The sequence below is a fragment of the Centropristis striata genome, chromosome 1 (assembly GCF_030273125.1).
Source record: "Centropristis striata isolate RG_2023a ecotype Rhode Island chromosome 1, C.striata_1.0, whole genome shotgun sequence".
In the NCBI taxonomy this organism is placed as follows: domain Eukaryota; kingdom Metazoa; phylum Chordata; class Actinopteri; order Perciformes; family Serranidae; genus Centropristis; species Centropristis striata.
The window spans coordinates 7,961,637-8,105,815 of NC_081517.1; the positions used below are offsets into that span (position 1 = coordinate 7,961,637).

Consider the following 144,179-nt stretch of genomic DNA (forward strand, 5'->3'; position numbering starts at 1 on the left):
CAGTTTGCTGCCTATAAAGACTCCAATAAATTTGTATTCCTCAACCATTTGAATTGGTTTGTCCTGGGAGGAGGGACGAGACCTTCTGAAGTCAATGTGCATTTCATTGGTTTTAGATGTGGAAGTAGTGGAGCATTTTAGGTACCTGGGCACGATTTGAAATCAAACTCATTTTTTTCATGAAAAACTCTGTGAGTATTTGTAAGAGAGCCAACCAGCAACCTTTTTTAATCAGGAAGCTGAGAAGCTTTGGTTTAAGCCAACAAATTCTTGAGATGGCTTACAACGTCCAGCTCCTCCTGGGGGACCCCGAGGCGTTCCCAGGCCAGGAGAGAGAAATAATCCCTTCACCGTGTTCTGGGTCTTCCCCGGGGCCTCCTACCAGTTGGACGTGCCTGGAACACCTCTAATGGGAGGAGCCCGGGAGGATCCTGACCAGATGCCCAAACCACCTCAGCTGGCTCCTTTCAACTACATGTCTACATTCATGTCTTCATGAATGCATTCTACAGTTTGATATAACTGCTTGGTTTGGCAATTTGAGTAAAAAGGAGAAGAACAAGCTTTCCACAATTGTTAAGACTACAGGGAAGACGGTTGGCAAGTCCTCTTCTGTTTATCCCACCAGTGAGGGCATTCTCCACTTTCTCCTTGTATTTCAACCTCTGCCTGTTTACCTCTTTCTGAAAAATGAGTAAGCAGCAGATGATATACCGTGATTTATGGTCCAGTATGGTTATTTGTCAGAAACATACGATGGAGCTGCAGACAACGAGTTAAGACTTATTTTGTGGTTTTCTCCTGATCTGAAACTGTTTTCCATCAGTTTGAATACTTTACTGGAGATCTGAAAAGTTTTTTTTATTAGGAATGCTGAAGGTTTCAGCTCTGAATCCAGGTCACATTGTTTTTATTTTACTTATAAATAAACACATTTTATTGTACATATATTTCTCCTAAGATCTGAAAAAAATTAAAATAAATACTAAAAACTGGCAAATTTATTAAGTTAATAGCTGTGGCAGCCAAGAAAAAATTAAATAAATTAAAAAACAATACTAATTCTAACTTGACTTGACATTCTGAGTCAAAATAATAAGGTCTTAAATAGAGAGTTGTGATTTTTCCAAAAACTGCATTACTCCTTAGTATTTTTGATTGAATATGACTTATGTGAGGTTTCCAGCTGATTTTGTGATAAAGTATTACATCCAGAAATGTATTTTCATTTAACATTTCTATATTCTTGTTATTAAACATAATTTGCATTTGTGTATACTTTTTTTATTTCCAAATATCATCATTTTAGTCTCCCTCAAAAGCAGCTGCAAGTCTTCTACAGAACATAATATGGTAGTGTCGTCGGCAAATAGAACAAAGTTAAGGTTTTTCCTTAAACTTAACGTAGATCATTGATATGGATTACAAATAATTGAGGTCCCAATACTGAACCCTGGGGTACACCACAATTAATGTTTGGAAATGATGATTTATAATCACCCATCGGAACAAACTGCTGCCTTGGTTTTTTTTTTTAGATAACTTTGTACCCACTGTATTCCTATTCCCCAGGTACCAAATGTTCCAATTTATCTATTAATATGTTGCGATGTATAGTGTCAAAAGCTTTTTTTAAATCAATGAAAATACGTATTGAATATTTACTCTCAACAGTGTTATTTGTTATTTCCTCTGTGAGTTCCATTAATGCTAGATCCGTTGGTTCTGAATCCATATTGACTGTCATTCCGGTCTGTAATTTGTAAAATGATGATTGATCCCTGTTTTGTATAGTGGTATAAAGTATAATATAGTATATTTATATAAAGTATATAAAGTATAAGTGGAATTTGGCTGTTTGGCAGTTAATGCCCTTGCAATTTCTGGAATTACTTATTTAAAAATTGCTGTTTCAATTTCTTTCTAGTCAGCTGATTTTTTGTTCTTACATGTATTTACTGTATCTACTAATCCATTTTTGGAAAAGGGAACTTGGATTTTTGTCCCTATGGTCTTCTTCCTCTTCTTGAACTGATTCTGGCGTTTTTTTCTGTCAACGCATGCCTAATATTCACAAATTATTTATTAAAACACTTTACCACATCTTACATATTACTTATGGTTTCATCATTATCATAACTGGTGGAGATCTGTCCTCTCTGCATGCCATTCTAGTCATCATTAAATTCATTTTTTGTCTTCTGAGAATGAAGAAGATTGCTCAAACCAAGAGAACAATGAATGTTAAGTTTGTTAAGTGCACCCTCAGTACATCTGTGAATATAATCCTGCTCCACCTGCCTTCCTGTCAGCTCTTGCTCTGCTGAGTGAGCCCTTCCCTCCTCTCTTTGTCTTATATTTAGTTTCTGTTTTGGGAATTCATACAGTGGATCATTTGACAGATATAGATAATCCTTTTTTACAGTAAGTTCTTGAAAGACTTTACCGAAACTCTAACTGTCCTGCCGCACCTTTTCTTAACCCTATAAAGCCTGAACCATTAAATAATTGCCAGAATTTATTTTTTTTTAAACTTGAGTGTTTATTGAACCTGCTGACAGATAATTAAAAAACAATAGGGATATATGATTCTAATTTGTATCATATTTGATACATCAGTTCTTTTTGTGCAATTTGTTGCTCACAGTTTGTTTTTCTTGAACTAACAAAAACATATAAAACCCAACATTTTTTACCTTTTAAGGCTTTACTTTCTTTTAACATTTTCCTCAAACATGCAAAATATTTTTTTCCATATAACACAACATCATACATCTGCTGATATGAAGTTTTCCGGCAGCAATGACTGATCCACCAGTGGAACCTGCATATCATTTTTGCTATATCTTGTATTTTTGTGCAATTTGTTGCTCAGTTGTTGTTTTTTTCAATACACGTCAGGTTTTTTAGGAAAAAAACATCACACTGATGATGCATAGGTCTCAAAAACTTGTGTATCAAATATGATACATTTGGCTTTATAGGGTTAAAAAAATAAAGATTAATGCAAGTTCATCCTAAATCCAGGTAACCTTCTCAAGTATCATCCAGGTCATCATACACAGTTGGGCATGTAGGAAGGGTTTTGTTTGTTAAAAAATAAAATAAAAAGGGTACATTCTGCACAACATGGGGCCCCACCAGTATGAAAAAAGCTATGAAGCATGATGTATGATGAAATAGTCCTCCATCCTTGATTATGATTAGCATTTAGTTAAAGGAGATCCAGATCAAAGTAATTAATGATAAGGTACTGAACCAAACCAAATCATCTAGGGGGGTCTGGGGGCATGGCCCCCCGGGAGAAAAATGTGTAAATTTATAAGTAAAATGCATCAATCGCGTGTACTTTGAGAGCTAAATGAGAGCAAAAACCTCACATAACATTTTCACAGTTGGGAGATACTCTATTATAGAATCTTTGATATCCTACTGTGTCATTTTTAGTTGCTGTCAACATGCTTTCCTCTAGGACATGGAGTAGACATCCAGTGTGAAAAAATAGCTGGCTAGGGGGGTCCCGGGGCATGCCCCTATTGAGATTTTTTTCCCCATAAAATCCCAAATTTTGTGGCTTCCCACACATTCTAATACCTCCATCAGATACACTGCATATTCTCATTGCATATTTTAATGAATTTTCTAAAGGAGAATAAGGGTTCTTTTATGATTCTCTGGGTCCCCCAGGAGGAGCTGGACGTTGCTTACCCTGCTGCCCCCGCGACCCGGCCCCGGATAGGTGAAAAGGAAATATGCAATAAGCGATAAGAAAAATGGATGGGTGGATGGATTATGATTTTTTTCAGGCATTTTATTTTGATAGTATTCTTGTAAATTCTGTGGTGGATTCTGTTAACACACTGTGCTTTTATTTTGAAAGCTGGCTCGCGGCTACCGAATGGCATAGTGTGTTTGGCCCTCTGACCTCTGCTGAGCAACAGCAACACAAGGCAAATTATGTATATATGAATAGTGTAAACATACTTTAAGTAGCTTGTAGCAGACTCTAGTTAATTAATGGGAAACCCTGATGTATCATTGGTGTAAATTAATCTTTACAACTTTAAAGAAAGCTTGCTGTATTACTTACCTCACACACTGATGTCAGAGTAACAACTCTGACTGTATCTAAGTAGCTCGAAGCTGTTCTTCATAGCAGCGCTACATGAAAGCAATGCCTCTTTCGCTTTGCCCGTTCGTCGGCTACCAAAGAGAGCTAGAGAGCTTTAGCTAACAACAACATGTTTTTTCGGTTTGCCATATTCTTGCTAAAGAGGGCACATCATCATAATTTATTGTATGAAAGGGCACCCTAGAAATCAAATCAAATCAAATCAAAATCAAAATCAAAATTACTTCATTTATCCCGAGGGTAAATTCAGTTAGTCTGGTAGAATCTCTGTTAGAATGAGACAAATTCTAACAGAGAAAAAAGTTGCAAATTTACTAGATTAAAGTGGTAAATCTACAAGAAAAAAAGTTGCATATTTAAGAGATTTAAAGTGGCAAATTTGCGATGTAAATGCAAATTTGATGTCAAGAGGGCACTCAATCATTTTTTTTCATGTGAAAAGGGCAGCCAATAAGACACTTTCCCTCCTTTTTTCACCATCTAGAGGGCACTTTAGCAACACCGTTTCAACCATGGAGGTACCAGAAGGCCACTAAAAGGGCACTCATTAAGGCACGTTATTGTATTTTTTTGCTCCGGAGGGCACATCATCATAATTTATTGTATGAAGGGGCACCCTAGAGGGCACCCAGTCATTTTTCAACCCGGTCGCCAGGATGAAACATCCACTATGGACTTTTCTGCAAATCACAGACACGTCCATAGTCGACGTTCAGTACGTTCGATATCAACGTTTTGTTCACCATGCATTTAACGTGAGCCAAAATACGTTCCATATCAACATTTCTCTGTTTCTTCAGCTTTCTGCTTGCAGGAACGCCGAATGGCAGTGGGAAAACAACGTTTTAAGATAGATTATGCATTGAAATGTGTTTTGACATTAACATTTATAGCGAGAAATATGTATATTACTTTCATAATCTATGTTGAATGAATGCACATTATGTTTTATTTGTCACTGATGCTGCGACCCCCTCCATTTATTGTCGCTTATGGTTGATATATATATATATATATATATATATATCCCATATGCGGTGGGCATTATCGATGAACCACGTAGTTAAATGTTGTTTGAATCATTCCATCGCATCGGTAACGTTACTTGTGTTGTTTTACGTAACTGCTTAGTGCAGATTTTTCACTAAAAACTTAAATTTCCTCATACAATGAGTGACAGAATGCCTAGCGCAGTGGTTGCCATAACAACGGTAACGCAGCGTTCTGGCAGAGACTAGTTTCCAGTGTACAAACCTTGTCCCCTCTGAGGCCAGTCTACATTTAATGAGGTCTGTATTTAACTGCTAAACTACTCTACAAAACAACGTTAACTGTAGGTGGTATTGATCCAAATGTGACCTTAATTTAAGTGACAATAAATCACGTCAATCCACGTGTAAAGGGCAGCCAATAAGGCATTTCCTCTTGTTTTCACCATTTTTGAAGGCAGTTTAGCACGTTTTTTCAACCATGGAGGCACACTGCTTGTACGTGCACCGCTCGAGCCCATATGGTGAGTGTAATATACGATTGGAAGCACTATAAAGTGCAAAGGATTGAGGACAAGCCCAGAGAGGAAATAAACACGGGATTATTGGAGATGTCACTTACATGGACAGAAAATAGAGTCAGGCTCAAAAAAGACAAGATGTCCATGCAACAGGCATGAATATGCCGAATATTTAGTGATATCTATTTAAAAGTTTAAGGATAAGGAAGTTACCCAAGAGCGGGAAAAACACATGAATTAACAATAGAAGCTGACGGATGAAAAAGTGAGTGATGGATGCAGATAGAAGAGGAGGGATGAGAGAAGGAGGAGCATCAACAGTGGGAGATATGCCTCAGATTATCAACCAGTGTCAGATGCTCTAGAGACAGATAAAGAGGAGGAGTGGACTAGAGCGTGACAGGGGGAGAGACAGAGAGAAAGAGGACGTCTCTGTGTATGCAAGCTGGGCTGCGAAGATGACTGACGCAAAAAGCGTATCATCCGTGGAGGTTCCAGAGGGGAAGTTGATGAAGAAGGTCAGTGGATGAACGAGCCAAAAAATGATTCTGCTGTGTCCTAAATTCTGCCACAAACTGAATGTGATATAATGTTCATCTCAGAGGGCTGGTTGGCATGGATACACTATTCACTTTATGTCTTTTGTACAAGCTGAATTATTGTTTCACCTTTTATTTTTAATTTAAACATAAAATAATTGAACGCAATGCTATGTGTGCAAGACAAACTTGCAATTCCCATCAACTTAATGTTTTTTCTTTGAGCTGGTGCATTAATAAGGTTGTGTTAAATATGTATATGTACCTCCTGTGCCTCAACCTTATTCTGATAATGTTCTTTCAGGGAAGTCAACCAATGATATATAATAAGTGTGCAATGATATATTTGTGTGTGTGTGTGTAGTCTCAGTCTTGTGTCTCCTTTGAATGTGTCTTGTTTTGGTTTTTGGTCAAGTTGTTCCTTGCTGCTGATTCAGGATCAGTTGTAAGGAACATTTCTTGATTGGCTGATTCTACCAACATGATGCGTTACCAGGCGGCAACCTCCGGGTGTGAGCAGGGAGGCAAACCAGGAAGTGCCGTAACCTGTGTTCTTCCAAAAAATTCCAGCAGGGGGTGCTAAATGTGGCTGCAAAAACATTTCGGTCCATTCATTTCAATGCAAAATGAGAAAACTTCTCACTTGATTTATTACCTCGGAGAAATTTTTTAGGACAACACTATGGTCTCAATCGCTAGTAAAAAATCTTCTTCTAGACAATTTGATGTTAATAGTGTAAATAATGGCCCCATTTAGAAGAAAATAGAAGATAAAGATTCGTATGATTTGAGGCGGGGCTACCTTTGATTGACAGGTCACTAACAAGGCGAGCCATCATCAAAAGAGAAGCAGAACAATGTGTACCCACGGCAACGTGTCAAAAAAAGTTATATATAACGTTATATAGATATAAAAAAGGAAGTTTAGCGGTTTGGTCTCATAACTTTGACCCTTTCACTGTATTTTCACTAAATGACAGTTTATTTGAACGTTTTGTTCAGTAAAAATGTCTTGTTCAGCATTTGGTTGGACTAACAGACACTCCAAGGAGTCGCTGCTCAGTTTTCTGAGGTAAATAACATACATTTTGATTTAGTTTTTTGCCAAAATGAACACCCCCATTAATGCTCCAGTTAATGCTAACATGAATTAGCAGCGACTTCTCTCAATCAGGTTGAGGTGTAGAGAGGCGTGTGGGCCTCAAATGGGCCACAAACCAACCAGACGTCATGGTCACTACGTCCATTATTTATATACAGTCTATGTGCATTACATTAATGTAAGACGATATAGATGGATCATTTCTGTCCTTTCTAAGTTCTTGGTCCTTCCATGGTCTTGACTGGAACTCAATTTGCTCTTGACAAAGTCTTGACTTGATCTGGACTGGTGCAGGTCCTGGACTTCCCTTTTTCTTAATGAAGTTATGCTTTACTGCTCAGTTCATTTGCTTATGAGACAGCTATCCTATTTCATGTTCTCTTGGTTCCATTCTCCAGGGTTCCATCAAGAAGAAGATCGAATCATTAAGGCGCTGGAGTTCAGCCAGCATAAAGAGGCCTCCAAAGCAAAAGACCAAGACCCTGAGTCTATCTTCCCCCGTGGGAGACCCTGACGACGTCTGGCTGCAAGAGGGAGACAGAAGAAAGCTGCGACCCATCGTCGACTCAGTCTTTGGACAGGTAGGACCCTGAACTGGGCATATAGCATTTACTCCAAGTGTCTTTGCGCTGGGTGTTCTTCTTTGTCTATGCGGCATTGTTAATGTGTTTTGCTGAAGTGTGTATCTCACAAGCTGCTTGTTAATCAATGAATGAATGAACGTCCTGAATCTCTGAAGTGAAGAGAGGGTGGCTCTCTGCTAAAATAAGTTTAAATGGCTTTGTGAACATTAGGGGAAGTGAGAGCCACTGTGGCGTCAAAGCGTAGCAGGATATGAAACTATTATTTGATTAAAAGGTACCCTGTGGAGCTGTTGACCACTAGAAGCGATATGTAGCGTAACTGTATCCCAAATCGGACACCGTTCGGCTAAGATTCTATCAAAATTTCACAGCATGCCATCTTTTTTTGGAAAGAGAATGTGAGAATATGACACCTCCAAGTACATTAATGTAGCTGTTTTTAAAAATATATATTTAAGATGCATTTGGTAATCCAGAATGATAAGAATAACAGCACACAAAACTACAATTTGTGGATCTAAGATTTTACAAGCATGCAGTAATGAGGAATGCAGGGGTACGAACGATACGTTCCTGACAATATTCTGGTAGAGTGGATAGGATTATTTTTTCATTTCAAGTCAAGATCATGTTAAGAGCGATGGGATGAATACCTAATTAGATTTCTCAATGGCTGACGGAACAAACCCATTTCTGAGGCTCAGTCCGGCTGAATAAAAGAGAAAGACTGTGTACGAGTAAGAAAAAGCAAAAGCAGAAAAGGGAATTTAATTCTAAATGAGAGTTAGAATGAGTGTTCAGAGTGAGAGACAATAATCTCTTATCATCAGTAGATCATCTGAGCTACAGCCTCTCAGACTGATTTCTCATCCTGACCTTTGACCCCCTATAGGACCATGTAAGCACATGGTGCAAGGAGTCTGCGGGAACATTTAAGTGAACAGGGCAGAAATGACTGTCCTTTATAAATGAGAGTCCACTATATACCACAATAAAATTAAATAAGACGCAAGCTTGAATGTAAATAAAAAACATGGTAAGTTTAAGTGGAAGATCACCAGAAACCTCATACGTCTCAGCATATATACTCTGTTGGGTGCCTTGAAGATGTCATGTGTGCTTGAAAGAGCACACTATATATTATTCACCGGGCTTAATCCTTGATTTTATTCTTGATAATAATAATAATAATAATACATTTTATTTGGCGGTGCCTTTCTTGGCACTCAAGGACACCATACAAAAAAGATAGAAAAGAAACAGCAATAAAATACACAGAATTAATAACAATACAATACAATAGATAGATTGTTAATAGATAGATAGACTTCCGTTTCTTCCATGTTTTTTTTTTCCGGTCGACTACTCCTCTCTGAGTTTTGGTCGCACGTACACTAAAAAATCGACCGGCTCGGCCATGACAAGTGTGCTATGACTTTTCTAAGGGTTTCGGCAAACGGTTTTCAAATTTTTCTGCAAAAACACGTCAAAATATCCACCCAATGTTACAATGTGAGTGGCTAGATTGGATGACATCATCGCTAGAGTGCAGAGGGAGAGAAGAATTTGTCAAAAAATTTATTTGGAAACTGCGCTCGAGGCTGCAGATACCACGCTGCAGAAATAATTTATACATAGAAACGTAGGAAAATGTGTCTTCTCCCTCACATTGGTGTGGTAAAGCTGTCAGAGTTATAGTTTGGGCACAGTAGGATGCACAGATGATCCACAAACACCACCCACAGCCTCATATTTAGAATATATGTTGTGGAGAGATATTCTCTATACTCAGAGAACCAGGGTTACCGTGTAACCCCAACGTAATGGTGTGTAGAAATGTCTGAATGTGTGTTTTCATATGGACTCCACCTGAAGAGATCTGCTGTAACAGTTGAGTCTTTTGATGTTTGCTTTTTTAAATGTTGGTTTATTTTACTTTCATGTGTGCTGATTCTACACTTCCTGTTCTTGCTATTATCGCTGTTAGTCATATCGTTCAAAATCCACAAACATAATTTCCTGACTCAAACCACAATGTTATCTACATTATCAACTGTGGCTGTGCTGCGAGGAGCATGGTTCCTTTTTCACTTTCAGGTTTACAACATTTGAACCCTACAGAGTAGCTTATTCACCATTTGATTGGCAGCAGTTAACAGCTTATGTTTAAAATCTCATATCAGCTTTCTTGCGCAGAAAAAGCACATTTAATAAAATTTAAAAAATTTTATTATGGCCTTACCTTTGCTTATAAATGAAGTCTATGAGTCTAGGATGGCTGCACTTGACTTGCCAACTGTAGACTTTAGCTTGTTGTCACTTATTCTGCAGCCAAGGAGTCACAAGAAGAATCACTGGGATCATGAGCGCCCCCTACCGTGAGGCAGGAGAACTGCTGCCTCACTTAGTGCCTTTTCACAACTGTTTTATTATTGCTCAGCACAAGAAACACTGTACATTATATACATAAGCTAGACTACAGAAATTTAGTTCATATAGCAAAAGTGTTTGAATATTTTAATAATGACATACAGCAGGTCGGTAACCTTTACTGACTAAAGAGCCACTGTTGGCCAAAGAAAGAGAGAAAATTGCGGAATGGAGCCGCAAACCTTACATTGAGCCTAAAATGAAAATTAAACAGCCTAATAAGTCTAAATAAGCCTACCAACATTATTAATAGTCATACTGAGCATTTATTAATATGATTTTGAAAGCTAGTTTATCTAGGGCAGGAGTCTGCAACCTGCGACTCCGGAGCCACATGAGGCTCTTCAAGCCATCTGAAGTGGCTCCCTGTGGTTGTGACAACGTTTATTCCTTTACATTTTTAATTAAATTTATCACTGGTGTAGGCCCAAAGTAATTTATATTCTTCAATTGTAAAAATGTGTAGATGATATAAGGCAGTAAAAATGTTGTAACTTTTTTTTGTCAACTACAATGTGCTTCATAGCTTATAAAAGTCTACAGGCTACAGTCTGGTTTTGAGTTTCCCTTGCTAGGCTAGCTTTCAATTCCATATCTCCTGAGATATTTCTTCAGTTTCCAGCCTCTAATTTGCACTTGAATGCTCATTATGACTTATTATTAATGTTGGAAAATAAGGTGTGCGGCTCCATTCGGACTGTTTTTCTCTTATTTTGGCCAACAATGGCTATTCTGTTAGTAAAGGTTGCTGACCCCTGATCTAGGGGAACTCAAAACTAAACTCAAATCTGGCAAAACTTAAAGATTAAGGTGCCGGGCACATTTTAGTTGACTTAAATTTCAAACCTTTTTAATATGCTGTAAAAAGGCTATACAATTTTACAGTTGAAGAATACAAATAGTTTTTGGTCTACACCATTGATAAATGAACATTTTAATGAAAAAAAATATATATAATTTTTTTGGGCTCAGCCACGGGGAGCCCCTGCAGGCGGCCTAAAGAGCCACATGAGGCTCTGGAGCCACAGGTTGACCACCCCTGACATACAGAGAGACAGCAGTACGGTGTCACTGCAGCATGGCAGCACAGTTAGAGAGTCATTGATCCATGATGAGGCTCATCTGGCTGCTGCCTCACCACACTGAATCTCTTCTCACTATTTGGACAGTAAATGTGAAAATTCAGCGATTTTTAATAAAAAAGTATCTAAACTGGTGGAGTTAGATAAAAAAAAACCTTTATAATGCAAATCACTGTTCACTGTGGTTCAGTTTAGGACAGAGCATGTATGAGCTTCAACTTTTTATTATTTTACTTCAGACGCTGAGACTCTTACTTTGAAAGGGAGCGGTCCCTGTTTCTGACTCTGGACTTCCTTTTTCAGTTTTCATAATAAGACTTAGATAATCAAACAAAGTTACGTTTTGAGTGACAAACATCCGCACTTTTATTTTGTAATTGACAACTTCCGGTCGCAGAATATGATAAAAAAATTTTTTTATTATAACTAGAAAATGAAAATCAAATACATCTTTTTCTATCTGTTGATCCCTTACTGACCGTGATGAAGTAAAAAGCCTTGTATTTTTACCACTCGTATTTTGTTTTTTTAAATATCCTTTTGTGAACGACAATTCCAATGACCAAAAGATACACAGACCGAATTGTCCCAGTGTTCCACCACTGCAGCTGCTACCAACCTGTGCATGTCCAAAGAAAAGAAAAAACACTTCAAAGACAATGGACTGTAGCTTATCAGTGCCCTGCAGCTGGACTTTTCCAGACACCACGACTATTGTTGGAGATATAATCAGCAGTGGAGACTGCTACAGCAACAGCTGTCACAGACTGGAACATCTAGAGTTGTTGGTGAGAATACTGAGGAGCTTGGTTATGTCTACTTATAGTTGTATGTCTGAAATCAAAAGTCCAATTTGTCAAAAATTAATGCACAGGGGCTCCGCGGGGCTATTAGCCGTTAGCGGCTATTAGCTATTAGCCGCTAACGGCGCTAATAGCCCCGCTACCATAACGCCGGTGATCTCAGCGGAGCCGCCGAGAGACCTTTCGCCTTTCAACTTTCGCTCTAAACTATTTAAAACACCATCTACAGCTAAAGAGAGTTTCGCGTCTGCTGCAGACATGTTGGATCCGGAAAACTACAAGCTTCCAAGTGCCGAGTAGTACGCGTCATCGTCTTGCCATCCCTCCTCGCTCTGTGATTGGATCCCTAAAACAGGGCTAAGAAACGGCCCTAGTTTCCAGACTCCGCCGCAGTTCGAAATTAAATTTGAGCGCGCAAGGCAGTCTGGGTATACCCAGGCTAGTATTTTGGGGTAATTTGTGTCTTCTTTTGGTCATTTTGTGTCTTTTTTAAGTAATTTTTTCTTAGTAATTTTGTGTCTTTTTTTCTCAACGGTGCCGTTGAGAGAGGCAAACTAACTAGTTTATGACAGTAAAAGTTAAAGTTTTGTGCTATTCTTCGATTTATGGTAATTAAAAGTGTCTACTACGGTGATATACAATTTTTAATTTTACGCCTTATTTCTGATGGAATTTAAGTGTGATTTACAATGCAGATTTACGTAAGTAAAATTAAAAACCTTAAGCTGGGTATAAACCATTTGTTTTTTGCAAAAATCTAGCCTGAGACCAGAGACTTTTGTCCAATCACACACTGTAAAAAATAATCTGCTTAATTTACGGTAAAATACCGGCAGCTGTGGTCGCCAGAACCTCACCGTAAAAAATACAGTGAGTGGGTTTTATATTGTAAATTTAAATGTAAAAATCAACAAAAACTGCAATTTAGACTTAATATTCCCATTATTTTTAGGGTAATTGTGTCATTGTGACATCATTGTAACTTTACATGAAAATGTTATATTTTTACAGCAAAACTGTGTGTTTCCTACAGTTTATGACAGTAAAAGTAAAAGTTTTCTGCTACTGGTGATATACAATTTTAATTTTACGCCCTATTTCTGATGTAATTTAAGTGTGATTTACTGTAATTTATACAAACATTTTTACAGTGCAGGTAATTTTAGAGAGAGGTAATGAATTCTAACATTTTTTTTTTTTTTCTAGAAAAAAATATATCAGCCAGTTACACGGCATGAATTACAATATGCTGTAACATTGTCGAGGGTATTATATGCGGGTGCAGGGGTTAGTAGCACTGTTGGCTCACAGCAGGAGGGTCCGGGCTTTTTTAGACATGCAGGTTAGGTTAAATTGGTGGCTCTAAAATTGCCCGTAGGAGTGAATAGTTGTTTCCATCAACGAACTTCGATGTGCATTTGCAAGAGAAAGGCTTAACGACTGCTTAAAAACTGGCACAAAGTGATATTTGACTTATTACCAATGGAATATTTAATACACAGGTTATGGTTATGTCTACTTATAGTTGTATGTCTGGAATCAAGATTCCATTTAGTCAGAAATGAATGAGAAAGTCTTGCATGGTTTTTCTTTTTCCTCTGTTTTTCTGTTGATACCTTCGAGTTCTCACTACTCAGATGAGTCATCCATACACTAAACGACAGATGGAGCAAACGATGGGAAACTGAAGGAAGGGAGGGAGGGCTGGGATGAGAGATGGATGGATGTCATACAGAAGGAGAGAGGAGACTGATTGCAACATAAAGGGAGATTAGAGTTTAAAGGAGTGAGAGGACAAGACGGTCAGTTAGACGCACATTACTTAGACAGATGACAGCCTACGCAGAGTACATTTCAGGCACCGGATGGCTTTTTCTTCTGACAAACAGTCAAGTGTAAATGAATGTTTCACTCAGAATCTACGGTGGCCCGGAGAGCTCACATCGCTGTAAAAAGAAAACACATGCAAATACACAAAACACAAGCAAATTAAGAAGACATCTTCATCAATTTTGCAACACAAGTGTTCACATCATAACGTGAAATTACCATTATCTTGAAATAACGTGATGATATCAATCTTATTATTATTAATAGTCTGTTTGTTAATCACTGTTAAAATCAATAAAAATTGTTGAAAAAAAATGAAAAATGTCATAATGTTATAATGCGAAATTATCATTATCTTGAAATAACGTGATAATGTCAATCTTCTTCTTCTTCTTCTTATCATTATTATTATTATCATAACAAAAAATTCACGTCATAACGCAAAATTATCATTATCTTGAAATAATGTGATAATATCATGCGTTTCCAGACGTGTGCATCACTTTTAAGTGTCCTATGGAGACACTTCTGTTGTGTTATGGTCTGTGTAGCTCGTTTTCTAAATGCTGCGCTTGTGTTGTCAAATTGATGAAGATGTTTTCTCAATCTGCTTGTGTTTTGTGTATTTGCAGGTGTTTTTTTAAGTTGCAGCATTTTGAGCTCTCAGGGCCTCCATACTATTCAGTAAAAATATAATCAGTTTAAGCTAAGACTCATGGTGACCAACGTGCTAATTTACCAGTTAAATGAATGCTTATCAAATGCAAAACAGGCCTCATGAATCAGCTCATTCACAGAAACAAGTAAGTTACAATTGAGTGTGCATATTAAGCATCCGTGTGTTTTTACAGTCGACTCAGGTTACATCAGTCTAGCCCGTAGAAAAAATAAGTTGCTCATGTGTTGTTCAATCTCTTCTCTGAGATCAGTTTGAGCTTCTCATATTCCTATCATTCTGTGATCATTTGTTTATGAATGACTTCTCCTAAGGGACCCTTTAGGAGCAAGAGATCAGCTAAAAAGAGCATTTTTCCTACGGGAGTGAAGGGAAGTTTCATGTAAGAAAACAACATGCTGTTATTGTTAAGTCATTTATTTAACAAAGCATCTGGCAGGTCTTAGAGAATTAAGGTTGGGCAATAGTGTATCACATTGCTGTGTTGTTTTTGGTGTTTTCATATCAACTTTTGCACCAATAAAAAATGTGCAAATGCAGGATTTTCCCAAAAAGAGTCAAACATAAAGCCTGCTGTTGTCTCTCTCTCCAGCAGCAGGATAAGTTGTTAATGACAGGCTGTTAAAAGGCCTAAGTTGTTAATAGCTGGGATAGCCAGATGTGTATTTGATACATCACTGTCACTTGTAATGGGACAGAGCATTTTCATTGTATTCTCTTTATTACATACTAAGTAGTTGGATTTTTTTTTTTTTTTTGTGGCCACAGTGTGTTGTTTTTTGTTGTTTTTGTCTATGTTGAAAAATGCCTTAAAAATTAGTTTTTTTTATAAATTGATAAAAACTTTCAAAAATGCACATAATGCACAGCTTTGTTTATTTGATCTAAACCAGTTAATAAACGTCCGTAATTCGCATTTTCTTTAATGCAAAAGTCTGGCGTCCTGTCCAGGGTGTACCTCGCCTCTCGATCAATGCCATTTTGGATAATGAATAACTGAAAAAAGATCATGAAATTTTAAAAATAATGACACCTAAATAAACTGCCTGCTCTGATATTCTAAGAATTTTAATATCTTTACAGTGTGGTATTGCTAATTTGACTTAAAGATCTGAACACTCCTTTCAAGTGTTTTTTCCTGTATCCGGTATCTAAAGTCCATTTATCATTCTTTGTATTCCAGGAACTAGATTCTGAATCTGACTCATAGTTTGGCTGCCAGCTTTGTGAGTTTAGACTGACTGGTTTAGACTGGCTTTTAGAGTAATAGATAACAACTACCAGCAAGTAAAGAGCATATCACAATATCTTCAACTTGATGTGGCTGAAAAATCTACTTTTGAACCAGGTCTGATTTAATCCACACAATTTTGGTCGTTATTTAATTTCAGATTTTGCAACAACAACAAACTAAAACCTGCTCCGTTAGACCCTTTACTCCCACAGATTGTAAATCACAATCAGAAAGATCAGGATATATGGATAGGTTTACACTGCAAAAAAAGAAAAGTTGAGTGAACTCAAAATTTCAAGGCAACAAACTTCGATAAAATTTTAAGTTGGACAATTAAACTAAATATTTTAAGTTTTGTTTTTGAGTCTGCTCAACTCTCAACTTGGCACGATTGTAACGCCGCTGTGAAATGTCAGCTAATGTTGCGACCACAATTTTGAGTTAGCATTGATACGCTAATGGCTTCTCTTGTAGCTGTAACAAGCAGCGCCGCTAGCATCAGTTAGCCGCTAGCATTAGTTAGCCGCTAGCTTTCGCTAATGAATTTCACATTTTTCCCGCATTTCACAGCAAAGAAATAAGAGTTATCAGAACTATTGTCCCTTGTTGTGAACCCCAACTTAAAGATATAAGTAACAACAACTCACTAACTTGTTTTTGAGCAATTTATATTTCCAAGTTTTACCAACTTAAATCACTGTTTTAGGCCAAAAAATACAACTCTTTTTTGCAGAGTATGTTATGGATATGTTTCCACAAAGCATGCAAGTGTCAATAAAAAGGCAGTGAATAAAACATGTTCAAAATGATTTTCTTCTTGTACAAGTACTACTGAAATTTAATAGAAAAATGAACTCATGAACAAGCCAAAAAGGTATTTCTTGAAACTGTAGTAGATGATACTACTGCCTCTTGGATGAGGAGAACGAATCAAAGAGCACGTTGGTATGTTCCTTTTAGTTTTCTTTATTAACAGACATCATATACAATGCCTAGTACAATGGGAGAATCAATTTGTCAGATTAAGAACTGCTAAAGGTCCCGTCACCAATAATTTTGGTTGTGATACTGCATATGACATGATTTTTGAAAGACTTTTTTTTTTTCTTGATATATTTTGTAATTCCAATTTCAATTTTTCTAATGGGTCTATAATAATAATACACTGTGTACAAATTTACTACCCTTTCAGACCCTTCGGGCTGAAAATGTCCAAAAAAAATGCTATAAAAACTTTACAGATTGATATTTTTTTCTATTTTTTTTTTACATAAACCTCTTAAACAACTTCTGCCTTGCTCAAAACTACCAAACATTCAAAGAGTTTGGGGATTTTAACCCTTTAAATGCCAGTTTGATTACATGATGTCACTGTTTTTCAAAGAAAAAACACACAAAAATGTAGTTATTGCCCATAAATATTTTTTGTCTAGGGCATTTTTTTAAAATAACAGCCTTGGATATGTCAAAGATTAGCAACAAAATAGACGTTGATGCATTTTTAGTTTTTGTTTTGTGTCGGATTTAAGATGTAAAAACCCCTTCATGACAAGACATGTCCACTTCCGAAAAACGCTATAAAAATATTAATGATATGTATATCTTTTGTTTTTTCAACTTTTTGGGGATAAATCTCAAAATTATCAGCCAAAAAGTATTTTTTATATGGAAAACAACTACATTTTTGTGGGGGTTTTTTCTCCATAAAAAACATCAGTGACACCATGCAATCAGACTGGCATTTAAAGGGTTAAAATGCCCAAAAAATGTAAACATTTGGTATTTTTTGAGCAGGGCGGAAGTTGTTTAAGGGGTTTATGCAGAAAAAAGTGGAAAAAATATAAATCTTTAAAGTTTGAAATGCGACACACTGAATTGATATTGAGATAGATAGAGGTTTCTTACAGTCTTTGTACAAATATAAAGTTACAGAATCTTCATCAGTTTTTGCAAACAATGCAACAAAAGCAATGACAACAACAAACAGGAGCAGCTGTAGTCAACAGATTTAAATTGGGTTAGTTGATGGACCATTACCACGGAGACGCTCTCAGCAGCAACAGTTGTGTCCGATCGTCACGGATGGAGATAAAGAACACGCAGTCCCAACCATTCTGGGACTTTCTATCCCTTTATCCTGTTTTTGCAGAGAATCTCTAATCCATAGGACCTCCAGGACCTCAGAGAAAACTAACTTTTAGGTCACATGAAAATGCATAAATAAATAAATTCTGGACAGATGCAAAAGGCTTTATCCTCCTTTTGGGAATGTGGGACAATCCAGACGGCCATATGTGGTTTCAGTCTGTAAAATGATGCCGGATTCTGATTGCACCAGCACCTTTTCCCTACATGAACTGTTCTGTATGGGGTAGGGTCACGATATTAAAATGTTCAACTCGATATTCGATACTCGATACCATTTTCGATACCACAAGGACGAAAACAAAGACCCCAAAATTTACCAGAGATATTTTTATTAACAAGAAAAATTCAAGATGTAAAAATTAACAGAACAGAATAGTGTGATGTATTATGTTGTAATTATGTTTGTGTCTGGTTTTAGTTTTAATGTTATTTAATGTGTTAAAGTTCTTATTTATTTATTTTGGTTTTGTGATTTTGTTATTGTTCTTTTTCTTTCTTTTTTTTTCTTTTTTGCTGTGTTTGTCCATTGGTGACTTATGTTGTGTGTTGTTTGAATTAATAAAAAAAAAAAAAAATTAAAAAATTAACAGAACTACAGGTTAAATATTTTTAATAAAAAACAGGTGTGCAAAAAGAAACTGCAACTATGATAATAACAAGCTTCAGATACTCGATACTTCTGGAAATGAGTATCGTATCCAGATACAACGTTTTAGTATCGATACTTTTTTGAGTGTCGATACTTTTGACAACCCTAGTCTGGGGTTTTGATCTAAGTTCAGGTCCGATATATGTTTCATGACGTAATATATAATATTTTGTACATGGCTTTCATCCTTCTTTGTTTCTTTAATTCTGTCTCCGCTACTGGTGTCATTCTCAAAATGTTTTTATGTTCACCTCTGAGATACAACTTGGATCCAATAAGGCAGGGGTCTCAAACTCAAATTACCTGGGGGCCGCTGGAGGCAGTATCAAAATTACCAAAAAAAGACACAAAATGACTAAAAAAAGACACAAAATTGCAAAAAAAAAGACACAAAAAATGACCAAAAAAGACACAAAATTACAAAAAAAGACACAAAGTGACCAAAAAATGCAAAATTACCAAAAAAGACACAAAAAAGACACAAAATTACAAAAAAAAAACTAAATTACTGAAAAAAGAAACAAAATGACCAAAAAAAGACAGAATTACCAAAGAAAGACACACAATTATTAAAAAAAGACACAAAATTACCAAAAAAAGTAATTAAAGGGACCTTCCACACACAACACGGTAAAGTGCCATTCATATAAAACTCACATTAAACTTTCATATCAAAGTGGGGGCCACAAAATATCATCACAAGGGCCACAATTGGTCCGCGGGCCACGAGTTTGAGACCCATGCACTATGGTAATGGTTGGATTGGTTTAAATGCATTATGCCATGTTTTTAGATTATCATTTTACATGTTAAATGCACTGAGAAGCAACCTGCAGGTTTTCTAATGTAATAACCTTGGGATAATCATACCTCTGAGTAGAAGTTGTTTTTTTTTAAATATTTTTTGGGCATTTTGTAGCTTTATTGACAGGAGAGATATTGAGAGTTAAAGGGGGAGACAGAGGGGAAGACATGCAGGAAAGGGCTCCGAACCGGATTCGAACCCGGGCCGCCGGCTTACGAGGACTGGACCTCTGTGGTATAATAGATTTATTAGGTATTCATGGGAAAAGCATTATATTATGTCAGGATTACAGTGTATCAAAAATATGTGTTTATAATGGGAGTCAATGGGACCAAAACGGGCCCTAAGGGTCAAAGTGTGAGTGTTATGCGTATCTCCTTTTCTATACACCTTGCAAAAGAGGAATTTGGGAATTTTTAAAATTATGATAAAAAACAAACCCTGGCCAAGTTTCATACAGTTAGTCTTTAAACTGACTGATATATTGAGAATAAAAAACATAAAATAAACAGAATTTACACGTTTGGTCCCAAAGGTGCCTCAAGGGTTAACCTTAAAACCACCTCTTCTCTTTGGCTTTTAACACCACGTAGCATGTTGATTTTATGATTTTTTTTTATGATTTTATGTGTATACATGCATATTTCATTATGTGCGGGCAGTGCATTTTATTTATTTTTGTTTGTATTCTTTTTTATCTTATTGTATTTCATCTATTTTATTGTCTACTTATCTTTTTTATTGTGCTTTTATTGTGTTATCTATTTACTGTGTTTATCTTCTTGTGCAGCACTTTGTTTGCTATAAACATGCTAAATTAAAAAAGTGGATTGGGTTGAACCTTATCTCTCTCTGTCTGAATTAGGTATACGGTGTAAAAAACAAAAAGCCTGTGTGTCCCTGGAGCAAAGCTGCTAAATGTGTTGGTCTTCTATGTCCCAGCTATGTTTTTTGAAGCAACAACGGGGCAGATAGGATCTTGGAAGAACTAGAGAGTGAAGGGTGAAATGCCACTCCTTGTTCTCTTCACTTGTATTGCAAACAAGCTACCATTTCAAACTGCAAAAATTGCATCATAAAATCTGAACACAGAGGATTTTAAAAACAATTTATTTGGTGTGTTTTGGCTGAAATAGTGAATAGTGCTTTTGTTCGATTCAGTACAATAGGTGTTAGTGTTCCAGTAGAAACATCTGTTATTGAGAATGTTCTGAGGCTGTTTTGCTTTTTCTGGAAGGTTCCCAGAGGTTTTGCAACTCATCTGGGCTCAAGTTAACCTCACCTCCCTGCAGCTCCTCTCACAGCATTCATTTTTTTATCACACTGCAAAAAACATGAAGCTTAGCAAGTATTTTCTTCTTATATCTAGCAATAGTATCTTAATTATATTGTTTGAATATAATTTACCTACTGACCAAAGCTTCGTGTGCTTATTTAATTATTAGTAATATTATTATGTGCTTATGTAATTATCTTATTGTTTAAAAACTTCTTTGACATTGTGAGCTTTTTCAGATCATTTCCTTCAGATTTAGTGCACAGTTCAGCATAACCTCACCTATATGACCTGATTATTATTTTCATTTTGACTTACTGGATCGACATTTTGAACACAAAAAAACACATTAAAAAAATACAAAAAACACACATAAAAACCATAAACACACATAAAAAAAACACAAAAGAATTATTAAAAAAAAAAACACTTAAAAAACAAAAAGAGTTACAAAAAAACACAAAAGAATTACAGAAAATACACATGAAAACCATAGACTGTATAAGATAAAAAACACAAAAAGTTACAAAAAACACAAAAAATTACCAAAAATAGACATAAAATCACACACAAATCACACAGAAAAACACACATAAAAACACACACAAAAACACACATAAAAAATTACAAAAAACACACAAAAACACACATAAAAAATACAAAAAAACACAAAAAAAACAAAAAAAACACATAAAAACAGACAAAACAAACACATTGCTTACAACATACTCATTTCTAGATTTAATCATCTTAATTTGAGAAATTTTGTCAAGAAAAATAATCTGTCCATGCAGCAAGATCATTTCCCTCAGATTTAGTGTTTTTATCTGGTTTTTAGACACACCTTTGTTGCAGTGTGGAGAGATCAGCACATGTTGTCAGACAGCATTGTTGGATGCGTGTGGATCAAGTATGTGGATAAAGAGTGAACGAAGGGATGAACAATTAATATTTATGACGTCAAATATGCTCCGTATACTACACATATGTAGAGTTATTAGCCATGTTTAAAGCGGAGGGATTCTGGCAGCAGCCCTGTTTGATTACACTGATTCTGTCTGTGTATCATCACATTATGAAGTCTGCAGAGCTGCCCTCATTCTTTTACATTCTGGTTGCAGAGAGTCTGCAGACTTTCATTTGTAGGCCACTCTGTCGGCCTCACATGAACCGCTTTACAGCATTTGCAATAAATTTGTGTTTGTGTGTCAACGTGCATATGTAAGCATGCAAACACACACACACACACACACACACACACACACACACACACACACAGGGGAGGCTTCATCTGAGCCAGAACGCTCGGCCTGACCCACACCGGAGCTATTAGCATAGCATGGCATGCTAAATCCTGCCTGTTGGAACGTGTCCATCATGTTGTTTACTGCAGCGGCGCTGGGTTTTTTTCTGTTGGCGTCTATCTTCCATCCTCGTCTTTCAGGCATCTGCTCTGCTTGCTGTTGTCGAGGGATGGAGCATAAATTCGCACCCAGCTGCTCTGTTTTGGGTTTTATGGCTGAAAAGCTTTGTGTTCACACTGAAACTGAAGACTTATCGCTTTAATTTGGCTTTTTTACTTTTAAACCATTTTTAAATATTTTTCTGCTCATGCATCTTAGTGTTACAACATCTGCTCTTTTATCTATTTATTTATTTGCTAATATTTATTAGTCTATTATACATATACATATGTAGGCCTATATATAAAAACATATATATATGATGAGTAAAAGTAAATGTCAAGTGGGACATAGACATCAAACTTATTGTCTTTATATAGCAGATTGTATATAAATACACCCCAGTACAAGTGTAAATATATCAAATAAAGCAGACACCTTTGTTAAATAAAATAATGTAATCAAATCACAGCTGTATATTTGTGGTAGGCAAAATATTAATGCATCATGAAATGTGCTAAAATATTGGTTGAGGGATTAACAGAAAAGTTTTCATAAATACCTGCAGTATCAAATTTGATTTTTACAAAAAAAAATGAAGTAATTATACGTTGCTTCAGTTCTTGAAAGATTTATATTGAATTATAAGTTAGTTTATATCTATCTATCTATCTATCTATCTATCTATCTATCTATCTATCTATCTATCTATCTATCTATCTATCTATCTATCTATCTATCTATATATATATGTATCATGCTCTACTTTTTAATTATTAATTTTTTATTTCCTTCTTTTTTATATAGCTCTTTTACTTTTTATTGTTATTATTTACACTTTTTAATTATTATTTGTTTATCTTCCCTTACTTTATTTTTTATTTATTTCATCTAATTAATTTCTAAGCTGCCTCCTGTGTACCTTATTATTATTATTATTATTATTATTATTATTATTATTATTTACTTTTTTTATTTTATTTGATCTTACCTTACCTTATTTTTATTTATTTTATCTAATTAATTTCTAACCTGCCTCCTGTGTTTCCTCACTGCTTATTATTATTATTATTTACTTTTGTTTTTATTTATTTTATCTTACCTAATTATTATTATTATTATTATTTACGTTTGATTTTTATTTTATTTTATCTTACCTTACTTTATTTTTATTTATTTTATCTAATTAATTTCTAACCCCTCTCCAGTGTTTCCTCTCTGCTTATTATTATTATTATTATTTCCTTTTTATGTGAAGCACTTTGTGTTACATGTCTCTTGTATGAAAAGCGCTATACAGATAAAGTTTGATGATTGATTGATTGATTGATTGATTGATTGATTGATTGATTGATTGATTGATTGATTGATTGATTGATTGATTGATTGGTTTTTTTAATTGAAGAGGGTTTTTTTTCACTGAGCAAGATAAAAACTATTTCTCTTTTTCCTTTATTCTCTCCTGCATACAGTGTCTATTTTTATTCGTACATGATGTTAAAGCGCTATAATCCTCTATTGTCACTGTTACATACAGTAACATGATTAAATGACTGTGGAGCTTCCTGCTCGTCTGCTGAATATATGACGGGAAACAATACAGGAAAAAAAAACAAACATGCTGTACTGAAGCTTCCATTTGCTAATCTGGTGGGTGTCCAGCTGGATAAGTGGGCTAAGGCACATACTATTATATAACCCAGACACTGTGGATTCAAATCCTTTATCGCAAGTCATCTCATCACTCTACATCCTCTCTACTTAATAGATTCTCAGTGGAATTTTTTTTTAATTCCCCCATGTCCATAGAAAGGTCAGCCTGCAGGTCAAGAGGAGAATCCTGCTGGAGAGTCGCTGGTTGTGCAATCAGTTGTTGGAATCAGGTTTTTCAGTGTCTCTGCATCCACTTCAGTCCTTTTTTCTGCTTAGTGCGCTGTATAAAAACCATACAAATGTTTCTGCTACTAAAACGAATGGAGGTCTCTAGAAACAAGGCTCAAGGCTGACACCTGGTGGTGGGGTTTGAGTATTACAGCAGAGCATAACACTCTGCTGCCCTCTGCTGTATATGTAAGCCATTTTTTAAAGATGTTACGTAGTTGAGTACACATAAATCACTTTTAAAATTATTTATTATTTAATTTAATTATTTCTAAATCCTCTATTATTGGAATTAATCATTTTTAAATGATTTATTATTGAAATTAATAATTTTAAAATTATTTATTATTGACATTAATATTTTTTTAATTATTTATTATTGAAATTAATTATTTTAAAATAATCATTTGAATGAATCATTTTAATTAGTTATCATCGAAATTATATATTCTAAAATGATTTATTATTAAAATTAATCATTTTTAAATTATATATTATTGAAACTAATTATTCTTAAATTATTTTTTATTGAAACTAACAATTTTTTAATTATTTATTATTGAAATTAATTATTTTTTAATTATTCATTATTGAAATTTATATTTTTTTAATTATTTATTTGAATAATTACGGATTATTATAAATTATCATTTTATTGTTGACAGTAATACAACTATTAATTAAGTGTTAGTTAGCTATTAGCCCTGTAGTATGTAAAGGAATAGATAAATTAAACTATATAGAGAAAAATATGATAATGAGGTGAAAGTCAGGAAACAGATGCAATGTCTCATAGGAGTATATGGAGAAATATAGAGAGTCTCCTAAACTGTGCTGGTTCTCCTGAAGTGACCACAGAGGATTATAGAGCAGCAGGACCCAGAGCCTTATACATACTGCACTAATCTCTGGCACACACACACACACACACACACAGACACACACACACACACACACACACACAGCGCCACATGAGAAGAAAAAGATTAATATAGGTAAACTTTCATAGAATTGCTTGAGATTTTCAGCATATGTGCCCCTCTGTATCCTTTATAGACAAAATAAATTTCAACTTTCTTCATACATTTTTACGTGTTTTATAAATTTTTATAGCACCCATGGTCCTCAGGGGTCAAAAAGGACCCCATGACATCAGACTGTTTTTTTGGACATCTAAAAATGTACAATGTTTTAAAAACATAAGTTTCACTAAAAGTTGACATAACCTACTTTGTGCATTCCCATCAAGAATGTATTATTTCACTATAACTTTTGAAAAAATATTCAGGTTTTATTACTTTTTTCTCTCTTGAAATGAGGCCATAATTTTGTATATTTGACTAAAATTGACCAATAATAATGAAAAAAGTATGAAAATAATATATCAATGTTTTTGTCATGAGTTGCCTTAAAAGGTGGGAAAGAAAAGGTTGTTAATAATTTTTTTCTACATGTCCTAAAACCAGTCTGATGTCATGGGTGTATAGTCGACGGGAGAAATTACAAGAGTTAATGTGTTTTTGGATGTTTTCTTCTGTGTTTTTTTCCTGAAACATCTGTAATTATTATGTGTCTTTGTCTCTTTGGAACATTTACATAAGTGAGGTTACATATTCCTCTCTTTCTCTCCACCTCCATCTGTTCCTCTCTTTCTCTCCGTCTCTCTACTTCTGGGCTCTGAGCCTATTTTGAAGTTGAAGTTGAAAAATTATTCTATTTATTACAATAAAACCCACAAATATGCTCAATGAACTGTTTTGGAACTTGAAAATGTAAAGATAGGATACAAATATGAACACATAAAAAGGTAAACATTTAAATATATTAAAACTATATAAAACAAAGTCACATAAAAACATGTATATTTATAGCCGTTTTTGTTCCCTTATTAGCTGCTCTTTAACCCTTTGATGCACAACATGGGTCTAAAGTGACCTGACAGTTTTTATGTTCTATATCTTTGCAATAAATTATTTTCATCATTCAGTATTCCAGGTTTTCCTCAATTAGTTTGTTTTTAATCATCATACATAGCCTACTAATTTTATGATTTCCTTTATTATTATTTTTTTATAAATTCCCTTTTTGTGTCACTACTCTTCTAATGCACAAAATGGGTCAAAAATGACCCATATCCATTTTTTAGCTAAGTAACTTGCTAAGCTAACTACTTAGCTAACTTCTTGGCTAGGTAGTTAGCTAAGTACCGATGTAAACTTCTTGGCTAAGTAGCTTGCTAAACTAACTACTTAGCTAACTCCTTGGCTAACTAGCTTGCTAAGCTAACTACTTAGCTAACTCCTTGGCTAAGTAGCTTGTTAAGCTAACTACTTAGCTAACTTCTTGGCTAAGTAGCTTGCAAAACTAACTACTTAGCTAACTTCTTGGCCAAGTAGTTAGTAAAACAAGATACTTAGCCAAGTAGTTAGCTATGTAATGATACAAAAACTTTTTCTTCATAAAGTACGAGAGGCAAAATAGAAATAATGATCTGTTGTTATCAAAAACAAGATATTTAAAAGATATTAGGAATATTCAATCATAAAATAAGTTGATATCAAAAGATAGCAGAAGAGAAGATAGAAGAGAGCACACAGCAGCATTATATAACACAGGGAATGAATGCGGGTCATTTTAGACCCATGTTGTGCATCAAAGGGTTAAAACAAACTGTGTGAAAGGGCTACACCAATGCTCAAATATTACTATCAAATTAAAACTATCATATCTTTGGTTCTACATGAACTATGAATGTCAAACAAAAATTGGGAGAAAGTTTCAAGTCTGTACTTTGGAGTGAAGTTGATAGCAGCGCTATAGCGCTATATAGCCACTAATATATATGGCAGAAGAAAATAAACTTTAACAAATCTTGTGTCCTGTCAGCCACTATAGAAGCCTTTTCATACTTTATATCAACTTTATATGAATTACGACGCACTCCTTATTATTTACTGTAAGTTTTTACCTGTTATTTCCTGTCACTATCTTTCAAAATGAAAGCACCCGTTTCACACTGAACGGAACCTTTTCAAAATAAAAGCATCACAGCATTGTATAACACCTAGAAAATGTACAAACATGACAAACAAGCTATATAATACAAAAACACCAATAGGAACCTTGCTAAAGGTAGTTTACAGTTGTGTTTAAAATAAATGGAAAAGTGATATAGTGATTGGAGTATTTACTACTTTTTACTGCTATATTTGATTTACTCCACATTAACAGTCTTATCATAACATGTATTCTTATCAGTAGCAGCTCACAACCAGATAATTTACTGTATTTTATAAAGAGATTAAATGAATATTCAGCAGAATTTAGTTCAGAATTTTGGGGTCACGAGATGATTTCTGGGGGTCGCCAAATAATTTTGGAAGTCACCTCTGTCTCCACTGTGTTAAAGTTTTCATGTGTTAATGTCTTTTAGTCTTTTTGGTCATTTTGTATTTTTTTTAAGTCATTTTGTGTCCTTTTTGGTAATTTCGTGTCTTTTTTGGGTCATTTTGTGGTCATTTTTTGTGTCTTTTTTGGTCAATTTGTGTCTTTTTGTGGTCAATTTGAGTCCTTTTTTTGCCTAATTTTATGTAATTTTTTAGTCATTTTGTGTCTTTTTTTGTGTCTTACTTTGATTCTTTTTTGGGTAATTTTGTGTCTTTTCTGACAAATCCCAAAGTAGCAAGTTACTTTCCAAGTAATCTCTGACTTGAAGCTGACTGTTACACACTCAGGAGGTCAGAATGGACCTTTAAACTTCGTCCAAAATTTGTCGTATCAACTGAGTTTCTATGATCTGAACTGTAGAGATTCTGTTCAGTGAGACAACATGCATGTTAGATTGGGGGTTGCGACTCAAAAAGGTTGTGAACTACTGGTCTAGAGGGTTAAAGTAAAAAAAATTAATTCTTCTTTTTATTTCTCCCTCTTGAGACCTTTATTTCCCTCATGGCCTGTCAACACGACTCTGTCCCTCTAATCTGAAATGTTACGGATTAAACTGGCAGCCAACTCTGCTCCATAAATCGTCCCCTCCCCCTTTCTCTCTCTCTCTCCCTCACACACACACACACACACACACACACACACACACACACACACACACACACACACACATTCTTGTACTTCTACCTTTGTGAGGACCCTCATTGGAACAGTGAATTCCCTTGCAAGGTTATAATAACTTTTTCAATAATAATAATAACTAGTTTTAATTTCAATTTTGCTGTGAATTTTTGTTTTCAAATTCAGTTAGTTTTTAGAGTGAGTTTGCTAGTTTTAGTTTAGTTTTAATTTTTTTTAAATGCTTTCGTTTTAGTTAAGTTTTTATTAGTTTCAGTTTTTTGTAATGGGGTATTTGTTGGGTGGGAGATTAAAAGAGGTCACAGTAAATTTTGCCTTTATTTGCTTTGTCTTATCCATCTTCATTATGAATGAAAAAAAATTGAAAAAGACGAAAATGAAGGACATTTTCACTGTAATTTTAGTTAGTTTTGTAACCACACAATACAGTTTCAGTTAATTATCATTATCATTAACCTTTAACCCTTGAAAAAAAAAGCCTTTAAAGAAGTGAGGACCGGCCGAAATGTCCTCACTCTGTTGGTTAAAAACTTGTATCCGGTCCTCACTACGTAGGAAGTACAAGAACACACACACACACACACACACACACACACACACACACACACACACATTCTTGTACCACTTTCTTTGTGAGGGCCCTCATTGGGACAGTGAATTCCCTTACAAGGTTATAATAGTTTAGGATTTTTTCATTAGTTTTAGTTTAGTTTTTATTAGTTTTAGTTTTTTGTAATGGGGTATTTGTTGGGTGGGAGATTAAAAGAGGGTTCAGAACGTGTTCTGGTCCCTACTATGTCGGAAGTACAAGAACACACACACTCACACACACACACACTCACACACACACAGGACTAAACACTCAGAGTTGTGCCAGACTGGTCATTTTGTCATTTTGAGAGCGTGAACACGATGTTTTGGAGGCAGAGAGAGAGGAAGGTGGGTGGGTGGATTAGATTAAGTTGGTCCAGATTCAAAGGATCACTCGTAGCGAGAGGGGGTGACAGATAAACGGGGAGAAAAAATGTGTGTTTGTGTGAGAGAGAGATGGGAAAGAGAGAGAGAGAGAGAGAAAATGTTGGAGTCATGCAATCAGAGGCAGAATCTGGCAGCTGCAGCAGGTTGTTTCAGCCCAGATATGACCCCGTCAGGCTCCAGCTCCCTGCTGCTGCTGCTCCACAATATCACACCACGAGTCTCAAAGCTCATCATAACCGCCTGCGACAACCTATAGGAGGTTAATGCGACATCATATGCCGACCTTTCCTCTCACTTTGACCAATAGGATCTTGGATTGGGGCGCTCTGTGCATTAACAGGCTTCCTCGTCTGCTTTCAGTAGTTGTGGAGCAAGTGCAACCGTTTGGTTTCTCCTGGCTGGGTGGGAGAGACGTCGGCCCATGGAGAGCTCTAGACTGAGTATGGATTTTTTTGGACTTTTATGTGACATTTGAGCAAATAGGAAGAGGATCGAGATAAACGGAAGAGAAAAGTGGGGACAAACAAGGAGGAAAGGGAGGGGAGGGACATGGGAAACATAAACAAGGCTTCTAAAAAGAACGGTAAAAGGAAGAAGGTAAGGATTCATTTAGTTGTTGTGGTAACACTTTACAATAAACATCATTTATAAATACAGATACAGATCAATATTTATAAACCCTATATAGGCCATTTAGAATGCTAAATACATAATTTATCATTTTTTAACTAACTACATCATTTATAGATGGTAAACAGATAGTTTATTAATGTTTAATCATCATTTATAAACCATATATAGGCCATTTAGAATGGTAAATACATAATTTTTGAATGTTTAGCTAAGTAAATCATTTTAAAATGGCTAATAGTTGGTATATTAATGTAAGTTTATAGTTACTTTACCATTAACAAGCAATTAGATTATAATTAATAGTTTTAGTTGCACTCATTTTAACATTTTTAACACCATATTAAGTATGTTAATCATTAAGAAATTGGTTGAAAACATTTAAAGATTAAATATGTATAGCACTTTGTAAATGTTAATAACTGGTTTATAAACCATCTATAAACATTATTTAGTTGGTTATTGTAAAGTGTTACCGTTGTTGTTTTTGAGCTGAGAGAAACAAATTATTATCTGTAAGTGAGGTTGAACTTATGAAGACACACTGCAAAAACTAACTGACAAAAATGAGAAATAAATAACTAGAATTAAGCAAATACATGCTCGAAACAAGTAGAATTATCTGCCAGTGAAATCCAAAAATATTTATTTCGACCAGTTGTGTAAATGTAGTAACATTAAAATAAGCCAACAATACTTGAAACTAGCACTTTTTCTTGTAAATTATACAGCACTACTATAAAAATCAAACACAGTGATGAACTGTGAATAATAAAGTAAAGAACTGTAGGTTTCACAGCGATTATTTACAGTGTGTTGTTTTTTTTTAGCTGAGAGAAACAAATTTATTAAAGTGAGGTTGAACTGATGAAGACAGACAGTACTGTGTTAATTAATCGTCTTGTGTTTTTCCCACTTATTAAACCCAGTTTTATATGAGCAGCTCTGCCCTACAGAGTCTAACTGCAGTAACTAGCAAAAGGTAAAATACATTTTTTACATGTAATTGGTTACATGTAGATAAGTGATATGACACTTACTTCTACATGTATTGATGATGTAAATTTTATGCTAAAAAATCCTGATTATTTATTTGACCTTTAACCCCAAAAACTTAGTTACTGCATTGCTGTAAAAGGTTTAATGGTAATGTGAAAACAGAGTGGATAAATAGTGAATAAATATAATAACATTTGAAAATATTTTCAAATGGACTTTGTTATTAGTGCATTTAAAAGTGTTTAACAACTCTATTCAAAAATTGTGTATTTTAGACTTAATATCATAAATTAATGTTATATTTCAGTCTTAATATAATTTTATCTCACTTTTTTACTTCATCAATATCTAGATTATAATTTCCCTTTCAAATTAATTTATAATTTCTATTATTTTCATGTTTAAATTAGTTTATATATCCAAAGCAGACCGTGGTAAGAGCAGTTACTGCTTAGTTTTGAGTTGGATTTTGTGGTTTTTGGATAATTATTTCTCAGAAATAAAGCAAAATTTAAATCTAAAACTTTGTCACAAGATAAAACAGACATCAAGGAATTCATTTTTAGTTATAACTCAATTTCGACCAATAATGTACCTACTGCAGTTAGACTTTGTAGGGCAGAGCTGTCATCACTAAATGATGTTAATGTAAATGTAAATGTAAATGTAAATGTTAAATTAACTGTATTTTTACATGTGGCATATTTTAAAGTATACTGTCATAAACAAAGGGCAATTTAAAAGAAACTAATTTAAAAGAAACTAGAATTATACTTGCAATATACAAACTAGTGGTATACTGGGAGTGTACTTTAAAGTGTGCTTGAAGTATGTTTATTAGTAAGTTCAGTTAAAGAAAGGGAGTTTACTAAAGTCAGCTTTCATTAACTTAATAAGTAGGCATCAAGTATATAATTATATCATAAGTTCACAAATTGTATAGTTCAGCACAAACATGGATAAAACATACTAAACAAAGATGTAAACTACTTATATACACAGAGTCCACTACTACAACTTTAAGTACACATAAAAAGAACACTTAAAAGTATGCTTTTATAAATTTGAAAGTGAGTTAATTTGGTCCCAAAAAGCTTTAAAGTAGTACACTTACAAGTTAGATGTTAAAAAATAATTGAGCTATATTTGAGTTGTTAAACAAGCTTCCTACTGGACACAACATTAATTTAAATAGAATAAGTTTCTAAACAACAAGATAAATACAACTATATTTTAATATTTGACGTATGCCAAAACAGTACGAAATCGGTTTTCTTGCAATCAGTGGAAGTGAAGTGGTAACTTTGTGTGGACCCTAACTGGATTGGTTCCCCTCCTCTAAGGGGGAGTCGGGCGTAGAGCGAAGCGGCGCCCCGCTGGCCGCCGCCATGCTGGGCGGGCTGGGTGGTGCAGGTGGTGCAGGTGAGGTGGACACGGACGACGAGGAGGACGAGCGGGACTTCGATGAGCCGCTGTGTGCGCTGGTTAAGAACTGCAACATGCTGCACAACTTAGTGGGGCCCGCTTGTATCTTCCTCAGACAGGGCTTCGCTCAGAGCCAGCTAGTATGTACCACACACACACACACACACACACAGTATGGAATTATCTCACATAAATCACTTCATCCATCCATTTTCACAGAGTCATCACTATTCAAGTGAAGGTGATGTTAAGGCCATCCCCAAGTGTGACATCATCACAGCCTTCCCATATCCACCAATCAGAATGTCCCGCTGTGAGTCCCATCAACTCATAGACAAACATCTATAACAATATAAATATTAATATAACACATTTATCACAAGAGTTATGTGACTGAGTTTGTTTGTCCAATGGTGAAAGAAAGAAAGAAAGAAAGAAAGAAAGAAAGAAAGAAAGAAAGAAAGAAAGAAAGAAAGAAAGAAAGGAGGGTGGGAGGGAGGAAGGAAGAAAGAAAGAAAGAAAGAAAGAAAGATGGAAGGAAGGAAGGAAGGAAGGAAGGAAGGAAGGAAGGAAAGGAGGAAAGAAAGAAAGAACGAACGAAAGAAAGAAAGAAAGAAAGAAAGGGAGAAGGAAGGAAGGAAAGAAAGAAAGAAATAGATAAAAAAGAATGACTCCTGAAGAATGAAAGGAAGAAAGAAGGAAAGAAAGAAGGAAAGAATCTCTCTCTCATCCTGTACGTATCCTGTAGGAGTGTCGAGTTGTAATTGGTTAAATAACAGATCGTACCTTTATGAACGACTAACTGCCTTCCCAATTTCTCCCAATCATAATTTAGATCATAAATTCTCTTTCTTACCGTAATGCTGAGATCATGTGAGCCTCTTACTTCAGATGGATGTCTGATGAGGAGAAGGACGATGTGACTCGATAGATCAATAACAGTCATTTCCTGTCTGAGCAGCTCGCAGCACTAATTGGAAAGAGCCATTAAAGGTGGTGGACTCACTGAGCTACAGAATTCTGCTGAGTCATGACAAATACTGATCACAGTCGGGCTAAATATAGCTCATTTATGATCTACATAAACTTTATATTTTCCAATGGAAAAAGATCAAAAGAAGTTTTATGAAACTTTGGCCAATGACACTATTCTTGTTTGTTGCCTTGGGCCTTGGTTCTGCAGTTCCATTCAACTCTATGAAGCATTACAGTCGTTTACATGCACAGTTTAATCGAGTTAAGCTAAAAAATCGCTTTTGGCATCTTATAGGACTTCTGTCCTTGTCCCAGTTTACATGCAACTGAGAAAATGACGAGAACGTGTCCTCCTCCTCAACACTGGGTGGCGATATGCGTCGTTTCAGTGGGTTAATATGGCGCCATTTCAGGTTCACCTCAGTTTGACACTTTGTGCCGTCGCTACTGACTGGCTAATGCTACCGGCTACTTTGAGCGGCTAATGCGACCGGCTAATGTGACTGGCGGCTACTGCGACTGGCTAATGTGACCGGCTACTGTGACTGGCTAATGTGACCGGCTACTGCGACTGGCTAATGTGACCGGCTACTGCGACTGGCTAATGTGCCCGGCTCTCTTGGATGTTTTTTTTCCGGGATCATACGCCAGTGCAGGGGGTGGAGCATGGGAGCATGCGTTGTCTTGTCATACATGCCGGCGAAAATCCTTAATCGGAATTGGAGAACTCCGATATGTGTCTGACTGACACGTTTACATGCACTTCAGTTGTCCAGTTATAGTCAGATTAAGGCAATAATTCCCTTTTTTGTCATGTAAACGTTCTGACTGTCTTTGTGTCATTGTTCACATTTAACGGCCTGCAACTCGATTGTTTTGCTTTGTTGTGGTTCAGTCCACCGCTCTGATAAAGCTTAATGGCAGACAGGCGACGTTCATAGCTAGCTATTGGAGTATTTAGCAGCTAAAGGGACAGATATTACAGAAGTCAGGAGTAAGTGGACACCAAAAATAAGATCAGAATATGAACAGAGATTGAATTGAATATCTGTCTAATATGTTAAATGGACTGCACTTATATAGCGCTTTTATCCAAAGCATTCATACTGGTGGCAGAGGCTATCCTAAACCTGCCACCATTGGGAATTCATTCATTCACCAATGAACACAACATTGGGAGCCATTTGGGGTTCAGTATCTTGCCCAAGGATACTTCGAAATGCATGGTCGAACCACTGACATTCCAATCAGTGTGCGACCACTCTACCAACTGGGCCACAGCCACCCCTATAGACACCTACTATAGACAATATTATAGCCTCAGCTCTACTTTGTGTTGCCTGAATAGATTGTATACAAGAAGTGGACATCTCTGTGATGTCACCCAACGGTCTGTGGACAACCTTTTTAAACCCTTCGCTTTTCTCTGAAATAACAATAATCTTTAAGGTGATTAAACTAGATTAGAATTTTTTCAGAATCCAGTGTGGGATGGGACCTCATGACCCTCAAGCACAAGCACTTTGGTTTGACCAATGTACGTTCTCTAGCAAACAATGGATGAACTCCAGCTCATAAGTGGATTATGGACAGTAACATGGTGACAACACTGGTGTTCTCTGTAGTGCAAACGAGCTAACAGGATGCTACATTCCTCCAGGGTGTCCACAGGTGAAATCTGGTGGCCACAGAGGAACTTTTTGTGGCCACGGACGCCATTGTGAATATTGAAAGGTTGGGTAATCCCTTTTGTTCTCTAAAATGGCAAACTGAACTCCTGTAGGAACACATTATACATTATCAAGTTTTTGCTTTATCGTCACCTTCCTAAAATAATAGCCCATGTTAATTTTTTTGACAGAATCATCTTCTTATGAGGCTGGCTGCCATTTTTTTGTGTTTTCTGAAAAACCTGAAAAAATAATAATAACGTAGGCTGTTATTTTAAGATGGATGGATGGATGGATGGATGGATGGATGGTTGGATGGATGGATGGATGGATGGATGGATGGATGGATACAATAAAATAGAATAGAATAAAGTCAAAAACTAGTCAAAATGTGCAAAATTAGAGAGTTCAAGAGACAAAAAATATAATATAAAATCTAAATACAAGGAAATATTTTAAATACAAGGAAATATATAATGTAACAACAGTGCAGAATTAGAGCATGTGTATGAAAGTGTATGAAACGGCCATGTTGTGGTTAATGTCATGGTTGATGTTGTGTATTGGGTCAGGCCTGGTGCTCCTCCCCGGCCTCTGTCCTCCTTTGCCGTTGCCTACCTCCAAGTGTGGTGTTATACAGTTTAATAGCATGGGGGACAAAGGAGTTTTTCAGTATGTGAGTGTTGCACTAAGGTGTCGATATGATAAAATGACTGGAATTCTGTCTAAAGCAAACTGTGGAGCCAACACTGGCGATGACATCCCCTAGTGCCGCTATGTGAGACAGAACACCACAAAAGTGCCTTCTCGGGGGCCCCAGTGACTGATAAAACAGGATGAAGTGCCCCCTAGAGTGCTCCTCCAATAGAGAAAATGTGATGCAGTTCCAATCGGGGTGCCTTTCTTGTAATAAATACTCTCTAGGATGCCTTTCCACAAGATGCAGTGCACTAATGGGTGCCGTAAATGATATAAAAACGAAGCAGAACCCTCCATGGTGGCCTTGAGATGTAGAAAACATATAGGTTAGCCTACAGGCTGTAGAAAACTTTTTGCAGCTGGTGCCCTTTTTCCTTTTTTGGCCCCGGTCCCTCAGACAGCATGAGTCCGCCACTGGGTGCTGAGATATTTTTCTAAAAAAAAAACTGTTGGTAAAGCTGACTTACTCACTGCAAATTATTTGGTTGTTACCAAGATAAAAAAAACAACAACTTAGATTTAGAAGTGTTAGATAATTTATCTTGTTTTAAGAGGGTTTTTTTAAGTGTTCAACATGTTTATTTCTATATTTAACAATCTAAATTTGTCAAGTGAAATTATCTGTCCATGCAGCAAGATAATTTCCCTCAGATTAAGTGTTTTATCTCTTTTTAGACACACCTTTTTTTGCAGTGCTGTTTTTTAGGTGGGACTAGTGGTTTGGGAATAAAATAAGAAAACTGGAAAAAATGGGAACTAGGGCTGGGCGATATGGACAAAAGTCATATCCCGATATATTTAGGCTGAGGGCGCCTGGAATGCCGTGCTTATCCCGGATAAAATGAGACAGACGGACGAGAATGGATGGATGGATGGATATATATCCCGATATTTTTATCACAAAGTGAGAGGAAATCTTCAGTCACAGTCAAAGCCAAATATGACATTTATTGAAACCGTTTGAACATAACTACTGTATAACAACAGGAGTACCTTTTTTTGAATCAAAACTCCATAAAGTGCACATTTAGATAACAAAAAATACCTTAAATAAAAATAGCCTATGAAATAAAATAGGCCAATCTTTTTCTGAAATAAATATATTTATATGAGGAAAGAATAACAAACATTACAAAGAAACTCAATATGACAAACCCTAGTAAGGGCAGCATTTATATATGAAGAAAGAAAATAAATTTGAACTATATCGATATATGGTCTAATTCCATATCATTACATTACATTACATGTCATTTAGCAGACGCTTTTGTCCAAAGCGACTTACAATAAGTGCATTCAACCTGAAGGTACTAGACATAGACCACAGGAATCAAGTAAGTACATAACTTTAAGAGCTAACTGTCATTGCTACAGGAGTGCTATATGTTAAAGAAGAAAAGAAGAAGAGAAAAAAGAAGTGCATTTTTTTAATTTTTTAATTTTTTTAAATAAATATTTATGTTAGGTGACCATGACTTAACCAAGGTATTGTTGGAAGAGATAGGTCTTCAGCCTATCTCTTTTTAAAAATATATTGATATAATTTTTTTTTAGTAAGTTTCCAGCCCTAATGGGAACAAGGAAAACATTTGCTTCCCTGCACTTTTGCCTCAACTCGGCTCAATCTGATAGTAAACACATTCCAGCATTAAAAAAGACAAATTGTGTGTGTTAGCTGCATGTTCAGGTGTGTTAAAGTTGGTTAATCAGGTCCCGGCTGAACCGCAGATGCAGATGCGGATGAAAAACCCAGCAGCAGATAGAGAAATGAAAAACCGATAAGCCTTCGTGATTTATAATACAATTTACAGCTGTAATCTCCCTGCCACTGTTCTCTCCCCTGCAGCCTCTAATCCAGGCCTGTTTTATTCCTGTTGATGATGTCATCGCCCTGCAGAGACACAAACTTATCCTGCTATCACCTTGTTTCCCTGCCACCACATGCTGCAGCCCTGCAAAATAAACTGGAAAACATTACTGCTTAAACTCATTTCTAAGACATTTTAAGCTCTAAAATCAGCTGGTGTGGGTGTTGCATGTGTGCATGTGAATGCAGATGTGTGTGAAAGAGGGAACGAGGTCCTGCTTTAGCTGCTTAGCTGATAAGAGTTGAATTTAAGAGCTGATATCTTGATAATAGTCAAAATCATGTCTAGATATCAGCTCTTAAATTAAACTCTTATCAGTTATTGCTCACTTATCACTCTTATCTATTTTTGGTAATTTCTTGTCTTTTTTTAACCTTTTTACATTTATTTTTGTTTATTTTTGTCCTTTTTTGGTCATTTTTGCATCTACTTTTTTTTTTGTCATTTTGTATCTTTGGAAACATTCTTGATAATAACCAGAATCATTATCAATAAAACCATGTTAAATGTCTAGATATCAGCTCTTAAATTAAACTTTTATCAGCTTTTGTTGTTGTTATCATTATATTTGTCCAAACAAATGTACCTTTAATTGTACCAGGCATTAAATGAACAAGAAATCAGGAGAAAACAAGGTGGTCTAATGATTTTTTTGGTCATTTTTTGTCTTCTTTGATCATTTGTACATCTATTTTTGGTTAATTTGTGTCTTTTTGATCATTTTTACATCTATCTTTGGTAATTTTTGTCTTTTTTGATCATTTTTACATCTATTTTTGGTAATTTCTTGTCTTTTTGATCATTTTTACATCTATTTTTGGTCAATTGTCTCTATTTCAATAATTTTGCATCATTTTTGGGTCATTTTGTGTCTTTTTTAGTCATTTTTACATCTACAGTCATGGAAACATTCTTGATAATAACCAAAATCATTATCAACAAAACCATGTTAAATGTCTAGATATCAGCTCTTAAATTAAACTCTTATCGGCTATTTTTGTTGTTATCATTATATTTGTCCTAGCAGATGAACCTTTAGTTGTACCAGGTATAAAATGAACGAGAAAACAAGGAGAAAACAAGTGGTGTAATATTTTTTTCCATGACTGTTTAAAATGCATTTAGGAGTGCGTGTTGTTTGCCATATGCACAGCAGACTTTCAAAGCTTCTACATCAGTGCGATGAGATTGGACACAAGCTTGTGTAGCAGATCCACTAAAAAAGGTTATTAGGGTCAGTCAGATCAAAACCCAAATAATCCAGCAGCAGAATATCTGGCCAGCAGACTGAGCATGGGACAGAAATGCTTCACAGGAAAGAAATAACCACTAAACACTGCGTTTTTTTGTTGTTGCAATGAATGTGTGAGAGAAAAAGATCAAGACACAGTGATTTAAAGTGTGTTTTGAACTGACTGACTGTCCTTTTCTGTCTTCTGTTCACACCTCCACAGGACAGAGATCTACGACCAGAGGAGATGGAAGGTACAGATATTAAAAGCTTCATCCAAATCCTCCTGCTCCCTCTCCTTCCTTTCAAACCCCAAACCTTCTGTTTGAATGTGAAAAATTCAGCTTTACTGTAGAGCATGGGTCTCAAACTCACGGCCCACGGGCCAATTGTGGCCCTTGTGACGATATTTTGTGGCCCCCACCTCGATATGAAAGTTTAATGTGAGTTTTATATGAATGGCACTTTACCGTGTTGTGTATGGAAGGTCCCTTTAATTGCTTTTTTTTTGTTAATTTTGTGTCTTTTTTTGTTAATTTTGTGTCTTTTTGGGTAATTCTGTCGTTATTTAAGTAATTTCGTGTCTTTTTTTGCTAATTTTGCGTCTTTTTAAAATAATTTTGTGTCTTTTTTAGTAATTTTGTATATTTTTTTTGTCATTTTATGTCTTTTTGTCTCTTTTTATAATTATTTTGTGTCTTTTTTGGTAACTGTCTTTTTTTGGTTATTTTGTTTTTTTTAAGTAATTTAGTTTTTTTTCTGTCATTTGGTGTTTTTTGGTTATTTTGTGTCTTTTTAAAATAATTTTGTGTCTTTTTAAAATAATTTTGTGTCTTTTTATAATTATTTTGTGTTTTTTTTGGTAACTGTGTCTTTTTTTGGTCATTTTGTTTCTTTTTATAGTAATTTTTTTTTCTGTCATTTTGTGTCTTTTTCTGTCTCTTCATTTTATTTACCCTCCCTCTCAGCTGTTCTGTATCTAAGACTGTTAAATCAAATCCCCACTGGGCGTGTTCTTAGAAGTGTTTTTATGTGTCACTTGTGCGTCTCACAGATCAAATTGGATTACGTTCTATAAAATGTGTCAATCCCACTGAGGACATGAGACACGTGTCTGATGGAGACCCCCTGCGTTTTTTACGTGTCAAGTCTATTTTTGACAGATGTTTAAATCACACAGACACACCAGGAACCCTGATTGATCAATTAACATGTGGAAAATAGGTTCAAATCAGTGTGATTTAAACAGCTGTTTATGCAGAAACGCTTCACTAAACACCACAGAAAACAGAGTCAGTGGGAATTACAAAATAAAATGTATACGCACGTCTGGCTCTCAGTGGGGATTCACAGTTAAAGAAGAAGAGCAGCTTTTAAAAACACACAAACTAGACCCGTCCGTGTCTTTTGCTAATTGGATTTTTGTTTCACAAAAGGATATTAATAAACAAATGAATGGTAAATAGTTTTTGTTTTAAAATACAAACATTAAAATGTAAATGCTGCTTGCATAAATGCATCAATACAAATAATCTAATAATAAGTTTAGAATAACCTATATAACAATCTGAGTGGGTTTGGTTTGTGTATCTTTTGGTCATTTGGATTTTCGTTTCACAAAAGAATATTAATAAACAAATGAGTAATATCATGATAATTTGATTTTTGTTTTAAAATACAAGCATTAAAATGTAAATCCAAGGCTTTTAGATTCATCATTGTCAGAGAGGGATAGACTATATTTAAAACATGATTTGATTTTTGCTGTCTAGTTATAATTAAAAAAAAAGAAAAAAAAAAGATCAAAACATCTCCAAGCAGCCAGTACACTTCAGACCCTGAGACTCTTACTTTGAAGGGGAGCGACTCTGGACTTCCTGTTTCAGTTTTCATAATAAGACTTAGATAATCAAACAAACTTACGCTTTGAGTGACGTGCTTTTTCACTCAGACAACGAGAAAACAAATATGCATATTTTAGTTATGTGACCAAGATTTGAAAAGAGGAATAAACTTTATTTACATTCCGGTTAATCAACCACTCGCGCTTTTATTTTGTAAATGACAACTTCCGGTCGCAGAATATGAAATAACAGGTGTTTTTTAAATTAAATTTCTGTTATTATAACTAGAAAATGAAAATCAAATACATCTTTATCTATCTGGCGATCCCTTTCTGACCCTGATGAAGTAAAAAGCTGTATTGTATTTTTAATTTTAGTGTTTGTATTTTGAATTGAAAATCTAATAACCACTCATATTTAGTTTTAGTTATATCCTTTTGTGAACGACACTTCCAATGACCAAAAGATACATGGACCCAGACCATTCATCAACCTTATTGTTTCATTTTCCTAATAACACTCAACCAACAAATGGCCTAGGTACATTTGAATAATTTGAAAATCAAAAATCTTGAACATAGCTGCCTTAAACATAAGACCTCACTTCAATAGAGTTCAATTTTATTTATATAGTGCAAATGAAGTTGCCTGGAAGAGCTTTAAAGTCTCTAGAGCATAACTACAGTACACCAGAACTGCAATATATTTATCTTTCTCTTACTCATTGTCAGTTTTCTTTGTCCTCTCCCCTGCAGAGCTGCGTGAGGCGTTCAGGGAGTTTGACAAAGACAAGGACGGCTTCATCAGCTGTAAGGACCTGGGAGAGTGCATGAGGACGATGGGATACATGCCGACAGAGATGGAGCTGATAGAACTCAGCCAGCAGATCTGTGAGTCCTGCATGAACACATCAGCATCCATAGACACAGAGAGAGAGAAAGGATGCACAAAACAGAATGAGTGCACCCCAACACAGAGCTCTTAACTCTACGGAGTCTCTTTGGGCTATTTTCTCCATTTTTTAATCCTTTTCACCCTCCCTGTATACATCATTTAAACACTTTTTGTTGTGTCTTTTTTGGTCATTTTGTGTATTTTTTTGGCCATTTTGTGTCTTTTCTTAGTCATGTTTGGTCATTTTGTGTCTTTTTTTTTAATTATTTTGTGTCTTTTTTTGGTCATTCTGTCTTTTTTTAGTCATTTTTGGTCATTTTGTGTGTTTTTTTGTCATTTTGTGTCTTTTTAAATTATTTTGTGTGTTTTTTTGTCATTTTTTGTGTCTTCTTTGGTCATTTTGTGTCCTTTTTTTAGTCAATTTGTATCTTTTTTTTTAGTTATTTTGTGTCTTTTTTTTGTCATTTTGTGTCTTTTTTGGTCATTTTGTATCTTTTTTTAGTAATTTTTGGTCATTTTGTGTCTTTTTTAGTCATTTTGTGTCTTTTTAAATTATTTTGTGTTTTTTTTTGTCATTTTTTGTGTCTTCTTTGGTCATTTTGTGTCCTTTTTTTAGTCATTTTGTGTCTTTTTTGTCATTTTTGGTCATTTTGTGTCTTTTTTAATTATTTTGTGTCTTTTTTTTTTTTAGTCCATTAGTCCAACATAAAATGAGATTTTACATCCAGTTCTATAAAAATTTTTTAGCAGGGACACAAAAAAGAATGAATGCACCCTAATGCAGAGCTGTTAGAGTTCTGTGTAACATTTAAGCCTCGACTATAAGTCCCAAAAACACTGTGTGTTAGTCTGCAAGTGACACTTTCTCATCAGTCTTGTTTTGTAATTTGCTTGCTTGTTCAAGAATCAAGAATGTGTGTATTAATTCTATCCCCTGTTAGGTGGTGGCAGAGTGGACTTTGAAGACTTTGTGGAACTGATGGGTCCCAAAATGCTCGCTGAGACTGCAGACATGATTGGAGTCAAAGAGCTGAGGGATGCCTTCAAAGAGGTCAGCAATAAAAGGGATAAAAGTTTGGCCTTAGACTATATAAAGGAAGGGGAAGTAGCCACTGTGACAATTAATAAAATATAATAATACCTTTATTTATATAGCTATACCTTTAAAAACAGCATTCACAAAGTGCTTTGACAGAACAAGCATGGATAAAATGCAAAAAAAAATCATGCAAAACATAAGAAACCAACAATGAAGAAGAAAAAATACCACAAAAGTCAAAAAGACCAATATCATGTGAATGCAAGTCTGTAAAATGTGTTTTGAGAAGTGACTTAAAAGAATTCAGTGATTCAGCGAGCCTTAGCATTATCTCTGAAATGTAACCTGGAGCCTGACATGCTTTAAAAGTGATCAGTAAAATCTTAAAATCAATTCTAAAACGAACAGGGAGCCAATGAAGAGAATTTAAAATCAGAGTAATGTGCTGTCGTCTGTTCAAACCAGTAAGAAGCCGAGCTGCTGCATTTTGAACCAGTTGGAGGCGAGAGAGTGATTTGTGGTATATGAGTTGCAATAATCTAATCTGGAGAATATGACTGTGTCTAGATTTTTTCCAAATCGGAGCGGAAGTGATTTTTTGGATTCTGGATATGGTTTTGAATTGAAGGAAACAGGACTGAACTACTTTATTGATATTTCTCGAAGTTGAGGTTTGAGTCAAAAATTATTCCTAGATTACAGGTGGTGGGTGTTAAGCAGTTGCCATAGGGACCATTGACCATTTGACCCATTGATTTGTGGACTACCGTAGCTTAGAGTTTGGCATTTTGGCTGTTGCCATCTTGGTTTTTTAGAGCTACAGGTAACCACATTTGGATGAGAGGGTGAAGCTCACTGAGAACCAATATTATTTTAGCTAAAATAATTCACTTTTATTGTGATATTCATTTGGATGCTAATTCTAGCTGGCAAAAAAACGAGCTTAAAACAGAAAATATTCGAAAAGAGTGTTTTTTTGGGGTACAAATTGAACCAAACACATTGAACCAAACAATTTAAGCCAACCAAAATGTTACAGTGAATTTTGATTAACTGAAAACACACTGAAAGGGTCAAAGTTTTTAGATGAAACAATAACTACAACACAAAAAAGCAAGAAAATACTTCTTTGTTTTAACCAATGGAGTCGCCCCCTGCTGGTCATTAAAAAGAATGCAGCTTTAAGACTTGGAGGCTACCTGCCCTTCTTCGTTACAGTATAAGTTTATAATCACCCCCTTTCCCTTACTTACTTTTCTCATGCTTTTTTAAATATATTTCTAAAAAACATATTTCTTCTTCATCCATTTTTCTCAGTTTGACTCTGACGGCGATGGTCAGATCAGCCTCGGGGAGCTGAGGGAAGCCATGAAGAAACTAATGGGGGAGCAGCTGAACCACCGCGAGATCGACGAGATCCTGCGAGACGTTGACCTCAACGGGGACGGACAGGTGGACTTTGAAGGTGAGTAATTTATACTTTAGCAAATAGATGAGGAACAAAATGCATTCAAAGGTTGGGAAGGTAGAGTTTGGAAATATCACAATATATGATAAAAACGATTAAAATGTAATTTCTATAAAGAAAAAAACAGCTGAGGGAGGACAGTCTTGTTCTGGTCGCTGCTAATTCATGTTAGCATTAACTGGGATGATCATTTTGGCTAGCAAAAAATAAAAACAAAATGTTCGTTACTTACGTACCTCAGAAAACGGAGTGTCTGTTAGTCCAAACAAATGCTGAACAAGACGTTTTTAATAAACAAATAAACTGTCATTAAGTGAAAATACAGTGAAAGGGTCAAAGTTATGAGACCAAACCGCTAAACCTCCTTTTTTTAATATGTTTATAATGTTATATATAACTTTATTGACACGTTGCCGTGGATACACATTGTTCTGCTTCTCTCAGACAGCTCGCCTTGTTAGTGACCTGTCAATCAAAGGTAGCCACGCCCCAAATCATATGATTCTTTGCCTTTTATTTTCTTCTAAACATCAAATTGTCTTGAAGAAGATTTTTTATTTTTTTTTACTAGTGATTGAGACCATAATGTTGCCCAAAAAAAACATTTCTGAGGTAATAAATCAAGTGAGAAGTTTTCCCATTTTATATTGAAATGAATGGATCAAAATGCTTTTGCAGCCGCAGTCAGTGCCCCCTGCTGGAATATTTGGTAGAATGCATCTTAAGGCACTTCCAGGTTTGCCTCCCTGCTCAGATAGGCTCAACTATATATTTCATATGCATAGACTGCTTAATTATTATAATGACCAAAAAGCATGCTTTGTAGTGATATGTATTGTATATATGGATAGAAGTTTTTGGCCATGTTATCCAGGTCTACTATTCTATTTTTTTCTTTACCAACAATAACAACATTTTTTTTTTCCACAGAGTTTGTGCGAATGATGTCCCGCTGACTCTTCACCAAACCTCACTCTACTGCACTAACATGGACCAGACTGCACACTGTTAATGTCCTCATAATTCTTCTTGTTGTACAAAGACTCGTTAGTGTGTGTAGCGTTCAGTGACCTCCATCTCCTCTGAAGTATAAGAGGATCCCTTCAATGTGTTTCTGTTGTATGAATGTAATGTATATTTAACACTAGTGGAGGGACAACAAAGCTTCATGAACCATTTGCTTTATTTACGGAGCCCACTAGATGGCGCTCTTTGTTTAAGAAAGGGCTGAAAACACACTCAATTACCATTGTTGAAGCCTTTTTTTTTAAATGCCAAGACCGCCATCTAGTGGGGTAAAAAAATAAAGCAAATGCTTCACGAAGCTTCGTTGCCCCTTCATTAATTAACCCTTTGATGCACAACATGGGTAAAAATTGACCTGCATTCATTCCCCATGTTATTTCATGCTGGCTGTGTGTTTCTTTGCTCTACTGTATCTTTTTAAATCAATTTGTTTATGATTCAATAGTGCAAGTATTCTTTGAATATATCTTTTTTATGACAACCAATCATTATATCCATTTTTCTTTTCATACTTTATGAAGAAAAATATTTTTTGAATCAATTTTACACACCTGTCAAAAATGACTCATTCATCCAAATTTGATTAAAAATTAAATGACCTAATACTATAATAATAGTAATTTGTTTCAAATAGTTACTTTAGCAGTAAGAGGGGCCAAACACTCATATATTTAATATATTGAACCCTCTGCATGGCTTCTTCATCACATTCAGACATAAAAACAAAGCAGACCAAAAAAAGACACAAAATGACACAAAATGACAAAAAAAAAGGCAAAATAACTAAAAAATAAACAACAGACACAAAATTACCAAAAAACACACGAAATGACCAAAACACACACAAAATAACTAAAAAGACACAACAACAGACACAAAATTACCAAAAAAGGATTAAAAAAATGGACAAAATAGCCCCAGACTCCATAGAGTTAACATGTTTATGCATCATTTTGTCACACATACAGTGGATCTGGAAGGTATTTACAGCACTTCACTTTTTCCACATTTTGTTATGTTATAGCCTTATTCCAAAATTGATTTAATTATTTTTTTCTTAAAATTATACACACAATACCCCATAATGAAATGTTTGACCCATGTTGTGCATTTGAAGCAGTAGTAGTGATACAAAAAGGGTTTTTATTCAAAATGTAAGAAAGTAAAACATACAATTAGGATGTATGATGATCAAAAAGAAGTTAATTGAGGAAACCCTGCAATACTGAATGATGATGATTAATTTATTGCAAAGATATAGAACATAAAAACTCTGTCTGGTCACTTTAGACCCATGTTGTGCATCAAAGGGTTAACATGTAATGAGACACTATAGAGTGATGACTCAGCTTTAAATATGAATATATTTGAACTGAGAATCCTATACCAGCAACAAGTATTGATATACTGTATATCTAGTGTATATAATTAAAACAATTCACATAAATTATTTTATCAGAGTAAGGGATAGGAATCCTAAGTTATTACGTGTTCAGCTGCCCCATTGAGATTTTCAAGATTTATTTATTTTTGTTAGTTTGTTTAGTTTATGTACTTTGGGAGAAGTGACTCCTTAAATATGCAGTTTACTACATTACCTGACTTGAATCTAAAGTTCAATGTAACAATAATGGGGATTTATTTATTATCATGATTTCGGTAATGCCACATGAAAAAAATCTTGAATTCAACTGTTATGACTGGGACTGTGTGATATAATTGTAGTGAAGATAGCAAATGTGAAATGGGATTTAATTTAATATACACCTTTATTGTATTTTTCCATTATATTCAACACTTTTGATATAATTCAAGCAATGCAAAGCAAACAAAATTTTTTGCACATACTGTAATTTTTAGTGTCAAATATCTTTTTGATACAGATTTGATAACACTAACAGGATGATGTCGTCTGCATATCTGTACACATGATGTCCTGTTTCCCTATTTAGCTAAAAAAAAAAAAATGATAGACTGTCTAAAAGTGTTAACAATGTTTGTTTTATGCAGTCATATATCCATGCTCAATGTTTTACTTGTACAGTGTTCAACAGGTCAGATCTTTTAACAAAAAAGTGCATTGTAAATAAAATAAAAAAGGGAACAAGAGACTTTAAACTTGTTTTTATTGACCAGATACCTTTTCTTTATTTATTCATTTCAGCGCATTTTTCTTTAAGCTTGAAAGTCCTTTTTCAGTAGAAATCATTCAGCCAGAAAGAAACATTTAGTAAATGTTGTGAAAATGTTTATTTTAAACCTTGAACCAGGATCTTTTCCTAAACCTAACCAAGTAATTTTGTAATATCTATACACAAAAAATATAGTTTCATTAGGCAGTGCAAAAGAAGAAGAAGAAGAAGTTACACCTTTAGAGCTTGAAAGACATTTTGTCAGTGTTGGAATGTAACTAAGTACATTTACTCAAGTACTGTACTTAAGTACAATTTTTATATAAGCATACTTTCCAATTAATGTAACTTTATACTTCTACTACACTACTTTTTGAGGCAAATATTGTACTTTTTACTCCACTACATAATGCAATCGGCTAATGTGACTGGCTACTATGACCAGCGGCGGCTAATGTGACCGGCTAATGTGACCAGTTTTCTTAGATGTTTTTGCTTCGGGGTCAAACGACAGCGCGGGTTGGAGCATGGGAGCATTCGTTGTCTTGTCATACATGCCGGCGCAAATCCTATTCAAATCGCATTATCTGGGTGTCCTAATCAGAGCTGGAGAACTCCGACATTAGTCAGACTAACACGTTTACATGCACTTCAGTTGTCCAGTTATGGTCAGATTAAGGCAATAATTTGTCGTGTCATGTAAACGTACTGACTGAGATGTGGGTGATATATTCCGATGAGTTTGCATGTACAGTAGGAAGTTAGGTAAAATCTGAATGGCTTGTTGAATCCCCCTGACATCAGAAACCCAACGAAAACTGACTGGGTAGTCTTGTTTCACAGTTTTTGGGTTGACAGGCACTCCAGCACTGAAAAGGAGTTTTTATGATCTGTTTCCTTTAGCATCAATTTCCTGCATTTTGCTCAGATGAAGCTTCATTTCTCATATTTCCAGTATTTGTCTACGTTGTTGATCAAATGTGTCAGATCACATCTTTGCTTGCACTTTTTGAGGTCCCCTATCAGCCTCCTCTTCAAAGCTTGAGCGGTGTTGCTGTAGTCAGTACTGAAAGGAGCCATCGGTGGAGTCCCTTGCCAAACCGGAGGAAAGAACCAGCTGCACATTTCTGGATCAAATTCCATGACGTCTGAGATCTTCGTGATTTTGGACTTCTTCATGGTAGTGTCCTTCCGTATCATTTCATTGAGCTGTTCTATCCACTCTTTACTCTTCTTCGTCTTTTCAGCAGGCGTGTCCGACATGTTGGTATGAACAAAATGACACAGTGGCTTCTTGTCCACATCCTTCAGCCTTGTGAAAGCATGAAGTACCATCTCTAAGACGTCTTTCTCTTTGGCGTTGTCCCTGGGAACGCTGACGATTGTGACATCACTCAGTGCCACAGCGAACCTTGCTACTTCTTTATCGCGTTCATGGCTGTCATCGTCTTGATCCATCTGATGCGGTTTTAGTCCTTCGGTGTCAATGATCATGATGCAGTCGCACCCCAGTTCCCTCCTGAAGTCTTCGCTGACATGGATCAGCTGGATGAAGGCCCCTCTGGTGCAAGTTCCTTTACTGACAGCAAACCTGACCCCAAACATGCTGTTGAGCAGAGTGGATTTTCCTGAGTTTTCAGCTCCGATGATTGTGATAACTTTGAGTTTACTGTTGGAGTGCATGATGGAGTGGAGCTCAGTAAGCACCTCCGTGATCCATTTCATCGGGATGTTTGCTGCATCTCCATCAACAAGCTCGAGAGGGAAACCATCCAGCAGCATCTGAGCACAAAGTTCAGGAAGTTGCTCCATTGTTTTTCTCTGACGGCTGTATTCTGGCAGGTGACTCGCGCATTCATACAGCTGCCCACACTCTCGAAAAAAGTGGTCCAGGCGTAAAGAACCAACAGATATTTGCTTGTCAAGCTCCGCAATTTTTTCAGCATCTTGGGGAACTTTCTCACTTAGCTCTCTGTATCGACCCTGCAGGGCTGACAGGTGGTGCCGGGACAGATTGTCCAAATCTATTTCCAGCCATTTGAGGAAATAACAGCGCTGCACTTCCGATGTGACCACCCCGTGAAGAAAGCTTGACATTGTAGCTGTCATCGCAAATCTTTGCTGTTTCTTTTGAAGACTATTTTCTTTTGCTTTCAAAGATTTGCGGTAGTCTTCAACATTTCGATTGCCAGCTTTTCGCAATTTCCAACACTCTGTTTCCAGCCACGAAAGCTCCTTCCAGATGTGTCCCTGGAGAGGCAGTTGATCATCTTTGAATTTGGAGGTGTTAGCGGCCTGTTTGATGATTTTACCAGCATTTTTCCATGCACTCTGGCATTCATCACTATCCTCATCAACCAGGATCCCACACCGACGAGCATGCTCAGACAGATTGGCAATGGACACTTTGTCTTGGCAGTTTTCTAGCATCTTAGAGATCGCCTCCTGGAGTGCTTTTATCAGCTCTGCATGCGTCTTTTTCTGCTGGCTCACATTCGTCATCTTTAGACTTGGTTTCATCGTCATCATTTTGAGCGTAAAGGTTTTCCCCTGTACGCAGCTTATCAAAATTATCTTTGCTTTTACATCTTTTCTTTCCAGATTCTTCAAGTAACTAGCTTCTGATTCATCACAGAAGATGAACACAGTGGCAGAAGTCTGGCAAAGGAATGAGAACTGCTCGTCAAAGGCCTTGATGTCTCCTCGGAGATTGGCGACCGCCAGCGGCTCGCTGAATTTGTCCGTTTTCTTGATCCCACATGGGAGGTACCAGCTGATTTCGACTAGTCCATCTGAAATTCTCCTGGGTACATCACCACACACCATCTTACCATGGTAAAATATGTCATGGTGGTTGGACGGAGTGTTACTGAGCAGCTTGTTCAGAATCTCAGACTTGGAGATCGTCCTCCCAAGCCTGACGAACGACACCAGGGGAATATCAGAGAGCACAATTCTTTCTTCACAGCTCATCTTCCTGAACGCCTGGTTGGACGGTTTGAAGGCTTTGATTATTTCACGCATGGACCACAGCATCATTGTGATTGTTCTTGTTTCACAGTTGGGTAGGAGGAGTGGAACAGCAAACTGGCAGAGTGCCATTTTCACAACCATGTTCTGCTGAAGAAACCCGTCCGAACAGAGAAACAACGCGGTTATCAGGTCCAGCGGGTTGATCGTGTCGCCTTTATCTACACTTCTGACACTTCTAGCATTTGTGTCCAACATCATGAGCTTCTTCAAAAAGGCCTCAGGAAGTGACTTTGCACTTTCAAGTTTGTTCTCTGACATATCATTTTGATTGATTTCCAGAACAGCGCTGAGTGTGAGCTTGTTGTCAAACTGGTCTTCCAGTCCGATCTTTGACAGCACCTCCCTGAGACATGGCTCTGTGAATCAACAAGAAGAGACGTTCAGGATGTTACATTCTGCTCTTCTGCTGTAAGCTGAATGACGCCACACAAATGTACTCAAGATCAATTCAGATCAGTACTTCTCAACCTGTTAAAAACCTAAAATATACAGTGGAAGCTACTCATAGTGATCATGGTTACAGTGATCAACTGCTTATAATGATCAAAAAGCTTGAGACAGAATCATTCACACAATACTACACATTCATTATTCATAACCAAGGGTTGTAGGGTGGGACTGGAGACAATCTCAGCTGCCAGAGACCTGTAAAACTCAGTAATTCTATTTTTTCCTGCCCTTAACTCCCCATTCTTTACCTCACAGTAACCCGTCTGCTTTCTGACTTGCTACCTGAGGTGATGCTCAGGTAAAAAACAGCTTGTTTGTCCTAAGCTTCAAGGAGAAAACAAAGAAAGAAAAACTACCAAGATGCAGCAGCAAAACTTTAGCAAACTGTCAGCGCCTGGAGAAGGAAAATGGCACCAAAAAGATTTTATATTGGCTTGAAGTGATTTCCCTTTGTCAGAAAAAGTTCATAGATTGAATGGATGCTAATCCCAGTTGACACTGGGCAGGAGGCGGGGTCCACCCTAACACTTTTATTATGTTCCTAAAACATCATTATTTATTGACCAAGTTTATGATAAAAAATAAAAGAACACCACAATCACATGGTTGGCAAAATTTAGCAATTATAAAAGATTGGGATAAAGATCAATATTTTTTTCTTTCCTTTAATTTTAATGTTTTATAGATAAGTTTCTATTGCTACCATATATTTTCCTTTTTTTCTGTTCTGGCTGTCATGGAGTTAATAGTTTAAATGTGTAAATGGCTGAATTATACATTCAAGATATGTATGCCTTTTTATGTTTGTCTTTTTCTTTGACAAAAGAAACACGCAGCAGCCTGGACCCCTCTCGATCGGGGTGGGTGTAGATGGACGTGCATGAGTTTTTGCGGGCCAGGTTCCTCAACTTGTATGTCTTGTATCTAAATGTGTTTCAAAATAAAAAATTATGAAAACTTTTGTTGAATAAATTCTGACATAACGAACATTTAAACTCACATGACTTATCAGCTGTTTCCAATTTCTGTGTTTTCCAGATGTTATATTTATTTGTCTTCGTTTCCGGACAGCATGAAACAGGATAATGCTAGCTGAGATGAAAGAAAAATTTAAACATGCCCAATAGAAACAAATCCCTGAAGACCTGATGGATGAGATAACCACATCGATTTGTTGCCTGTTCAGAATTTCTCCTTCTTCTATGTTGGATTATGACAAAACATAACCAATAGCACCAACTTCTGACAAACTATGCTGTAGGCTAGTTTATTTACTCCAAACCCAACTGAAGGAAATGCTCCTAATTTGCATTTAGCTTTTAGCAACATTTCAACATTTAGCTTAAAGATATGCCTATATATTGTTACTTTCTGTTTGAAAAACACAACATTCAAACTTGGCCGCTCGCTAGCTGGCTAACGCTATATATCACGTTGTAACATAACTTGAAATTATCATTATCTTGAAATAACGTGATAATATCACAAGCGTGTCCAAACGTGTGCATCACTTTTAAGTGTCCTCTGGAAACACTTCTGTTGTGTTGTCAAATTGACAAAGATGTTTTCTCAATTTGCTTGTGTTTTATGTATTTGCATGTGTTTTCTTAAGTTGAAGTTGCTGTGAGTTGCCTGAATATTTTTCGATTTTTCAGTACTGTTTTTGTACAGTAGTTTTGTGAAAAAAGGGCTACACAAGACAATTTCCCAAACACAGCAACAAAAAAAAAGAATAGAGAAAAAACAGTCTAATGTAAATGTAAATGTAATAAACAGAGTAATGTAATGCATTGACTTATCAGAGCTCTCACCTGTGCGTATAGTGGTAGAAACCGGTTTACTGCACTGCTCGTTCATTACTGTTGAGACAGAGATCACATACTCTGTGTCCGGCTCTAGATCAGAGAATGACTTGTAGCAGTCTTCTGTGTATATCGCTAGCTCCTCATTCCCTTCACTTTTGACAGTTAAAAGAAACTGATGTGGGATTCCTTCCATCTTGTCCCCTCTGGTCCATTTCAAGGACAGAGCTGTAGCCTCTGAATGTCCTTTTGTTAGATGTCGAGGGGCCGGCACCGCTGCAAAAGACAGATATTTGATAAAATGTTTATGTGAACACACTGCAGTGAAAGGAAGATGAGATATCTGGGCATTTTTTTAATATTACCTGTGAAAACTGATGCATGAACCCATTCACTTAAATTGCCGTCCTTGTCTTCTGTGGCCACACTGAAGAAATACTGTTGTCCAAGTTGAAGGCTGTCGATTTCAACTTTATGGAAATCGTTGATGCAAAAAGAATTCTCCACCTCCTTGAAGGAGCTCCACTTCACTCTGAAGCGTTTGGGCCCCTCCAGGCCCTTGGGGCTTCCCCAACTCAGGGCCACAGAGTTTGGCTTCACTGACAGGAACGTTATCTGACCAGGAGGGGGCACCGCTGGCAAACATAAGGCAGCACAAGGAGTCATTCTAGACCTCATAGTCATGTTGTGAAAGTCTGTTTTATTCAGAGGTCATCAGAAATCATTCACACATTTATGTCTCACATTTTAAATCATACAGACAATAAATCATTAAGCACTGAATCCAGGTCGGGCACTTCATTAAAAGTCTGTATTTTTAGTAATTGGCTCTGGATGTGTAGACATATGTTATAAATAATATCAAGATGGATACATAGAGAGATGGTGTCAACAGTAAAACATTAGATAACACACTTTATGTTTTTTACCTTTGCTCTGCCTTTTCAGTAAGTCTTTCAACGGCCATAAACACAGTGTTTTGTGTTGTTTCTTATTTTTATGGCACATTTCAAAGAACCTATGATTACGGAAGCGTATTTCATTCACTTGGAAAAAAAACTGTTTTTCTGAGTGATTTATTTTTGGGGGTAATTATTTCTGTTTTGATAAGTAATGTCTCCCCCCTGTTTTTCTGACTATTTTTTTCTGTTTTTCATGGAAATTCCGGAGGGGAAAAAATCACAAAAAACAGGGAAAAAATAGTCAGAAAAACAGAAAAAATAGTCAGAAAAACAGAAAAAATACAACGAAAAACAAAAAAAAATTGGTCAGAAAAACAGAAAAAAATACTCGGAAAAACTGAAAAAAGTACCACAAAAAAACAGAAAAAAATTACTCAGAAAAACAGAAAAAATTACCCAGAAAAACAAACCAAAAAATAAAGTACTCAGAAAAAACTGAGTTTGTTTTTTGAATGAAAGTGAATGCAATGCGTATATGATAATGTCTATTAGACTTTAATAGTTCCAACAGCTGACAAAAACCCCTGATTTAGCATGCTTTTCACTTTAATTTGCATACAAAAAAAAACATTTCTTAATTAAAATGTCTAAAAACAACTAGACCTATGTCAAACGTTTTGTTGAGTTCTGTACTTGCAATATCCCAAATGTTCACAACTATTTTCAAAGCCAGAGAAATCTGTTGTATTAATCCAGGCCACGCTCTGTTTCTGTCACCTGTCAACGTCCCCCGTATCCCCTTTATATATGAATCAGCGTGGTTGTCTGCCTGAAGCTGTCTGCAAATCTGTTTGGCTGAGAACATACCATATAACCTGAGTACATAATCCATAGGATGTGTAGGATGCTGATTATGTCATTTGAAAATCCAGTCAGGATTAATTAAAAAATAGTATTTCTATATTAATTTTCATATTTCTCCATATTCCTTCTGATGACATTCAGATCCACCCGTTCATTCCAATGGACAATTAAAATAAAAAATAAATACTAACTAACTAACTAACTAACTAACTAACTAACCAACCAACCAACCAACCAACCAACCAACCAACCAACCAACCAACCAACTAAATGAATAAATAATATTCTGATATATATATATATATATATATATATTATTCTAATTAAAATAAATACTAACTAACTAACTAACCAACCAACCAACCAACCAACCAACCAACCAAATAAATAAATGATATTCTGATATATATATTATTCTAATTAAAATAAATACTAACTAACTAACTAACTAACCAACCAACCAACCAAATAAATAAATTATATTCTGATATATATATTATTCTAATTAAAATAAATACTAACCAACCAACCAACCAACTAACTAACTAACTAAATAAATAATATTCTGATATATATATATATTATTCTAATAAAAATAAATACTAACTAACTAACCAACCAACCAACCAACCAACTAAGTAAATAAATAATATTCTGATATGTATAAGTAGGTATAAGTAATATAAGTGAAAACAAGTTATTGAGTATCAGGTTAAACATAATTTCTAACACAAGTTATGTACTTTAACTCACCTGCCTCAGGTCGTCTAGGGTCCTGGCGTCCTTCACCACCAGATGTCTGTAATTACATATATTAATAAGCAAAATGCAGAATGTCACTATTACAAGATGTTTTCTTCATTATTAACACATCAGCTGTTCACCTGACTGGGAGCGTGATGTGCCAAACGTGAGATGATGTCGTGGCCTTTGTGATTTCCCTTTGCACAAATGCTGCAGATCTGCATCTGATCAGTCCTGCAGATGAACTTTAGAGACTTTTGATAGTGCGTGCATCGTTTCCCCTCGACTTCATCGCTCACATCTGTGAGGATGTGTCTCTGCAGGGACGGCACCTTGTAGTGCTGCCGGACATCGAACTCGCAGTAGGAAGTGTTACAGGTCAGGCAGGTCTTCAGAGCTGGAGCATGGCATACGTCACAGATCACGTCCTCTTCTCTGGGGTAAAATAGAGAAATATAAAGCTGTTACCACGCTGAGAGTTTCTATTGGCTGACTGGCTGTTGTCATAAATGGTTCATATGATTTCCAATGAAAAGTAAAACAAGTAAAAAAGCCCCTATAAGGTGGGCGGGAGGGACGGTGGATGGATCAAGCAAACTCTGGCTTTCAACTTCTCTAAGGCAGCTATTCTCAACCTTGGGGTCCCGACCCCAATTGGGGTCGCGAGATGATTGGTCACCTTCATCAATTTGACAACACAAGAGCAGCATTTAGAAAACGTGCTGTAAAGACCACAACACAACAGAAGTGTTTCCAGAGGACACTTAAAAGTGATGCACAGGCCTGGACAAGCATGTGATATTATCACGTAATTTCAAGATAATTATAATTTCCCGTTATAACGATCATAGCGTGCTAACGTTAACCGGCAATCAATAACATGCTAACATTAGCTGACGATCGATAGCATGTTAACGTTAGCTGGCGATCAATAGCATGCTAACGTTAGCGGGCTAGCAAGACCAAGACCAACTTGGTGCCGTTGAGAGAGACCAACTAAAACGTGTATCATTCATTTATTTGGCTTGTTTAACTACAATGTGATTAATACGGGCTAGCAGGCTAACACTAGCGGGCTAATGCTATTTATCACGTTATAATATGAAATTATCATGATCATGAAATAACGTGATAATATCACAAGTGTGTCCAGACGTGTGCATCACTTTTAAGTGTCCTCTGGAAACACTTATGTTGTGTTGTGGTCTTTGCAGTGTTTTCTAAATGCTGCGCTCATGTTGTCAATTTGATGAAGATGTTTTCTCAGTTTGCTTGTGTTTTGTGTATTTGCATGTGTTTTCTTAAGTTGCAGCGCTGTGAGCTCTCAGGGTCATCGTATTAAATATCTGTTTCCCTGTTTCCCCCTTTGCTTTCACTCTCAGGAACGTCACTTCTGCCCTGGCATCAATTATAATTATTACAGCTGGTAGAAGATACCGCTAAACATCTCACATTATAATAATTATAATATCAGCCCATTCAATGGCTGATAACAACCTACTGGCCTCCCAGCAGGTGGTGCAGGCCCCTACTCACCCATACTTATGGGCTGATAACCATCAATAACGCTTATATATCATTTGATACTTCTTTTAGCTGACAGCTTTAGTTAATTTTCAGGTCGAGATTTAACATAAAATACATGATACATTTAAAGTGATTGCACATGTTTATAAATTAAACCACATAAAGTATATTAAATATTTAAAATGAGCCCTGCATTGACAGCAGTACAACTCTGCTTACACAAATGCATCAAAAATAATAACCTGACCTGATAATAAAAAAAAACCTGATAACATATTTAGAATATATGAGTGGGTTCATTCTGCATAACGACTACTTTTACTTTTGATACTTTAAGTACATTTTGATGCTGATACTTTTGTACTTTTACTTCAGTAAGTTTTGAATGCAGGACTTTTACTGTAGTGGGGTAATTTCACAGTGTGGTATTAGTACTTTTACTGCAGTAAAGGATCTAAATACTTCTTCCACCACTGAACAGTAGAGAGAAGAAGAAGGAAGAAAAGAAGGAGTTGCATTGTGGGAATCCAGTACTTTTGAACATTGACCCATACAGTGATTACGTGTCTGCTCTGGAGGAGCATTGTACACGTGCTACACACACACACACACACACACACACTCACATCTCTGCCTCTCCTACATAAACTTTATGCCTCAGCCTTTATGAAAGTGAATTATCTGGTGCATCAGTCCCCCCAAAAAAAAAAGAAAACAGATTCTTCCCAAAAGCAAAAACCACCCTGAACTCGCATATGCACTGATTTCATACGGACTGTCTTACTGTGTAATATTTATTTATTTATTTTAATATACAATACCCGGCAATGTGCAATATTTGTCCTTCAATGTGCAATATAATTATGGATAAACACGGTATAGCATCATATCTGCTTTAATAAATTGAAGACTGTACACCTTACCTCCCTTTCTTGCCTATGTTTACATTATATCATATATATTTTCTTCACATTTACTTGCCTATGTTTACATTATATCATATACATTTTCTTCACATTAACTTGCCTATGTTTACATTATATCGTATATATTTTCTTCACATTTACTTGCCTATGTTTATATTATATATTTTTATATTTTATACATATTTTATTTATTGTTGCACTGCTTTTGGAGTCAGCTTTTAAATCTCTTTGTACATGCATATAGTGACTATAAAGGCATTCTATTCTGTTCTATCTAATATGAAATTGCTGCAGTATTCAGCTGTATAATAGTGACGGTAAGTGTCTCACATATCAGAATATGAAAATCTCCTCTTGTCGTTGTGGGAATCCCTCCATCCGAATCCAGAAGTCTGATCTGATGAATGGTCGGATGTGACCATTGAGTATGAGTCCTCTGGTGCCTCTGGATGGTCCTCACTGACAATATCATTCAGATATTATTCAGAAATTAACAGTAAGAAATAACAAGGTGGAGATCAAACAATAAACAATACTGCCCTACCCCTATAGTTAAACTGAGAAAAACTGCTTTAAAGTTTTTTAACGTTTTTTGAACTGGCCAGCCAAATGAGTTATAGGTAAGTTAGTGATATGACACTTATTTCTACATGTATTGATGATGTTATTTTTATGCTCAAAAAATCATGATGATTTATTTGACCTTTGACCCCAAAAACGCAGTTACTGCGCTCTGGTTATGCTGTAAAAGGTTCTAATAGTAATGATAAACAGAGTGCAGTAACTATAATGTTGTTGTCTTCTTTCAGCTTTTATATTTTGTTTTCAAATTTATTTTGTTATGAGTAAATTTAAGTGTTTAACAACTCTATTCTATTCTATTATAAAGTAATGTTATACTTTAGTTTTAATATAATTGTATCTCACTTTTTTACTTCATCACTATCTAGATAATAATTTCCCTATCAAATCAACTTATAATTTCTATTATTTTTATGTTTAAATTAGTATATATATCCAAAGCAGACCGTGGTAAAGGCAATTTCTGCTTGGTTTTGAGTTGGATTTTGTGTTTTTTATATCATTATTTCTCAGAAATAAAGCAAAATTGAAATCTAAAACTTTGTCACAAGATAAAACGAACATCAAGGAATTAATTTTTAGTTATAACTCAGTTTTGACCAACATTGTAGTTACTGCAGTTAGACTTTATAGGGCAGAATAAACAATAATATGACAATATAGTCTGCATTCTTACTATATGTCTTGTTTGTATTTGACACCTGGAGCTTTGACCTTTGTCCTGAAAATGAAGAAACATTTACATTTAATGACAAAATATACAAAGATGATGTCTCTTATTGTGAGCAGAATTATGCATTTAAGTGTAAATAAATTGCTTTTTACAGAAGATATATGTTGGCAAAGCTCGTCTGCATCTCTCTATATATTTTCTCTTCATTAAAAGCTGCCTGCTGTTGACCAGTGAACACCAGGCGGACAGACAGTATGTGACAGATTTCGTCAAAGTGTGGGAACAAATTGTTTATATGAAAACACGCCTGATAATGACTGATCTCTCTCCGCACTCGGAAATGTCACCAAAGTTGTTTAAATGCATCACAGAGAAGAATTACTGAATATTTAACAGATTCATCCACTGCTCTTCTTTCAATAACAGCACATGGATTAGACAGTAATGTTGTGTTGTAAGTTACTGCAGGATTTAAAAGTGATTTGTACCTGTTGTAAAAGTCACCAGGAGCTCTGTGATCCACTCTCATCGCTGTGTACACATGTTGAGGCATCACATGTGGGATTCTCCTAAAGGAGTAAAACAGAAAAGAATAAAATCATAGCTTACAGTCATGGAAAAAATTATTAGACCAGCGTTTGTGTTCAAATATAATGATAACAACAACGAAATAGAAACAAATTGACCAAAAATAGATGCAGAATGATCAAAAAAAGACACAAAGTGACCAAAAAAAAAGATGTAAAAATTATCAAAAAAGACACAAATTGACCAAAAAAAAAAGATGTAAAAATGACCAAAAAAGACACAAATTGACCAAAAATAGATGTAAAAATGATCAAAAGAGACACAAATTGACCAAAAATAGATGTAAATATTATCAAAAAAGACACAAATTGACCAAGAATAGATGTAAAACTGATTTTAAAAAACACAAATTGACCAAACATAGATGTAAGTATTATCAAAAAAGACACAAATTGACCAAAAATAGACGTAAAAATGATAAAAAAAGACACAAAGTGACCAAAAATAGATGTAAAAACGATCAAAAAAGACACAAATTGACCAAAAATAGATGTAAATATTATCAAAAAAAGACACAAATTGACCAAGAATAGATGTAAAAATGATGGGGAAAAAAACACAAATTGACCAAAAATAAATGTAAATATGTATTTTCTTTATCAATTTGTGTCTTTCTCTGTCATTTTGTGCAATTTTTTGGTCATTTTGCATCTTTTTTGGTCATTTTGTGTCTTTTTTTGGTCAATTTGTGTCTTTTTTTTGTAATTTTACGTCTTTTTTGGTCCTATTGTGTCTTTTTTGGTCATTTTGTGTCTTTTTTGACGACATTTTGTCGTCAAAATGAAGAGGGATGTCCTTTGAAGACAAGTCTGACCCACAGGTAGAACAGTTACAGTCTCTCCCCAATCTGAAAGAATGGTAACATCAACTCATTGTACTGATTTGCTGACTTGCACACAGTGAGCTGCAGGACTGTGTTATGTGCCAGAGGACTGTTGTATATTTCTGCCTCTCCTCCTCCCCCCTCCTTTCTGTGTCCTTCCCAGGTGTTTACCAGCTGATTGGGATCCACCTGGAAAGCTGATTTCCACCTGTGGAGCTGGCCAATCAGAGGTGGTGTGTTCAGGCTGAAATAGGACCATTGGGAGGATCACCAGCGGCCATCTTGTTTTTGTTGTGTCTCTGTCTGTGAGACTGATGTTTTGTGCGTTTTGACATTTAAATTCGCCTTGTTAGTACTGTTTTGTGGTGGTGAGGTTGGGACTAGGTAAATTGGGGGTACCCTGTACATTTTGCATTCACCTAGGTTATTTTCTGTTACTCCATTAGCTTATTGGTTGTGCCACCGCTGTATTGTTTTGAAAAGCCTTTTTGTAGAGAAGTTAGTTAGGCCTTTTGTTTGTTTTTCTTCACAGCTAGTTTAGATAGACCTTCTTTTATTATTTGTTTCAACTTTCTTTTGGCACAATCACTTGTCCCATCCTCCCCCACCTTAGTGCGTTTTTCTTTTGTTGTTGTAAAATAAATCATAATTGTTCACATCACTTTTGACTTTGTTTGATTTTCTGATTGTCATGTTATTGTCTGCTGGCTGGGTTTAGTCAGTGGACATAACAACTGTCTAAACCAGGGGTCGGTAACCTTTACCAACAAAAGAGCCATTGTTGGCCAAATAAAGAGAAAAAAATTCAGAATGAAGCCGAAAACCTTATTTTGAGCCTTACGAGAAAGATAAAACAGCCTAAAACTGAATCTAAATTCGCTTTCCAACATAACTTATAGGTTATAATGAGCATTTATTAATATGTTTTTGTCAGAATGCAGTGAAGACCCAAGTGCAAATGAGGCTGCAGATTTGATTCAAAAGCTATCCTAGCTATGGAAACTCAAATCTCGACTTGAAGTTGGCAAAATGTAGAGGTTACGCTGGACCGTAGACTTTCATAAGCTATGATCTGAACAGTTGACACAAATGTTTTAAAAAAATGTTGACAACCGTATATAAGCTACACATTTTTACAATAAAGAATACAGATTGCTTTAGGCCTACACCAATGATAAATTAAAATGAAAATCTTAAGAAATTAATGTCTCATTTTACATTATTTTATTTTGTCACAGCCACAGGTTGCCACATGTGGCTTCGGAGCCGGTAGCTTCAGGCAGGTTGCCGACCCCTGCAGTAACAACACAAAGGGTTAAACTTAAAAAAAGTTTTTTTTTAACGTGTTTTAACTGGCCAGCCAAATGGATTGTACTAGGTTAGTGATATGACACTTATTTCTACATGTTTTGTTGATGTCATTTTTATGCTCAAAAATCATGATGATTTATTTGACCTTTGACCCCAAATAGTAGTTACTGCATTGCTGTCAAAGGTTCTAATAGTAATGTTTTTGTCTCCTTTCAGCTTTTATATTTAGTTTTCAGTGAATAACCATTTTCAAATTGTTTTTGTTATCCATCAAACAAAAAAAAAACAGAAATAAAAATAAATATGTCTTACTGTTTATTTTTAAAATGGAGAGGAATATCTTTGGACGACATATCTGATGCACAAATGGAGTGTCCAGATGTCTGTTCACTGGAAAACAAAAATATATATATTTTTTAATTTAACAGTATTGGGGGGTAAACGTGATTGAGATAATTACTTGATTGATCTTCACAGAGGAAAAATATGATTATTGTTTTTTTAATCTCTTACTGTTTTTTCCTGAAATGGAGTGGTATGTCTTTGGAAGACATATTTGATGCACAAACGGATGGTCTCTGTTCACTGGAAAAACAAAACATTTTATATAACAGAGAAGAAAACAATATTACAACAAATATAACATAACTGTACCCCAAATCAGACATCATTCAGCTGAGATTCTATTCAATTTCACATTAATTGAATGGACCAAAATGCTTTTGCAGCCACCGTCAGCACCCCCTGCTGGAATTTTTGGTAGAATGCAGCTTATGAATTGTACATTTAAAGTGCTGTCTGACCCATATATCTATGAATTAGTCCAATGGAAGTCTATATAAATGGTCTTATTATTCGACAGATATACAGTGTGATGTCAGACATATATTGTTGGAGGCGGTTGGAGGCTGAACTCAACTGTCAAAGCACAAGGTTACAAGAGAATTGTATCTGTCTTACTGTTTATTTTTGAAATGGAGAGGAATATCTTTGGAAGACATCACTGATTCACATGCGGAGTGTATAGATGGAGTCTGTTCACTGGAAAAAAACAACATATTAACAAAATATTTTATTTACCAGGGGAGAAAAACAATTTATATCACTCATGTTTTCAAGAGAGAAATACACATCTGCCTTTAAATTAAATTAAACTGACATTTGTACGGTGGTCCTGAGAGCTCACAGCGCTGCAACTAACAAAAACACATGCAAATACATGAGGCATATATATCCATGGTTTTCTTGATAATATCCAAAATCATTATTAAGAAAACTATGTTTAATGTCTTTTGTGGTTATCATTAAATTTGTCCAAACAAATCAAGTCTTTAGTTGTACCAGACATTAAAATGAACAAGAAACTGAAGAAAACTATGGTGGTCTAATAATTTTATCCATTAATGTATTTTTGGTCAATTTGTGTCTTTTTTGATCATTTTACATCTATTCTTGGTCAATTTGTTACTTTTTTGATCATTTTACATCTATTCTTGGTCAATTTGTGTCTTTTTCGATCATTTTTACATCTATTTTTTTTATCAATTTGTTACTTTTTTGATCATTTTACATCTATTTTTTATCAATTTGTTACTTTTTTGATAATTTTACATCTATTTTTGGTCAATTTGTGTCTTTTTTGATAATTTTACATCTATTTTTGGTCAATTTGTGTCTTGTTTGATCATTCTAATAATTGTCAATATGTGTCTTTTTTGATCATTTTACATCTATTTTTGGTCAATTTGTGTCTTTTTTGATAATTTTACATCTATTCTTGGTCAATTTGTGTCTTTTTTGATCATTTTGCATCTATCTTTTGTCAATTTGTGTCTTGTTTGATCATTCTAATAATTGTCAATATGTGTCTTTTTTGATCATTTTACATCTATTTTTGGTCAATTTGTGTCTTTTTTGATAATTTTACATCTATTTTTGGTCAATTTGTGTCTTTTTTGATTATTTTTACATCTATTTTTTATCAATTTGTTACTTTTTTGATAATTTTACATCTATTCTTGGTCAATTTGTGTCTTTTTTGATCATTTTTACATCTATTTTTTATCAATATGTTACTTTTTTGATCATTTTTACATCTATTCTTGGTCAATTTGTGTCTTTTTTGATCATTTTGCATCTATCTTTTGTCAATTTGTGTCTTGTTTGATCATTCTAATAATTGTCAATATGTGTCTTTTTTGATCATTTTACATCTATTTTTTGTCAATTTTTGTCAATTTTTTGTCAATTTTTGTCAATTTTTTGATAATTTTTACATTTTTTTTGTCAATTTGTGTCTTTTTTAAACATTCTATTATTTGTCAATTTGTGTCTTTTTTTAAAATAATTTTTACATCTATTTTTTGTCTATTAGTTACTTTTTTGATCATTTTTACATCTATTTTTTGTCAATGTGTTTCTTTTTTGATCATTTTTACATCAATTTTTGGTCAATTTGTTTCTATTTCGTTGTTGTTATCATATTTGTCCAAACAAATGTACCTTTAGTGGTACCAGGCATTAAAATGAACAAGAAATTGAAGAAAACAAGAGTGGTCTAATAATTTTTTCCATGACTGTATGTCTCTATACTAAATATTATGCTAGGAGGTAATTATCTTAGACTAGCCTGATTGTGTCGTTTGGATTAAACAAATGGAGACATAAACTAATAATGTGGTAGCTTTAGAGGTGTGTTTTGTTTCCTTCAGAAAGAAAATAGAATTTGTGTTTAACTGTGATTAAAATAAATACACTATATAATATAAGAGAAATAACCCCCATATTAAAAATCTCTTATGTCAGAGATTCATCAAAAGGGCCATTTTACTAAGATTAGACAGATTTATTAATTATTGGGCAGTTAAAAAATGATCAGCTCTTATGTATCTTATCATATGTTTTCTTACTGTTTGCCTTTGAAATGAGACCTGGGACTGGACGATGACTGTGTCTTTGATCTAAAAAATAATAATATTAAATAGGGTTTAGGAAATGTTTTAACAATGACACTTACACTTTTTTTTTTGGCATACACATTTAGATTAGATTAGATTAGATTCGATTTTGTTAATCCCAAAGCGGGGAAATTTCTTTGTTACAGCTGACCACAAAAATTGCACACAAAATGATTTCCCTTTTAGATAAAGATAAAAAATAAACAATCTAATAGAAAAAGACATTTAACAATATACAATATACTATATACAATTTAGTGCAAATTAAGTGAAGAATGTGCAGAGTGCAAAGTATATGCAAAATGTGCAGAGAAGAAAGAAAACTACTAAATAGATGTAAAAATTATCAAAAAAGACAGAAATTGACCAAAATTAGATGTAAAAATGATTTTAAAAAAGACACAAATCGACCAAGAATAGATGTAAAAATTATCAAAAAGGATAAAAAGGGCCAAAAACAGATGTAAAAATGATCAAAAAGGACTAAAGTGCCCAAAATAGATGTAAAAATTATCAAAAAAGACAGAAATTGACCAAAATTAGATGTAAAAATGATTTTAAAAAAGACACAAATTGACCAAGAATAGATGTAAAAATTATCAAAAAGGATAAAAAGGGCCAAAAACAGATGTAAAAAATATCAAAAAAGACACAAATAGACCAAAAATAGATGTAACAATTATTTTAAAAAAGACACAAATTGACCAAGAATAGATGTAAAAATTATCAAAAAGGACACAAATTGACCAAGAATAGATGTAAAAATGATCAAAAAAAATTACCAAAAATAGATGTTAAAATGATCAAAAAGACACAAATTGATCAAATATAGATGTAAAAATGGTTAAAAAAAAAAAAAAAAAAGACACAAATTGACCAAAAAATAGATGTAAAAATGATCAAAAAAGATAAAAAGGACCAAAAATAGATGTAAAAATCATCAAAAAAGATAAAAGGGGCCAAAAATAGATGTAAAAATGATCAAAAAAGACACAAATTGACCAAGAATAGATGTAAAAATGATTTTAAAAAAGACACAAAATGACCAAATAATGACACAAATTTAGCGAAATAGAAACAAATTGACCAAGAATAGATGTAAAAATGATCAAAACACGTTCAGGTTGTGCTTAGTCACATTTTGTACCTTTTGCCTTTGTCTTTCTTGTCCTTCGAGTCAACAGACATTTCTGACAATTCGTTTTTGACGAATTCAGAAACAAGATTCTTCACATTCACCCTGAAAAGTAAAACAAGACTAGATCAAAACCAGACCACGTTTGGCTAATGCAATTTTGCAATTTTGTGCACAATGTGTGACAGGAATAGTTAATGATAGTGTCTATGATTTGAATATTTTAGCGGTTAGTACATGCTTTTGTCCCTTTAATACAAACAAGTAATAATACTCTTAATGAAATAATAAACCCTTCATCTCTCACTTGTGCGTCTCATGGATCAAATAGGATTCTAGCTATTAAATGTGTCAATCCACACAACCTGAGACGCTGATCTCAGGGAAGACAGGACAGGACAGTGGACGAGCAGCTTCAAACAAAGTCAGATAACTCACTCAGTCAGGGACATACATGTACATCTCAAAAAATTAGAAAATCATGAAAAATTCAATATTTTTTGTCAATCATTTCAGAAAGTAAAACTCATACATTATATAGATTAATTACACACAAAGTGACATATTTCAAGCCTGATTTTCTTGTAATTTTGATGATTCTGGCTTAGAGATAATGAAAACAGTTCAATTTTTTTTGACACAAAATGACCAAAAAAAGAAGCAAAATGACCAAAAAAGACACAAAAAGACACAAAATGACCACAAAAGACTCACAATTACCAAAAAAGACACAAAGTTACTAAAAAGAAGACACAAAAAGACACAAAATGACTAAAAAAAGACACAAAATGACCAAAAAAAGAAACAAAATGACCAAAAAAGACACAAAAAGACACAAAATGACTAAAAAAGACACAAAAGTACCAAAAAGACACAAAATGATTAAAAACAGACACAAAATGACTAAAAAAGACTCAAAATTACCAAAAAGACACAAAATGACTAAAAACAGACACAAAATGACCAAAAAAATAAACAAAATGACCAAAAAAGACACAAAAAGACACAAAATGACTAAAAAAGAGAAAATTACCAAAAAAAACCCACAGAAGACACAAAATGACTAAAAGAAGACACAAAAAGACACAAATGAGAAGACCGAATGACCACAAAAAAAACCCCACAGGGGACATAAAATGACTAAAACACACAAAATAACTAAATAAAAAAGACACAAAAAGACACAAAATGACCAAAAAAGACACACAAAAAAGACAAAAAAAGGACAAAAAAAGACATGAAAAGAATTAAAAAATAGACAAAACAGCCCAAGACTCCATAGAGTTAAACAGTAAGTGAGCTTCATCTCAAATTAATCTTCAGGTTCACAGCTTTCAGATGATGTCAACCTCTTCTATGACATTTATTGTTGACCTGCTATCTCCCCCTAAACACCCACTGCCCACAGACTCCAAAAAGCTCTTTGAACAATAAGAGGTTAAAGGTTAGAAGGAGATTATGGATTCCTACCTGACATTGTCCTCATATGAAGACTCCATGACTTCTTTGATGACTCAGCTCCAGTTTGTCCTCCATCAACCTTTGGACCTCAGTGTCACTGAACCACTGGGGGAAAGTTTCAACCTGCACATGATTTTACAGCCAGTTATTCTTTATCCAACCTGGCTACAGCACCAGAGTCACATCTAAACCCTCCACACTGAACCATCTGACGTCCATAATAGGCAGTCATTAAAGATTGTGAAATGTTCTTGAATCATGACTTTGCTGGGAAATGTTCCGCCACCTTTATCTAACACTAAACACGTGTTAAATATGCCGCCGTGGTGCCAAGATGAACATCACATAGAAGCATAGACGGCCTCCAACACCAGCCGACACATGGAATATTTATTTAAATTCATTACAGGAAGTAGATGGCTGTAAAAATACTCCAGCACAAGTAAAAGTCTTAACTCTATGGAGTCTTATAGGGCTGTTTTGTCCATTTTTGAATCCTTTTCATATATTTTTGTGTCTTTGTAAGTGTCTTTTTGTGTCTTTTTTTAGTCATTTTGTGTCTTTTTTTTAGTAATTTTATGTCTTTTTTTTAAAGTAATTTTGTGTCTTTTTTTAGTCATTTTGTGTCTTTTTTTTAGTAATTTTATGTCTTTTTTTTAATAATTTTGTGTCTTTTTTGGTCATTTTGTGTCTTTTGTCTTTTTTCGGTCATTTTGTGTCTTCTTTTTGTCATTGTGTCTTTTTTTAGTCATTTTGTGTCTTTTTTGGGTCACTTTGTGTCTTCTTTGGTCATTTTGTGTCTTTTTTAGTAATTTTGTGTCTTTTTGGTCATTTTGTGTCTTCTTTGGTCATTTTGTGTCTTTTTTAGTAATTTTGTGTCTTTTTGGTCATTATTTGTCTTCTTTGGCCATTTTGTGTCTTTTTTAGTCCTTTAGTCCAACGTAAAATGTGATTTTGAATCTTTTTTCTACTTTCAAAACACTTCTTACTTGGTATATCATCATCAAACTGAAACTGGCCTCATGGAGTTTACAGCCAGAACTTTAGAGGTAAATTTACAGTAGGGCTCCACGCTGCTTTGTTTTCTAGTCTGGATGTCATGAAGAAGTCTGGATTTGGAGCTTCCAGAGGGTTAAAAGCTAAAATGTCCTACAAAGTCTAACTGCAGTAACTACACAAAGGGTAAAACCGAGAAAAAATGATTTAAAGTTTTTTAACTGGCCAGCCAAATCGGTTATAGGTAGGTAAGTAATATGACACTTATTTCTACATGTAGTGATGATGTAATTTTTCTGCTCAAAAATCATGATGATTTATTTGACCTTTGACTCAGAAAATGTAGTTACTGCACTCTGGTTTTGCTGTAAAAGGTTTTTAATAGTAATGTTGTTGTCTTCTTTCAGCTTTTATATTTTGTTTTCAGTTAATAAACATTTTCAAATTGATTTTGTTATAAATGTATTTGAAAGTGTTTAACAACTCTATTCAAAGATTTGTGTATTTTAGACATAAATAAATGTCTTAATATCATTTTATCTCACTTTTTTTAATTAATCACTATCGAGATAATAATTTTCCTTTCAAATAAACTTATAATTTCTATTATTTCTATGTTGAAATTAGTATATGTATCCAAAGCAGACTGTGGTAAGTGCAACTACTGCTTTGTTTTGAGTTGGATTTTGTGGTTTTAATATAATTATTTCCTTTGAAATAAAGCAAAATTTGAAATCTAAAACTTTGTCAAATTTTTTTTAGTTATAACTCAATTTTGACCAAAAATGTAGTTACTGCAGTTAGTAGCTTTGTAGGGCAGTATAGTCCTAGCGTGTTAACAGTAGATTATATCATAGCATCAAAAGGAAACATAATCATTATGTGAATGAAGAAGGATTTACCAGACAAACCATGGCCTTATATTGACATAATAAAGATAATAATTTAATAGATATTGCTAAAGCTGTTAGTGTTATCAGCCTGTTGGTGGGAAGTATTTCATTTTTATAGTCCTGAGTAGAATCTTTAAACAGCTTGATAGAGTTGAGTCATAATGATAATAATAATAATCCATTTCTAATTTATGGCGGCCTTTTTCATCACTCCAGGTCACCTTACAGACAAAAAGAGTTGTCAATGTGTTCTTGATTGGGTTCTTAGTTGTTAGTTAACCCTTTGATGCACAACATACTTAGCCAAGAAGTTAGCTAAGTAGTTAGCTTAGCCAGCTACTTAGCTAACTACTAAGTCAAGAAGCTAGCTAAGTAGTTAGCTTAGCAAGCTACTTAGCTAACTACTAAACCAAAAAGTTAGCTCAGTAGTTAGCTTAGCCAGCTACTTAGCTAACTACTAAGCCAAGAAGTTAGCTAAGTAGTTGGCTTAGCAAGCTACTTAGCTAAAAAATGGATATGGGTCATTTTTGACCCATGTTGTGCATTAGGAGAATAGTGACACAAAAAGAGATTTTATTAAAAAATGAATAAAGGAAAACAAAATATTAGGATGTATGATGATCAAAAACAAACTAATTGAGGAAAACCTGGAATACTGAATGATGAAAATAATTTATTGCAAAGATATAAAAAGTAAAAACTCTGCCGGGTCATTTTAGACCCATGTTGTGCATCAAAGGGTTAATAAGAGACTGAAACATTGTTCTTTTGGGCTTATTATATGTTTTGAATGTAAAATCTGCAATATCAAGATTTGGATTTCACCATGAAGAGAGTATCATACACAAGTTTAAATAGTACACATGCCTTAACCCTCTATGGTACGCATTATGATGCCAGTTATAGGAAAAAAAAGTTTTTTTTTTGTCTTAAAATCGACTAAATTAACATAATCTGAAGACATTTTATATATATTTTTTGGCAACACTTTATAATAACCATCATTTATAAATGGTAAACAGATAGTTTATTAATGTTTAATCATAATTTATAAACCGTATAAACCATTTAGAATGGTAAATACATAATTTATTAATGTTTAACTAACTAAATCATTTACAAATTACAAATAGATGGTATATTAATGTAAGTTTATGGTTACTTTACCATTAACAAACAATTGAATTATAATTAATAGTTTTAGTAACCCCAAAAACTTCCCAAAAAAAAAAAGAATTATAAAAATTCTTCATATTAGGTTTATTTAGTCTTTTTTAAGACAAAAACAAAAAAAAACAACCACTCCAAACATATTTTTCCTAACTGGCATCATAATGCGTACCATAGAGGGTTAAAACTTGACTTAAAGGGACAGTTCATCACAATTAATTTTTTTTTTTTTTTTCATTTTACCTGTAGTGTTATTTATCAATGTAACTTGTTCTTGATTGATAAATAGCAACGCAGGGAGAATGTGTATTTTTGAGTTTTGGGGTGAACTTTCCCTTTGAGGACAGAACTTGAGGAAAGTTTATGTCTAAAGTCTGTAAAGTACCAGCAGAGATATTATTATTTTAGCCTGAATACAAGGAATCAGCTTTCTAAACAGACTGATTCACATTTATGTGCTGTTTATCTGGCTGCTATTTATCTGCAAAACATTAACTAGTTCTCCTTTGAAGCACATGAACACTTTTTATGAGACAGGGTTGGGCAGACACAACACACTGCAAAAACCAACTGACAGAAAATAAGAAATAAATAACTAGAATTAAGCAAATACATGCTGGAAACAAGTCAAATTATCTGCCAGTGCAGTAAGTAAATGTTTCTTTGTAAGAATTCTTTACATAAGTAAAAATATCAAGAAACTGGAAAAACCAATGATGTCTTGAAATAAATCTAAATATACTTATTTTGAGCAATTGTGGCTTGAAAATGAAAATGCTTTTGAAATAACATTTAAACTACATGCAACTAAAACTCTCAACTGGAGCCAATGTTTTAGGTAAAAACTCACCATATTCAACAGTTGAACAGCTCGAAAAGCATGAAAAAGCTCAATGTCAATCCTAAAAAGAAGTCTTTAAACAATAAGATAATTACATAAGCACATAATAATAATAATACTAATAATTAAATAAGCATATGAAGCTATGGTCAGTAGGTAAATTATACTCAAAACAATATAATTAACATAGTATTGCTAGATATAAGAAGAAAATACTTGGTAAGCTTAATTTTTTTTATAGTGCAACAGTAGCACTTTTAAACTTTCAAAAAACTCCAAAAATAACTCCAGCTAAATCAAATTTTAAAAAATCCAATTTGGTTCTTCTGTATCAAGATGTGTGTCCATGCTCACACTGCTTATGTTGTCAACTAAAAACTTTTAAAGGTTATTTTATGGAACTTTAAATAGCAACAATGTACATAAAAAGAAAAATGTCACCTGTACTGCAAGAACGCAAATGATTTGTTTTTTACCAAGATAAAAAAAAAACTTAGATTTAGAAGTGTTAGATAATTGATCTTGTTATAAGAGTTACTTTCTTATTTTAAGTGTTCAACATACTTATTTCTAGTCTTAATAATCTTAATTTAAGAAATCTTGTCAAGTGAAATTACCTGTCCATGCAGCAAGATCATTTCCCTCAGATTTTAATGTTTTTATCTTGTCTTTAGACACACATTTTTTGTAGTGTGTCAGATTGGCATAAGGTAATTAGTTAAAATGTGGCAAGAAACCCATAGAAAAAAATTAATAAATACTATATTTAACGTACCTGAAGTAATCCGTTCGCTGGTGAATCAGTGCTGCGTTACAGGACAGAAGAAGAGAAGAAAGGCTGCAGTTAATATCACTGGCCTCTCCCTTCACAATGTGTGTTCATGTGTGTGTGCGTGTGTGTGTGTGTGTGTGTGTGTGTGTGTGTGTGTGTGTGTTCTTGTACTTCCTACATAGTGAGGACCGGAACATGTTTTTAACCAACAGAGTGAGGACATTTTTGCAAAGTGAGGACATTTCGGCCAGTCCTCACTTCTTTAAAGGCTTTTTTGAGATTTCAGACTTTGTTTTAAGGGTTAAAGCTTACAATCAGGTTAATGTTAGGGTTACCACGGTTACCTTATGGTAAGGGGCTAGGGAACAAGGTTATTATAGTTAACAAAAACAAAACGAAATAACGAAAACTAGAATTGAAAAAACATTTTCGTTAACTGAAATAAAAATAAAAAAGAGATTTAAAAAAAAAGATGACTAACTGCAACTGTATTTTGTGGTTACAAAACTAACTAAAACTAACTACAATTATAGTGAAAATGTCCTTCGTTTTCGTCTTTGTCAACTTTTTTCATACATAATGAAGATGGATAAGACAAAGGAAATAAAGGCAAAATTTACTGTGACCTCTTTTAATCTCCCAGCCAACAAATACCCCATTACAAAAAACTAAAACTGATGAAAACTAATTAAAACCAGCAAACTCTCTCTAAAAACTCATTTAAACTAACTGAATTTTTAAACAAAAATTCACAACAAAATTAAAACAAAAACTAATGAAAAATGTGTGTGTTCACATGTACCAAGTCCAACTTTCACAGACAATAGAGTATCACTATAATCTCTCTTGTTTATGATGAGTTATAAAAACATTCGTTATTGCATAATTCAGCAGCAGATTTTTACTTGCTGCCTACTGGGAGGAAACCAGTATTAAAGGGGAGAGACTCCAGCAGAACAACACCAGCTGCTGGTGAGATGATCCAGAGATCGGTGCCAGGCTCCTCAAAGCAACACGTCCCCCTTCTTCTGTTTTACTGCTTTAAAATAATGTTCAGTCAGTTTACATAGAGAGAGAGAGAGAGAGAGAGAGAGAGAGAGATAGAGAGAGAGAGAGTGTGTGTGTGTGTGTGTGGGTGGGTGGGTGGTGGTTGGTGGTCTGAGTTAAAAAAATCCAGGGCCATTTTTTTATTCCCAGTCATCTTGTTCAGTGACATGATAAACATACACAGGGACGTGCAAATAGAGTAAGATGAATGTATTAATGTTATTACTAATGGCTCATTCCATAACTTCATGAAATGAAGGCGTTATATAATTTAAATTGTGTGTGTGTGTAACTGTATATATATATATATATATATATATATATATATATATAATGACAATGATAAAATGACTTGAATGAGGGTGATGAAACTTAAGCTTAACCAACAAAAATATTGTTCATTTTTTTTCAAGTCCAACAGACAAGTTCAGTTTTTGCCATTAAGTGTAGCAATAGCATATTTAGAAATATAGAACATTTCATAAATTCAGGTAGCCTATAGGTAGGTAGACCTTCTGTAAACTAGAATACTTTGGTTTTTTAAGTAAAACACAATCCACACTAGCTACCACACTAGCCGCTAGCTGCTATATGTTTAGCATTGAGGTGATACTTGAGGCTCGATGTGCTGCGGTGATATGTGAATTCCTTGTTGCATAGCAACACAACCATGCTCTTTTCGACGCTTCCATCCGTTGTTTTTTTGTAACAAAATGTCCCATCATCCACGGGGCCAACCAAAGGTCTCATCAGCTTCTTCCTTCATGTTCACTGTGGTTTGTTGTTGTAATCGGTCCGCCTGAAACTCATCCAGTGAGAAACGTTCCGCGGTGCAAAAATAAGTGCGATTAAAATGCGTCAATTTTCTTAACGCGTTAATTTTTGTCCCGGCCCTAATATATATATGCTTAGGTTTATTTTATTTGCACAGTTAGAATTACATAAAATGACAAAGATAAAAAATAGTGTAAACCACCTAGAAATTTCATAGTTAGTTTCGTAAGAAAGTAATAAACTGATAAAAACACCATATGAAGTTATAACGACAATGACAATAACAAAAAAATATAAATAATATATAAACAAAAATGAACATGGTATGAAAGTGTATTTTCGTGTGTATATATATTGTCACAGTAATGCCATCAACACTTCTCTGTTGATGGCAATCTCAAAGATCTAAACAAAGAGAAAAACAAACAGTGCTTTTGATAAGTGGCAGTAGAGATATGGTGCATATGTTTATGTGGACGAGTGACCGACAGGTTGAGTTTTATTTTTTTTATTTTACCTCTGAGGAGATTCAGAGCACGTGGAGCTGTTCCCACACAGGACAGACACACTGAGAACTACCGCCTACCTGAGAGTGGGAGGAGAGATCCTAGACTGATGAACACACACAGACAGAGTGAGAGAGAGAGAGAGAGAAAGAGAGAGAGAGAGAGAGAGAGAGAGAGAGAGAGATGCATTCTACCAAAAATTCCAGCAGGGGGCTCTAAGTTTGGCTGCAAAAACATTTCAGTCCATTCATTTCAATACAAAATGAGAAAACTTCTCACTTGATTTATTACCTCAGAAATGTTTGTTAGCATAGACGGATTACCGCATGGGCAAAGTCGGCGTGTGCCCAGGGCCCTAGAGCCAATAGGGGCCCTTGGCCTTCAGATTTATTTATTTTTTTGGTACAATTTAAAAATATATTGGAATGAATGTGGCTTTGAAAATGTAGTATGATAATAAATCAATTAAATGCATTAGAAATTATAAGATTAAATCAGTAATGTGTGATGACACAATACGCTGGTCGATGGGGTCAAAGGTGAAAAAAGTGTGTTTTTAAAATGGAGACGTGGGCGCTCAGTGGATCAGCTAAACGTAAACAGAGGGAAGAAAAAGCTGAAACGTCTGAAACCACCAAACTGGTCAGAGAGTTGGACTGTGATTACTTTATCAAGGACTTTTCCTCGAAGAAGGCCAGGAGAGAGCCGGTGGTTTAGGTGAGTCGTTTCTACGACTGTAGCCGGTATCTGAGTACTCGGCATCCGAGTGCCGTGTTCGGTCGAACGGTCGGTCTGAACACATTAGCGCGATTTATTGCATTTGTTTATTACCATTACAACATGACTCCTCCATGGCATGTGCTGTATTTGTGTGTGTAAGTGCGTCTGTGTGCGCCGGCCACCATTAGGGGGGAAAGAGTATTAATGGGACACTCTGGATGCGCTGGTTGATACTTTCGTTTTTAAAAATAGGTGGTTATCTATATTTTAATTAATACTACAAGGGCTGGCTATTTGAGCTTTCTGTCTCTCCCATAATATATGTATCGTCCTGTACATGGCAGGTGCCAAACAAAACAGACCTAAACTGACAGTTATTTTGTGTGGTTGTGTGTTGCCCGGTGTTGTTATGTGCGTAATGGGAAGAGCGCCTTTGCGCGCACACTGTTTGCGTGTGTAGGCACTAGGCAGGGGCCCGTGGCGAGTTTGTGTCCAGGGCCCGTGGTCATGATAATCAGTTTGTTAGGACAACACTATGGTCTCAATCACTAGTAAAAAAATCTTCTTCAAGACTATTTGATGTTAATATTGTAAATAATGGCCCCATTTACAAGAAAATAGAAGATAAATAATCGTATGATTTGGGGCGGGGCTACCTTTGATTGACAGGTCAATAAAGTTATATATAATGTTATTTAGATATAAAAAAGGACATTTAGTGGTTTGGTCTCATAACTTTCACTGTATTTTAACTTAATGACAGTTTATTTGAACGTTTTGTTCATTAAAAATGTCTTGTTCAGCGTTCGGTTGGACTAACAGACACTCCAAGGCGTAGCTGCTCAGTTTTCTGAGGTCAGTAATGTTGCGGTGACTACGTCCATTATATATATACAGTCTATGGGATCAAACCTTTGTGAGTAGGTACAAATACATTTTCATCACTGATGAGTAAACTATTAATTTCCATTCATATTCCTGCAGTCAACTACGGTAGACTGTATTATAAGTGAATTACTATGATTATTGATGTTGTTTTAAAGGACATGACACTAGGGGGATTTCTAAATAGCACCAGCTGTTTCCTAGCCAGAAGGCGAAGCTCACAATTTACAGACAGAGACATCTGGAGGGAACTCAGAGTAGAGCTGCTGCTCCTTCACGTCATAGGGAGCGAGCAGAGGAGGTTCAGCCATCTGGTAAAGACGCCTCCTGGGCTACTCCCGTTAAAACTAATACATACTGCACAAAAACAGAGAAATCTGGCCAGAACATTTTATACTTCACAAGAAACTCAGGTGCAGAACTCCTCTGTTCTTGCAGCCCTGGGAGAGCGAACAAATTTCTCCGTTCTTGCGGGATATGTATTAACCTAATATGTATTAGGTGTTACATAGCCTGCTGCTCACGCGACCCGGGCGAGCCAGCCGTATACACACAGCTGTTCCGTGGCCGTTGGAAATCCCCAGTGGGAACGAGTCGAATCAGCACAGTCCTCCTGCAGCAGTCTCTCCCAGCTGCAGAGCCGGAGGGGATGTTAACCCCTTAGCGTCCAGTCTGTAAATTGCTAATAGGCTAACAGTTAGCTAGCATTACAGTGTGTATGTGCTGCTGCTGCAAGTCTTCACTTAGTGATCTCTGTTTGTTTACAACAAGCTCCGGACACTAAAAACTGTTCCTATTGTTTGTTTAAAAAGTAGTGCAATAAAAATACAGATGTTTTCCCTAATATGATGAATAATCCTGATTAATAATCCTGATTACAATATTGATTAAAAAAATCGCGATTATCATTTTGGCCATGATCGTGCAGCCCTGCTGACAAGTCAAGTATATACACAGACAATTGGCAGCCTCTCACATCTAGCATATGTCTGCATAATAAGATATAAGATATTATAAGAAGATTGTGAGAGGTGCAAACACTCTGCACAGCTTTTACTTCTTGCCCAACTTGTGCATGAACGGAAGACCGTCGTTAAAGGTAGATTCAGAGTTGGGAGAACTGCAAAAGTCAAAAAAGAGGCATTGGGAAAACATATGACTGGAAATAAATAAATGCTTTTCAAAAGCTCTTAAAAGTTTTGTGCATATGGCTAAAGAGGTATAACTCACATGTTCCTTGGTAAACATTTTTTTTAATTAAATGTGCTGGTAATCTTATTTATTTTAGTTAACAGATCATGATTTTGTAAATATATAAGAGCTTTTGAAAGCAGCTCAGGAGGAAGATAAAGGAAGGAACACCTCCAGCACTGAGAGAGAAATGAGGACACTCTCTTCGGTTGGTGCGAAGGCGGTCCGAAGAGAAGTGAGTAGGATTTTTGGCTATTTGGCTGCCAGGCCAAACGATGGAGGAGATTCAGGCAACAATGTGACAGACAGGCACGTTTCTCAAGACAATGGAGCAGCCTACAGCTTCATCCAACACCAGCACTGCAGTTAAACACTGCAGATGATAGAAAATGCATGCATAAGTTAAAATGACTCTTTATTCTATTTGATGGCATGAAGAATCTAAGATGACCCATGTACAAAAGCTGCTCCGGCACTGTTTAAATTCTGTTGCCTACTCTGACAATTTGCAGCTTTTCTCATTTGATTTTAGCACATTTGTCCATTCAGAAGTTACATTTCAAAACAGTTCACACAAACAGGCCTGAACTGAAAGTGGCCGGCCAAAATGACACATTTTGTTTGCAGAACACTCATTCAGCATGCAACAACAGCAAATATGTCCATACAACAACACAACTTGTGGTCAAATGAATGTATTAATTTATGACTTATTACAACTGGACATAATTAGTACTTCTGATTAATATAGGGGTTTTCCCCCAGGGTTTCTTACACAAACAGATCACGTTGTTTAGAGTCTACACTGTAAAAAAAGAAAAAGTCTGTAGATTTTACAGTGAAAAACTGCAAATCCACAATAGTAAAAGATGTAAAATGATCAATTGGTTAATTCAGTTTCAGTAACAATGAAACACCTTAAATGTATATATCAGTCAAAACAGTATTTTGTACAGTTAAAAAAAAAAAAAAAAACATTGCTCCACTGAAAAATACACCGGGACCGGTTTGTAACAAAAACTGTAATATATATATATATATATATATATATATATATGTATATATATATATATATATATACAAGCCATCACTGTAATTTTTGCATCTATTTTTTGTAAAAATACTTTTTTTCCTCAGTGTTAAATGTACTAAACACCATATCTCTGACAAAAATATATTGTAATATTTAATGGTAAAATCTTTCATTTATGCAGCATTTATAAAGTATTTCTTAAACGTCACCTGTGCTAATATCATTTTACCGTAATATTAGAAAAAGTTGCACCGTATTTATTACAGTAAAGTTCTGGCAACCACAGCTTTTCACTGTAGAAACAAAAAGAGTTTTTTTAAACAGTGTACACAGGCCATTATTGATACCCTTTCTAGAAAAAGGCCAACAATAATTCTAAAATCTATGTTTAGCTTTCGGTGTAGTGTCCAAATTAATTGATTGATTGATTTTATTAGACCATTCTTGATACAAAAATATGAAACAGCAACCTGTGCCATACGTTATATAAAAAAATAGTCAGGGATGACAAAATAAAGCCCAAAGGCTTATTTCCATTGTGGTCCCTAATTAGTGGGGAAAAAAATAATAATTACACCAGTGGTACAAGTTAATCATTTTTATTTAAAGAGACTCATTCTATGTGTTTATATTAATCAATGTCGTTCAATGTGGTTACAAGAATATAAAATGAAAAAATCTTGTGTGTCAAGTTATATAGTTAATTACATGTGGCTAAAGCAACTATGAAGCCATTTACAGCGAAAGAGTCTTTGTTGTCTATCTACAGGTGCATCTCAATAAATTAGAATATCATAGAAACGTTTATTTATGTCAGTAATTCAATTCAAAAAGTGGAAATAACACATTATATAGATCCATTACACACTGAATGAAACATTTCATGTCTTAATTAATTTGATTTCTTCTAATTATAATGATCATGGTTTACATTTAATGAAGACCTCAAATCAGTGTCACAAAAAATGATTTAATATTACAAAAGACCAATTTTAAAAAGTATGTTTAATATGGAAATGTTGGCCTCTGAAAAGTATGTCATCTATATGACTCAATACTTGGTTGGGGCTATTTGACTTCAACTACTGGAAATTTGGACTTTTCATCATGTTCTAATTTATTGAGATGATCCTGTACATTTCCAAAGAAAAGTTTAGCAGTGTCAGACAGCTGAAGTCCCCTCCCAGACACATTTTTTAATTATGAAAAATATTATTATTATTTTTATTATCTTTCTTTTTAAGATACTATCATAAACTGGAAGAAACGCACAGTTTTACTGTAAAAATATAACACTTTCATGTAAAGTTAATGGAGAAATACCATGATGTCACAATGACACAATTACCCTAAAAATAACGAGAATATTCAGTCTAAATTACAGTTTTTGCTGATATTTATAATTAAATTTACAGTAGAAAACCAACTCACTGTGTTTTTTATGGTGAAGTTCTGGCACTACACGTAAAATGAAAAATATGTATTTTTTAATTGGGGTGAACTGTCCCTTTAAGTCAAGTTTTAACCCTCTATGGTTCGCATTATGATGCCAGTTAGGAAAAATATGTTTGTGTGTTTTTTTGTCTTAAAATAGACTAAATAAACATAATCTGAAGAAATTTTATAATTCTTTTGTTTTATTTTTATTTTTTAAGTTTTTGGGTTTAAGTTTGTTGCCCATAGGCAAAAAAAAAAGTTTTAAAATAAATTTTAAGATAATTTATTTAAAAACGTGTAAAAGATTCAGAAGCTTCAAAAGGGTGCAATACATAACATTTTAAATTTAAAAACATTATACTTTTTTATCCGGTTTCTTGTCTGAATGTTGCCTGTACACTGCAAATTATGTTTCTTACCAAAAAAAAACTTTAGATTTAGAAGTGTTCGATAACTGATCTTGTTTTAAGAGTTAATTTCTTATTTTAAGCGTTCGACATGCTTATTTCCAGATTTAACAATCTTATTTTAAGAAATCTTGTCAAGTGAAATTATCTGTCCATGCAGCAAGATCATTTCCCTCAGATTTAGTGTTTTTATCTGGTTTTTGCAGTGTATCTATCTACCTATCAGTAGGAATATCATTTTTTCATGAAGGAAAAGGGCCAGAAAATTACGTTTTGAGTGATTTTGTGTGGCACAAAATGGCAAAGCTGTTTCCTTTGTAAAAGTCTGCAAAATAGTGTTTCAATATGGCCTCCTGGAGGTCATGTGACAAATTAAAGCATTGCTATTGGTTCCCTATACTCTTCCCTCTTTTTTAAAGTATCACATCACTCAAAAAGATGCATTATAGAAATTTGACAGGTCAAAAATGGGGCAACACCGTACCATAGAGGGTTAACTTCAAAACACAATACTCATTACAAAAAAACAGTACATTTCATTGTCATTGTGTGTTAATTGGTCACATAGATTTTTAAGTAAGTAAGTATCAGACCATGCAACGTTTTCAAATCGGCGTAAAAAAAAAAACGAGTTCACGTGGAGCGCTGTTGTCAACTTCACTCCAAATTACAGACTTGAAATTTTCAGCAATTTTTTGTTTGATGCTCCTTGGCCATGTAAAAGCAAATATATAATGGTTTAAATCTGATAATCAGCTTACACTATTCCTATGAATATACATGTTTTTCTGGGAATTTCTTGTATATAGTTTTATTATATTTGAATTTCATCTTTATATGTTCATATTTGCAACCTATGTTTAAATGTATAGGTCCAAAACAGTTTATTGAGCATATTTGTGGTTTTTATTGTAATAAATACTATAATTTTATTTCAGATTTCATGATTTTTGTCTATTTTTGGGCTCGATATGTTAATAAAGTAGGTTAAAGTGAAAAAAAAATGGTGAAGTTGTGCTGAAAAATGGATACCAACATTTTGTATGTGGAATATAAAGGGCAAATAGGGTCAGAGCCCAGAGGGTTAACTTCTTCTAACTACTTCTAGACATCTCTAATCAGGAAAATTACATCTCACAGATAAAATATCGTTCTTCGGTACAGGTCTCATCGTTCCATTTGGTGTCTCCTGTCTTACGGTGCCAGAACTCCACACAGTCCTGGTCCTTCCCCTGATAGCTGTTGGGCTGCCCTTTGTCCCAGAACCTGCAGAGACAGACAGCAACAGGACAATAAATACATCTCCATGCTGTCCTAAGACACTCAAAGAGATCTGAGTTTAGTTTCTTACGAGGTGGTCAGTGCCGTCCCATCCACCCATTTCCACTGGCCTTCGATCCCTCCATCAGTCATTCCGATCCACACCTCTTTTTTACTTGTATACAAGCTGTCGATGAACTCCTACGAGGAAAAATACTTTCAATATAAAGTTCTTGCTGAGGTTTCTCACCTGTAACAGTTACATATAAAGTCATGTTATACATGCAGAATGCTGCAATAAACAATGTTTGAATATTAAGAATGGATGACATGATGTTAGCAATGAAGTTAGCAAGAAGCTGGTGAACATCGTGGACATATTTTATTTTCCTCAGGCTGTGGTGGAGACCAAACTCAGAGCTAAAAGAGAGTGTCAGAGTGAATATGGGACTTACATTTGTCAGAGTTTGCTGTGTATAAACTGTTTGCAAACACTTCCACATTATAAACTCTATAACAAAATGTCAGTGCTGTGCACACATCTGGACACGCTTGATATTATCACGTTATTTCAAGATAATGATAATTTCACGTTATATCGTTATTACGTGAAATTATCAAGTTATTTCATGATAATTATATGTTCATGTGATAATGTGATAGATAGCGTTAGCCAGCTAACCCGTATCAATCACATTGCAGTTAAACAAATCAAATAAATCAATGAAACACGTTTTAGTTGGTCTTTCTCAACGGCACCGAGTTGGTCTTGGTCTTGGTCTTGCTAACCTGCTAACGCTAGCACACTATCGATCATCGGCTAAGGTTAGCACGCAATGATCAGCTGCTAACGTTAGCATGCTATCGATCACCGGCTAATGTTAGCATGGTATCGCTCACCGGCTAATGTTAGCACACTATGATCAGCCGCTAACATTAGCATGCTATCAATCGCCGGCTAATGTCAGCATGCTATCGATCACCGGCTAATGTTAGCATGCTATGATCAGCTGCTAACGTTATAATGTGAAATTATCATTATCATGAAATAACTTGATAATATCACAAGCGTGTTCAGACGTGTGCATCACTTTTAAGTGTACTCTTGGAACACTTCTGTTGTGTTGTGGTCTTAGCAGTGTTTTCTAAATGCTGCGCTTGTGTTGTCAAATTGATGAAGATGTTTTCTCAGTTTGCTTGTGTTTTGTGTATTTGCATGTGTTTTCTTAAGTTGCAGAGCTGTGAGCTCTCAGGGCCACCGTATAAAAAGTTTGTTGGGCTGCATAATTCGTTGCAACGCCTCCACATTACACATTGTTCATTGATCCATTCCTAATGTGAAAACATTGAGTAGTGCAGCATCAACAAAGTAAAATTCCATTAGCTAGCTGATTCATTGTGATTTTATGACAATTTCTGTAATGACAGAGAAACAAACCATCTCCTCGCTGGTCTTTAGGATGGCCAGGTCAGCCCCTTTGCCCTGACAGTACGCTCTGCTCGCTTCCCAGTTGCTTTGGCCAGCGGAGGTGAAGTAGCAGCTGTACTGGAACTTCGTCCAGCCAGTCGGGCACTTCCTCCCTGGAAATACAAAATATTTATTGATCCATACGTTTTTTACAAGCATTCGGCCCTCATTTATCAAACGAGCGTACGACAGAAAGTGAGCGCAAAGTGGGCATACGATCATTTCTACAAGGCTCGGCACCGTGTTGCATAGTTTCGGTGTCGTAAACTCTCAGGGTGACCCATCTGAATCGGGTATATATTATAAATATATTACATATATATTAGGGTGTGGTATTTAAATGACGCTTGTTTCAAGCCGCTGTAGGAACCAGATCGGCTCGGGTCCTTCGTCTATTGATTACGTCACACATTATGATTGGCTAAATGCTTGAATGGGAGTACAATGTGATTGGCTGTACAATGGACAGCTGTGATTGGCTGTACGTTGTGGCAACCGGCTGTAGTCGTGGTAACCGGCTGTAGTCATAGCAACACTTGCCTGTGGCGAAACCAATGTTCAAGTTTCATGAATTTGTGTGCTAAGCAACAATAAACTGCTTTTTATTTTGACTATAAGGCTGTGGTGTGTGGACTCCTGTTAATGTACATAAAATATGCATATATATATATATGTATATATACATATGCATATATATATGTATATATATATATACATATATATATATATATATAGTATACAGGTGTGTGAGTACATTTGGGCACAAGTGGTGGGTTTTTCTGAAAGGTTTTGTTCACTTTTTCATCAGATGACATACGATCTTTTATAAAAAATACTTTTTCTCACTGTTAAATGTACTAAACAACATGGACCTCATTTATCAAACGAGCGTAGAAACGAGTGCATATCTGAGTGTATATTTGGTCTTACGACAAGGTTCACATTGGATTTATCAAACGATCGTATCTCTCCAATCACAGCGTGAGAATGATCGGCTGTTGATAAATGTGGCGGCTCAAAACAAGCGTCATTTAAATGTCAAGCCCTAATATATAATAATATATAAATAATATATATCTGATTCGAAGGCTTGCCTCCAGAGTTTACGACACGAAGGACACAATACGGCCAAAAAGAGGATTTTTTCCCCCTAAAGTCGCTTTATTAGCAAAGTGCACCGTTACAAATAACAACAGTAGCAAAATAGACATTTTACAGAAATACGCAGCGACGGAGGTTTATGAAATAAAAGTACTTATAGTTATAAACTCAAACAAGTTCAGTGAATATTTTACATTTGGAGCACGGACCTAAAGTTTTCACAGCTTTTTGGTTGAAGTAGGTAAACAATGTTTTAAAGTCAGTTTTAATTCCAAAAGAAGAGGAATTTCTCAGAGGCTGAAAGTGAAACGCTGACGTCCAACAGCTGCAACACAACAAACTGATTTTGTTTGGCAGCATAAAAAGTGAAAAGGAAGGAAATCAGTGGTGCTGTCAGCAGAGTAGCAGTGGAGCATTAAACTCCTGATGAGGTTGGAATAGCCAATTTAATTTAAACATTTAATTTTATACATTTTTCATGGTAAAAGAAAGGTTTTGTTCAGTTTTTCATCAGATGACATGGCTCCCAATTACTAGACTTTTTAAAATATGAAACATGCATAATATGTACTTTTAACGTCTTCCTGCACTGCAAAAAAGCCAACTTGTATTTTTTGGCCTAAAACAGTGATTTAAGTTGGTAAAACTTGGAAATATAAATTATTGACATTTAAGGCAATGATGTAAGTTAGCACAACAAAGGAAGCCAGTTGTATGCTCAAAAACAAGTTAGTGCGTTGTTGTTACTTATATTTTTAAGTTAGGGTTCACAACAAGGGACAATAGTTCTGCTAACTCTTATTTCTTTATTGTGAAATGCGGGAAAGTGGTGAAATTCAAAGCTAGCGGCTAACTGATGCTAGCAGCTAACTGATGCTAGCGGCGCTGCTTGTTACAGCTACAAGAGTAGCCATTAGCGTATCAATGCTAACTCAAAATTGTGGTCGCAACATTAGCTGACATTTCATAGCGGCGATCCTTACTTCTGCTAACTTCTGCAATGTGCTGAAATGGCACGATTATATAATCGTGCCATTTCAGCACATTGCAGAAGTTAGCAGAAGTAAGATCGATTAAAAGTTATTACAATGTAAAATCATAAGTTAGTACAACTTACAGTTGAGTTGACAAAAATCTGAATTCAGAGTTGAGCAAACTCAAAAACAAAACTTAAAACATTTAGTTTAATTGTCCAACTTAAAATTTTATCGAAGTTTGTTGCATTGAAATTTTGAGTTCACCCAACTTTTCTTTTTTTGCAGTGTGCTTACCTTGAGCTATTGCCTTCAGTTTCTCCACCTCTCCCTGCAGATCGTCTCTCACAGCTGTCAGGTTGTCGTTCTTCACCTTCAGCTCGTCTCTTTCAGCTTTCGCACCTTCGCAGCTGCTTACAAGATCAGTTTTTTCCTTCATCAAGGAGTCAAAAGAAGCCTGCAGCTCCTTCGTCGTCTCGACAAGAACGTCATATGTGGCCTGCAGGGTTTTCTTTAGAGATGGTCAGGTTCTGGTGACTGCTGGATATCTTGTCTTTCTCACTGCTGGTGAAGTTGTACCTGTCCTGTAAATGCTCAACTCTCTTAATCATCTCATTGTAGCTCTGCTGGAGATGCTCTTTCTGTCTGGTCACGTTGTTGAACTTGTTCTGTAAGTTGTCCCTGTCTTTGGTCACCGACTCGTAATTCGACTGTAACTCATTTCTTTTTTTGACCACTGTGTCGAAATGTGCTTGTAACAAATCTTTGGCCGTCTTAAAGGCTTGGCTCTGAGTTTCTAGCTGCTCTTTGGTTGCTTTTAGCTCTGCTATCTCTGTGGCGGAAGCAGCATTACTGGCCTGTAACTGGCTTTGGCTGGCTTTAAGTAGGTTGGTTTGTGCATATAGTTCACTGTAGCGATTCTGAATGTCGTCTTTGTTCCTGGACAGGAAAGTGTTTCTGTCAGTTAGCTGAGTGCGGGCGATCTCCAGGTTTTTTTTCTCAGCTCTCACTGTCACCAGGTTCTCCTTTAGCGTCTCTTTCTCCGTTATCACGGCTGTTAGGTTGTTCTGCTGCTCTTGTTCTACTTTTCGGTCTGCAGGAGATGAGAGGAAATCAGTAAGTCAGTAAAATCTGTCATTATAACATGACATTACACTGTAAAAAAATATCTGTAGATTTTACGGGGGAAAAAATACAAAAAAATGACAGTAAAAGACCGTAAAATGATAATTAATTCCGTTTCAATAACAATGAAAAACCGTAAATGTATATATCAGCCAAAACAGTGGGTTTTTTTTTTTGTTGCAGTTTTTTAAAATAAAATACTCTACTTCTAGTATACAAGCATCACTGTAATTTTTGCATTTCTTTTGTAAAAAATACTTTTTGTCACTGTTAAATGTACTAAACACCATATCAAAAATATACTGTAATATTTAATGGTAAAATCTTTAATTTATGCAGCATTTATAAAGTATTTTCTTGTTAATTATATTGTAGAACAGCGTTTCTTTTGAAAAAATGTTTAAAAAATTTTTACGATAAAATATGGAATAAAATCACAATCTTAAACGGGAAATCAACAGTGCTAATATCTTTTTACCGTAATAATTTTAAAAGGGTTGCACCGCATTTATTACGGTAAAGTTTTTTTACCGTAAAAAGGTTGGGGTTTTTTTGTGTTTTTTTAGGTTTTTTTTACAGTGTAATATAACAGTAAAATGATGTTGCTACTTGTTGATTTCACGTTTAAGATTGCCGTTTTATTCCATATTTTACCATAAAAAAATTAAACGTTTTTCTGTCAAAATAAACGCTGTTCTGCCATATAATTAACAAGAAAATACTTTATAAATGCTGCATAAATTATATATTTTACCATTTAATATTACAGTATATTTCTGTTAGAGATATGGTGTTTTTACGGTAAAAAAACCAAACTAAACCAGTTTTCAGTAATTCAGTTTCAGTAACAATGAAACACCGTAAATGTATATATCAGCCAAAACAGTATTTTTTACAGTTTAGATTTTTTAAATACATTACTGTACTGTAAAATACATTATAATGTGTATTTAATGTAATATATATATATATATATATATATATATATGTATATATATATATATATATATATATATATAAACATCACTGTAATTTTTGCATTTATCTTTTGTAAAAAAAATTCTCATTGTTAAATGTACTAAACCACCATTAACTCTAACAAAAATGTACTTATACTTACTTATACTTTACACTGTAAAAAAATGTCAGTTTTTACAGTGCATGTACAGTGCAAATGTATATATCAGCCAAAATAGTATTTTTTACAGTTGTTTTTAAAAAAAAAAATACATTACTCTTCTATAAAATTCACTGTAATATGCATTTAATGTAATATATAGTATACAAGCATCACTGTAATCTTTGCATTTCTTTTGTAAAAAATACTTTTTGTCACTGTTAAATGTACTCAACACCATATCTCTAACAAAAATATACTGTAATATTTAATGGTAAAATCTTTAACTTATATGGCATTTATAAAGTATTTTCTTGTCAATTACATAGCAGAACAGCGTTTGTTTTGACAATTAAAAAAACATTTTTTACGGTAAAATATGGAATAAAATCACAATTTTAAACGTGAAATCAACAGTGCCAATATCTTTTTACTGTAATATTAAAAAAAGTTCTACTGTATTTATTACGGCAAAGTTCTGGGAACCACAGCTGCCATTTTTTTACCGTAAAAACAACAGATTTTTTTTACAATTACCGTAAATCAAAGAATACCACAAAACTTTTACTTTTTTCGGTCATAAACTGAAAGAAACGCAGAGTTTTGCTGTAAAAACATAACATTTTCATGTAAAATTGATGGAGAAATACCATGATGAATAAATGACACATTTACCCCAAAAATAACAGGATTAAACCCACTCACTGTTGTTGTTTTTTACAGTGTAGGTAACTTTTTCAAACATGTGAATATTTGACGTAGAGAAGAAAGAGATCCCACTCACGGTGAACACTCTGCCCGATGACTGCAGCCAGCAGGACGACACACAGCAGGCCAAGGCCGATTGTCGCTGCTCGGTACGGAGTGTTCCTCAACGCAAACACTGGACCACAGAAACAGAAACTGGAAATTAATTAATTGTTCTGAGGAACTTGTGGTTCAGTGGCTTCATCCAGATTACAACATTGATTGTTGTTGCAAAATAACTACATATTCACTTCAAACTAAACTGCTGACAAATTATTTTTCAGTATTGCTGTGAGAACAACATTTAATGTCTAAACCATGGGTCTCAAACGCGCAAAATGTAGGCACAAAATTATTTAAATAATACACAAAATGACCCCCCAAAAAAGGACACAAAATAACAAAAAAAAACCTAAATTACTTAAAAAAAGACACAAAATGACCAAAACAAGACACAAAATGACCAAAAAAAGACACAAAATTATTGAAAAAGACACAAAATTATTAAAAAAGACACAAAATTAATAAAAGTAGTAGTAGTGTTCCACCAGCGGGGAACAAGAAGTGCAAAGAGTCTGGATTGCCTTGGACCAACGGGGGGCAGAGCCAGGCGCCGTTCATTGGAAGAGTGCAACGGTCACACAACACGGTAAAGTGCCATTAATAAAAAACTCACATTAAACTTTCATATCAAGGTGGGGGCCACAAAATATCGCCACGAGGTCCACAATTGGCCCCCGGGCCGCGAGTTTGAGACCCACGATCTAGTGGATGCTGATGTTGCTCTGTATTGGGTAAATAGGCAACGGTTGCTGACACGTATGAACTTTATTAAGTTAAATGTTTTAAATTTGCATCTTATTCTATATTGATTGCAGCTTGATTTACAAACTCCAGATGTGATGTGAGGCAGATATTTTTTTCATTGTCTTGTGTTTTATATAGTTTTTATTGTCAGATTGTGTCACATTATTTGAAATGAAGTTCTTATTTTATTACCTGACCACTGCAGTTTGCTGCCATCTTCAAATAGTCGACTATAGGCAGAGTTACTGTTGTCCATGTCCATGTTTGTCACTTTAGAAAATTGGTTCTCCACAGACATCTTTGCATCTGCTTCATCAGCTTCAGTCCTAAAAACAGACACAGACAGTTGTATTAGGCTCTTAAAAAACTGCAGAGTTTTTAACCCTTTGATGCACAACATGGGTCTAAAATGACCCTCATTCATTCCCCATGTTATTTAATGCTGCTGTGTGTTTCTGTGCTCAACTTATGAGCACAGATCATCAACTTATTTTATCATTGAATATTCCAAGTATTCTTTAAATATCTTGTTTTTGATAACAATAGATCATTATTTCCATGTTGCTTCTCATACTTTATGAAGATAAATAGTTTTTGTATTATTACATCGCTTAACAAGCTACTTAGCTAAATACTTAGCCAAGAATTTAGCTAAGTAGTTGGCTTAACAAGCTACTTAGCTAACTACTTAGCCAAGAAGTTAGCTAAGAAGTTAGCTTAACAAGCTACTTAGCTAACTACTTAGCCAAGAAGTTAGCTAAGAAGTTAGCTTAACAAGCTACTTAGCTAACTACTTAGCCAAGAAGTTAGCTAAGTAGTTAGCTCAACAAGCTACTTAGCTAAAAAATAGATATGGATAATTTTTGACCCATGTTGTGCATTAGGAGAGTAGTGACACAAAAAGGGATTTTATTAAAAATGAATAAAGGAAAACATAAAATTAGGATGTATGATGATCAAAAACAAACTAATTGAGGAAAACCTGGAATACTGAATGATGAAAATAATTTATTGCAAAGATATAAAACAAAGTCGAGTCACTTTGTGAGGGTGAAAGTATGTATGAAGAAAATATTTCACTTTCAGTAACTTCCCCTTTTATTAAGTTCCTATCATAACATAAAAATAGAAACTGCAGGCCTTGAAACTACACTGTAAAGAAGGTCTAAAAAACAGATAAAAACACTAAATCTGAGGGAAATGATCATGCTGCATGGACAGATAATTTCACTTGACAAGATTCCTTAAATTAAGTTTGTTAAATCTAGAAAATAAACATGTTGTAGGTTTAACTCTATGGAGTCTTGGGCTATTTTGTCCATTTTTGAATTTTGTGTGTTTTTTTTGGTTATTTGTGTCTTTTTGTGTCTTTTTTCTGTCTTTTTTTTGGTAAATTTGTGTCTGTTGTTGTGTCTTTTTTAGTGATTTTGTGTACTTTTGGTCATTTTTTGTCTTTTTTTGTGATTTTGTCGTTTTTTGGTCATTTGTGTCTTTTTTGTGTCTTTTTTAGTTATTTTGTGTATTGTTTTGGTCATTTGTGTCTTTTTTGTGTGATTTTGTGTCTTTTTGTGTCTTTGTTTTTATGTTTGCCATGCTTTGGCGCTTTTGGACACTCCAGAGGGTTAAAATAATAAATTAACTCTTAAAACAAGATAAATTAAAGCTGCAAGCATCGGTGAACTGGCACTGACACTGACAATTATTTGTTTCTTCCCAAGATTAAAAAAAAACTTTAGATTTAGAAGTGTTCGATAATTGATCTTGTTTTAAGAGTTAATTTCTTATTTTAAGCGTTCAACTTGCTTAATTCTAGATTTAATAATCTTAATTTAAGAAATCTTGTCAAGTGAAATTATCTGTCCATGCAGCACGATCATTTCCCTCAGATTTAGTGTTTTTATCTGGTTTTTAGACACATATTTTTTGCAGTGTAGGCTCAAGCATTTTATAGTGTCACACTGGATAATTTTTTTTACCAGATTTCAAAAATGAATAAAACAAACCTTACCTGTGCAGAGATGATGGTACAAGTCAAAGAATTGAAATTCTGAAGAAACTTTTAATCTAATAACTTCATCTAACGTCGTCCCCTAAAAGTATCTCTTCAGTATGAGCCACACTGAGTGTCAATTTGCCAAAACCTTAAATGGTTTTCAAGTGGAGAGAAGAGAATGAGGGTTGGTCAGTAGGCGGAGGGAGAACTTCCTTCTTTCTAACTGCTGGTGAGTTAGTCAGAGAATGGAAAGACTTAACTAACAGGTTCAAATTAAAGTCAGGATACTGGTGATGCATAAACAGAAACTAAAACAGAGAAGATGAACTCATTTGTGAAATCGGGTTGGAAAACTTCTGCCCTGCAAAGCCATAACTACATTTTTGTTCGAAATTGAGTTATAACTAAAAATGAACTCCTTTATGTCTGTTTTATCTTGTGACAAAGTTTTAGACTTCAATTTTGCTTTATTTCAGAGAAATAATAATGTATACATTGTAGTAACTATAAAATCCACTGTGATACAGTGCAGAATTGTATTTCTTCATTGTGTTGAATAGTGAAGACAAGAATAATATAAATTATGAGTTTATTTGATAGGGAAATTATTATCTAGATGAGGGATGCACTGCAAAAGCCACCTCTCAAAAACAAGAAACAAAGCACAAAACATAGTGTATTTTGCTTCAACAAAATTACAATAAAAGACACAAAATGACTGAAAAAATTCACAGAATGACCAAAAAAGACACAGAATTACCAAAACAAGATTCAAAATTACCCAAAAAAAGGAATTAAAGGGACCTTCCACACACAACATGGTAAAGTGCCATTCATATAAAACTCACATTCAACTTTCATATCAAGGTGGGGGCCACAAAATATCGTCACGAGGGCCACAATTGGCCCGCGAGTTTGAGTCCCCTGATGTAGGTGCAGCCATAATGGGTCCATGTTGAATGTTTGCGGTCATTGACTGTATAACTAAAACTGTAAAATGGTGTTTTATTTGTTTTTAATGTGGTTGTATAAGGATCAATTATTTGACCCTCTGCCCTAATAAAGAACACCATTGGAATCCTGGAACATAAAGCACTTGGTATGATGTAGAAGGAAAGCAACTATTTGCCAATTTCCCAACATGAGCCATATGTTGACCTGAACAGTTGTCAGGAAGAACAGATTTCACAAAACAAAGTTGCTGAACTTGCAGTTGAGTCAGGTCAATTACTCAAGTCTGCTTCCAGAATGTTCTTTCAGCAAAACAGCACTCGGCTGGTAAATCCACATAGAACCATATTGTAATTATAATGACAACAGCTTGTGTATTTTAGTTAGACTTGATCAGACTAGACTGGACTAGAGATGCAATTTGGCATAGAGATTTTATTAATAATGCAGTAAATGCAGTGGTGGAAGAAGTATTCAGATCCTTTACTGCAGTAAATTACGAATACAGACTGTGAAATTACTCCACTACAGTAAAAGTCCTGCATTCAAAACTTACTGAAGTAAAAGTACAAAAGTATCAGCATCAAAATGTACTTAAAGTATCAAAAGTAAAAGTACTCGTTATGCAGAATGAACCCACTTAGATTGTTTTATATATTCTAAATATATTATTATTGATACATTTATGTAAGCAGCATTTTACTTTTGAAGGAATAGGACATTTTAACTACTTAATATACTGTTGTGTGGTTTAATTAAACAAATTACTATATGTTTATCATATTTTTTATGTTAAATCTTGAACTGAAAAGTAACTAAAGCTGTCAGATAAATGTAGTGGAGTGAAAAAGTACAACATTTGTCTCTAGAAGTATAAAGTTACATAAAATGGAAATACTCAAGTAAAGTATAAGTGCCTCATAATTGTAAGTACAGTACTTAAGTAAATGTACTTAGTTACATTCCACCATTGAGTAAATTAATTCATAAAGTTAAAATGGCACACAGAGAGCCAGTCCTCCACCATGGACTATGGTGCATTCACTTGCTCCTCTGATGGTCCCGTTTCCATCGGCAGTTGGAAAATCATTCTTCCAACATTGGAGCGTTCTTGAGCTTTAGGTGGTAATGAGCAGAAAACATGGACGCTACAAAGGAAATGTGTTATGAGCCCCTTTCATAGTGCGGTCCGGCAAATGTCTGCAATATTGCCGGGAAGATCCAAGAGAGTGTGTTCATAGTGATCCCACGAAGGCAAAGTGATATTCGTACCCATTCATAGTGCAGTACGGCGTCACGGAACAAGTGGAACAGTTAGCTCTGTAGCAGTACAGTGTATGTGCTGCAGCAGCATGTGTTCACTTAGTGACCTAAACAATTGGTTGTATACAACAAGCACCGGACACGCTGTGCATAGTTAGTGATGTCGGTTTGTTTACGTTCAGCGGCAGACTCCACGTGTACAGTTAGCATGCTGGTTTGTTTACAATAAGCGGTGGACTCGTTTATAGTGTTCCCGCTCCCAACAGTCCCACCAGTTTTCCTCCTCTGTGACCTCTGGACGCGGAAAATTGTTGGGTCATGGTGGAGGCGAGACGTTACAGAGCCGTAAATGTCCCGGCATGAAACGGCTCTATGAAAGAAGCTGTTTATTGCTCCCAGTATTTAAACTGTTTCCATAATTTGTATGAAAACAAAAAGCAAATGAAATGGATCAGGTGAAGCATGAAATATGTATCAACATTTTCAGAGGCTTTCCGAGTTGTTGCTCTGAACTTAAATCAATGGTCTCAACTTGCGGCCCTCGTGACGATATTTTGTGGCCCCCACCTTGATATGAAAGATAATGTGAGTTTTATATGAATGGCACTTTACCGTGTTGTGTGTGGAAGGTCCCTTTAATTACTTTTCTTGGGTAATTTTGTGTCTTTTTTTGGTAATTGTGTGTCTTTTTTATATAATTATGTGTCTTTTTAGGTCATTTTTTTGGTAATTCTGTGTCTTTTTTTGTTTTTTTCAGTAATTTTGTGTATTTTTTGTCATTTTCTGTCTTTTTTTAAAGTAATTATATATATATATAATATATATATCATTGTAATCTAAAGTTAAAATGAGTTTGTGTATCCCCTTGTGATTCATATCCACTCCGAAAACAGCTTTACTGTAATCATGCCAACAAACAAACTCCAATTTACAGATCCGTAACAATAATTATGGTACCACACCACAACACACTGCATATTCACTTGGTGCCACTATATTTGAACAACCTCAATATTAAATCTCCTTTTTGTGGATCGTTACAACAACAGTAACATTTCCCATTAGAACAATACAAACTGAAGCTGCTTAAAAAGCTCTAATGGGTCTAAAAATGCAGTTTAACAACTTGCTTAGTCAGATTCCTGCGTCTGTATCACAGATAATCTGAAAATCAGCATTCTCTATATGACACAAATCAGCCTGAACACACAGCAAACAGAGGGACAGTAGCAGGAAATACACAGCTGACCTGACCCCATGTCTCGTATCTGACCTGACCTTTGACCTGCAGCAGGAAAATAAGAAACGAATAAGAAAGAATGGACGGGACCATGGACTTGTTTGCACCCACGGAACCATGTGGAAATAATACTAATCAGTGTTTCAGGTTGTCTTTAATAATAATAATAATAATATTAATAGTTAATTATTATTATTATTATTATTATTATTATTAGTAGTAGTAGTAGTAGTATCATCATTATTATTATTATCATTATAAATATTATTATTATTATTATTGTTTTTATTATTTTTATTATTATTATAAGTAGTAGCAGTAGAAGTAGTAGTAGTAGTATCATCAATATTATTATTGTTTTTATTGTTAATTTTGTTGTTATTATTATTAGTAGTAGTAGTATCATCAATATGATTATTGTTTTTCTGGTTTTTAATTTTATTATTATTATAAGTAGCAGTAGTAGTAGTATCATCAATATTATTGTTTTTCTTGTTTTAATGTGACTTTTATATGAATGGCACTTTACCATGTTGCTTTTCCCTTTAATTACTTTTTTTTTTATTTTGTGTCTTTTTTAATAATTGTGTCTTTTTTAATGATTTTGTGTCCTTTTTTTGGTAATTATGTGTCTTTTTAAAAGTAATTTATTGTTTTTTCAGTCATTTTGTGTCTTTCTTGGTCATTTTGTGTCTTTTTTTGGTCATTTTGTGTCTTTATTAAGTAATTTTGTTTTTTTTCTGTCATTTTGAATCTTATTTTGGTCAATTTGTGTATTTTTTGGGTCTTTTTACGTCTTTTTATTGGACATTATACTCTCCCTCTGCACTCTACGTGGTTGTCATCACTCTAGCCTCTCCATAGGGTAACATTGGGGGGATTTTTCTTGGCGTCTTTTTGCCGAATAATTTGAAAACCGTCTCCCGAAACCCTTAGAAAAGTCATAGCACACTTGTCATGGCCGAGACGGTCGATTTGATACCTTTTTAGTGTAATAGTAGTGTTTACCAAAACTCTGGGAGGAGTAGTCGACCGAAAAAAAACACGGAAGAAACGGAAGATCACCCAGTAGAAGTATTCTTATCAAAAGCATATCTCCCCTTATTTACAGTGTCCTTTTCCCTCAAACAAATTATCCTCCCGTTTCATTCGCTTAGTAAGTCTTTATAAGGGTGAAACTTTATACATTTCTTGGTACCATTGTGAGACAGTTGGAGGAAATGTTCCACTGATGGAACCCAGGTGACCTGCTTACAAGTACTAAGCCTCTGTGATATGCACCTGCATTTCTTTTGCAAAGAAGACTAGAGAACAGTAGATAAACAGAAAAACAACTATAGCCACACAAAGCATATGAGTCTTTTTCTGATCTGATTCTGAAGTTTTAAAACTCATAAGCAGTCTAAAACTGCTTGGTTAAAGGTAAGAAAGGTGACAGTTGACTGTTGGTAGGAGAGCGAGGTAAAACATCATCTGTATAGTTAAAAGTCCTCACAAGTGCAGTGGTTCTTTAACAACATGCTACTCTGTTCTTGAGAAAGGATTCATTATTCACCAGGTTGTTTGTCAGGGTTACAGACGACCAATGAGTCAATTTCTCTCTTGCCGACTGTCTTCTCCATTTAAAGTGATCTTTCTGTTGTGCACATCGAGGCTGTAGTGATGATGACGGACCCTGTAGAAAATCTGTGTCAGGAAGGATCTCCTGGCACCAGGTGTGATGTACCCGTTGGTGACTCCCACGCAGCGGAAGCCCAGACGCTGGTAGAGCTGGTGGGCCGCCGGAGAGTACGCCGTGGTTCCCAGGACAACAGACGAGTATCCGTGAGTGGCAGCAAACTCCAGAACCTTTAGCCCCAACGCCACGCCCACTCCACACCGCCGACAGCTCTGGTCAACACACATCCTCCGCAGCTCCACAGCACCTCCTGGCTTCTGCTGGCCGACTGCTGCCACAACGCCCACCACTCTGTCCTGCAGCACCGCTACAAACAGACGGGAGTCTGAGGTGGAGGGTAAGGACACAACATGAGCATAATGAATAAATGTTTGAAACACAATTCATCCAAGTCTTTGTTTTTCACACAGTCACTGTAATGAGAGACATACGGTGGCCCTGAGAGCTCACAGAGCTGCAACTTAAGAAAACATATGCAAATACACAAAACACAAGCAAACTAAGAAAACATCTTCATCAATTTTACGGGGCCATCCCTATGTTCCCCGTTTTTCCCAAAAAGGGGTCGTATGTTCCCCTGTAGCAATACATACTGGGGAGCATAGGACCCTTTTTCTGAAAAAGGGTCCTATGCTCCCCACTGTTGCAGGGTTAGGGCTAGGGTTAGGGTTTGCTCAAGACCTGCAGTTTTGCCACCCCTGACCTAATCTTTCCTCGTCTAGGCCTATTTGCCATGGAATTTGGCAGTAATGGTAGAAAAGAAACAGACTGGGGAATATAGGACCCTTTTTGGGAAAAGCTGGAAAAAGGGTCCTATGTTCCCCAGTCTCATACAAAGAGGGGAACATAGACACGCTCCTCATTTGACAACACAAGCGCAGCATTTAGAAAACGCTGCAAATAGACGAAAACACATCAGAAGTGTTTCCAGAGGACATTTAAAAGTGATGCACACGTCTGGACATGCTTGTGATATTATCACGTTATTTCAAGATAATGATCATTTCCCGGTCATAGCATGCTAATGTTAGCGGCCGATCGAAAGCATGCTAATGTTAGTGGCTGATCATAGCATGCTAATGTTAGCCGGCAATCGATAGCGTGCTTGTGTTAGCAGGCAGTCTTGTATAAAGTACTTGAAAGCGATACTTGAGTAAAAGTACAAGTATCTTACCAGAAAATGACTTTGGTAGAAGTTAAAGTCACCTTTTAAAATATTACTTGAGTAAAAGTCTTAAAGTACCTGACATTTAGTGTACTTAAGTATCAAAAGTAATTGTCTGATATAAAATGTACTTAAGTAGTAAAAGTAAAGGAATTTTTTTTTTAAAGTGAGTGGTTAGAATTTTGATTATGAAATGTATTGTGGCTTCCTTAAAGTGAAAGCATAATATCCAGGCACAGGAGAAAGAGGCTTGAACTTTTTCAACATAAAAATTAAACTTCTGGCATCATCAATGGTGACTAGCTCTCTCTCTCAACCTCCCTGTGTGTTTTATGGACAAACTGCATGTCTTTCAACTGGCATGAAGTTATTAACTGAAACTGTTGTTCTGTCTGAAACTGTCTGTTCATCTTCAGAAGAAGCTGGTTTTCAAAGTTGCGAGAATTCAGTCTTGCTCTTCTTGGACTAAAGACAAGTCCTGCAATGCTGAAGAGCCTTTCACAGGCCGCTGAGGCAGGTAGAGGAGTGTTCAGCTTCACGGAAAGCTTGCACACGGCTGGGAAGGATTTCAGCAAGTCCATGTGATCTGCTGAACAGGCCAAGTATCCATCCAGTTGTTTGGCACCATCTTGTGCTTGAGACGACTGCAGGGCAGAGAAGAAGTCATCGTCATCAGTCGAACTGGACCGGTTGGCATCTGCTAGCTGAAGGAAGGGTTCTTCGATGTGCTGTCTGATGTAATCAATTCCTTGAAATAGTGACAAAGGAAATATAAATTATAGATCTAATGCAACTCTATAACATGCTATGACCCCAAATTTACGTTTTAATTTAAGGTTTGTTATTTAATTTTATGTACTATCCATGCATCAATAATTCAAAGATTCAAAATATACACTTATTTTTTCACTATCCCCATGATGTCTTACCTGTTTTGATTGTGGATTCATCCTTTGTCCACGTTGTACGGAATTTTGGAAGTAGAATTGCAGCTGCAATCAACTCAGGGTCTCCTGACATGTGGCCAAAACGGTTCTTGATTCCCACCTGCAAGGCAAGTTTATTTGTATAGCACATTTTAGCAACAAGCACTGATACAAAGTGCCAAAGTAACACATTTTGAAAAGGACATTTGAATATAATTGAAATTAATCAGAATTAAGAGTTAATACGATATAAAATAAATACAAGAATAAAAGTTACCTGTAAAGCATCCACGAGAGGCCTGCAGTACTTTAGTGGCAACTTGACTCTGTCAAGTTTTATGGTCAGCAGGTTGATTGTTGGAAGCAGCCATCCCATCATGGCATTTGCTTCTGCTTGCAAGATGTTGGTTGCCTGCGCAACTGGGCTCATGACAGTGGCATACTCTGTGAGGAACGCAATTTCAGCTGGATTGAACCTGTGATGAAAACAAAGACACATCATCATTGTTTATAATAACACTAAAACCATTTCATTGGATTCAACAAAATAATTGCTGGATGAGAAATTAAGTAAAATGGATCAATGATAAGTGGAAGTTGTGATACAATGTGAAACTTATTATTGCCCAAAAAAGGATTGGAAAAATAAATCGGAAGACTTCATGTTCAATTATGATGAAATAAAACAAAATAAAACATACATAATTCTTACTTACATTGGAACCTTTAAGTTGGTGCAGATGCCTCTGATGGCACCCTCTCCCTTTTCTTTCATTATTCTCAGCAGTCTTTCCACTGCCAGGAACAAGGAGTTCCACCTTGTAGCATTTGGACGCAGCAGCTGGAGGGAACAAGCATCTTCAACAGTTTCTGCTGCAAGGGTGGATCTTCCACATTTGTTCCAAAGTGCATTACACTTTCCAAATGTTGAACGGTACACTTTCTTGTATGCCTCATTGGATGTTGCTTTCATGGCATCAACTGTAGCTATTAGGTTGAGTAGGTGACAAGCACAGCGCTGGTGCTGTGGGAGCTGGAACTCTAAACCATCATCTTCATTCAGGAGCGCTGACACATCAACAAACTCCACTTCTTCATCCCCCTCTTGATCCTCTTCATCCTCTCCTGGTTGGGATGCATTACCAGGATCGCCATCACTTCCGACTGCATTGTTGTTCTCATCCACACCAAAAACCTGGAAAGCTTTTATGAAGTTGGAGCCGTTGTCGGTTGTTGTTCGCACAATCTTCCCCCGAATTTCAAACTCGGAGTGGATGTCATTCAGGGCGCTTGCCAACACATCAAATGTGTGTGAACCTCTCAGTTGTTTACAGGCTAGGGCTGCTGAGCATCTTTTGAGACTGTTGGGGTCAATCCAATGGCCAGTAACGCCAATGAAGCTCCGCCTTCTGGCAGACCAGCAGTCGGTGGTGGTGGCGATATGGTCGACTCCCCTCATGGCCTCAGTCACTGCCTTCTTCATTCCCATGGAGGCATCGTCAATCATGGAGCACAGGGTCAGACGTGATATCATTTTTGCATTGGGCTGCAGTTCCTTCACGAAATCTCTAAATGGTTGTTGTTCAACAACATGAAATGGCTGGAGCCCTTGGACCACAAACTTCATGACCACTTTGTCAATGGACCTCTGAGACACAGCCCTGGTGTTCACCAGTGTGGTCTGCCTAAGGGTGGAGGTGGTGGGAAGAGTTTCAGGAGCCCTTTTTCTTTTTCTTAATGTCAGCTCTTCATATTTTTTGAGGTGGCCTACATGCTTTCTCTGAAACAGTGAGCGAAAGACATTTTATAAGCAAAACAACTTATGCTACAGGGTTTAAAAGTTACGCAAAAATAACAGTCAAGTTACCATTATTTGATATTATCTTTACCTAATTGCAAGAACTATAAACACTCACGGAAGCCCTCCCCTACCACCCTGTCACTCACACTATTAACTTGGACTATTCATTGCTGTTGTTGGTGTTGTGTAGCCTGTACTGTATTTGTGTTAACTGGTCGTTTGTCTCCTGTTTGTTACTGGCTGACCTACAAAAAAAACACCAACTATTGATCCACTTTGATCAATATGTAAGCCTACATTCACAATATATAACATTAGCCTAACAATAGCCGATAACAACTGAGTTTTGAGGTAATTAATTCAAAGCAAATCTCAAGTTTAACAAAATGCATGGTGCTTTTGAAGACGTGAGTAATCCTGAACCAGTGGCGGAGCCAGAACGTAGCTAATGGGTAGGCCTGCAAACATCTGGGTGGGCCTGATTATTTTTTAAAGCTAAAAAAAATAATCTGTCGGACCACTGTAAACATGGGCGCCGATTTATATTATATTATATATATTATATTATTACAGAGAGAGAGAGAGCTTTGGTAGAGAGACATAGAGTAACAACAACAGAGAGCGAGCGCCGGCCTCGATAAAGCTGTTATTAACCAGAGAAATAAAACGTTATTTCGTGATTGTTTCACAGTGGTTAGTTCGTATGAATTATAATATATATTTTTTTTTTTTTCATGAATCTTACTGGGTGGGCAAGCTGTCAATCTGGGTGGGCCTGTGCACACCCAGGCCCACCCATAGATCCGCCCCTGTCCTGAAAGCTGCTCTGTAACTTTGGAGTAAGACCGCTGTCAAAAAGATGTGTCCATGTTATAAGCATTCGTATTTGTAATGATAAACATTTGTGTGTAAATACAAAAGTTGTACCCAAAATTCTGCTGTCACACACATGAGTCTGATAAATTATTAGGGTTAGGATTGTTTTTATGTGAGTATGAATCTAAAAGCTGTGAGTGCAAAGTCTTGTGAATACTAATTTCTACGACTACGAGTCTTCACTGTGAACACGAATTCAAGTTTGTGGGTACGAGTCGAAAAACTGTTGAAATGACGTCACAGGCAGGTCACAGGCAGGTCACAGGGGAAAGCAATCGAACCCCGAAAAATGCGCCGAAGGATGGCTGACAACATGGACACCGTCGGGGAAGCATCATCACAGGTAAAGTACACATCCAACATTTATTTATTTTTATTTAGCTGTTTATTTCATGAAATTGTACTGTTTTAAATAATATGAAGTTTATGGACGTTAAGACATTCTGCTTTAGCTTACAAGCTAACGACCGGAGAATCAAACGAGGGAACGCACCTACGCCGCTCCGCTGCTGTAAAAGTGGAGAAATTCGCCTCAATATCGCAAACAAACGCAGGGAGAGGACAGTGTCTTGTGATTTAATCATTAAATCATCAATCATATTGAATCATATTCATATAGTACTGGAGGCAGCCGTCACAATGAATGTTTCTTGATTTACAATGTATTGTAAATAGTCCAAATTCAAGTGTGGTTGATTCAACACATCTGTAATCCTTGATTTCAGACGTTCCAATAACCGAGCAGCTACTGGTCCCTGTAAACAACAAGTTTGATGCATTAGGCTAAATGCCACTGTTAACATAGTCATTTACCAACATACAGTACTCTATCCCACATAGGCTGGACAGACATAAAAAATTATTTTGTATTTTTAGCAAAATAATGTATGCCAATCATTAGCATGCAAGTTAATACAACAAATATCAATTATTAAATTATTAATTAATATTACTAGTCTGGACCCATGCAAACCACACTTGTGTGTCTGATCTCAGATATACACGTATATAATAAATAAATTCTGGATTGATAGTAAACTGCTGTCAGGACTCTGACTAATTCTATTGTTTGGTTACATAAGCAGTAACTGACATGTGGTTAGCTTGTAAGCTAAAGCAGAATGTCTTAACGTCCATAAACTTCATATTATTTAAAACAGTACAATTTCATGAACAACTAAATAAAAATAAATAAATGCTGGATGTGTTATTTACTTTACCTGTGATGATGATGATGATGCTTCCCCGACGGTGTCCATGTTGTCAGCCATCCTTCGGCGCATTTTTCAGGGTTCGATTGCTTTCCCCTGTGACCTGCCTGTGACCTGCCTGTGACGTCATTTCAACAGTTTTTCGACTCGTACCCACAAACTTGAATTCGTGTTCACAGTGAAGACTCGTAGTCGTAGAAATTAGAGTTGTATTCACAAGACTTTGCACTCACAGCTTTTAGATTCATACTCACATAAAAACAATCCTAACCCTAATAATTTATCAGACTCATGTGTGTGACAGCAGAATTTTGGGTACAACTTTTTTATTTACACACAAATGTTTATCATTACAAATACGAATGCTTATAACATGGACACATCTTTTTGACAGCGGTCTTACTCCATATGTAACCTGCCATTAATTAGCCTGATGTAGTCTAAAAGAATAAAATCCCTCCATGTGTAACGTCAATTTACCTAGGGAAATATTCGGCCGCCACTTAGGCTATACCAGAAACCGTTAATAACCATTTCAGTGTTATGGACATGTCTTCAAGAGTTTTGTGTTGAATTAATTCGGAGGGAAAATCATTGGTGTTGTTAAATATCTGCACATTGGCTAATCAGTTAACTAGCTTAACCAACTAGCACACGTTAGCCTGGCCATCACGTTGGCCAGATATCTGAACAGGCTACACCGAAAATCCACCGGGCCCGTCCGCGGCGCGTTGCGTTATGATAACTAATTAATGTTAAATAACGTTGACATTATGGCTTCATTGAATGAAAATTAATTTAACCTACCTCGATGTGCTTCTTCAGGTTGGACGGGGAGTTTTTGAATGCCAATAATTCAGTCACTCTCGGTAGGCATAACAGGCACTTAATCCGGTAGGATGAATCTTTCATTCCAACGTAGGAAAACATTTCTTTCAAATACGGCCACAGATGTATAATGGTGTCTTCTTCGTCACCACCACGGAGTTCACCAAGTTCGCCTAAGTCGAGATGCTCCTCATCTTCTACCGGAGTAACGTTAGCAGCAGAGCCTGCAGCAGATGCTGCCATGATGGCATCAATAACATTATGTGCCCGGACTTGTTCTTCTTCGCGCTTGACGGTTGACATGACAAACAGGCATTACGTCACCAACTCAAATTTCTTCTGATTTTAATTTCTAGTAACGAGTAACGAAGATGGTTAGGAGAAATGTGTCGGAGTAAAAGTACACATTTTATTTAGGAAATGTAGTGGAGTAAAAGTGAAAGTTGTCAGAAATATAAATAACGAAGTAAAGTACAGATATGTGAAAATTCTACTTAAGTACAGTTACGAAGTATTTGTACTTCGTTACATTACTACACTGATATTTAGCGACTTTCCAGACCCCCTTAGCAACTTTTTTTTTTTAAATGACTGGCGACAAATCCAGCGACTATTTCTGGTGTTATTGGAGACTCATTCTTACTCTCTAACTAGGAATTTCCACCGGGCGCAGGACGGCTGCGGAACAGCTGCGCCGCGGTTTTGCTCCGTCCTCTGCCCGGCTTCAATTCCCACCGGGCTAGCCAGCCGTATACACACGGCTGTTCCGCGGCCGTCCCCAGTGAGAACGAGTCGAATCGGCACAGTCCTCCTGCAGCAGTCTTTCCCAGCTGCAGAGCCGGAGGGGATGTTAACCCCTTAGCGTCCAGTCTGTAAATTTCTAATTGGCTAACAGTTAGCTCTGTAGCAGTACAGTGTGTATGTGCTGCAAGAGGTGTTCACTTAGTGATCTCTGTTTGTTTACATCAAGCACCGGACACTAAAAACTGTTCCTATTGTTTGTCTAAAAAGTAGTGCAATAAAAATACAGATGTTTTCCCTAACATGATGAATAATCATGATTAATAATCCTGATTACAATATTGAATTTAAAAATCGCGATTATCATTTTGGCCATGATCGTGCAGCCCTACTGACAAGTCAAGTATATACACAGACAATTGGCAGCCTCTCACATCTAGCATATGTCTGCATAATAAGATATTATAAGAAGATTGTGAGAGGTGCAAACACTCTGCACAGCTTTTACTTCTTGCCCAACTTGTGCATGAACGGAAGACCGTTGTTAAAGGTAGATTCAGAGTTGGGAGAACTGCAAAAGTCAAAAAAGAGGCATTGGGAAAACATATGACTGGAAATAAATAAATGCTTTTCAAAAGCTCTTAAAAGTTTTGTGCATATGGCTAAAGAGGTATAACTCACATGTTCCTTGGTAAACATTTTTTTCAATTAAATGTGCTGATAATCTAATTTATTTTAGTTAACAGATCATGATTTTGTAAATATATAAGAGCTTTTGAAAGCAGCTCAGGAGGAAGATAAAGGAAGGAACACCTCCAGCACTGAGAGAGAAATGAGGACACTCTCTTCGGTTGATGCGAAGGCGGTCTGAAGAGAAGTGAGTAGGATTTTTGGCTATTTGGCTGCCAGGCCAAACGATGGAGGAGATTCAGGCAACAATGTGACAGACAGGCACGTTTCTCAAGACAATGGAGCAGCCTACAGCTTCATCCAACACCAGCACTGCAGTTAAACACTGCAGATGATAGAAAATGCATGCATAAGTTAAAATGACTCTTTATTCTATTTGATGGCATGAAGAATCTAAGATGACCCATGTATAAAAGCTGCTCCGGCACTGTTTAAATTCTGTTGCCTACTCTGACAATTTGCAGCTTTTCTCATTTGATTTTAGCACATTTGTCCATTCAGAAGTTACATTTCAAAACAGTTCACACAAACAGGCCTGAACTGAAAGTGGCCGGCTAAAATGACACATTTTGTTTGCAGAACACTCATTCAGCATGGAACAACAGCAAATATGTCCATACAACAACACAACTTGTGGTCAAATGAATGTATTAATTTATGACTTATTACAACTGGACATAATTAGTACTACTGATTAATATAGGGATTTTTCCCCAGGGTTTCTTACACAAACAGATCATGTTGTTTAGAGTCTACACTGTAAAAAAAGAAAAAGTCTGTAGATTTTGCAGTGAAAAACTGCAAAACCACAACAGTAAAAGACGTAAAATGATCAATGGGTTAATTCAGTTTCAGTAACAATGAAACACCTTAAATGTATATATCAGTCAAAACAGTATTTTTTACAGTTAAAAAAAACAAAAAACATTGCTCCACTGAAAAATACACCGGGACCGGTTTGTACCAAAAACTGTAATATATATATATATATATATATATATATATATATATATATATACAAGCCATCACTGTAAGTTTTGCATTATTTTTTTTTTCTTTTTGTAAAAAATACTTTTTTTCCTCAGTGTTAAATTTACTAAACACCATATCTCTGACAAAAATATACTGTAATATTTAATGGTAAAATCTTTCATTTATGCAGCATTTATAAAGTATTTCTTAAACGTCACCTGTGCTAATATCATTTTACCGTAATATTAGAAAAAGTTGCACCGTATTTATTACAGTAAAGTTCTGGCAACCACCGCTTTTCACTGTAGAAACAAAAAGAGTTTTTTTAAACAGTGTACACAGGCCATTATTGATACCCTTTCTAGAAAAAGGCCAACAATAATTCTAAAATCTATGTTTAGCTTTCGGTGTAGTGTCCAAATTAATTGATTGATTGATTTTATTAGACCATTCTTGATATAAAAATATGAAACAGCAACCTGTGCCATACGTTATATAAAAAAATAGTCAGGGATGACACAATAAAGCCAAAAGGCTTATTTCCATTGTGGTCCCTAATTAGTGGGGAAAAAAAATAATAATTACACCAGTGGTACAAGTTAATCATTTTTATTTAAAGAGACTCATTCTATGTGTTTATATTAATCAATGTCGTTCAATGTGGTTACAAGAATATAAAATGAAAAAATCTTGTGTGTCAAGTTATATAGTTAATTACAAGTCGCTAAAGCAACTATGAAGCCATTTACAGCGAAAGAGCCTTTGTTGTCTATTTACAGGTGCATCTCAATAAACTAGAATATCATAGAAACGTTTATTTATGTCAGTAATTCAATTCAAAAGGTGGAAATAACACATAATATAGATCCATTACACACTGAATGAAACATTTCATGTTCATTTATTTGATTTCTTCTAATTATAATGATTATGGTTTACATTTAATGAAGACCTAAAATCAGTGTCCCAAAAAATGATTTAATATTACAAAAGACCAATTTTAAAAAGTATGTTTAATATGTAAATGTTGGCCTCTGAAAAGTATGTCATCTATATGACTCAATACTTGGTTGGGGCTGTTTGACTTCAACTACTGGAAATTTGGACTTTTCATTATGTTCTAATTTATTGAGATGATCCTGTACATTTCCAAGTAAAAGTTTAGCAGTGTCAGACAGCTGAAATCCCCTCCCAGACACATTTTTTAATTATGAAAAATATTATTATTATTATTGTTATTATCTTTCTTTTTAAGATGCCCTCATTTTACTGTCATAAACTGGAAGAAACGCACAGTTTTACTATAAAAATATAAAAGTTTCATGTAAAGTTAATGGAGAAATACCATGATGTCACAATGACACAATTAATTATTATGACACAAAAATTATTTTTTGTGGCACAAAATGGCAAAGCTGTTTCCTTTGTAAAAGTCTGCAAAATAGTGTTTCAATATGGCCTCCTGGAGGTCATGTGACAAATTAAAGCATTGCTATTGGTTCCCTATACTCTTCCCTCTTTTTTAAAGTATCACATCACTCAGAAAGATGCATTATAGCAATTTGACAGGTCAAAAATGGGGCAACACCGTACCTTCATAATACCTTCATAATACAATACCTATTCCTATAAATATACATGTTTTTATGGGAATTTCTTGTATATAGTTGTATTATATTTGAATTTCATCTTTATATGTTCATATTTGCAACCTATGTTTAAATTTATAGGTCAAAAACAGTTAATTGAGCATATTTGTGGTTTTTATTGTAATAAATACTATAATTTTATTTCAGATTTCATGATTTTTGTCTATTTTTGGGCTCGATATGTTAATAAAGTAGGTTAAAGTGAAAAAAAAATGGTGAAGTTGTGCTGAAAAATGGATACCAACATTTTGTATGTGGAATATAAAGGGCAAATAGGGTCAGAGCCCAGAGGGTTAACTTCTTCTAACTACTTCTAGACATCTCTAATCAAGAAAATTACATCTCACAGATAAAATATTGTTCTATGGTACAGGTCTCATCGTTCCATTTGCCATCTCCTGTCTTACGGTGCCAGAACTCCACACAGTCCTGGTCCTTCCCCTGATGGCTGTTGGGCTGCCCTTTGTCCCAGAACCTGCAGAGACAGACAGCAACAGGACAATAAATACGTCTCCATGCTCTCCTAAGACACTCATAGAGATCTGAGTTTAGTTTCTTACGAGGTGGTCAGTGCCGTCCCATCCACCCATTTCCACTGGCCTTCGATCCCTCCATCAGTCAGTCCGATCCACACCTCTTTATCACTTGTATACAAGCTGTTGATGAACTCCTACGAGGAAAAAGACTTTCAATTTAAAGTTCTTGCTGAGGTTTCTCACCTGTAACAGTTACATATAAAGTCATGTTATACATGCAGAATGCTGCAATAAACAATGTTTGAATATTAAGAATGGATGACATGATGTTAGTAATGAAGTTAGCAAGAAGCTGGTGAACATCGTGGACATATTTTATTTTCCTCAGGCTGTGGTGGAGACCAAACTCAGAGCTAAAAGAGAGTGTCAGAGTGAATATGGGACTTACATTTGTCAGAGTTTGCTGTGTATAAACTGTTTGCAAACACTTCCACATTATAAACTCTATAATAAGATGTCAGTGCTGTGCACACGTCTGGACACGCTTGATATTATCACGTTATTTCAAGATAATGATAATTTCACGTTATATCGTTATTACGTGAAATTATCAAGTTATTTCATGATAATTATATGTTCATGTGATAATGTAATAGATAGCGTTAGCCCGCTAACCCGTATCAATCACATTGCAGTTAAACAAATCAAATAAATGAATGAAACACGTTTTAGTTGGTCTTTCTCAACGGCACCGAGTTGGTCTTGGTCTTGCTAACCTGCTAAGGCTAGCACACTATCGATCATCGGCTAAGGTTAGCACGCAATGATCAGCTGCTAACGTTAGCATGCTATCGATCGCCGGCTAATGTTAGCATGCTATCGATCACCGGCTAATGTTAGCATGGTATCGCTCACCGGCTAATGTTAGCACACTATGATCAGCCGCTAACGTTAGCATGCTATCAATCGCCGGCTAATGTCAGCATGCTATCGATCACCGGCTAATGTTAGCATGCTATGATCAGCTGCTAACGTTATAATGTGAAATTATCATTATCATGAAATAACTTGATAATATCACAAGCGTGTTCAGACGTGTGCATCACTTTTAAGTGTACTCTTGAAACACTTCTGTTGTGTTGTGGTCTTAGCAGCGTTTTTTAAATGCTGCGCTTGTGTTGTCAAATTGATGAAGATGTTTTCTCAGTTTGCTTGTGTTTTGTGTATTTGCATGTGTTTTCTTAAGTTGCAGTGCTGTGAGCTCTCAGGGCCACCGTATAAAAAGTTTGTTAGGCTGCCTAATTCGTTGCAACGCCTCCATTACACATTGTTCATTGATCCATTCCTAATGTGAAAACATTGATTAGTGCAGCATCAACGAAGTAAAATTCCATTAGCTAGCTGATTCATTGTGATTTTATGACAATTTCTGTAATGACAGAGAAACAAACCATCTCCTCGCTGGTCTTTAGGATGGCCAGGTCAGCCCCTTTGCCCTGACAGTACGCTCTGCTCGCTTCCCAGTTGCTTTGGCCAGCGGAGGTGAAGTAGCAGCTGTACTGGAACCTCGTCCAGCCAGTCGGGCACTTCCTCCCTGGAAATACAAAATATTTATTGATCCATACGTTTTTTACAAGCATTTGGCCCTCATTTATCAAACGAGCGTACGACAGAAAGTGAGCGCAAAGTGGGCGTACGATCATTTCTACAAGGCTCGGCACCGTGTTGCGTAGTTTCGGTGTCGTAAACTCTCACCGTGTGTTCAGACCGGACGCGTAGCGAATATTCGCGTCGCGTTACTCGCGCGAATTGATACGCGCAAGAATTGAATTTAATTCGCGTCACTCGCGCGAGCAACGCGACGCGAATTTTCGCCCAAGAGACTATTTAGCGCCAAATAATTGCCTCCATTTCATTCTGTCATCAACCATGGCTGACATTACAAGCATAGCGTCCCTGTACCTGCTCTGCCGTCGTGTCTGGGTGAGTGACATCATCCGGAGGTGCACTCAGCACGGAGAGAGGACCGCAGAGTACTTCCACCTTTTTCCTGTCCCTCCTGCCGACCCACTCCTCCTTCCTGCCTCTTTTCTCCTCTCTCTCATGTATGTATCTCGGACACTGTCGTCCAGAATCTCAACGCTGATAGGCTGTCCCGACACAGCGTCACGCGAATATTTCGCCAAAGTTGAATTTATTGAACTCACGCGAATTCGCGTTGTTTCATTCGCGCCGCGAAATTCGCGTCATTCGCGGCATTCGTGTCGCGCGAAACCCGCGATTCGCGCCGCCGGCAAAAATTCGCGTCTATTCGCGTGTTTGCATTGACTTTGTATGTAATCTTGTCGCGCGAAATATTCGCTACGCGTCCGGTCTGAACGCACCGTCAGGGTGACCCATCTGAATCGGGTATATATTATAAATATATTACATATATATTAGGGTGTGGTATTTAAATGACGCTTGTTTCAAGCCGCTGTAGGAACCAGATCGGCTCGGGTCCTTCGTCTATTGATTACGTCACACATTATGATTGGCTAAATGCTTGAATGGGAGTACAATGTGATTGGCTGTACAATGGACAGCTGTGATTGGCTGTACGTTGTGGCAACCGGCTGTAGTCGTGGTAACCGGCTGTAGTCATAGCAACACTTGCCTGTGGCGAAACCAATGTTCAAGTTTCATGAATTTGTGTGCTAAGCAACAATAAACTGCTTTTTATTTTGACTATAAGGCTGTGGTGTGTGGACTCCTTTTAATGTACATAAAATATGCATATATATATATATATGTATATATACATATGCATATATATATGTATATATATATATATATATATATGTATATATACATATGCATATATATATGTATATATATATATATATATATATATATAGTATACAGGTGTGTGAGTACATTTGGGCACAAGTGGTGGGTTTTTCTGAAAGGTTTTGTTCACTTTTTCATCAGATGACATACGATCTTTTATAAAAAATACTTTTTCTCACTGTTAAATGTACTAAACAACATGGACCTCATTTATCAAACGAGCCTAGAAACGAGTGCATATCTGAGTGTATATTTGGTCTTACGACAAGGTTCACATTGGATTTATCAAACGATCGTATCTCTCCAATCACAGCGTGAGAATGATCGGCTGTTGATAAATGTGGCGGCTCAAAACAAGCGTCATTTAAATGTCAAGCCCTAATATATAATAATATATAAATAATATATATCTGATTCGAAGGCTTGCCTCCAGAGTTTACGACACGAAGGACACAATACGGCCAAAAAGAGGATTTTTTCCCCCTAAAGTCGCTTTATTAGCAAAGTGCACCGTTACAAATAACAACAGTAGCAAAATAGACATTTTACAGAAATACGCAGCGACGGAGGTTTATGAAATAAAAGTACTTATAGTTATAAACTCAAACAAGTTCAGTGAATATTTTACATTTGGAGCACGGACCTAAAGTTTTCACAGCTTTTTGGTTGAAGTAGGTAAACAATGTTTTAAAGTCAGTTTTAATTCCAAAAGAAGAGGAATTTCTCAGAGGCTGAAAGTGAAACGCTGACGTCCAACAGCTGCAACACAACAAACTGATTTTGTTTGGCAGCATAAAAAGTGAAAAGGAAGGAAATCAGTGGTGCTGTCAGCAGAGTAGCAGTGGAGCATTAAACTCCTGATGAGGTTGGAATAGCCAATTTAATTTATACATTTAATTTTATACATTTTTCATGGTAAAAGAAAGGTTTTGTTCAGTTTTTCATCAGATGACATGGCTCCCAATTACTAGACTTTTTAAAATATGAAACATGCATAATATGTACTTTTAACGTCTTCCTGCACTGCAAAAAAGCCAACTTGTATTTTTTGGCCTAAAACAGTGATTTAAGTTGGTAAAACTTGGAAATATAAATTATTGACATTTAAGGCAATGATGTAAGTTAGCACAACAAAGGAAGCCAGTTGTATGCTCGAAAACAAGTTAGTGCGTTGTTGTTACTTATATTTTTAAGTTAGGGTTCACAACAAGGGACAATAGTTCTGCTAACTCTTATTTCTTTATTGTGAAATGCGGGAAAGTGGTGAAATTCAAAGCTAGCGGCTAACTGATACTAGCAGCTAACTGATGCTAGCGGCGCTGCTTGTTACAGCTACAAGAGTAGCCATTAGCGTATCAATGCTAACTCAAAATTGTGGTCGCAACATTAGCTGACATTTCATAGCGGCGTTATAATCGTGCCATTTCAGCACATTGCAGAAGTAAGCATTAAAAGTCATTATAACTTATAATGTAAAATTATAAGTTAGTACAACTTACAGTTGGGTTGACAAAAATCTGAATTCAGAGTTGAGCAAACTCAAAAACAAAACTTAAAACATTTAGTTTAATTGTCCAACTTAAAATTTTATCAAAGTTTGTTGCATTGAAATTTTGAGTTCACCCAACTTTTCTTTTTTTGCAGTGTGCTTACCTTGAGCTATTGCCTTCAGTTTCTCCATCTCTCCCTGCAGATCGTCTCTCACAGCTGTCAGGTTGTCGTTCTTCACCTTCAGCTCGTCTCTTTCAGCTTTCGCACCTTCGCAGCTGCTTACAAGATCAGTTTTTTCCTTCATCAAGGAGTCAAAAGAAGCCTGCAGCTCCTTCGTCGTCTCGACAAGAACGTCATATGTGGCCTGCAGGGTTTCTTTAGAGATGGTCAGGTTCTGGTGACTGCTGGATATCTTGTCTTTCTCACTGCTGGTGAAGTTGTACCTGTCCTGTAAATGCTCAACTCTCTTAATCATCTCATTGTAGCTCTGCTGGAGATGCTCTTTCTGTCTGGTCACGTTGTTGAACTTGTTCTGTAAGTTGTCCCTGTCTTTGGTCACCGACTCGTAATTCGACTGTAACTCATTTCTTTTTTTGACCACTGTGTCGAAATGTGCTTGTAACAAATCTTTGGCCGTCTTAAAGGCTTGGCTCTGAGTTTCTAGCTGCTCTTTGGTTGCTTTTAGCTCTGCTATCTCTGTGGCGGAAGCAGTATTACTGGCCTGTAACTGGCTTTGGCTGGCTTTAAGTAGGTTGGTTTGTTCATATAGTTCACTGTAGCGATTCTGAATGTCGTCTCTGTTCCTGGACAGGAAAGTGTTTCTGTCAATTAGCTGAGTGCGGGCGATCTCCAGGTTTTTTTTCTCAGCTCTCACTGTCACCAGGTTCTCCTTTAGCGTCTCTTTCTCCGTTATCACGGCTGTTAGGTTGTTCTGCTGCTCTTGTTCTACTTTTCGGTCTGCAGGAGATGAGAGAAATCAGTAAGTCAGTAAAATCTGTCATTATAACATGACATTACACTGTAAAAAATGTCTGTAGATTTTACGGGGGAAAAATACTAAAAAATGACAGTAAAAGACCGTAAAATGATAATTAATTCAGTTTCAATAACAATGAAACACCGTATCACCATATCAGCCAAAACAGTGTTTTTTTTTTACAGTTTTTTTAAATAAAATACTCTACTGTAAAATACACTGTAATATGTATTTAATGTATTATATATACAAGCATCACTGTAATTTCTGCATTTATCTTTTGTAAAAAATATTTTTTCTTACTGTTAAATGCACTAAACACCATATCAAAATATACTGTAATATTTAATGGTAAAATCTTTTATTTATGCAGCATTTATAAAGTATTTTCTTGTTAATTATATTGCAGACCATCGTTTCTTTTGACAATTTGAAAAAAAAAAATTACGGTAAAATATGGAATAACATGACAATCTTAAACGTGAAATCAACAGTGCTAATATCTTTTTACCTTAATATTTTTAAAAAGTTGCACCGCATTTATTACGGTAAAGTTCTGGCAACCACAGCTGCCGTTTTTTTACCGTAAAAAGGTTGGGTTTTTTTCGGGTTTTTTTTACAGTGTAATATAACAGTAAAATGATGTTGCTACTGTTGATTTCACGTTTAAGATTGCCGTTTTAATCCATATTTTACCGTAAAAAAAAAAAAAGTTTTTCTGTTCTGCCATATAATAAACAAGAAAATACTTTATAAATGCTGCATAAATTATATATTTTACCATTAAATATTACAGTATATTTCTGTTAGAGATATGGTGTTTTTACAGTAAAAAAAAAACTAAACCATGACAGTAAAAGACCGTAAAATGATAATTAATTCAGTTTCAGTAACAATGAAACACCATAAATGTATATCAGCCAAAACAGTATTTATTACAGTTTTGATTTTTTAAATACATTACTCTACTGTAAAATACATTATAATATGTAATTTATTTATATATATATATATATATATATATATATATATATATATATAAGCATCACTGTAATTTTTGCATTTATCTTTTGTAAAAACTACTTTTTCTCACTGTTAAATGTGCTAAACACCATTAACTGTAACAACATATACTTATACTTAATTATACTTTACACTGTAAAAAAATGTTAGTTTTTACAGTGCAAATATATATATCAGCCAAAATAGTATTTTTTACAGTTGTTTTTTAAAAAAAAAAAATACATTACTATAAAAAACACTGTAATATGCATTTAATGTAATATATATATATAGATTTTTTTTACAATTACCGTAAATCAAAGAATACCACAAAACTTTTACTTTTTTCGGTCATAAACTGAAAGAAACGCATGATGAGTGAATGAATGACACATTTACCCTAAAAAAACAGGAATAAACCCACTCACTGTTGGGTTTCTTTTTACAGTGTAGATAACTTTTTCAAACGTGAATATTTGACGTAGAGAAGAAAGAGATCTCACTCACGGTGAACACTCTGCCCGATGACTGCAGCCAGCAGGACGACACACAGCAGGCCGAGGCCGATTGTCGCTGCTCGGTACGGAGTGTTCCTCAACGCAAACACTGGACCACAGAAACAGAAACTGGAAATTAATGAATTGTTCTGAGGAACTTGTGGTTCAGTGGCTTCATCCTGATTACAACATTGATTTTTGTTGCAAAATAACTACATATTCACTTCAAACTAAACTGCTGACAAATTATTTTTCAGTATTGCTGTGAGAACAACATTTAATGTCTAAACCATGGGTCTCAAACTCCCAAAATGTAGGCACAAAATTATTTAAAAAAGACACAAAATGACCCCCAGAAGAAAGGACACAAAATGACAAAAAAAACTAAATTACTTAAAAAAGACACAAAATGACCAAAAAAAGACACAGGATTACAAAAAGACACAAAATTATGAAAGAGACACAAAATTACCAAACAAAGACACAAAATTATTAAAAAAGACACAAAATGATTTAAAACAGAAACAAAATTACCAAAAAAGTAATTTTGTAATAAAGGGACCTTCCACACAACACGGTAAAGTGCCATTCATAAAAAACTCACATTAAACTTTCATATCAAGATGGGGGCCACAAAATATCGCCACAAGGTCCACAATTGGCCCCCGGGCCGCGAGTTTGAGACCCACGATCTAGTGGATGCTGATGTTGCTCTGTATTGGGTAAATAGGCAACGGTTGCTGACACGTATGAACTTTATTAAGTTAAATGTTTTAAATTTGCATCTTATTCTATATTGATTGCAGCTTGATTTACAAACTCCAGATGTGAGGCAGATATTTTTTTCATTGTCTTGTGTTTTATGTAGTTTTTATTGTCAGATTGAAGTTCTTATTTTATTACCTGACCACTGCAGTTTGCTGCCATCTTCAAATAGTCGACTATAGGCAGAGTTACTGTTGTCCATGTCCATGTTTGTCACTTTAGAAGATTTGTTCTCCACAGACATCTTTGCATCTGCTTCATCAGCTTCAGTCCTAAAAACAAACACAGACAGTTGTATTAGGCTCTTAAAAAACTGCAGAGTTTTTAACCCTTTGATGCACAACATGGGTCTAAAATGACCCACATTCATTCCCCATGTTATTTAATGCTGATGTGTGTTTCTGTGCTCTATCTTTTGATATGAACTTATTTTATCATTGAATATTCCAAATATGCTTTAAATATCTTGTTTTTGATAACAATAGATCATTATTTCCATGTTGCTTCTCATACTTTATGAAGATAAATAGTTTTTGTATTATTACATTGCTTAACAAGCTACTTAGCTAAATACTTAGCCAAGAATTTAGCTAAGTAGTTGGCTCAACAAGCTACTTAGCTAACTACTTAGCCAAGAAGTTAGCTAAGAAGTTAGCTTGACAAGCTACTTAGCTAACTACTTAGCCAAGAAGTTAGCTAAGACGTTAGCTTAACAAGCTACTTAGCTAACTACTTAGCCAAGAAGATAGCTAAGTAGTTAGCTCAACAAGCTACTTAGCTAAAAAATGGATATGGGTAATTTCTGACCCATGTTGTGCATTAGGAGAGTAGTGACACAAAAAGGGAATTTATTAAAAAATGAATAAAGGAAAACATAAAATTTGGATGTATGATGATCAAAAACAAACTAATTGAGGAAAACCTGGAATACTGAATGATGAAAATAATTTATTGCAAAGATATAAAACAAAGTCGAGTCACTTTGTGAGGGTGAAAGTATGTATGAAGAAAATATTTCACTTTCAGTAACTTCCCCTTTTATTAAGTTCCTATCATAACATAAAAATAGAAACTGCAGGCCTTGAAACTACACTGTAAAGAAGGTCTAAAAAACAGATAAAAACACTAAATCTGAGGGAAATGATCATGCTGCATGGACAGATAATTTCACTTGACAAGATTTCTTAAATTAAGTTTGTTAAATCTAGAAAATAAACATGTTGTACGTTTAACTCTATGGAGTCTTGGGCTATTTTGTCCATTTTTGAATCCTTTTTGTGTCTTTGTAAGTCATTTTGTGTGTTTTTTTTTTGGTTATTTGTGTCTTTTTGTATTTTTTTTGTGTCTTTTTTGGTAAATTTGTGTCTGTTGTTGTGTCTTTTTTAGTGATTTTGTGTACTTTTGGTCATTTTTGTCTTTTTTTGTCATTTTGTGTCTTTTTTTGGTCATTTGTGTCTTTTTTGTGTCTTTTTTAGTTATTTTGTGTCTTTTTTTTGGTCATTTGTGTCTTTTTTGTGTCTTTTTTAGTTATTTTGTGTCTTTTTTTGGTCATTTGTGTCTTTTTTTTGTGATTTTGTGTCTTTTTATGTCTTTTGTTTTTATGTCTGGAAGTGATGAAGTAGCCATGCTTTGGCGCTTTTGGACACTCCAGAGGGTTAAAATAATAAATTAACTCTTAAAACAAGATAAATTAAAGCTGCAAGCATCGGTGAATTGGCACTGACACTGACAATTATTTGTTTCTTCCCAAGATTAAAAAAAAACTTTAGATTTAGAAGTGTTCGATAATTGATCTTTTTAAGAGTTAATTTCTTATTTTAAGTGTTCAACTTGCTTATTTCTAGATTTAATAATCTTAATTTAAGAAATCTTGTAAAGTGAAATTATCTGTCCATGCAGCAAGATCATTTCCCTCAGATTTAGTGTTTTTATCTGGTTTTTAGACACATATTTTTTGCAGTGTAGGATCAAGCATTTTATAGTGTCACACTGGATAATTTTTTTTACCAGATTTCAAAAATGAATAAAACAAACCTTACCTGTGCAGAGATGATGGTACAAGTCAAAGAATTGAAATTCTGAAGAAACTTTTAATCTAATAACTTCATCTAACGTCGTCCCCTAAAAGCATCTCTTCAGTATGAGTCACACTGAGTGTCAATGTGCCAAAACCTTAAATGGCTTTCAAGTGGAGAGAAGAGAATGAGGGTTGGTCAGTAGGCGGTGTCACACCGTGGTGAGGTCTTGGGTTTTTTATGTCTTGGTCTCGTCACTGCTTTTATTTTGAAAAGTAACTCTCCTCTCGTTTCAGGTCACCTGCCCCTCCCTGTGTGTGTCACCTGCCTGAGTGTCTCCCCTAATTACCAATTGTGTTCACCTGGTGCTCCCTCCCTCATGTGTTAAATAGTCTGTGTCTCCCTTGTCCTGTGCCAGTGTGTCGTTTTTCGTCTCGTCAGCATTACCACAGTTCTTGTCATTGCCACAGTCATCTGCCTTGCTTCGTTTTCAAGTTTGTTCTCCTCGTAAAAGTGATTTTCTTTTGTAAATTTTCACAGCTTAGCTGCTCCCTTAGTTTGTTAGTTGTTTAGATTGCCTTTTGTTATTCCTCCTTAAGAGTGATTTTGAGTTATTTAGTTTTTCTCCCTGAGATTGTTCCTCCATTTTACGGAGTGATTTTTAGTTCAGTCTTTTTCCCTGTTAAGTCATTTCCTCCCTTTTGGAGCGCCTTTTGTTTATTAGTATTTTATTTTGTCCCTTTTTCCCCCTTCCCTTGTCTAGTTGTTTGTTCCTTATCCCGTAGGATAGTTTGCCCTGAGTTTCAGGATAGTCAGGAGTTTTGTGTTTTCCCTCTTTTTAGGGATTATTAGTGTTAGGTCTTCTAGACTGTTAAATGTTCATAGCCCTTTTGTTTCCTCTGTTCGGGGAGTTCCTCTTGCTGACTAAGTACCAAAATAAAGTGTTGACTTCTGCCCTGCAAAGCCATAACTACATTTTTGGTCGAAATTGAGTTATAACTAAAAATGAACTCCTTTATGTCTGTTTTATCTTGTGACAACGTTTTAGACTTCAATTTTGCTTTATTTCAGAGAAATAATAATGTATAAATTGTAGTAGCTATAAAATCCACTGTGATACAGTGCAGAATTGTATTTCTTCATTGTGTTGAATAGTGAAGACAAGAATAATATAAATTATGAGTTTATTTGATAGGGAAATTATTATCTAGATCAGAGATGCACTGCAAAAGCCACCTCTCAAAAACCAGAAACAAAGTACAAAAATTAGGTGTATTTTGCTTAAACAAAATTACAATAAAAGACACAAAATGACTGAAACATTCACAGAATTACCAAAAAAGACACAAAATTATTAGAAAATGAAACAAAATGACCCAAAAAGACACAAAATGACCAAAAAAAGACACATAATTATCAAAATGAGACACAAAATTACCAAAAAAGCAATTAAAGGGACCTTCCACACACAACACGGTAAAGTGCCATTCATATAAAACTCACATTAAAGTCAAAGTCAAAGTTTATGTATAGAGCACATTTAAAAAACAACCTCAGTTGACCAAAGTGCTGTACAGTTATTAAAATAGAATACATCATACACAAATAGGTATAAATAAAAACAATGAAAAACAATAAAATACTAAAAACAATAAAATAAAATAGTAATAAAAGCTCAATCCAAAACAGAGTTAGAGATAAAAAAGACAAAAGGGTAAAAGTAGAAAAGAAAGCCAAGGATTCTGCCTAGCTGGGACTGAACGCCAAGGAGAATAAATAGGTTTTTAATAATGTTTTAAAGTGCTCAACAGACTGTGGAGCTCTGACCTGGAGAGGTAGGCTGTTCCACAGCTTTGGGGCCGCCACAGAGAAGGCTCTGTCCCCACGAGTACAGAGTCTGGACCGCGGTACGACCAGGAGCAGCTGGTTAGACGACCTAAGTGCTCTGGAAGTACTGTGGGGTTTTAAAAGCTCTGATAAATAAGACGGTGCCAGACCATTTAAGCACTTAAAAACAATTAATAAAACCTTAAACTGAATCCTAAAATTTAATAGCTGGTGATTTTAATCTACATGTTGACAACATCTCGGACACAATGTCCAGAGAATTTTTAAACCTTTTAAGCTGCCTAGATTTTAAACAGCACGTCGCACAGCCAACTCACAACAGGGGACACACCCTGGACCTGGTCATAACCTACGGCCTGTCCGCTGGTGTGTCCTCTGTTGTGGACCTGGCTGTGTCTGACCACTACTGTGTGTATTTTAACATCGCCAGTTTTAACCCTCAGGAGGCCCCGGTGAGAACAGTGAGGAAACGCTACCTGACTTCTGAAGTGGCTGCAAATTTTATCGAGATTTTACAGAGCACCCCTGCTGAGGTTTTACCTGCACCCTGTGATTTTATTGTTGACAATTTTAATTCCAAACCATAATCAACACTGGACTTAGTGGCTCCACTTTTAACTAAAACTGTAAGAACAAAACCTGTACCACCCTGGAGAACCGCTAACATCAAAAAACTAAAAAGAAATTGCAGGAGTGCGGAGAGAAGGTGGAGAAAAACTAAATTAACAGTCCATCATGAAATACTACGTGAACAACTCAAAACCTACAATAACGCAGTCAAACAAGCAAGAATTTCCCATTTCTCGAAACTCATCACAGACAATAAAAACAACCCCAGGTTTCTTTTCTCCACCTTCGATCTTTTAACCAACACTAGTTTTAATAAAGCTCACATGACACCATCAGAGGCCCTCTGCGAGGACTTTGCAGACCACTTCAGAAGTAAGATCGATGGTATCAGATCCAGTCTTTTATCCCAGAATCTAACTTTTTACACACCTGAACCATCGCTCTTATCTGAGGAAACACTGGAGAGTTTTGCCCTGGTTGATGCAAGGACACTTGGTCGAGTTTTCTCCCAAGTAAACCCAACAACCTGCCTTTTAGATCCTATTCCCACATCGCTCTTAAAATCATTTTATGCTTTCTTTGAGGAACAGATTTTAAATGTTGTGAATTGCTCTCTTCAGACGGGTGTCTTCCCCACTGCCTACAAAACGGCAGTGGTGAAGCCCCTTCTGAAGAAGAGTAATTTAGACCCCAACATTTTAAATAACTACCGGCCTGTATCCAACTTACCATTTTTAAGTAAAATTTTAGAAAAACTGGTTTTTAACCAGTTAAATTATTTTTTAAATAGAACATTTTAGAGAAATATCAATCTGGTTTTAGAATGAACCACAGTACCGAGACAGCTCTTTTAAAGATTTTAAATGACTTCAGGTGTTATTTAGATTCACAGAAATTAACAGTCTTGGTTCTACTGGATCTCAGCGCCGCCTTTGATACAGTAGACCATCACATTTTATTAAACAGACTCCGAACCCTGGTCGGCCTCTCTGGTACTGTTTTTAACTGGTTCAGTTCTTATCTCTCAGATCGAAGTTTCTTTGTAAGTATGGATACATGCTCCTCCAGAACACATGAAATCAAGTGTGGGGTTCCCCAATGGTCAATTTTAGGTCCAATTCTTTTTAATCTGTATATGCTTCCCCTTGGGGACGTCATCAGGAGACACGGCATCAGCTTCCACAGCTATGCTGATGACACACAACTGTACATCGCCGTGTCTCCTGATGACACTGAGCCAATTGATTCCCTTTTAAACTGTATTTTAGATATCAAGTCATGGATGGCAGTGAACTTCCTACAGCTCAACCAGGACAAAACAGAGGTTTTAGTCATCGGTCCTGAAGGCAAGAGAGAGAAACTTTTACCAAAACTACAAGATTTTAAAACCTCACAATGTGTAAAGAACCTGGGCGTCATTTTTGACTCTGAGTTAAGTTTTATTCCTCATATTAAAAATACAACAAAGATAGGTTTTTACCATCTTAAGAACATAGCCAGAGTCCGCCCGTTTCTCTCCCAGGCCAACACGGAGGTGCTGATGCATGCTTTTATCTCTTGTCGTTTAGACTATTGTAATGCCCTGCTCTCTGGTCTTCCCAAAAACAGCATCCACAACCTACAATTATTACAAAACTCAGCCGCACGCGTGCTGACGAGGACCAGAGGGCGGGAGCACATTACACCGGTTTTAAAATCACTGCATTGGCTCCCCGTGTGTTTCAGGATTGATTTTAAGGTTCTTTTATTAGTTTTTAAATGTCTTAACGGTCTTGGGCCATCTTATCTATCTGATATGCTTTTATCATATCAACCCTCGCGGGTCCTGAGGTCCTCTGGCACCGGCCTTTTAATCATTCCAAGAGTTAAAACTAAAACCTACGGGGAGGCTGCATTCAGCCATTATGGCCCACGCCTTTGGAACAGCCTGCCAGAGGACATCAGGACCGCAGAGACTGTTGATGTTTTTAAAAGGAGGCTCAAGACCCACCTGTTTGGTCTAGCTTTTTACTGATTATTTTACTATTTATTTATTTATTTATTCCCGTTGTATTTTAGTTTTTATCTTTTATTTTCTATCCTGTTGTCTCTTAGTCTTTTAGTTTTTACCCTATCCTGTTGTCTTTTAGTCTTTTAGTTTTTATCTTGTCTTTTAGTCTTTTAGTTTTTATCCTGTCCTGTTGTCTTTTAGTCTTTTAGTTTTTATCCTGTCCTGTTGTTTTTTAGTCTTTTAGTTTTTATCCTGTCCTGTTGTCTTTTAGTCTTTTAGTTTTTATCCTGTCCTGTTGTCTTTTAGTCTTTTAGTTTAATTCCTGTTGTCTTTTAGTCTTTTAGTTTTTATTCTGTCCTGTTGTCTTTTAGTCTTTTAGTCTTTTAGTCTTTAGCTCCAGTGTTTCCTCATGGGGGCCCCCTCACTGGGGGGTGTGTTGGGTCTGCCCATGGGGATGTGGTCTTGGGGACTCCCTGGGCCCGGGGGGCTGGCCGGCTCTGCACCATGAAGTCCACCTCGGTCTCCCCGGGTCCTGGTGGTCTCTGTGATGGCGTCCTCTATGGCTGTGGGCTCTGCCACCTCTCAGTGTGGATGTTCCCACAGGTTGCTTTTTCCTCATCTGGATCCTCGGTGCCTTGCCATGTCTCTACACTGTCAATCGATATGTGCTGTGTGTGAGTCTGAGTGTGTTTGTGTGCGTGCATGACTAAATGCGTGTGTGCATGTTTGTGTATGTATACTTACAGATGTGTATGTGGGGGAGGGAGGGGTGGGTTTTGTCATTTTTATTGTTTGTTTTTTCTTATTTTTTGTAAAGCACTTTGTGTTGCATTTTTATGTATGAAAAGCGCTAAATAAATAAAGTTTGATTTGATTTGATGATTTACAGGTAGCCAGTGCAAAGATGCAAGGATGGGGGTAATGTGGTCACGCCGTTTCTTCCCAGTCAGCAGACGGGCGGCTGCATTTTGGACAACCTGTAAGCGGGCACTGCTGACTGGTCAAGACCAACAAACAAAGAGTTACAGTAGTCAAGGCGTGATGTAATGAATGTGTGGATGACTCGCTCAAAGTAATTCGTTGGGAGATAAGCCTTTACTTTGGACAGTAGCCGTAGTTTAAAGAAGCCGGTTTTAACAGTGGAGCTTATCTGTTTGGTAAACTTGAAGTCAGAGTCCAGAATAACCCCAAGGTTTCTTGCAGAGGGTTGACACAGAGATTTAAGGCTACCAATGGTGCTGTCATAGCCATCTAAAATATTTTGTTGGCCAAATAAAATTATCTCAGTTTTGTTTTTATTTATTGACAGAAAGTTTGCTGTCATCCATGACTGGGTGTCTTTTAGGCAGTCTAATAAGACCTGCACAGAGGATGGGTTGTTCATTTTTAGCGGTAAACATATTTGTACATCATCCGCATATTAAACTTTCATATCAAGGTAGGGGCCACAAAATATCGTCACGAGGGCCGCAATTGGCCCGCGAGTTTGAGACCCATGATGTAGGTCAGGGGTGGGCAATTAGTTTTCCCAAGGGGCCGAATGAGATACTGTAAAGGTTGCCGAGGGCCGTACCAATACTCTGAACAATATTAATTTCATTGCTTTAAAAAAAGCAGTAAATTATATAGTTTTGAGCTGCTACTGGTAAGAATACACTTTATGATACGACTTTGTTAATGTAGTAAAATCTCACTTTTTCTAAACACAACATGCATTCAAACCACAAAAACAATGTAGAGCATGTATGTTATGCAGTAAACCAACAATTTATTAACTTTATGCAAAAAGCAATACGTGTTTTTTCAACAAGGTAACTCTGTTTTTTGTGGCAACGCTTTTCTGTGCAGGTGCACATCACCTTCAAAATAAAAGCACTATGGTTGTATAGATTTCTGATTTTGGGGTAACCTCATGCGGGCCAGACAGGGACAGCCAACGGGCCGGATGTGGCCCGCGGGCCGCCTAATGCCCAGGTCTGATGTAGGTGCAGCCATAATGGGTCCATGTTGAATGTTTGCGGTCATTGACTGTATAAGTAAAACTGTGTTTTATTTGTTTTTAATGTGGTTGTATAAGGATCAATCATTTGACCGTCTGCCCTAATAAAGAACACCATTGGAATCCTGGAACATAAAGCACTTGGTATGATGTAGAAGGAAAGCAACTATTTGCCAATTTCCCAACATGAGCCATATGCTGACCTGAACAGTTATCAGGAAGAACAGATTTCACAAAACAAAGTTGCTGAACTTGCAGTTTTCATGCTCAAAAAAAGTCTGAGTCAGGTCAATTACTCAAGTCTGCTTCCGGAATGTTCTTTCAGCAAAACAGCACTCGGCTGGTAAATCCACATAGAACCATATTGTAATTATAATGACAACAGCTTGTGTATTTTAGTTAGACTTGATCAGACTAGACTGGACTAGAGATGCAATTTGGCATAGAGATTTTATTAATAATGCAGTAAATGCAGTGGTGGAAGAAGTATTCAGATCCTTTACTGCAGTAAAAGTACGAATACAGACTGTGAAATTACTCCACTACAGTAAAAGTCCTGCATTCAAAACTTACTGAAGTAAAAGTACAAAAGTATCAGCATCAAAATGTATTTAAAGTATCAAAAGTAAAAGTACTCGTTATGCAGAATGAACCCACTCAGATTGTATAATATACTCTAAATATATTATTATTGATACATTTATGTAAGCAGCATTTTACTTTTGAAGGAATAAAAGTTTAATTAAACAAATTACTATATGTTTATCATATTTTTTATGTTAAATCTTGAACTGAAAAGTAACTAAAGCTGTCAGATAAATGTAGTGGAGTGAAAAAGTACAATATTTGTCTCTAGAAGTATAAAGTTACATAAAATGGAAATACTCAAGTAAAGTATAAGTGCCTCATAATTGTAAGTACAGTACTTAAGTAAATGTACTTAGTTACATTCCACCATTGAGTAAATTAATTCATAAAGTTAAAATGGCACACAGAGAGCCAGTCCTCCACAATGGACTATGGTGCCTTCACTTGCTCCTCTGATGGTCCCGTTTCCATCGGCAGTTGGAAAATCATTCTTCCAACATTGGAGCGTTCTTGAGCTTTAGGTGGTAATGAGCAAAAAACATGGACGCTACAAAGGAAATGTGTTATAAGCCCCTTTCATAGTGCGGTCCGGCAAATGTCTGCAATATTGCCGGGAAGATCCAAGAGAGTGTGTTCATAGTGATCCCAGGAAGGCAAAGTGATATTCGTACCCATTCATAGTGCAGTACGGCGTCACGGAACGAGTGGGAGGAGACGATAAGAGCAGCAGCAGTGCTGCATAGTAGCACAATGCAAACAGGCTAACAGTTAGCTCTGTAGCAGTACAGTGTGTATGTGCTGCAGCAGCATGTGTTCACTTAGCGACCTCAACAATCGGTTGTTTACAACAAGCACCGGACACGCTGTGCATAGTTAGTGATGTCGGTTTGTTTACGTTCAGCGGCAGACTCCACGTGTACAGTTAGCATGCTGGTTTGTTTACAATAAGCGGTGGACTCGTTTATAGTGTTCCCGTTTATAGTGTATATATATATATCATTGTAATCTAAAGTTAAAATGAGTTTGTTTATCCCCTTGTGATTCATATCCACTCCGAAAACAGCTTTACTGTAATCCTGCCAACAAACAAACTCCAATTTACAGATCCGTAAACAATAATTATGGTACCACACCATAACACACTGCATATTCCCTCAGTAGCCACTATATTTGAACAACCTCAATATTAAATCTCCTTTTTGTGGATCGTTACAACAACAGTAACATTTCCCATGAGAACAATACAAACTGAAACTGTTTAAAAAGCTCTAATGGGTCTAAAAGACCTGCACCAGGAACCATGTGGAAATAATACTAATCAGTGTTTCAGGTTGTCTTTAATAATAATAATAATTATTATTATTATTATTATTATTATTAATATTATTATTACTATTATTATTAGCAGTAGTAGTAGTGTCATCATTATTATTATTATTATGATCTTTATAATTATTATTATTACTATTATTATTATCATTATATAAATGTAATAATAATAAAATATTATTATTAATTGTATAATAATAATTATTGTTTTTCTTATTTTTATTATTATTATTATTATTATTAGTAGTAGTAGTAGTAGTAGTAGTAGTACTAGTAGTAGTATCATCAATATTATTATTGTTTTTATTGTTGTTGTTATTAGTAGTAGTAGTAGTAGTAGTAGTATCATCAATATTATTATTGTTTTTATTGTTTTTAATTTTATTATTATTATTATTATTAGTAGTAGTAGTAGTAGTAGTAGTAGTAGTATCATCAATATTATTATTGTTTTTAATTTTATTATTATTATTATTATAATTATTATTACTTTTATTAATTTTAATATTAATATTATTATTAGTAGTAGTAGTAGTATCATCATCATCATTATTATTATTATTATTATTATTATAACACATTTGTGTTTTAAACTTGGAAAAAAGTTCAGGAAAAAATAATTATTGAGAAAAAAATAGTTAAAGCCTATAACCTAAAATATTCTACTTTTATGGGATAGATGTGGTTCAGGTTTATGTGGATTAAACTGCTGTTACCTGTTTTTATCCCAAACTGAGCATCATCTGGCTGCCTTTGACTTCATCAGCTAACATTAATGGTGGACTTTTTTTGATTTATGATCTGTCTCTGATGTCCTTCTCATGTACCCCCTGATATTAAAATAGATATGCAGTAATTAAAGGAGCTATATATAGAAGAGTCAGGGCTGGAACTGCCTTCACACATCTCTCTCCATTGCTTGATTAAAACTCTCACCTCTGACATCACACACAAACACGGCCTTGAAACGTCAATAAATGGGTCAGCTGTTTCAAAGGGAGGGACTCTCATTCACTCCAACGCACACATGGCAACCAGCAACCATAAGGAAGAGGAAAGAGAGCTCGAAACACAACATGCAGGGGGGTGAATTAATAATATATTAATTATATCAATAATTAAACCTGTCTGGAGCTCCACCTCCACTACATCTTTACATAGTACATACTCATCTATATTTCATTTTGGGTGTCATATATAGAACCTTTACAGCATGGGTCTCAAACTCACGGACCGCAGGCCCATTGTGGCCCTCGTGACGATATTTTGTGGCCCCCACCTTGATATGAAAGTTTAATGTGACTTTTATATGAATGGCACTTTACCATGTTACGTGTCCCTTTAATTACTTTTTAAAATAATTTTGTGTCTCTTTTTTTTGGACATTTTGTGTCTTTTTTTTATAATTTTGTGTCTTTTTTAATAATTTTGTGTCTTTTTTGGTAATTATGTGTCTTTTTTAAAGTAATTTATTGTTTTTTCAGTCATTTTTTGTCTTTCTTGGTCATTTTGTGTCTTTTTTTGGTCAATTTGTGTCTTTTTTGGTCATTTTGTGTCTTTTTTTGTCATTTTTTGTAATTTTTTTGTCATTTTACATCTTTTTTTGGTCATTTTGTGTCTTTTTTTGGTCAATTTGTTTCCAGTTTTGGTCATTACGTGTCTTATCTTGGTCAATTTGTGTCCTTTTTGGTCAATTTGTGTCTTTTTTGGGTCATTTTACGTCTTTTTTTGGTCATCTTGTGTCTTTTTTAGTCAATCTTTTGTCTTTTGTTGGTTATCAATAAAAATGTTATCAATAAAACCATGTTAAATGTCTAGATATCAGCTCTTAAATTTAACTCTTATCAGCTATTTTTGTTGTTATCATTATATTTGTCCAAACAAATGTTTAATGCTTAATTTAGTTGAACCAGACATTAAAATGAACAAGTAATTTGAGAAGAAACAAGGGTGGTCTAATAAATACTTCCATCTGTATCTGTAATTACTGAAGTGGTACAACAAAAATGTAAACTGGGAAGAATCAAACTGTACACTGTGGGTCAGAATCCTAACCACTAGCCTGTGATCTGTATGTTCATACAGGATGTAACGTCATGTTGTTTTGATCCACATTCAGCGTGTTCTTCTGCATATATTTATGTGTTTCTATATCTAGCTGCAGGCAACAGCTCCCACAGGTCAACTTGTTTAATCTAAAATTAGCTGAATGCAAAAAAGCCAGTTATAATAACTCACAGCTATAGGGGTGATAGTAGAAATGTTTAATTTCATGGTATGTATGTTTTTTATGTATTAATAGAAGGACAAGTTGTGGTCTACCTTAATAAATTACAAGCTGCAGTTTCATAAAGCATAAATCCAAATCCAAATTCCAAAAGTTTCCATGTCCAGTTAAATGCATCAACTCTTTTTCAGCAAAGGTAAAAAAAAACAACTTGACCAAGTGTAGTAACGTGATTTTACTTTTTTTTGCAGATATTTTTCTAATTATGCAGTGTGCTTTCAGCATTTTTGTGTTCACTGTTTTTTGTTAGTTCTTTGTCTGTTTTTCAGTGTGTTTTTATCTGTTTTATATGTGTGTGTTTTTGTGTGTTTTTTGTATTTTCAAAAAAATGTTTGTATGTGTTTTGAGTGTGTTTATTGTAATTATGTGTGTTTTTGTGTTGTTGGGTTTTTTTTGGGGGGGGGGGGTTGTGTGTTTTTTGTATATTTTGTGTGTTATCTATGATTTTTTTGTGTTTTTATGTGTGTTTTTTGTCATTTTTTGTGTGTTTTTTTGTAATTTTTTGTCTTTTTTGTGTGTTTTATGTGTGTTTTTGTAATTATAGTGTATTATAGTGTTTTTTGTAAAAACAAAAATTTGTTTTTTGTGTTTTTATGTGTTTTTGTAATTATTTTTGTGTGTTTTTGTGTTCAAAATGTTGATCTAGTAAGTCAAAATGAAAAAAATAATAATCAGGTCAGATAGGTGAGGTTGTGCTGAAAACAATGATACCAACACATCATGGTGAACAAGTCCAAAACCGACAAAATAGCCCAAAACTCCAAAGGGTTAAACAACTGCTGAGTAAGTAAATTAAAGAGAAACTAAGAGGAAGTGAGTCCTGACAGAGCTGGTCAACTGCTGCACCCTCCGATTATTTCATACAAGCACTTTTTCTCAATTTTTCAAGACCAGAATCATAAAAAGAGCCTCAGACAGAATCATGAGAACTCCATGGAGCATAAAGAAAGCACTGCACTTCACATAGAGATAAACATTTTGTGCTTTATTTAACTCTCCTGTGGTCCTTTTTGACCCCAAATCATATTCATCATACCATTAATATATATGTTAACTTTCATAGAATTACTTGAAAATTTCTGCACATGCGCCCCTCTGCATCCTTTAAAGAACAAATAAATTTCAACTTTCTTCATACATTTTTATGAGTTTTATACATTTTTATAGCACCCATGGTCCTCAGGTTTTAGACTGGTTTTAGGACATGTAGACAAAATATATTAACAACTTTTGTTGTAACACATTGACATATAATTTTCTTTTCTTTTTTCAATATTATTGGTCAATTTTAGCCAAATATACAAAATTATGGCCTCATTTCAAGAGAAAAAAGTAATAAAACCAGATTTTTTTTCAATAGTTGTAGTGAAATTATAATGTCTTGATGGGAATGTTTTGAAAAAATTGTTCATTTTTGGATGTTAGCAAAAATAAAAATAAAAAGTATCACACCCATGGTCCTTTAATTTTGGATTTAACTTGGATTTAATTTTCATATTTTTAGGGACCGAGCACCAAGGGTGCGAGGACCTTATTGTAATTGGTCTGTCTATTATTATTTATTATTGTTATTCCCAAAAGTAAATCGCTAATTTGGAGCCTTTATCATATTCAAAAACTCACCATATTTGGAATATAAGTCAATCTCTGGTGAAATAACGTATTCTAGTTTTCATTATTATTGGTCAATTTTAGTCAAATATACAAAATTAGGCCTCATTTGAAGAGAAAAAAAAAGTAATAAAACCTGATTTTTTTTTTTTTCAATAGTTTTAGTGAAATAATAATTTCTTGATGGGAATGCACAGAGTAGGTTATGTCAACTTTTAGTCAATCTTATGTTTTGAAAACATTGTTCATTTTTGGATGTCAGCAAAAATTTAAAAAAGAATTCCACCCATGTTCCTCAGGGGTCAAAAATGACCCCATGACATCAGACTGGTTTTAGGACATGTAAAATATAACTAACAACTTTTTGTCACCTTTTAAGGCAACTCATCAGAAATAAATTGATATATAATTTTCATAATTTTTTCATTATTATTGCTCAATTTTAGTCAAATATACATAATTATGGCCACATTTCAAGAGAAAAAAAGTAATAAAATCTGAATATTTTTAAAAATAATAATAGTGGGGGAAAAATGTTTTTTTTTTTTTTTTGCGTTCACCTTAAAATGTACAATGTTTTCAAAACATAAGTTTCACTAAAAGTTGACATAACCTACTCTGTACATTCGCATGAAGAATTTATTTTTTCAGTATTATTCTTGAAAAAAATATTCAGGTTTTATTACTTTTTCCTCTTGAAATGAGGCCTAATTTTGTATATTTGACTAAAACTGACCCATAATAATCGAAAAAATATGAAAATTATATATCAATGTGTTGGTCATGAGTTGCCTTAAAAGGTGAAAAAAAAAGTTGTTAATATTTTTTTTCTACATATCCTAAAACCAGTCTAATGTCATGGGGTCCTTTTTGACTCCTGAGGACCATGGGTGCATAGTCGACGGGAGGATACACAAGGGTTTAATGTTACACTGACATTTTAAAAATAGATTTTATTGATTTTTATCAAAACAAAAACATAAACAACATATAGTATGTGCTCTCTATATTCACAAAGAGATCACAGCAGATAGGAGAATAAACCACCATCCAAACCAAAATGACTCCAAGTAGCTCACGACTGACCTCACTCCAAAGAAAGTATGAAAAGCAACAAAAAAAAATGAAAAGGGAGAATAAAAAGGAGTCTCACAGTCGCCCACAGCTGCCTTCTCTCATCCATGTATAGTGGAAGTAAAATTAGAAATTATACAAGCACACGAGACAATAACAGGGTGGATGACGTCAATAAGAATGAATGAGTCAATGAAATAAAAACAGATAAACAGTAAAATTAAATTCCATATACCTAAATAAATTAAATGAAACCATCAGTACAACAAATAAATATATGTAAAATTAAATAGTCAAATAAAATAAAAATAGAGAAAATAGAAAAGGGGAGAACTAGAGACTGGAAATATAAGATATAACTAGAAAATTTCAAAAGATATTTTGAGTGTGCTTGACTCTCAGCCATGGAAAAGAGGAGGAAGTCCTGTAAGATAATAAACCAGGTAGCTAAGCAACAAGGGCCAGGTGGCAGCCACCAATCAGAGCAGAGCAATCAACTGAAATCAACTGCTCCTGTGAAGCCACTGACAGGGAGCGAAAAACAACAAAAAATTCCCCTTGAACAGAAAGCATTCTAGTCCAAACTGTAGCTCCTATCATTGAACCGACTTCACTTTGAGCATCCTGAGTTCTTCCTGAACGTCTACATATGTGTTTTGTGAATAAAAATAAAGAAATTTTCTTTTTAGAGCGATCAGAAGAAACTGGTACCTCTGCTTTCCTCCAGAAATGTTCCCTCCTTTTTCCCATGGCGGTCTATGAGGCTGTGGGTGGTGTTGGTGGATCATCTGTGGTCCTACGCCCAAACTATAACTCTGACAGTTTTCCACACCAATGTGAGGGAGAAGACACATTTTCCTACGTTTCTATGTATACATTATTTCTGTAGAGTGGCATTTGCGACCTCAAGCCCAGTTTCCAAATGTATTTTTTGACATTTTTTCTCTCCCTCTGCACTCTAGCGATGATGTCATCACTCTAGCCTCTCCATAGGGTAACATTGGGGGGATTTTTCTTCGCGTCTTTTTGCCGAATAATTTGAAAACCGTTTCCCGAAACCCTTAGAAAAGTCAGCGCACACTTGTCATGGCCGGGACGGTCGATTTGATACCTTTTTAGTGTATGTGCAACCAAAACTCTGGGAGGAGTAGTCGACCGAAAAAAAACACGGAATAAACGGAAGATCACCCAGTAGAAGTATTCTTGTCAAAAGCATATCTCCCCTTATTTTTGGGGTCCTTTTCCCTCAAACAAATTTCACTGATGGAACCCAGGCGACCTGCTTACAAGTACTAAGCCTCTGTGATATGCACCTGCATTTCTTTTACAAAGAAGACTAGAGAACAGTAGAAACACAAAGCATATGAGTCTCTTTCTGATCTGATTCTGAAGTTTTAAAACTCATAAGCAGTCTAAAACTGCTTGGTTAAAGGTAAGAAAGATGACAGTTGACTGTTGGTAGGAGAGCGAGGTAAAACACTGTCTGTATAGTTAAAAGTCCTCAGAGGTGCAGTGGTTCTTTAACAACATGCTACTCTGTTCTTGAGAAAGGATTCAATATTCACCAGGTTGTTTGTCAGGGTTACAGACGACCAATGAGTCAGTTTCTCTCTTGTCGACTGTCTTCTCCATTTAAAGTGATCTTTCTGTTGTGCACGTCGAGGCTGTAGTGATGATGACGGACCCTGTAGAAAATCTGTGTCAGGAAGGATCTCCTGGCACCAGGTGTGATGTACCCGTTGGTGACTCCTACGCAGCGGAAGCCCAGACGCTGGTAGAGCTGGTGGGCCGCCGGAGAGTACGCCGTGGTTCCCAGGACAACAGACGAGTATCCGTGAGTGGCAGCAAACTCCAGGACCTTTAGCCCCAACGCCACGCCCACTCCACACCGCCGACAGCTCTGGTCAACACACATCCTCCGCAGCTCCACAGCACCTCCTGGCTTCTGCTGGCCGACTGCTGCCACAACGCCCACCACTCTGTCCTGCAGCACCGCTACAAACAGACGGGAGTCTGAGGTGGAGGGTAAGGACACAACATGAGCATAATGAATAAATGTTTAAAACACAATTCATCCAAGTCTTTGTTTTTCACACAGTCACTGTAATGAGATACATACGGTGGCCCTGAGAGCTCACAGCGCTGCAACTTAAGAAAACACATGTAAATACACAAAACACAAGCAAACTGAGAAAACATCTTCATCAATTTGACGGGGTCATCCCTATGTTCCCCGTTTTTCCCAAAAAGGGTCCTATGCTCCCTGCTGTTGCAGGGTTAGGGCTCGGGTAAGGGTTAGGGCTAGGGTAAGGGTTAGGGATAGGGCTAGGGTTAGGGTTAGGGCTAGGGTAAGGGTTAGGGTAAGGGTTAGGGTTAGAGTTAGCTCAAGACCTGCAGGTTTGCCACCCCTGACCTAATCTTTCCTCGTCTAGGCCTATTTGCCATGGAATTTGGCAGTAGGCCTAATGGTGGAAAAGTAACAGACAGGGGAGACAGTAACAGGGGAATATAGGACCCTTTTTGGGAAAAGCGGGAAAAAGGGTCTTATGTTCCCCAGTCTCATACAAAGAGGGGAACATAGACACGCTCCTCATTTGACAACACAAGCGCAGCATTTAGAAAACGCTGCAAATAGACGAAAACACAACAGAAGTGTTTCCAGAGGACATTTAAATGTGATGCATACGTCTGGACATGCTTGTGATATTATCACGTTATTTCAAGATAATGATCATTTCCCGGTCATATCGTGCTAATGTTAGCGCCCGATCAAAAGCATGCTAATGTTAGTGGCTGATTATAGCATGCTAACGTTAGCCGGCAATCAATAGCGTACTAGTGTTAGCAGGCTAGCAAGACCAAGAACAACTCGGTGCCGTCGAGAGAGACCAACTAAAACGTTTATCATTCATTTATTTGATTTGTTTAACTGCAATGTGATTGATACGGACTAGCGGGCTAACGTTATATATCACGTTATAACATGAAAATACCATTATCATGAAATAATGTAATAATTTCACATTATACCGCTGGCCAACGTTAGCACGCTATCGATCGACGGCTAATGTTAGCATGTTAACGATCGGCTGCTAACGTTAGCATGCTATGATCGTTTTCACGTAAAATTATCATTGTCTTGAAATAACTTGACAATATCACAAGCTCGTCCGGATGTGTGCATCACTTCACTGCAAATTATTTGGCTCTCACAATATAAAAAAAATTATTTATGAGTTAATTTCTTATTTTAAGTGTTCAACATGCTTATTTCTAGATTTAATAATCTTAATTCAAGAAATCTTGTCAAGTGAAATTATCTGTCCATGCAGCAAGATCATTTCCCTCAAATTTTGTGTTTTTATCTGGTTTTTAGACACACCTTTTTTGCAGAGTTTTAAGTGTCCTCTGGACACACTTCTGTTGTGTTGTGGTCTTTGCAGCGTTTTCTAAATGCTGCGCTTGTGTTATCAAATTGATGAAGATGTTTTCTCAATTTGCTTGTGTTTTGTGTATTTGCATGTGTTTTCTTAAGTTGCAGCACTGTGAGCTCTCAGGGACACTGTACAGTTGGCCTTCCCAAATAAACTGATCTAATTACATTAATCACTCAAAGAAGATGCATGATATACTTTTTAAAAACTGGTTTAAGTCCCTAAGTCCTGACTTCTATCAGACACTGGTCTGTAGCTTTCAGGTGCATTAATCTGGCTAATTTCTAAGACTTTCAGTCTCATTTTGGATCTAGTTATGCAGGATTAGAAAACACTCACTATCCTTATCTTGCCTCAAATCGACCGTATAAACCATCACTGTAAATCGGAAATATATGAAGCAGATTATTTTTCAGTACAGTTAACTTGACATATGCAGCACTATATATTGTATACCTGGTGATTTCATGTAAAACTCTTCCATGTTTCCCATGTCTCTGCTGACTGCATGCTGGAGGTAACCATTGATTACACATCTGCTGTAGCAGTAGCGCCCACACAGCACGACAGCAGGGAGGAGCCCTATCAGCCACCAGCACATGGTGACGACACAACACACAACTGCCGGAGGAAAGACATGGACAACATGTATGACAACTGAAAATGAGAACACTTTTGACTTTTCTCTGTGGCAAAACAAGAGAACAATGCAACAGCAAGGAAAAAAAACACAAACAGAAAAGAAAAATATGCCTGTTTTTATAGCTTCTTAAGGAAATATGGGTCTCTTAAACAGAGAATTGTCTTTCCTTACCAGTGTGATTGCAGTAACAACAGAGGCAATCACAGGAATCTCATTCATGTAGTACAGGTACATCTCAAAAAAAAAAAAAAAAATAGAATATTGTGAAAAAGTTCAATATTTTTTGTCCATTATTTCAGAAAGTGAAACTTGTATATTATATAGATTCATTACACATAGAGTGAACAATTTCAAGCCTGTTTTTCTTGTAATTTTGATGATTCTGGCTTAGAGATAATGAAAACACAAAACTGAATGTAAATGGATTTTTCATCCTTTGTTACCTAGAAAATATATAAAATGACCAAAAGAGACAAAAAATACAAAGGAAATGCATAAAATTACCAAAAAGGATGTAAATGACACAAAAAAGACACAAAATGACCAAAAGAGACATAAAATGACCAAAAAACGACACAAAATTACCAAAAGAGACACAAAATTACCAAGAAAATACATTAAATGACCAAAGAGATACAAAATTACCAAAAGAGACATACAATACCAAGGAAATACATATAATTACCAAAAAAGGACGTAAAATGCCCCAAAAAAGACTTGATATATTTCACTCAATGCGTAATTAATCTATATCATGTATGAGTTTCACTTTCTGAAATGATATTGAACTTTTTCATGATATTCTAATGTTTTCTAGCTGTTCCTGTGTTCTTACCGGTTGCAGCAGAGTAGAGCAGGAGGCTCTCAGGATGGTGCCTCAGGCCTCTGAAGGCGGTGTCTACTACCATCTCCATCAGCCCTTCAGAAAAGATCCGACGGATCTCCGCTTTGTCTGCCACCTCAAACTCACGAACAACTATCTGAACTCCACTTTGGGCTTTTAGTCCTGGGGCACGTGTCTCTGTGTTTTCATCCATATCAAACTTTTTTTTTCTGGTTGCAGAGGAAACAGGTACTCGTTGAGGTCCAACCACTTAAAAATTATTTTAGCAGTAATGCTTGTGTGTGTGCAGTCTGCTGTGCACCAGTTTAGTTAAACCAAGTCTGTTTGAAGGTAGACCCAGAGGCTTTAAGCTGCTTTCTAGAGCATTTGTAATTGAAGTTCTCCACAGATAAGATCCCAGCACCACTCACACCCTTCTTATCAGCTACCAGACGTGGAAACACATTCAGTGAATGCTGCACCAATATTACAGATGTAGAAGCAAACCAAACCATATGAAAAATGCAACAATGTTGCAACTTCACCACTGAAACACACACGGAATCTATATGTGAATATCAAACAGAGTAAAAAGTGTTGTCAACATGGATTGAGCGCTGCCTTTATAAACAGACTAAAACAGGATGCACATCATATTTAAACCTCTGAAGTCCAGGAGATTTGGGTTCAAATTTGTCAACTTGCTCTGCATTCGTTTCTGTCTCTGTTTAGCATCTTTCAGTCTGTCCTTACATCACATGCATGGCTCCTTTTTCTCCACACAAACTGGCTATCAGTCTGATTTTCATTTTATTTTAATTAACCCTCTGGAGTCTCCAAAAGTGCCAAAGCATGGCTTCTTCATCACATTCAGACATAAAAACAAAGCACACCATAAAAAGACACAAAATGACAAAAAAAAAGACACAAAATGAGAAGAGAGAATAACCAAAAAAACACACAGAAGACACAAAATAACTAAAAAAGACACAACAACAGACACAAAATGACCAAGAAAGACAACAACAGACACAAAATGACCAAAAAAGACACAAAAAGACACAAATTACCAAAAAAGACACAAAATGACCAAGAAAATACATTAAATGACCAAAGAGATACAAAATGACCAAAAGAGACATACAATACCAAGGAAATACATATACGAAAAAGGCAAATGGTTATTTGTTTTTATTTGTTATTGATTTATTCTTATTTTGTTACTTAAAAAAATGAATCCAAAAAATAATTTGTTAAACAGCACTATTAATGTCACAATTATGATATATGTCATGGAGATTGTAAAGAAAAAGGCAAATTTGTGTTTCTGTAAGCAGAAAAGGTGTTTATTCATTTAACTCTATGGAGTCTTGGACTATTTTGTCCATTTTTCATTTTGTGTCTTTTTTTTCTTTTTTGGTCATTTTTTGTCTTTTTTCTAGTCATTTTTTGTCTGTTGTGTCTTTTTTTAGTTATTTTGTGTCTTTTTTTATCATTTTGTGCCTTTTTGTGCCCTTTTTGTGTCTTTTTTGGTCATTTTGTCTCTTTTTTTTTTCTTCTTTGGTCATTTTTGGTCTTTTTTTGTCCTTTTGTCTCTTTTTTGGTCATTTTGTGTCTTTTTTTCTAGTCATTTAGTGTCTTTTTGTGTCTTTTTTTTGACGTCATGAAGAACTCATTCTCCGGCGCTTTCGTGGACTCCAGAGGGTTAAAAATAAGAAATATCATAAACATAAATACCATAAACGCCCAATGTAACGTTTATGTCACATTACAGATCTTTGACATTTAGGGGTAGTATTTTTTTAAAAACATCATAAATGTGTTCTTTGTGGTCCACTTGGTCTGTAGTATATATCCCCCATAATTTTACTTTTAAAGGATTACTGGGTCTGGGTTCTTATGGGTTGAATAAAGTTATTACTGTAAATAAAACGTGTATTTTCAATAAATAGATGGACTCCAGAGGGTTAATAAGAAAGCCTTCATAACCTCACATGAACCATCAACAAGTGGTTGAGGAAAACTCTTAATTCACCACTAAACTGCACATTCTTAAAGGTTTACTCAGGCAGGATTTGAATGAGAAGAATAACAAACACCAACTGTTTCTCTGTTGGCTCAAAGCTCAAAACTGAGCCTCAACTATTGAGTTCATCAATGAGGGATGACGCTGTAATGTAAGGCGTTCGTTTTATGGTAATTTCCTCAGAACTAAAATAGGCGGTGGTGGTGACGGCAGAAGGCAAGAAGCAGAGGAACGAGTCTAGTGACTCATTTCTGGTCCAAGAACTCTCAAAGGTCTGTTGAGATCAAGAAGAATCAGCGTTCATCAGACAAGACCAAGCGTGCCAAATGTGACATGAGGGTGGGATCAGTTGGCTTTCTAAATTTAACATGTGATGACGCCTTTTGGCTGCAAGGCATGAAAAATGATACTGAGACAAATGTTGGAGTGGATGAAGGATTAAAACAAAAACTGGAAAACTGGATGTCAAAACTTTAATATTAGGAGCTTTTCATGCATCATTACCTGCAGGTTTCTCTGCTGGATCTTACTGATGCTCCATAACCAAACCATAACCAAAAAAACCCACAGAAGACACAAAATAACTTACAAAAGACACAAAAAAGGCACGAAAAAGACACAAATGCCCAAAAAATACACAAAATAACTAAAAAAGACACAACAACAGACACAAAATTACCCAAAAAGACACAAAAAAGATACATAAAAGACACAAAACAGACACAAATGACCAAAAAAGACACAAAATAACTAAAAAAGACACAACAACATTTACATTTACATTTAGTCATTTAGCAGACACTTTTATACAAAGCGACTTACAGGAAGAATAAAAGCAAACAATCAAGGTATAGTGCAATAAAAGCTATTCGTGCCTCAATAAGTGCTAGTGACAGTTCTTTAAAGGAATAGTTCGGAATGCATTATAACGTCGGACTATCGATGTACATATCTGTGTTGATAGAATAATTTTAGAAATTAAACCAACCTTGCATTTTCAATGTTAAAACATTTTGAGGGACTAGTTTCTCAGCAGCAGCGGAATTTTACTTTGTGGGTTAGTAGTAGTGCGTCAAAACGAAACCAAACTGGTATGGCTGATTTGATAACACAAACTCATCTTCGTCGTCCTCAAACTCCGAAATCTCAGCATGGCTGGCAGTGGCCATAGTGTCTTGCTATATGACAGCACCTAAATAAACTTGCATGATTGTCAGCGAAACCGAAACCGTCTTCCACTGTAGCCTCACTAGCCTGGAGATAATATCACTCCGCCACTGCCGTAGCCTAAGCAACAACAGGAAACAAAGTATAAGCTATTAGTCCGATATTATAATGCATTTGTCTCGGGTGTTCTGCGGAGCAGGTAAAGCTGTTTTTAGTGACAGGCTGGATGATACTATTGACGTGCGCTAGCTCAACACCAGTTTAGCATCAGTGACTTGTGCAACTATAAGGACTGCATAAAATGTGCTAAAAACGGTCTCCACCGACCTATATCACACCGGCTAAGTTGGAAATGAGGACCTATTTCCAAAATTCCGAACTATTCCTTTAAGGAGTAGAATTATCGTGTGGTGCTAGGAGAGAAGATGCTCTCTGAAGAGCTGGGTCTTCAGGAGTTTTTTAAAGGTAGAGAGGGACGCCCCTGCTCTGGTTGGAACTGGTAGTGTGTTCCACCAGCGGGGAACAAGAAATGCAAAGAGTCTGGATTGCCTTGGACCAACGGGGAGCAGAGCCAGGCGCCGTTCATTGGAAGAGCGCAACGGTCGTGAGGTAGCATATGTCTGAATCAGGGTGTTCAGGTAGGTAGGAGCAGTACCGGAGACAACTTTGTAGGCCAGCAGTAGAGATTTGAATTTGATGCGGGCTGCAACAGGTAGCCAGTGGAGCTCAATGAGCAGCAGTGTGACATGTGACCTTTTTGGCTGGTTGTAGACCAGGCGTACCGCCGCATTCTGGATCACCTGAAGCGGTTTTGTTGTGCAGGCTGGCGAGCTGCCAGCAGGGCGTTACAGTAGTCGAGTTTTGAGATGATGACAGCTTGTGTCAGGAGTTGAGTGGCATGTAGAGTTAGGTAAGGTCTGATTTTTCTGATGTTGTAAAGTGCAAAGCGGCATGACCGGGCAACAGAGGCGACATGACTGGAAAAGGTGAGTTGGTCATCAATCATCACACCTAAGTTTCTCACCACCCTGGTGGGGGCAAGACACAGGGAGTCAATTTTGATGTTGATGTTGTGGTGTATTGTAGGTTTAGCAGGGAGGACCAGCAGTTCAGTTTTTGAGAGGTTCAGCTGGAGGTGATGTGCCAACAACAGACAAAATTACCAAAAAAGACACAAATGACCAAAAAAGACAAAAAATGACTTACAAAGACACGAAAAGACATGAAAAGGATTAAAAAATGGACAAAATAGCTAACTTTCATAATAGGAGCTTTTCATGCATCATTACCTGCAGGATTCTCTGCTAATGGACTAATGTTCCCTATACATCAGAAGACTTTGGAAAGATTTGGAAAAGTCTCCCAGAAAACTATCAACTCACATCTAAAGACAAGTGTTTAGAGTTTCTAGTCTTTTCCAAATCTTTCCAAAGTCTTCTGATGAATAGGGAGAATAACTGAGCTCTGACAGGTGCTTCACCAAATCCTCTTCCACACAGGCAAAGCACAAACATAATTTATTAATAAATAAAGGAAAAAGCATTAATCATGACTCTACTGTACTGTACATCTTTGTTATGTCAAACGATCATTCACTAATGAGGCACACTTTAAATAGCTTTTAGAAGGTTACCTCAGAAATACACAACCACAAACACAAACACTCCCACTCTTCATCTTCATCTCTCATTTTTGTTCATACATACTATGAACACATGCTGCCTCCCACTCTTTAACACTCACTTCTCCCATGATGTGATTAGTATCACCTCCATCATAGTTATTCTCATTTTTATTTAACACACTGTAGTCTTTTTTAGCATTAATCTCAATGCACATACAATACAAATACTTTTAAAATGTATTGCTATGGCAGAGCATTTCTCTGTTATGAAAGATCAGTTTTAATAAATCAAACACAAATGAGATGGAGCCAAGCAGGATGTGACTTCTCAAAAAGTGTCATTTTTTACGATAACAAATTTTTAGGACGATATATTTTCCCAGAAACTATCATGACAAACGATAGTATAATTGAGTATAGTAATATAATTATTAAAACATCCTAGATAAATAAAACATAAATAAATAAACTACAATTGAAACAAATACAATAGACTCTTAGGCTCTGTTAACAGAATCTGCACTGAGATAAATATATTATTATTTATTATAAATAATATAAAAACAGCTTTTTCTCAGATTTTTTTGGCAATTCCTACTGCCTGTCAAACATTTGCAGCATTACTAAAAAAGCACAAAAAGTCAGTGTTATAATGCGTCCACTATAACACTGTAGCAGTACAGTGTGTATGTGCTGCTGCTGCAGGAGGTGTTCACTTAGCGATATCTGTTTGTTTACAACAAGCACCGGACACTCTGTGCACAGTTAGTGATGCTGGTTTGTTTACAACAAGCACCGGACACAATGTGCACAGTTAGCGATGCCGGTTTGTTTACAATAAGCGGTGGACACTCTGTGCACAGTTAGTGATGCCGGTTTGTTTACAACAAGCACCGGACACAATGTGCACAGTCAGTGATGCCGGTTTGTTTACAACAAGCACCGGACACTGTGCACAGTTAGTGATGCTGGTTAATTTATGATCAGCAGCGGAATGCTGATGGCTAATGTAAACAAAGACACACGTAGACAATAATTATCGAGTCCACAAAAACTATCATGTCCATTTTTATATATCGAACGATAAGTTGATATAGTAATTATCGTGACAGGCCTAATAAGGTAGATATTTTTTCCAAAACCTCAGCATGTACTTTTTATATCCTCAACATGTAATTTTGATGCCTAAACCTGATGAAACAGAAAGTGAAACCTAACGGAACTCACCATTGAATGGGTTGATAACCACATTCTGCACTTATTACTTCTTTTTAAAAAGGCCTTTTATTAAATGTATTGTTGTGCTTTGGCTTTTTAATGGGCTGAAAACCTCTGAAACAGGTGCATCATGACTGTCCAATGCCAATCACAAAAAGCACAACTCATATTTGTGAAACTGACTTTAGAGCATAAATGTAGTGGAGAGGTTGGAGAGGCAACAGGCCACTTTGAGTATATTCACCTGTTAGTCTTTGCAAGAAAGTGAACAAGAAAAGAAAGTCACACATGCCAATGGATTCCTTTAAAATCCTTCTGAAACATTTTTACAGCCAGGCACAGAAAGAGGTTCCTTATGAATAGGTGAGGTCATTCAGGCCTCTTCATCGATTGGCTGGTTCAGGTTGCACCAACATCTCAGTCTATCCTTAAATGGACTTTACTGGAATCACCTGGGACTCAGACAGAGAGAGAATCAGTGAGTCGTTGCATCATCTTTTGGTCTTTGCCAGAAGAAATATTTACTGCTTTTCATCATCTTTTTATCCCAAGGTTAAACTGACTGAAGATCTCTCCTCTCCGTCTGTGATGTCATTTTAAGCCGATGACTAATTATCTACACTTGGATTATGATATGTGGTGATCCCCCAGCCACATTAAGACTTTTTTTCTCCTCGTTTATTTATTCTAGTGTTCCAGCGGCATGAGTGATAGCTGTTTTTTAACCTAATTTAGCTGATGACTCAGTAAACTCAAAAGGCAGCCACAGCTAATACCATTACACCAGAGAACATTTTCTTTATACATTAAAATGTGAACCATGCAAAGTGTGCACTGCCATCCATAAAACCTGCCCACAGAGGATGTAAATACACCATATGGACAAAATCTGACGATGCAACCCACACCTTTGAGAGAAAACATTGAACATTTCCAAACAGTTTATCGAAGCTCGGAAATAGGTGCTGCTGCAGACTATTTACAGTGAAATGTTTGGCCTTTAAGGGTTCAACAGAGACCATACTGCTGGTTTATTATCTCAGAAAACATCTCACGGGGCGTTCCCGGTGGCACACCTGGTAGAGCGCATACCACGGAGGCCCAGTCCTCGTGAGTGGGCGGCCCGGGTTCGAATCCAGCTCGGAGCCCTTTCCCGCGTGTCTTCCCCTCTATCTCCCCCTTTCACTCTAACATCTCCACTGTCAATAAAGCTATAAAATGCCCAAAAAAAATCTTCGAGGACCCTCGAGGGAGAAAAAAAACAAAACAATAATAATTTTCGATGCCCATTGTCACCCTCCCTTCGTGTTCTGTCTTGAAAATAATAAATATTAAAAAAAATAAAGAAATAAATAAACAATAACATTTTCTCACTGGTGATGGATGCTGAGTCACATGACGTTTGGTCATTGCCTTGCCCCCCTTTAGACGGTCAGACCGATGTCACAGAGGTCAGGTCACGTCAAGTGACAGACACGTTATGTTTTGATAAATCTTGCAAGATGAAACGGCCATCAAAGCTCTCTGGTGCGCAGTATCGAAAGAGAAGAAAAGAGGAGGAGGAGAAGTCCCAATATAAAAGTAATGTTATGTCATCTTATTTTAAATGGCGTTTTGTGTCAAGGCAAGTCAAGTCAAAGTTTATTTATAGAGCACATTTAAAAACAACCTCAGTTGACCAAAGTGCTGTACAGTTATTAAAATAGAATAAAATCATACACAAATAGGTATAAATAAAAACAATGAAAACAATTAAATACTAAAAACAGTAAAAGAATAAAACCAGACACTCTATGCACAGTTAGTGATGCCGGTTAATTAGCCATGCTGCTTTGTTTATGATCAGCTGCTGATGTTGTGCACAGTTAGCGACGGCGGCCACAGTTGCGTCTCCCATGTTTAATCCGTTGCTTATGTAATCATGGATCGAAACTGTCGCTAAGCAAGTCTCTAAATGTTAAAAATAAATAAAGTTAAGAGTATGCTGCAGTAAACAATAGTGTTTTTAGTCCTGATGTAAAGGAGCTGACCGTTTGGGCAGACCTCAGATCAACAGGTAGTTTGTTCCACAGGTGAGGAGCAGAATAACTGATGATGCAACCCACACCTTTGCAAGAAAACATTGAACAGTTCCAAACAGTTTATTGAAGCTCAGTAATAGGTGCTGCTGCTGCGGACTATTCAAAGAGAAATGTTTGGACATTAAGGGTTCACCAGAGACCAAACTACTGCAATACAGAAGAGCAGAAAAAGACATAATGTAAGTGTCTGTCTGATCAAAAACTCCAAATAGAATCATAAACAACAGTGTTTCCCCTGGCGACTCAGGAGGCAGCGAACTCTGCAGCCGTTCAAGAGTTATGCTAATTTCTTTGCTCTGACTAGAAAGTGGAAGAGAGAACTGGAAGAGAGCCATCGCCTCTTCAGGGCAGAAGCTGTTCTCTCACTTACACTGCAGGGAAACAACTGTCCTTGTTATGTTTGTTAGCGAGTGCTATTCTGAGTCAGTCCCCGGGTGGTCCTGGTGCAGTTTGTGCTGAGTGGGCTACAGTGTGGAGGCCTCTGTCCTGGCCCGTCATTTCCCTGTTCCCCCATCAAGCCTCTGGTCAGCTTGTGTTTGCTGCTGTATTTTCTGCTGTCTTTTAATCATTAGTCATCCTGAAAGTAAGACACAGTGATGTGTTTTTGTAGTTTTAACTAAAAGAGCACTTGGAGAATGCAACCCTCAGCCAAAGCTATGTGCTATCTGGCAGTGTTAACAAAGGTGGAAAATTTATTTATTAACCCTCTGGAGTCTGGGGCTATTTTGTCCCTTTTCTAAATCCTTTTCATGTCATTTTGTGTCTTTTTTGGTCATTTGTGTCTTTCTTGTGTCTTTTTTGTGTCTTTTTGGGTAATTTTGTGTCTGTCATTGTGTCTTTTTTAGTTATTTTGTGTCTTTTTTTGGTCATTTGTGTCTTTTTTGGTAATTTTGTGTCCAAAAAACACATAAAACACACATCAAATTACAAAAAACATACATTAAAAGCACATAAAAACACAAAAAATGACAACAAACTGAAAAAAAAGAAATACACAAAAACACATGTAAAAACACAAAAAAAATTGCAAGAAAAAAACACATAAAAACATACAAAAAACACACAACAAAAACCTTTTACCTTTGCTGAAAAAGAGTTGATGCGCTAAATTGGACATGGAAACTTGTGGAAAAGCCAAAACTTTAGAGAAAAGCTGACAGCAGGTTTCCATGCTGCTTCGTTTTTACATTGCAACGTCATGAGGTGTCATGCTCCGGCGCTTTCATGGACTCCAGAGGGTTAAAGGGTAATAATCCCTGCTGGACTCCTGACAGTGTCCTGTCACTAATGATGTAATTTTTGTACACATAATCCTGTCAATCCAGACAATGTCTGTCTGTGTCTCTTTCATTCTGTTTTGAGTAATGCAACAGTTAAAACACTTCAAAACATATTTTTCTGAAAGGAAATGCAAAACATTGAAAATATATTGCTCCTGCTAAGCTCAGAGAGAGATCTGAGTAAAGAAGCCCTCCATGCTGAGTGTTTGAGGACCACAGGGAGTCCAGAGAGGCATCAAGTTTAGATTAAGTTCTCTTCTGGTGCTTAAGTTATTATAAAATCATATGTGGTTCTTTAGAGATAAATGTCTAACAAATGACTGCACAAATTGTGATCAAGAATAGTTTGATCATTGGCTTTTATCACCTGCAGCCATCCTGTAGCCTCCTATTTATACATCCTCCAGTAGAATAAAGAGTTAAAAATGAATCAACAGTTCAGTAGAGAGAAGTGTATG

General features: G+C 35.7%; 4 protein-coding genes and 2 pseudogenes across 4 annotated transcripts; 1 reads left to right on the plus strand and 5 right to left on the minus strand.

Moving 5' to 3' along the window:
* The first annotated feature begins 6,100 nt into the window (after positions 1-6,100).
* Positions 6,101-45,055, plus strand: cabp2a (calcium binding protein 2a). Its single transcript, XM_059337245.1, has 8 exons — positions 6,101-6,160; positions 7,682-7,864; positions 32,118-32,339; positions 38,866-38,896; positions 41,242-41,376; positions 42,322-42,431; positions 43,737-43,884; positions 44,818-45,055. The coding sequence occupies exons 1-8, from the start codon at positions 6,101-6,103 to the stop codon at positions 44,841-44,843; spliced, it is 915 nt and encodes a 304-aa protein (XP_059193228.1). The 3' UTR covers positions 44,844-45,055.
* Positions 45,056-47,081: 2,026 nt separating this feature from the next.
* LOC131969736 (up-regulator of cell proliferation-like) lies at positions 47,082-57,734 on the minus strand (annotated as a pseudogene).
* A 20,006-nt stretch (positions 57,735-77,740) lies between these two features.
* On the minus strand, positions 77,741-90,285 carry LOC131975677 (CD209 antigen-like; annotated as a pseudogene).
* A 4,045-nt stretch (positions 90,286-94,330) lies between these two features.
* On the minus strand, positions 94,331-102,096 carry LOC131970282 (N-acetylaspartate synthetase-like). Its single transcript, XM_059331644.1, has 2 exons — positions 102,006-102,096; positions 94,331-95,544 (listed from the first exon to the last, which is right to left on the minus strand). Exon 2 carries the CDS (start codon positions 95,444-95,446, stop codon positions 95,132-95,134), a length of 315 nt encoding a protein of 104 aa, XP_059187627.1. The 5' UTR covers positions 95,447-95,544; positions 102,006-102,096; the 3' UTR covers positions 94,331-95,131.
* Positions 102,097-105,022: 2,926 nt separating this feature from the next.
* Positions 105,023-116,560, minus strand: LOC131968424 (CD209 antigen-like). Its single transcript, XM_059329339.1, has 7 exons — positions 116,154-116,560; positions 114,253-114,386; positions 113,360-113,458; positions 111,037-111,831; positions 108,006-108,148; positions 106,639-106,748; positions 105,023-106,553 (listed from the first exon to the last, which is right to left on the minus strand). Exons 2-7 carry the CDS (start codon positions 114,356-114,358, stop codon positions 106,415-106,417), a joined length of 1,392 nt encoding a protein of 463 aa, XP_059185322.1. The 5' UTR covers positions 114,359-114,386; positions 116,154-116,560; the 3' UTR covers positions 105,023-106,414.
* Positions 116,561-129,177: 12,617 nt separating this feature from the next.
* Positions 129,178-134,539, minus strand: LOC131968869 (N-acetylaspartate synthetase-like). Its single transcript, XM_059329920.1, has 3 exons — positions 134,338-134,539; positions 133,316-133,480; positions 129,178-131,438 (listed from the first exon to the last, which is right to left on the minus strand). Exons 1-3 carry the CDS (start codon positions 134,537-134,539, stop codon positions 131,026-131,028), a joined length of 780 nt encoding a protein of 259 aa, XP_059185903.1. The 3' UTR covers positions 129,178-131,025.
* Positions 134,540-144,179: the final 9,640 nt, after the last annotated feature.

Excerpts from the sequence above, each read along its gene's own strand:
- LOC131968869 (XM_059329920.1), bottom strand. The coding sequence starts at position 134,539 with ATGGATGAAAACACAGAGACACGTGCCCCAGGACTAAAAGCCCAAAGT. Across the intron at positions 133,481-134,337 it reads GCTCTACTCTGCTGCAACCG|TTGTGTGTTGTGTCGTCACC; the intron begins GTAAGAACACAG and ends TTCCTCCGGCAG. Across the intron at positions 131,439-133,315 it reads GTTTTACATGAAATCACCAG|ACTCCCGTCTGTTTGTAGCG; the intron begins GTATACAATATA and ends CCTCCACCTCAG.
- cabp2a (XM_059337245.1), top strand. The coding sequence starts at position 6,101 with ATGACTGACGCAAAAAGCGTATCATCCGTGGAGGTTCCAGAGGGGAAG. Across the intron at positions 41,377-42,321 it reads AGAACTCAGCCAGCAGATCT|GTGGTGGCAGAGTGGACTTT; the intron begins GTGAGTCCTGCA and ends ATCCCCTGTTAG. Across the intron at positions 43,885-44,817 it reads CGGACAGGTGGACTTTGAAG|AGTTTGTGCGAATGATGTCC; the intron begins GTGAGTAATTTA and ends TTTTTTCCACAG.
- LOC131970282 (XM_059331644.1), bottom strand. The coding sequence starts at position 95,446 with ATGTGTGTTGACCAGAGCTGTCGGCGGTGTGGAGTGGGCGTGGCGTTG.
- LOC131968424 (XM_059329339.1), bottom strand. The coding sequence starts at position 114,358 with ATGTCTGTGGAGAACAAATCTTCTAAAGTGACAAACATGGACATGGAC. Across the intron at positions 113,459-114,252 it reads CAGCAAACTGCAGTGGTCAG|TGTTTGCGTTGAGGAACACT; the intron begins GTAATAAAATAA and ends TCTGTGGTCCAG. Across the intron at positions 111,832-113,359 it reads CATCGGGCAGAGTGTTCACC|ACCGAAAAGTAGAACAAGAG; the intron begins GTGAGTGAGATC and ends CATCTCCTGCAG.